The 128,373-nt window shown below is 39.7% G+C and overlaps 6 protein-coding genes across 18 annotated transcripts; 2 read left to right on the top strand and 4 right to left on the bottom strand.

The window, feature by feature from the left end:
• Positions 1–10,554: 10,554 nt before the first annotated feature.
• Positions 10,555–24,175, bottom strand: mxd1 (MAX dimerization protein 1). The gene is made up of 6 exons (XM_054611793.1): positions 23,706–24,175; positions 22,989–23,088; positions 17,000–17,029; positions 13,035–13,149; positions 11,766–11,922; positions 10,555–11,380 (listed from the first exon to the last, which is right to left on the bottom strand). Exons 1-6 carry the CDS (start codon positions 23,770–23,772, stop codon positions 11,184–11,186), a joined length of 666 nt encoding a protein of 221 aa, XP_054467768.1. The 5' UTR covers positions 23,773–24,175; the 3' UTR covers positions 10,555–11,183.
• Positions 24,176–25,298: 1,123 nt separating this feature from the next.
• On the bottom strand, positions 25,299–29,086 carry snrnp27 (small nuclear ribonucleoprotein 27 (U4/U6.U5)). Of its 2 annotated transcripts, none has more exons than XM_054611794.1 (6): positions 28,917–29,086; positions 27,495–27,627; positions 27,153–27,253; positions 26,950–27,029; positions 25,989–26,053; positions 25,299–25,634 (listed from the first exon to the last, which is right to left on the bottom strand). In XM_054611794.1, the coding sequence occupies exons 1-6, from the start codon at positions 28,951–28,953 to the stop codon at positions 25,580–25,582; spliced, it is 471 nt and encodes a 156-aa protein (XP_054467769.1). In that variant the 5' UTR covers positions 28,954–29,086; the 3' UTR covers positions 25,299–25,579. The 2 variants fall into 2 exon arrangements, with proteins under 2 accessions (XP_054467769.1, XP_054467770.1); XM_054611795.1 differs by having other exon boundaries at positions 27,153–27,250.
• Positions 29,087–29,370: 284 nt separating this feature from the next.
• On the bottom strand, positions 29,371–49,537 carry add2 (adducin 2 (beta)). Of its 8 annotated transcripts, none has more exons than XM_054611787.1 (15): positions 49,430–49,537; positions 43,778–43,974; positions 43,197–43,338; positions 42,416–42,567; positions 41,203–41,283; positions 40,658–40,807; positions 40,261–40,404; positions 39,903–40,001; positions 38,116–38,292; positions 35,302–35,547; positions 33,780–33,896; positions 33,583–33,669; positions 33,351–33,477; positions 30,921–30,954; positions 29,371–30,755 (listed from the first exon to the last, which is right to left on the bottom strand). In XM_054611787.1, the coding sequence occupies exons 2-15, from the start codon at positions 43,922–43,924 to the stop codon at positions 30,455–30,457; spliced, it is 2,004 nt and encodes a 667-aa protein (XP_054467762.1). In that variant the 5' UTR covers positions 43,925–43,974; positions 49,430–49,537; the 3' UTR covers positions 29,371–30,454. The 8 variants fall into 8 exon arrangements, with proteins under 8 accessions (XP_054467762.1, XP_054467766.1, XP_054467759.1 ...); XM_054611791.1 differs by lacking the exons at positions 30,921–30,954; positions 49,430–49,537 and adding exons at positions 32,238–32,318; positions 45,439–45,573; XM_054611784.1 differs by lacking the exon at positions 49,430–49,537 and adding an exon at positions 45,439–45,573.
• Positions 49,538–50,956: 1,419 nt separating this feature from the next.
• Positions 50,957–59,278, bottom strand: figla (folliculogenesis specific bHLH transcription factor). Of its 4 annotated transcripts, none has more exons than XR_008531693.1 (6): positions 58,983–59,278; positions 57,672–57,818; positions 57,474–57,563; positions 55,842–55,994; positions 52,597–52,717; positions 50,957–51,112 (listed from the first exon to the last, which is right to left on the bottom strand). XR_008531693.1 is itself a non-coding variant. In XM_054611666.1 (6 exons), exons 1-5 carry the CDS (start codon positions 59,181–59,183, stop codon positions 52,703–52,705), a joined length of 606 nt encoding a protein of 201 aa, XP_054467641.1. In that variant the 5' UTR covers positions 59,184–59,278; the 3' UTR covers positions 51,069–51,112; positions 52,667–52,702. The 4 variants fall into 4 exon arrangements, 2 of the variants coding, with proteins under 2 accessions (XP_054467641.1, XP_054467640.1); XR_008531694.1 differs by having other exon boundaries at positions 52,601–52,717; XM_054611666.1 differs by having other exon boundaries at positions 51,069–51,112; positions 52,667–52,717.
• Positions 59,279–63,450: 4,172 nt separating this feature from the next.
• hk2 (hexokinase 2) lies at positions 63,451–90,663 on the top strand. 2 transcript variants are annotated; one of them, XM_054611664.1, is made up of 18 exons: positions 63,451–63,738; positions 66,742–66,904; positions 67,482–67,630; positions 69,467–69,586; positions 72,271–72,366; positions 75,560–75,659; positions 78,633–78,816; positions 80,042–80,203; positions 81,163–81,396; positions 82,466–82,770; positions 82,890–83,038; positions 83,183–83,302; positions 84,179–84,274; positions 85,356–85,455; positions 85,600–85,783; positions 87,266–87,421; positions 89,041–89,277; positions 89,627–90,663. In XM_054611664.1, exons 1-18 carry the CDS (start codon positions 63,676–63,678, stop codon positions 89,769–89,771), a joined length of 2,763 nt encoding a protein of 920 aa, XP_054467639.1. In that variant the 5' UTR covers positions 63,451–63,675; the 3' UTR covers positions 89,772–90,663. The 2 variants fall into 2 exon arrangements, with proteins under 2 accessions (XP_054467639.1, XP_054467638.1); XM_054611663.1 differs by having other exon boundaries at positions 75,548–75,659.
• A 26,826-nt stretch (positions 90,664–117,489) lies between these two features.
• npffr1l2 (neuropeptide FF receptor 1 like 2) lies at positions 117,490–121,614 on the top strand. The gene is made up of 3 exons (XM_054611328.1): positions 117,490–117,832; positions 118,666–118,765; positions 120,606–121,614. Exons 1-3 carry the CDS (start codon positions 117,490–117,492, stop codon positions 121,612–121,614), a joined length of 1,452 nt encoding a protein of 483 aa, XP_054467303.1.
• Positions 121,615–128,373: the final 6,759 nt, after the last annotated feature.

Genomic DNA, 128,373 nt, shown 5'->3' with positions numbered 1-128,373 from the left:
CAATATCGGAATACGGGATGAGACTCATTATAGTGGCCTGGTTCTTTTTGTTCCCCCATCATCGCAGTTTCTTCTGCATCTCCGGAACGAGACGGATTGGTAGATTGTAATTTGGATGTCGGTCAAAGACATATTCTGTCACAACAAAACAAACATGTATATATATATATATATATATATATATATATATGAGTATAATATAAAGTTATGATTCTTCCAAAGTTAGAAACACTGCAGTGCTCGTTAAAAGTCATCACAAGCACCAACAATCAGCATTTTTAACTCTATAACTTGGATAACTTGAACTATAAGTATTCATGTTCCCTTACAATGTGTAAAGCAGATTCCCCAGATAACCAAATGTGGATGAAAGTTGATCCTTTATTGAGTTTACATTATATCCAAATGTGATTTATATATAGTTTACCTGAGAAACAGTATCTCTGTTGGTAAAAAAAAAAAGTCATGTCATGCCTGTGTGGTGTTTAAGTGCTGCAGAGAGCTGTCGCTGGCCTTGGTCCTGATCCAGGCTGGAGGCAGGAGAAGGACCACGCCCATGCAAAGGAGAGAACCCCCCCCCCCCCCCCCCACCCCCACCCACAGGACTGCAGCTTCACCACCTCCAAACACCACACAAGGCGCCTCTCGTGCTCCTGTTCACACTGCCAGCCTGGGAATCAGCCCAAACAGTGAACACACCCACTGCCAAGTCATCCTGAATCTCCACGGGCCATTTCTGTTTATTCTACTGTTACATGGGAACGAAGAAAGAGCTAAGTAAAAGTAATCGCAACAATAATGCTTTTTCTTTTGTGTAAAATAGTATTTTCACTTGAAAAAAATACAGTTTTTCTTGATACCAGAAGTCAACTGCTTTATCAGGCCTTAAATCAACACAGAAGGAGAAGGTATTACGCAGCAACAACGTATCCATTACAAAACACGACAGTCAGTCTTTAATTCTTGTTTTTGTGTTGTCATATTAATGTGGTCCAATCTCAGATAGATTATTCAAGACAGTGATATTTATGACCAGAAAACTGCAATCATGTCAATATGTATAATATATCAATTTTGTCTTTTATATATAGGATTTGAGACAAAGTAAGCAAAGTAAACAATGTCAACATTGTAAATACATGACATTGGAATGAGTCTTTTTCTTTTTTACTTACATATATTAACCACTAGAGGGGGATCAAGCATCAGTGTGGTGCTTCACCTGTGCAGCAGACATGAGCTGATGCTGAGCACGTGGACACAAGAGACACATCCTTACCTCTTATTATAGGGTACCACTTTGTTAAGTTATAACTTCTTCATACTGAAGTCATTGCCTTCACCTGCAAAACAGACGCAGTAGCCAGTTTAAAAGGTTCTCCAACTAATCCAGTCCAACCCAACAGTCCTGCAGTACATCTCTTGTGAGGTTATTATGTTCAGCTTTTGTTTTTAGATTTGTTTTAGAGATGAATTTATTTAACTGTATGATCATTTTAGAGGATGTAGTTTGTGGTGCTGGTGAACTTTATTTTGTTATACAGGCAAGTGTTAGGATTTTGTCCTGAGTGAATAGTTGTGTAGAAATGACTGTGGATATAATATAGACAAATAATCATGCATTAAGGCTTACAGACAGGGGCCTGCAGGTCTATAATAGACTTGGTCTTGGTATTGGTCTGCCACCAAGGTCATTCAGCTCGACAGTTTTCCTCATCTAAAGCACCACTGCAGACAATCAAACACAATGTTCACACAGCTCACATTTCAGCTTCACAGTGAGGAGTAAAAATACAGTTCAGTTCATCAAGACTGAGAAATCAGACTGTATGTTGTGAGGACATAAATCTGTTTACACAGTCACATTGTGGAGACTCACCTTCCCTTTGTGGACAAATTGCAGGTCCCCATAACTTTAATCCTAACATTTTAGGGTGGAGACTTTGTTAAGGGTTAGGGTTAGGCTTGTTGAGGTTATCATTAGGATAAGTCTCCAGGAACTGAATTTAAGTAATGTAATGTCCCCAAAAGACATGAAAACCCTACTGAGTGTGTGTGTGCATGTGCTTGTGTGTTGTGTGTGTGTGTGTGTGTGTGTGTGTGTGTGTGTGTGTGTGTGTGTGTGTGTGTGTGTGTGTGTGTGTGTGTGTGTGTGTGTGTGTGTTTGTGACAGAGACGGAGAGAGAGAGAGAGAGAGAGAGAGAGAGAGAGAGAGATACCTTGGCTGCTCATTTTGGCAGTCTGTGCCGTTGACTCAGCAGGAAATGACAGATAGCTAGAACTGCCTGATTTCTATCATTATGTGTCTTGCTCAGCCTCTCTGTCCCCTAAAAGTAGTCCCCAAACAGCATAGTAACAGCAGAGATGCCGCCTTTACTCAATTTATTCTAATGAAAGCATCATATCACTGTTCAAAGTGTCATAAATTGACTTTCAGCTTATTGTACAGGTGCAATGTGCAGAGATTTTGCATCAATAAGCAACAACAATATTAATACTGAGCAAAAAGTGCAATGACTTATGAGAAACAGGACCGCAGTTAACAGCCTTGAGCAGAAGATAAACTGATTTTGCATGCAGACAGGGCCACTGGTTGGACTTCACATGAAATATGCTGTGGTGTCAACAATAAACAGGAAGAGGGCGCTGTTCTTCCAGCAGAAACAGACAGGAAGCTTTCAGGGATTGTAGCAATGGCATATGGATTAAAGAAAAAAGACCTCTAATATATATATATATATATATATATATATATATATATATATATATATATATATATATATTATATGTATCCTCTTCAAAGTAAAGAGGAAAAAACACAGACACGTAGAGTGTATGCAACGTAATAAACCTTTTTTTAAAACAGCAAACATTTTGAAGATCTAAGAAAAGCTGACAATGTTGGCTGCATTCCATTTATCTTAGTCATACGTTTCTGTCTGCTAGTCTCTGAAATCAAGCTTTTATTTTTTATTCATGTGCAGTCATTGACAGTTTGGTCTCCATGGTAGCTCTGACAGCCTGGCGGAGCAGCAGCAGGGGGGCAGGGCTACCAAAGGGTCAATTGAAGTTGCTACAGCTCTGCTAACTGAACGTCCAATCTTTGGAGCTGCCCCTGATCCTCCAGACAAAGATGGCTCCTGGTGTTGGGGAGGACGAAACGAATAGCTGTTTTCTCCATTTTGGATTTAATTAAAAAACAAGACAAAATGGAACATACAGCCCCCAATTAGTGTCACAGTAAACACACAAAAGGCTAACGAAAACTGAAGGCCTACGCCACTCGTGATCATAAGATTGATCGTTTCTCAGAGTACTCTAGCCCTGTTAGTATATAATTGGCTTTTGTAGCTGGTGACAGTAAATTTAGACTGTGTGGACCTATTAGGAGGGTTGAAAACGTCTGTTTGTTTGTTTGGAGAATGTGGCTGGATCTTAAACCTTTAATAGTCTATAAATATCACCTATTGGTAGGGAGTGAAAGACATATTACGTCCCTCACTCTGCATGCTGTAATACCATATGCTGAGGGTGGGGAAAGAATATTATTTATTAACCATGTTCACCCAGTGGAGTTCAAACATAGTTACCTTCCCTTCACCAGCCTGCTACTCTAACCTTTCTCGTCCTGCCGTACTAGCTGCACAGCCACAGTATTCTCACTGTGGTTTCAGCTAATAGACTTGTAAACACTGTTCCACATGGAAGGCAGCACACTTCAGCTGTTCAACTGCAGCATAAGATTCAGAATGAGTCTGAAGAAAACAACACTATCATTGAATATGGCTCAGTTAGTGTGGTCCACCTCTGTCCATTTAGTTTGATAGACTTATTTATTGCATTCAGTGCTGAAAGGGAACTATTGTGATGTAGATCTTGATGTCTAATCCTTGAGTGGCACTATTTTTCTTTCCATATATAATGGCATCCAATAACTCAGAAATTCCCAGATCGTCCCGACACAAAACACTCTCCAGCAGCCCTCATCCTTTGAAACTCGTTTCCCTTTGGTGCTTTGATATGCCAGGTGTTACTCACTGAGCGAGGGTTTCTGTGAAGAGCTTTACTACGTGTCACATACAGGCCACTCAGCCTCCTCGCTTTTGTTCTGTCCGTGATGCACTGATCTTGTCTGATGTGCTCTCTTCTCTCAGGTCCCCCGGGATGCCTCTCTCCGGCATGCAGACGATCTCCTCCATCTGTTTGCATATACACACACACACACACACACATGCAAAGCACACGTAAACACACATTCAAATATCTGTCTCTTAATCTGAGCTGTCAGCGGTGACGGAGGATGATCAAGTAAGGCAGTTGTCACTCAGCCACTTGTATTCGGCTACTGCAGGAATTCTACTGAGGTGATGAAATCCACTGAGGCTCAGATAAATGTGTTTACTTTGGATATGTAACGTGATATGTGCGATCTACTGCTCATTGATCTTTTAAATCAGTTTCCAGTGAGACATTGTGGACCGGCTTCAAAATGGTGGATGATACAGTTTGATTGATAACATATCTATTGTCAAACTCATTAGAGCAATATATTACTCAAGTTGGATTGTCATAATGAGCTAATTTCCACTCATACAGAGTTTGTTTTGTCCCATAGTCTAATTCCTGTGGATTAAACTGCTATACTGATATTTAGACTGGTAAAATTTAAGAAAACGATCATGTGATTATCCAAAGCTATCATTTACACTTTTTTTTCCCCACCACAGACATTTTGACTAGTTAAAGGTACAGGTATAGCTACAACTAGAAAGATGCACTCAGTAAACTGTATTGTATGATTGAATGAAAACAACCCACAATTGGCAAACCCTCCGACTAGACACTAATGGACGGTAAATCGTCGTAAAACAAACTTGATTCAAGCTCAAAAACAAGCGGGGATGTATGCAGGCAATTGTCTCGAAGTCGTTGATTAAGACATTTCATATAATCTTGCTAAAAACAAAAGTAAACTCCACAAGATTTCTGCATGCGTAGCAGCGGCGTAGTGGTGATGTACTCAGCAGTTTGTGTACTGATAGTTCAGTTAGCTGTTAGCTGTTAGCCAAACACAACATTACAAAACAATAAAACAGTTTGTGTACTGATAGTTCAGTTAGCTGTTAGCTGTTAGCCAAACACAACATCCAAAACAATAAAACAGAGTGTACTGATAGTTCTGTTAGCTGTTAGCCAAACACACCGTCCAAAACAACAAAACAGTGTGTGTACATGTTGTTCAGTGACCTGTTCTTTTTCTGCCATGACATGTCAAAATGTCATACTTAGAACATAACGTGAGGTTAACAATTGTCAAAGTAAACAGCAAAACAGGTTAAAGTGTTTAAAGAAGGAAAATGACACCATCAGTGTGGAGAGAGAAAGCTAAAAGAGGTGGAGGCAGTCATTATTTGCTCTCCACTTGTGACTTGAAGCTTATAAGTGATTCTATTGCTAAGTACTACCTCAATTGTCCGCCTTTTGCTGTGTTGTTTACACTCACATGTCATTTGCTGTTTGATTGAGATGCCTTTTTGTTTGTGTGCGTGTCATGCAGGTGTGTTCCCTGCACTATGTGTCTAACTGCACGTTCGCATGTGTGCTTGTTCGTAGGTGTGAGGCCGCAAGATAGGTCAGGGCAGTCCGAGGACGAAGGTCAAAGAAAGGTGCGTGTACAGGTCCCGGATAAGCTGCTTGATTTGACTAATCTGACCAGCAACACATGGAGAGGTGGGTCAGTAGGCCTGTGACCCTGACACAAACAAACGCTCCTCCTTAAACAACTCTGTTACTGTCAATGACATTTCTAAACACACAGCGGCAGGTAGGCTTTGTTAATACACTCAGCGGGAGCCTGGTTTGCTTGGCTCAGTCTAAGCTGCATTGCGGTGTCCGTCTCGTGTTTCATGTGCAGATTAAACCTAAAGTGTGTCTCTTTTCGTGGACTCCTTTTAAGTGCTTTACAGTAAGATGGAAGGAAGGATTATCATATACCAACACTGAGATAGATAGATAGATAGATAGATAGATAGATAGATAGATAGATAGATAGATAGATAGATAGATAGATAGATAGATAGATAGATAGATAGATAGATAGATAGATAGATAGATAGATAGATAGATAGATAGATAGATAGATAGATAGATAGATAGATAGATAGATAGATAGATAGATAGATAGATAGGCATAGACAGATCTCCAGGCCAGATAGATAGATAGATGATCGGGGATGGATAGATGGATAGATGGATGGTGGATAGATAGATAGATAGATAGATAGATAGATAGATGGATGGATGGATGGATGGATGGATGGGATGGATGGATAGTTGATGGATTATGGATGGATGGATGGATGGATATTTGATAGATAGATAGATAGATAGATAGATAGATAGATAGATAGATATTATTGATAGATAGATAGATCTGGATGAGAGATAGATATGATGGTGATAGATAGATAGATGGATGGATGGATGGATGGATGGATGGATGGATGGATGGATAGATAGATAAATGTGTTAACTCCTTTGTAAAATAAGTCACAGTGTTTTTGAGTCTGCAGGAAAGAACATAATGTCAACAATGGAAATCACCTCAGTGTGTCCAGAATGTGCACAATAGCTAGTCAAGCCCATGGAGACCATTCTGTCCACCTCATTGTGCTGATCCTCTCTCAAGCCTTTCATTGACAGCCCTGACCCTGCTGTACCTCCCCCACCACACAGCGGACTCATTGTCATGACCTCGACACTGTACTGTCTACAGGCGACACACAGCTCTGCTTTCAAACACGGTTAATGTTAAAGGACGTATCATTATCTGGTATTTGTTGATAGCCTTCAACTGCTAAAAGGTTGAGTTGTGTACTGATATGGAACAACCAGAAACAGAAAACGAAATGTTTGTACTCTATTAATACAAATAATTGCAGGTATTTGGTTATTTTGCTCGTCTATTTATGCATATTAAAAGGTTGTGTGTTAACAGATTTGCACGAAAATCTTTGAGATCATTACTTTAAAATAGTTATTAAATAGGATTGATAGCCCCATTATTTCTTAAACAGAGATTAGCTGCTAAACTAACTGAAATAACTGATTCATATAATGTTATCTTGCTAATTTATGACCTTTTAAGAATAATATGAAATTATGGAACACGGTTGATACATCTGACATGACACTTGACTATAAGGCTCTTCAATAATGATTGAAATAATCCATTTGCTTGTAATGACATACAATATATTTAAATGGTATTGGAGCTAACAATGCACTAGGACTCCCCATGATGGGAGAAAAAAAAAAGGCTTTTCCTCTGGCTCCCCTCCCCCGCAGCAACTAGGCATCTCCAGAAGGGATATGGGATGCTCATCCCCCTCTTTCTTCTCTTTTTATGGCTGTGTGTGTTGGTTATTGAGCAGCAGTCAGATGGCTGTGATCATACAAACCTGGGATTTGGCCAACAGATTACTCTGAAAAACACTGGATTGCTGACGAGGATCAAGCCACCCGTGGAGGCTTTCTTTCATCTGCTGTGTGAAAAATAAATGTCTATTCAACCTTTAAATGGAGATTATTCATTTTATGAGAAACTGGTGTGTTGGGTTCCCTGGTTAAAACCTTCATTTGCTCCCCGAATACAATAACTCTGCAGGCTTTGAACCACAAATTAAGACAATGACAAGGTGATAGGTAGGTAAACAAGGGTTTCAAATGTTTTATTCCTTTAATATCAATGGCAAATACAAATTGCTGCTCCACGATTCATTTTCAAAGTTTTTTTTCTCCACATTTTAAGTGATTTCTTTAGACGACAGTGTCCAAATTATCCAATTCTTAAAAAGTAAGTGCACAAAACGCCCTCCTTTTAAGTTATTGTTCGATAAAGATACATGTGACCTTTCTGAGGAGAAAGGCGGCAGGCGACGACGATGTTCATGGAGCTATGGAGCGGCGTGTTGCTGTGTGTGTGTGTTGCTGTGTTACACATGAAAGCACCACGTCTGTGACGTTCACAATGAAAAGGAATGGCCCTTGTGATACATGTCGATATATCATATATACACATACATATCATGTAGTTCTGTAGGGTCGTGTCTGTTTTTAAGGCATTATCAGCCGCTTTGTATGCAGGGGACTAAATGTGCAAAAAAATCAAATACACATGAACACAAGTTCCCCCTGAAGCTGAAACCTGTAGCTTAAACAACTGGTCTGACTGTAGTTTTGTTCTTTGAGAGATTCCACACCTGCTTCTTTAAGGCAGACGCTGAGAGCACCAGGGTCCTTGTTAGAGTGGAGGAAGGGTGGAGGTGAAGAGCAGCAGTATGCATGTGACCCATACGCTGCCCCACCACGCATACCTGCCTCGTCTGCACCGTAGATACCAACCCAGCATGTGGGAGTCACGATCACACTTTTATACCTGTGCGAGCACATGCACGCATACAGGAAACACGCACACAAGCACACAAGCACACGTAGATTGGCGGAAGACCGACAACAAGCCATGGATGGAAAATAGGAGAAAACAGTTTCCTCCTATAGACAGACGTTAATGCTTATGTGAATACATGAAGTCTTTGTAAAGGGACTTTTTTTTTTTTTTTTTTTTTTTTTTTTTTTTTTTTTTTTTTGCATTTAACTAGTAAACAAATGAACAGAAATTTAGCCTTACAATTATATTTTTTTGTTTTGTTTAAAACCACCCACCCTCAACCACCCCATAGATTTCTCTCTGAAGACAGTGACAAAACACACTCTCACACACACACGCACTTACATACTGTATACACATGCACACACACCAACAGATGGCATTTCAGTGAACAAAACTGCCCACTCACACCTCATGTTCATTACATGTCCCCTTTAGTCCTTCCCCCTTATTACAAGGCAACACAGCACCTCTCCGTTTTTCAAAAAAGTTTCAAATTGACCAAAAAAAAAAAAAAAAAAAGCAGCATTCCACAATCAAACACTAAACATTTCTAGGTCTATTTTTTTTTTTCTGATTCATCTTCATGCTTTAATTGAGATTTGCAAGCAGTGGAAAAGCAGGAGCAGGGATGTTCCTTTGGCGCCGTGATGCTACACTGCAGGGATGAGGACATCTACATTCAAAAAGCTGCAATCCTCTTCCTGCCCGCGATGATTTTGAACCAAACAAAGTGCTGAGCAGCCATTTTGTTTGAGGTTCTTATAGGCACGGAGATGTGCTAACGGGCAACACAGCTTTGCCAGAGGAATCATCACCACCGCTCAACCTGGCCACCAGCTCCTCTCATTTTTATTCTTTTTAATTCAAATTTTTTATAAATTATTCAGATTTTTTTTGTCCTTTTATTCCCACATTAAAGGGCAAGATGGCTTTGAAAACAGCTAAAAATTAGGATCAACCACAGAGAAAACATTTCATTTTTCGACACAAAAGCCTCGAGGCACAAGAGACATTTCTAAATACTCTATGGGTTGACTAGGCTGTGCAAACAAACTACACATTAGAAACTCTCAATAAACCTCACAAGAAGACCATAAGCTTTGACTAATTAAATATATTTCTATATATTCATCTATATATTTAGTATATCTAATAAATACATTTGTTGATAGACATAGAGATCTTTCTGTAAACTATTTACATTAACATTTTTTGCAGAAACAATAAATAGCTTTGTAGGCAAGGCAAAGGAGGGAAAATCTGTGTTTTTTAAACATTTTAGTGCTTTTCATGTGTGTTTTCCCACTGAAAAGCCAAGGCCTGTTGTTCTGTTTTAGGCTGACTCAGCTCGTCTTAAACTGAACCCTCCCTTCATAAATATTTGTCAGGAACATCTTCTTGCAAAAAAAAAAAAAAAAAAAAAGATGCTCTCAATCTTACCTGCCTGTCCTCTCTTTATAATGGAATGTGCTCCAGTCTCTCGACTGCTCTCAGTAGATCGGCTCTTCCCTTCCTATTTATACCTGGTGAACGGGGCAGTGATGAAGTAGTGCACAAAAACAATGTACCAGCACCTGCCAAGATATACCAGCGTTCAGCCTGAATTTAAAAAAAGTTTCCAAACCTGCTAGTGACCTCCGTCATCACCAGGCTCAGACGTGACATACACACATTTATGATAAAAAGGATGCTGTAAAAACGCCACAGTCATCAGAGAGAGGCAGTAAAACATCAAACCCACCCCTAAAACCCTCCCATACACCCCGGCCCCTTCACAATCTCATGCTGCACACATTTTTTTGTTTTGTTTTTGTGTTACTTTTTTACCTCTGAATGGCAGGTGTGGACAAAATAATGACAGGGTAGTTACCAGCCTGCCAATTCCTGGGTACTAAAGGACGTATTGCTGTCGGCCTAAACAGTTTAACACCACACACCGTACCATACTTTAGTGTCCCTACAGCGCAGCAGACGACTGGCCTGTTTTTTCAACACATTTCAAACACTCATTTCATCTTTGTAACATTAATGCAACAGCTGTAGTGAGGGGGCCCTTTAAGTTTTTCAGAGACAGCATTTGAAAAAAATAAATAAATAAATAAATGTTTTGTTTACAAAAGCAATTGTAAGTGCAAAATTCCATGCACGGATGGTTGCCTGGTGGGCGGGGCAGAAAAAAGGCCCCACATCATGTCAGTGTCACACCTTTGGGAGGACTCGCGATGGAGGGGGGTATATGTGTGTGTGTGTGTGTGTGTCTAAGTATGTGTGAAGTTAGGGTGAAATCTCATAAGTGCTTCCCATGGCTCTTGAGGCATAGAAAAAAGAGGCAGTGGGATATTGTGTGGTAACATTCTCTGGCTGAAAGTTGTGTTTTCTGATGAATGGACGGAGAGACGGAGTGTCTTTAAAATCCCACTCGTTTGATTGGTGCAGAGCAGAGAGTGGGTGACACTCTAATGACTGGCCGCTGATGATGGGCCGGATGTTGTCGGATGTCTTGGAGGTGTTGCAGTCTGGATGGAAGCCGTTGTGGGAACAGAAAGTCTGCAGAGGCCCCGGCTGGACGAGAGGCCTCAGACTTGGTCAGTCCTGGTATGTATGGAGACGGGAAGGGGGAGGGAGGGGAGATGGTAAGGTCTGAGTGAGACTAGGGAGTGGTGAGGCTATCTTGGTATGGGATTGGTTGAGGGGGTAAAAGCGGGAGTTTGGGGTCAGCGACCAGTGCCGTCTATAGGCTGCAGCCTAACTGCTTGGCCCTCTCCTGAGTGTCCTGCAGCAGCAGCAGGCTGGCGCTGGAGTAGCCCTCGTCGCTGCAGCCGCTGCGCAGGCTGCCTCGCTCGTCCCCTGAGTCGCCCCCGCTGCTGGTGCTCCACTCCAGGTCACCCAGCAGGTAGTCCGTCCCCTCCACATCCACATCCAGATCCTCTGTTGGAGCAAAAAGGAACCGCAAACATTGTTATAGGTCTGAATGATAATTGAATATTCGTCATTTGTTCTAGCACCTGTACCGAAGGAACACTGTACAGGCAGCATCAGCAGGCAATCTGCATGTATGTGTTCATGATACAGCCATTCTCTGTTACTAAAGACACTGTGTTTTACTTTGTTCTCCATGTTTGAAATAGTTGCGGGAATATGACAATACCTTATTCTAACTTTCATTGTTCATACAAACAAACTTTGATATCATGTTATGATACGTGGCTCTATGTAATTTATGGGAGTGTATGTTGTTTTCTTGCTCTCGTCTGGATTCACCTCATACAATCACTATTTCATGGAGAGCAGTGAGTGTATTACGTCCGTGTACCTTGGTCAGAGTCGGACTTGTCGGACACAGCCGAGCCGGTACTGTCCATGCGGGTCCTCTCCACCCCCAGCTGCTCCAGACGCCTCCTCAGGTGTCTCCTCTCCCGCTGTAGCTGCTCCACAGTATGCTGAGCTCTCCTATCGCTCTCCTCCAACCTCTGCAGGGCGGGGAAGAGAAAAAGATATTGTCAGAAATGTTGCTCTATGTGTGTGTGTGTGTGTGTGTGTGTGTGTGTGTGATGCCTCAGTGACTTATCCAAGAGATCTCAGTCCCTCAAACAAACTAAAATAACTCACAAACCCACCACAGTGCTTAACAAATTACCCTCATGTCTTGTCTTGATGACCTCCAGTTTGGATTTGGACCCTACCACAGAACTGAGACTGCAAGTTCATTGCTGTGTTGCAGTGTAAAAAACTGGGCTGGCCTGACTGGCACGGTCCTAGATTGGTTTAAGTCCTTTCTACAAGACAGTATTTGAGCGATCTAGCACGACACGTGGAGTTCCTCAAGGCTCCATCCTTGGGTCTCTGCTTTTTAACCTCTATATGCTCCCTGTTAGGCAGAATCATGCAAAAAAACACCGTTGGCATAATTGTGAACGTTCACTGATTGACATTGCTCTAATAACCAAATAAATGGTTGAATGAACCTGAATGTTCTGTTAAACAAAGGCTAAACTGAGATCATTGTATTTGGAGCTAAAGAAGAAAGTGGATGCTCATCTTGAGTCCATTTCTTTTATGTAAAAAAACATAGAAATCTTGTCTACAAATAATTTAATGGCTCAAAGTCTTAATACATTTCTGACCTACTTCTTCAATATGAATCCCACTGGCCAGATAACTATTCCCAGAGTCAGAACAAAACAAAACATGGTGAAGGTTCATTAAGTTATTATATTGAATCTAAGATGTAAACTAACTGAAACTACTTTAAGACCAAATACTTTTATGTCGATGACTACCTTTTAATTGAAATTGCACTTTGTTCAATTTGCACTAATATTACACTTTTATTGTTTGTGTTTTATTTGTCTTCTTAAAGTTTTTACTTTTATTGTAATTTTTACTTTATACCATTTGTTCTTTCTACCTGTTTATTGAAACTTCTTACTGTAAAAAAGTTGTAGGCCATATTATTTCTCTTACCTGTGTTCTTTTAAGACTTCATTATGTAAAGAAACTTGAAATGTGCTTCATAGGTAAATTCGCTTTACCTCTTTGCATTGATTATGTTGGAACCAAACATACACATTAGTACACACACCTTGATATGATCTCTGGCCTTCATCAGCAGGCTGAGGGTGGTGTGCCGATTAGCATCTGGTCCTAAGGGAACGAGGGATTTTAGGCGCTCTAAACACAGCCTTAGATGTGCCCGTCTGAAGACAGAAGAGAAGAAACAAAGAGAGAGAAACTGTCAAACATGATTAGCTTTTTTCACATCTGTTACATACAACAGGCATGCGATTTGTCGAGCCTTCATATCCAAGTTTATTCTTGGCCTTGGAAACGGTAGCTTGACATTAAACTAATAAGTAAATCACTCAAGGTCCACTTCCAGTCCACAACTGTGGTTGAAAGCTCCAGAGTGGGTATTATTTATGAATGAATGGTAATTAATGCAAGCCTGCATAAAGTCTTACGTAGCTTGAGAATAATCAGACTTTTACTAAACTATTCCCAGTTAGATATGAAATGAATCCCTCTTTGATTCCTTACTTTGAGGAATACAAACATGTTCTTTAGTCATGCTAGAGGCTTTGCTCTAAGGATGGCAATGTTGGTCATCAAATATTAGCATGCTAATGTTGAAAACTAAGTTGGTGAACGCGGTCATTGTTAGCATGCTGATGTTAGCATTTAGCTCCAAGTACCTCAGTATAACCTCACAGAGCTGCTAGCATGGCTGTAGACTTTTGGTTTGCTATAAAATAGAAGCCAAACCTCTAAAACGTCAAGAGTTGTCTAAACACAAAAGGCCTCTAAAATAGTGTGCTTAAATAAAACACAAACTACAAAATTACAACAGTCTGATTTAAGACTATTTCCCCTATGAGCCAATGTGCATGTGTTTATGTCCTTCTGCTTTTTGATGCTAGAGTTACTCATTCATATAAGCCGTAGTGACTAAATGGTTTGCACATGTGAGGATGAAGTCATGAGACTCTCCAGTTTGCTTCTTGAGCATTGTAACATTACCACATAATGATGCTAGGATTTTTGAGGAACAGTGTACAAATCCTCAGTTGATAAGAATTAAACAGAAATGTGCTGAAATTTGTGTGTGTGTGACATATTTTCAGATCTGAACATCAGCTGTCCTATAACACAGTTCACGTTTTCATTTCTCATCTCGACTCTCTTCCCCCCTAGCCGCTCTAAGCTGGCAGCATTGGCAGTTGCTACGGTCTGGTGGGTGTTTGCGACCACTTGACCCGCTGTTACACAACACGCACCTCCAGCTCCAGCCTCGGCGGAGTGTGTACGTGTCTGAATGCCTGTGTGAATCGAGCGAGTGGGAGTGTGTACGTCACACTCTTCCTGAGAGTGTAAAAATGTTTTTTTGGCAGCTGAGGGCCGACTGAATGAGCTACTCATTTATTGTCTGCTGCAGTTAATCCTGATGTGAGCGTCGCAGCCGGAAAGAGTTTATTCAAAATCGGACACATGGAAAGAAGGTAGGGCTGATTTGACTGTGGGCAGAGGACACACTCAAATATATTGTCATAGAACGGACTGGGAATGAAAAAAAAAGGCCCTGGACTCTTAAACCGGGCCACCAAGCCCAGCCAGCTATTCAACACCACCAACACAACCCATGCTACAATTTATGTAAACAATATATTAATTTCAATCGGACAATTTTTTTTTACAAAATAAACGACCAATATTTATAATTTAGTAGTTCCTTCATTGAATCTTTCTACAAGAAAATGTTTTTAATTGTTGTTTCATTTCTTAATTTGTAAAAGGTGCAAGACTCGAGATTTGTAGCATTTCAACCTTTGTTTCTTTATAATGCATTTAATACTTGACTCCTTTCTATACAGGGCTTGTATAAAGGCGACAAAGTAGTCCGTGAATATGATATACGAGTTTACGGTCAATGGCGATTTGCTGGTTACATTCATTGTCTTCTTGATTTTTCACGGTACATTTTTCACAGTTATATGCCATCTGGCGTCTCAGAGAAAAATACAACCAACAGTGTGTTGAGCATAAACGCCTTTGTGCTACGATGCCACAAGCGAGAACAAACAAAGCTTTAGAATGAACTGGATCAAAAGTTATTGTCTGGTAGCACACAGGACTTGGTTACTTTTGTTTGAGAGGGTGGTGACTATTCTAAAATATGTATATTTTGCATTGCATCGGCACCAATTGTCAAGCAGCCCATTAGGAAAACGCCCACTGCTCCAGATGGCCAGCCCGTCTGTGCCCCTTGCCCTTTTAAAACACACACAGACACACACACACACACACACACACACAGACAGACAGACAGACAGACAGACAGACAGACAGACACACACACACACACACACACACACACACAGAGAGAAAGGATAGCCAATGCAGTCACATACAAAACAGTGTTCAGCTGCTGAAACCAAGTGCCTGTTTCTCAGCTGACTCAGTCCAAAGGGCATAAGGACTGCCATTACATAACATCAATGCCCTCGGCTGTTCTGACATAATCAGCAGGGCTAGCTAAAGTTAATTCAAAAACCCTGCCGAGCAGCAGACTCATGAAAAAGCACAGGTCACTTTATGTCTGAGTGATAGAAACAACACTACGGGCGTGGCTGATACACACAGCGCTATATCACCAACAGGTTATTCTGGTTCAGAGTGGCTTTAGGTGAGGTGTGTGTCTGTGTGGAGCTACAGGCTCGTGCTGTGCGCAGACGAAGGCCAGAACCTTTCTCTGAACTTTTCCTGTGCCCTCATTTTGCGCCTGTGTTCTTTTTAAATGCACACGACAGGTCCAGCAGTAAATCACTCCACTGTCCTTGCTCTCGCTCTCGCTCTCGCCCTCTGAACCCCAACAGTAACTGCTCATGACCCGCTGGGAGGAAGGTAAAAAAAGGCGTTCTGGTGGCTGGAGTCGTGTTACGCGGACGTAAACATGCGCGCCCACACACAGGCATGCTTTTGGTTCCGAGTGCAACGACGCAGGGGAGGGGAGTTGTACAAATTAGGACTTTGAATGTGTGTAGGGAGATTTAACTGCAATATTACCAGCAGGGGAGACGGGTCTCGTGGCCCTCCTCTGGCTTTGCTGGCAGCGGGTCGCCATGAGTAATTTACTATCCGCCCATGATGGCTTTCTATCATCAAGCTACTGGTGGGAGAAACTGGCTAAAGGCTACGAATGTTCTCAAGTTTAATACGACGAGCTGTGGTCGTAATTCTGATTTACTGCTGGGCCTGAGCTGCCTCCACACACAGAATCGTGCACACATGCAGAGGGCTAAGTCCCAGGCACAGGCCTCCGTGCCATATATTATTCATGCTGTCCACTGGGCTGCTGGTTTGGATCACCTAGCACATGTAGGATGGAGGCACTGAGAGTGACGGGGATTAAATGATTAAATGAATAAATTACATATTAGTTTTCTGGCCTAAAATGTCAGAAACTCCTGCAAAATAACAGCAGTTTATGTTTTGATTCATACAACCCTCACAGCCTGTTATTACAGCTGTGGCATTATCTTGAAAAAGGATTGTATTAATGTGGTGTTTCATAGCAGGAGTCTACAGCCATGCTAGCAGCTCTGTGAGGCTGTGCTTTGACACTGCGGTGCTTTGAGCTAAATGTTAACATCAGCATGTAACCTGCTCACAATGTCAAAGCTTACATGCTGACGTTAAGCAGGTATAATGTTTGCCATGTTCACCATCTTAGTTTCACATGTTAGCATGGTAACATCTGCTAATGAGCAATAAACACGAAATACAGCTGAGGCTGATGGGAACGTCATAGAACAAAGTATTGGACCAATTAAAATGTTCATTTTGCTTTTTCAGTTTCTTTTTTCTTTTAAACATTTAATTATGGCCCGATTATCCTGAGGACTAAAATGAAAATAATGTATTTACCATCGTCTCTTTTAATTCTAACTCTGAGTAAAATCAAAATGTACAGAAACTGTCCATGGTAACAGAGGATCAGCAACAATTCACAAATATGCACAAACACACACAGATGGGTACATTTCTACATACCTGTTCTTTTCCATTTCATTGTGCGTAGACCTATGGAGACAAAAAAACACATATGAGATACCACACATAATACCAAAGGACAATGCTTGAAAAGGATAAGGTTTTCACTTTGTGTGCCATCATAGCAGTCCAAGGCCTTACTGCAGGGGAGGGAGAGAGGCAGAAAAGGCTGTGTGGGAGTTTATGAGCAGTCAGAACGGCAGAGGAAATGAGATTCTGAGAAAAAACAGGATGAGCATTCTGATGCCTGTGGCTCGTTCCACAGATGATACTTGTGCTTTTTTTAAGGGCCGCATTGAAATACGTGATGAAGGGGCCAGGGGTAAACATAGTAACAGTAACTAGAAACAGAAGCCAGGGACTATGCCCTCTTCAAACTGCCTGATTATCCACAGTGCATGTATTACAGAGAGAGGCGGGGGAGGGGGAGGACACAGTGCTGAAGGTAAACTGAGAGATGGAGGTGTGCTAGCGGCCAGCATGACTTCTGCATTGCAGTAGCCCCGTCCACACAGCCTGCTCAAGGCGGGACTGACGCTGTTATTCCACCTTCTGTTCTGTATAAACCGGAGGGACAGAGTTGCCTCCGGTGCCGGCTCAACGGGAAAAGTTCCCCTCAGCATTCCTGAACCCTCATCTACCTCCACTTGACCTCTTGATCCCCCCCCACCCAAGGTCCCAAAATAGCCTGTCTGCACCTTCAGCTCTGCTAGGCTCAACACTGTCCCCATGCCTTGATGCCTCGAGATCCTCAGAGGACACGCACACACTCAAACCTTGATTCACCTCAATGTTTGACAACCTACTAAATAAACCTAAAAATAATGTCTTCCAATATTACAACTTCCTAACAGCACTTGGTTTCATGGCTCTCTCTGTGTGTGTGTGTGTGTGTGTGTGTGTGTGTGTGTGTGTGTGTGTGTGTGTGTGTGTGTGTGTGTGTGTGTGTGTGGTGCGGGGTATCATCTAGTTTCAGCTCCGGGTGCTCTCTATCTCACTTGGCCCCCCCCTCCGGCCAGTGTGCATTCCTGTTCAGGGCAGACAGCCGCTGGTGACATAACAGCGTTGGCAGAGAAATGATCCCACTTATTCAGGCTACATTTCAGGCTCTGGGACACGTCCCACCTCCGACCCACGCCCCTATAATGTACGGGTTGCTCTATCTCTATATCAAAACATTACTATAAAGTTAATATTTAAGTCAGGATTGATGCCCAAAACTACTAAAATAAGACCACGGTTGTATGAAACCCGCATCTCCTGTAGCGATGGTTCCAAGTCAGCCTGGTTCCTCTGAATCCGTCTGAATTAACTTACAGAGGTAACAACTCTTAAATAAATTGTGAAACTGCTCCTGGTTTGATCGCTTCTTCCGTGTCACCTGAAAATGACAGTGATGGGTTGTGCCACTTGGTACTGGCTGGTCAGGGCGATGTCAAGAAAATGAATGACTATTCTAATAATAAGTTTAACTCTTTAAACGCCACATCCAGTGTTGACATTCGTTCTTCTCGGACAGATCCCTGGGCATAAGTCTTACTACGTGGGGTCTGTGGGCTATTATCTCGTTGGGGGGGTCCTTGATAGAGAAATGATCAGATTAAATTGGCTAACTGAATTGTAGACAGCAAGATTCTACAACATGAATCAACTACTAACCTCCATACATTTCTGAAGGCTTACTGTGGCCTCGCCCAACAACGGCCACATAAGCCTGAACAACAACACAGGGCGGTGAGTATGGAAACACTCAATTTGCCTGCTCAACATGGATGGCGAGATCATGTGTGTGGAGGGTGGGGGAGGACCTGTGTAATGGAGAAGCTGGTGCTCTCCACTGCTTGCCAAGACTGAGAACAGAGCAGGAAAGACTGCAAGGCGGGATGGAGGAGGTGAGAGGAGAGAGAGAAAATGCAAGTGGGAGGGAGGGATGGGGGGGATGGGGGAGTCACTACTAGTGACACACATCCACGCCGGAACCACAGTGACTCCCCTCCCCCTCTGCTCATACATCCACGCCATGGTTAAACAACAGAATCTGGAGGAGCTGGTTCATACTGGGTTGAGTGGTTTCCAATACATACAACGACACATACATACATGGCTGCCTGACCAACATTTCACCAAAAAAAAAATCATCATGCCTGATCAATTAATGGTCCTCTCTCTCTCGTCTGTCAGAAATCCACCCTTCCCCCCCAAAAAGGCAAACTCGTTCAGCCACAGTGCTGGTCTGCTTATTAATGATCAAGAGCCAACATCAAGCCGGACCCTACCCAATAATCCGAGCTGAGCAGAAGCCTCTTATTAATAACAAGTGTCGCTCTGCTGCCCTTGAATAGTAATGAGAAGTAGCTGATTAAAAGCTCATAGATGATGAGGGAGTTGCTTAACATAAACTTGGAGTAAAATAAGTAAAATGGTAAAAGTGCCGATAGGATTTAATGGCTGGTGGAAAAACCTGCAGCAGCTGGGGGTCTGGTTGACATACAAAGCTAGTCACACATTTTCTTCACAGGGCAGGTCTAAAAATGTAGTGCCACCTAAGCATGTTAGGACATGTTCTGAGCTGGAAGCAGGTGTGTTCTTACAGGAGTCAACATCCTGCATCTTTTGGTGGGTTACAGGTTTGTCGCCGTCACAGAGTGCTGTTGGGAGGATGCATTTTTGTAGGCCAACCCGGAAGTTAACCGTGCACTGGTTCCCTCAACATAAAGCCAATGGGATAGAATCTCTGATACACAACGTTAATGATGTCGCATGACTTCATGTCCCCAACACGAAGATAAAAGGAGGACTAGTCCATGTGTTGTCGTTTTGTGGAATAATTTAGACACTGCCATCTTTAAGCCAAGTAAACACTTCAAAGTTCCAGGGGTGCAAACTCCTGATGAAAAAGGTGACAAGGATCCGAACCCCCTAGGGGGGTCCGGGGCAATATATATAATATAATATATATATATATATATATATATTCATATGCTTCAATGTTATTCCAGTAAAACACAAATAAGCTGCAGCTATTCAGCTTGGATGGTTTTCAACTTTCACAACCCCTTTAACTTGTCTTTCATCCTTTTCCGAACAAGGGAAAGGGAAATGAGAAATGAAGCCAGTTCTTTTTTTTTTTTTTTTTTAACTTCTGTTTATAACCCTAACTTCTGTTTACTGGAATTGTACATGGATAACTCACAGAATCAACATTTGAAATACTTCCTACATAACTCCCTTCCCATGTGGCCTCCCCCCACCCCAACCCAGCATCACCTTGACAGACAACCAAATATTTAAATAAACGTCTGTATACAATATTGAATAACACACAAAACAAAACAAAATAAACATGTAATGTACACTCAGTTAGAAAGGCAGATAGCGGATTGCCTGCCCCCCCCCAAATGTTTTTTATTGCAGATCTACACAAATGACCTATTTTGGATCAAAAACGGCAAGTTTGCACCTATGAAGTTCACAAGAGGGGTAATTAGTGATATATTTTATGATGTAGAACATAATGTTAAAATCTCTTCAGCTTGTGTTACTCACAAACCCTATTTCAGGCATCTGACCAAAACCATGGATTTTGTGACATGGGAACCGAACTGCCGAAAAAGTTGACTCATATACAGGTTTTATGACGTATTACTGCTGCACACAAATGACTAAGTCAAGCTCAACGGACAAAATCCTGACCAACAGGCTAAACCGAATATTTGAATAGGACAAGATCCTTTTAGAAAGAGCAGTATTTACACATGTACGCATTTAAACAATGAAATGCAAGTAATTACTATGATTTCTTAAATCGTTTGGCAGATGACTCCAGCTGAAACTATTAGCTGATTTAACGATTAACAGTTTTGATGATCTAATAATCATTAATTTGACAGTGTCTGGTTGTAGCTTCTCCAATTTGAAGATTTGCTGCTTTTTTTTTTTATATCAGTGTTTATATCTTTGGGTTTTGGAGAAACCACACATTTCAGACACTGCGTTGGACACTGGGGACTGAAAGATTGTATAGACTAAGGGATTAATTGAAAAAATGATCAATTTATTAACAAGTAGAGTGTATGAAGGTATGGAATATTTAAAAGGTCTGTGTAAAGCAGTCTTGCAACTTTAGATCTGACGATAATATAGCGGGATAGGTACATTGGGTTATGAGAGGTAACAGTCATATACGTGAACTCAATTCACATGCTTCACATTGTGTGCTCCGTACATTACGTTCTTAGCCCTTCAGAGGACACTTTAGGTCAAGGAGTTATTCAGACATACAAGTTAATGCAACGTGTCATCCAACAACGTCAATAGGTCTGCCATCATAGATAGGGGCGAGGGGTGATAGTTCAAGCGGGGATAACAGCGCACAGGTTCAGACAGTATCTCACTGAGGACGTTTATGAGGTTGCCCTTGTTTGTACATGCCAAGTGTTTAAAGCAGTGTTGAGAATCAAAAAAAAGAAAAAAGCCTGCTCCCTCTCTCACGTCTACACACCAGACCAATCACTGCATTAAGTGGGCATTCATAACGCCAGATATTCTGTTTTAGAAAGTTATATGAATGGTTTCAGCTATTTAAGATGGATGTACATTGGGTAAGAGGCCTATAAATCAGTCTATTTATATCCTTCTCTCATGTGTTCTGCATTCATTCCAGTTATTGATGTGTAGTGTGCCCTCAAAGCCAACATACCTGTCATCAAACTGAGTGAGGTGAACGTCAGTGACAACTCAATGCTAAAGAAAATATTTTAGGCGACCAAAATGGTACAATTAACTTTCATGAACTGGACACACACACGCCGAAAGGGTTAAAGTTGTAAGACGAAGACATGGAAAACACCCAGACTGCACAACGCCATGGTAGTGACATGTCGTTAACAAGGTAGCCAGGCCCTTTTCTACTTCTATTTGCAGCCAGAGGAGTCGCCCCCTGCAGGCTATTAGAAGGAATGCAAACGTAAGGCACTTAAATTACGGTGGGTGGAACGAGGCAGCAATATGTTTATGTTGTGTCTGTATCCAGGGAGCAGGTCACCTAATGTCACAGTTTATTTGAAAAATAAATTTTCATCATCCTAATTAGATCTTTATATTTACACGCCAATGTTTCGACCTCAAGCAAGTCTAAAACTTTTTTTGCACCAATGATCTGATTAATTGTGGGGTTTCCATTGTGCATCTGTGCATAAATACAGGTGGATACAAACAAACTCAAATCTATTAGGTCCTTTAGAATATGGTTCCAATTATTCTGCCTTCAATCATTGAGTTCTTCATCCTCTCCACCGAAACAATCAATGCTCTCAGAAGCTTTGTGTTCAAACGAGCTCCACGGACCAAATTTCTCAATGGCAGGAAACCCAAACTGCAATCTAATCACGGCGCGCACATTGATCTGCGAGGTGTGGATGCAACATAAATCTGCCCCGATATGATTGATTTATAGAATCCTGTGTGTGTGTGCCGTAGCGTCTATTGACTGGAGCTGTCAGAGCATGCTCCCTCACTTAAATGTCTCCTGCAGTCACCTTGACTGACCCAGTTTGTCTTACTGAGTGGCCATTCGCCTTAAGACGGACTGATGTTTGCTGCTGTCACTCACTAGTCGAAGCCAAAACAAGGCCATAACCCAATAGACTGACACATGCAGCCACCTCTTGTATAATCAGATGCCCTTTTCTGTAGTGTCAGGCACAAATCAAAACCTAGTGAGTTGAATTTCATATAACTCTAGTTTGAATTTTATCTTATTTCGGCAGCAAAAGAAAACAAAATGACGTAAAATGTCCTAATTTATTATTCAGTCTCTACAAAGGGCAAATTATAAGTGCGCATTGTAAAAATCAAAATCCAATCCAGTAAACAATGGATAAACGTTGCTGCGCTCAGTGTGGACACACAAAAAGGGGGTGTTGTGTTGCAGCGCCGAACAATCATACAGTGTTTATGTTCTGGCCACAGGGAGCCGACATGCCTTTACCTGCTACTTGTGTTTTTCTTGCTTTTGCTTTTCCTTTTCAAGCTTTCCCTCTCTTGGCTGCTGATGAAGGGTGGCATGGAGGCATAGCCGTGTTCGGCTTCTGCAAGCAAGCAAACAAACAAACATAGTGGTCACATGTCCAGATATATCTGCCAATACAAAACATAGCCACAGTGACAAGAAGCCAGAATAGAACATTTGATCCCGAGCCTTTTGGGAATTGAGCAGCGATGTCTGGTGCTGAAGTGCAGGCATGCAATGGATGGACACCATGCAGTGTCTTTATACAGTGTTTTCTCCCCTTCATCCTGGACAATGATGTCATCTTGAACTGGAATAAACCCCACAAGCAAACCACAACAGAGGGAAAGGAGGGGCCTCCATGAAAACAATGTCTCCCTGCACATCTCACTGCACCTGCCACAAATGCATTCATTCATTTATTCATCATCAGAAAAAGGGAGAATGCAAGATTATTATTTCTTTTTTGCACATTTGCAGAACATCCACAAATGCATGCACATTAACACTGATGAGCAGCTATTTTGGGTGACGTAGGGGGATGCATGCTGCTGTGCTGTTGTGCAGAAAACCCCTATAACGTGCATGGCTTGATTATTTAATGCAAAATGAAAGGGGTGCAACAGGATTTTTTTTTTTTTTTTTTTTTTTAGTGCATTGGTTGTCATAAAGACTGTAGAAAACAATACACTTTACCTCGTTCCCTGCGCTCGAGGTACTCAGCTGCTTCGATCAACATCTGCACCATTCCGATCGCCGCCATTTTCAACAATAACAGGGATAAAATAAAGCTCTTCCTTTTAATGCTTGTTAGAGATGGTTCAGGTGACGTTAAGGGCTTTGGTGTGAGCGTGCTGCACGAAGGCTGAGGGTGTCACTTCTTCAACGCCTTAGGGTGCTCTGCCCTCTTTATTAAAGCCACCAGTTTGTTTTAAATAGAATAATCTACGGGGTTTCTTTGAATGTGTTCGAGGGAAAAAAAAAACGGCTGGTTTTAGAATGTTGCTCTGTTTGAAAAAAACAAACAAGTTGGCTAACGTAAGCGCTCGTGACAAGTTTTTTCAAATAACCGTTGGAACGTTCGCGTGGAACCTTGTACAGATTCAGCCTAACGGTAAAAAAAAAAAACACACACACAGAAAAAATAAAAACCGTTGGCTGGTCAGTTGACACGGACTTGGCTTATGTGATGAAAAAAAAACTTAGAAAAAAAAATAAAAAAAGCATAAAACGAGCTATCTGTTGTCTTAAAAAAAGTTCAACTGACGATGTCATCCAGGGCTATGTGGCTGGCTGGTTTTTGTGCTGGCTTTTTTTTTTTATCGCTGCTCACGCGTTAAGACGTCCTGCTGGAAACGCAGATAGCGACTGACATCAACTGAGGAACAGTGAGTGTTTATCAAACTGCTTCCAAAATAGTGGCTTGTTGATCTGGACGACAGCAAACTACTGTACTCCACCACAAAAGCTCCTGTGTTCTGTGATGTGATTGGGTACTGGACGAAACAACTTGCGCTCCCATTGGGCGTTTGCGCTGTCAATCATTTCGAGGGGGGGGCGGTACCGAGTGCCACTGAGAACCTGGTGACGCCATTTTGGTCCGTTGATTCCATTGGCGTATACACACAGCGCGGAGCCAGAATGGACCCAGTTTCTGCCTGAGACATTCTCGCAACGTGATTGGTTGCTACCTTGATAAGCTCGTTAGCGATTGGCTGCGATGACCACGAGCTACAGTGACAACGCCCGCTTCTGACAGAGGGACACGCCCCCTCGGCCATGCTGCTTCGCGTTGTATGGCGATGATTGGCTGCTGTGGTGTTGTTTGTCTCACTCTGCGTTCAGGTATTGGACAGATTCACATGTTGTCTTGTTATTGGCCTCCTGCTTATCCAATCACAAAGAATGGCACCGCGCATGCGCACACCCACTGCTTTCTGAATCATATTAGTCAGAATGAGACGGATGCCCATTTTAAAGCAGGGGGGGAAAAAAATGGACCTAAACTGAAAAAACAGAATGGATGTTTCTGCTGGAAGACGTCATTCGACCGGGACTAAATTTGATAATTAGATGAGAAACCAGCCCATAGCATAGGCTTACAGAGAATTAGAGTATTTAGATTATCCGTTGCTCTAGACTCCATAATGATCACATTCATCAGTGTACAATCATTAAATGTCAGCGTTCAGACATTGATAACTAGATATTAGAAATGTTCCAGCATATTATGTTAGATGCAAAATTGCCATTATTTGATTTCTTTTTCATAATCAGGACTGCAGCAACACCTTTTTAAAATGATTTTATTTCAAAATAAAACTCCACGCACACACCTCAACAACACAAAGCCACATGCAGTGTTGTTCATATCAATATTCAGACACAGCTGAGGCTTGGTAGGAGAGAAACTTGTAAAACACAAAACAAAAACAAAAAAATGTATATACACCACGGTTGCATAACACAAAATAGGTTTGAAATAACAAGAAATAGCACAATATCATCCACTACCATGGAGGAGAGACAGGAGCTAAGCTTCTCGGGTATTAAATGAGCTCTTCAAACTTTCAGGCGATGAAGTCCAGGGGTCTGTTGAACCCACCTTTTCTGTTCATGTACTGCCTAGAAGGGGAAAAAAATATATAAGAAAACATTACATCACTGTTACCCTCGCAACACTTGCAGATTACATCATCGAGCACCAATGGGAGAGCCGGGATCTCTGCATAGAAACACCTGCAGAGGTGATTGGCTACAATAACAGTGGATGATGCTGAGAGCACTCACTGTGAGGGGACTGAAAAGTTCAGACATTAAACCAGCAACCTGACAAACAACTGGGGTTCAGACAATAACTTCAAAATGATCGCTATATAAAAACATGGGCTTGTATAACAATTAAAAAATAATAATTGTCCATTGGCTTTGTGCAGCACTTTTCTGTATGATTAGAAAACCTTTTGTTTGTTGACATACCTGTATTTTCTCTTCATGCTCACATTGATAGCAAATGCGTTGACTGATCCATCAGTTTTCCTGCCCTGTTTGAAAACATTGTTACTGCTTCATTCATACATAACAGCACATATTACAGATCAAGTTAAATAGTAACATATTGCTTGTTAACATTATGCAGTGGTCTCTGCTTAACTTCCATTGCTCCTTTAATTCACAAAACAGATTTGTGAGGATCATTTGGTATTTAAGTCTTGCAAAACTTCTACAATAATCATGCAGCTGAAATGTAAGGATGACTTAGGTTGAGAAAGGACTATACAGCGTGGGTCATACTACGGGGAACCTTAACGGCAGTTTTAAAATTGTATTTGACAGATAAAAGTTACGACAAAATTCCACGTATTCCATAACGCTGAGGCGTTTTGATGCTCTGAAAAGAGTACCTAAGATTAAGTCCAACATTTCCATTAACAAAGGAGTTTTATTTCAGTGTCTAACTCCATATTTCCTTCAACATCACATGTCTGCAGCTGCTTCACAGTGAAAACATGAAGCAGGGGAAGTCCCTGGAAGGATTTCACTGTACAGCAGTTGCTTATACCATCAGTGATTTAAATTAAGCATGAAGTTAGTCATCAAAGGCTAGCTTGTTGTTCAGGAAAAACATGTATTTTAAATATGGAGGCATGACCTTCCTTGTACAGTCAAAAAGCATGGTAAAAGGGAAATGTGAATAGTGACCATAACATAATCAGGAGCTAACTATTCTGTGAATCTTAAACTGATCTGATACTGTAAGCATTCAACATGTGTTTGTTGACATTCAGACTGTGATGAATTGGTACATCGAACCGGCCAAACTAGGATGAATGAAATCCAACAGTATGCCTTTCTTCAGTTCAGATGAGGAAATAACTTTATTTGAAATAAACTGCACCTCCTTGTGGGTGCACAACTTAGGACACCCTTGTTCTATTACCTTGCTGGTGTCAAAGGAGCCAAATCCCATCAGTTTCATCATCTCAATTTCCTCTTCGGTTTTGCCCTCCATGTCTTCCTCTGTTTGGCAAAAAAAAAAACAGTGATGTCATGAGCATAGAAAAAGTTCAATTTACTCCATAATTCATGTGAATATAGCATATAGGGACATATTAATAGTAATATTAATAATAAATATAATACCTGAGATCTGAATAGGCTTCGCTGACTTTTCCTTAGAATCTTTGCGGTCTTCATCACGGCGCTCAGAGGAGGAGGAGCGATGACGTCTGGGGGGAGACCTGCTGAGGGAACACAAATAAACGGTCTCTGTAAAGGTTACCGTGACTACTGAAGTCAATCACGTCTGCACCTTAAAGTGATAAATATTCTTCGTGATTTGTGTAAGTCTATGGAGCTTGCAGATACATGTGCTTGTTCTCAAAGGGATATCTATGTGTGTGTGTGTGTGTGTGTGTGTGTGTGTGTGTGTGTGTGTGTGTGTGAAAGACACTATTGTGGCAAAGAGGGAAGGCGTTAACTCACCTTGAGCGTCTCCTGTGAGGTGATCTGGAGCGGCTTCTCCGTCTCTCGCGGTCCCGATCTCGAGAACGAGAGCGTTCCCTTTCCCTTCGCCTTCGCTCACGGTCCCGTGAGGTCGAGCGGGAACGCCTTCTCTCTGCAGGAAAGGAGGAGACGAGATCATATTAGCATTTAACGGTGGATATAAAATATTTCGTACATATTGACATCCACGTACTAACATTCTTCTCTTCACTGAGAATTTAAAAAGTTCTCTTCTTTACTTTGTTGCACTTCTCTGCAACATGTTTTAAATAGGCTACACCTGATACATGTATAAATGTCATTGGCACCAGTCCAACTGAGTTTTGTGTGTGCAGTTTTCTTTTGCAAAGACATAATTCGAACGCCTGTCATAAGGAACGTGAATTATTTGTGACTGATTTAAACAGTTTAGTAGAGGAGAAACATGCTCTGACAGATACATTTCCTCCAACCTTTAACTTTTGATCACTTCAGATACTGAGTATGAAATAACACATTAACATTCAGTTGTTGTTCCTTGGTCATTTACATGCAATCCCTGCTTCAGGTGGTGCACTTCAACCTGTATTCTGTAAAACGTTTTATGGTTGAGAAAGTTGTAACAGGAGTGTTGCTCTTCATGCTGAACACCATCAGATTATTTGATATGAAGCCTTTCAAAAGTGAAGACACACAGATTTAACCCTAAACTATCACCACCGGTATTTGATGTCAGACAAACCCAAGACAGGATTAAATCAATCAGGGATGCAGATATATGTTTATTGAGGCTTTAATGAATATATCTGATATCTTATCACGTGTATTGGCCTGTACAGATTCCAAAACAGGTTAAGCTCTTCAGGCTATGCATATATTGTATTATATACAGAGTTATTATTATTCAATTTAAATTTATTTTGTATAGCCCAAAATCACAAATTTGCCTCAGAGGGCTTTACAATCTGTACACATGCGACATCCTCTTTCCCTGAACACTCACATCTGTACAGGAAAAACTCCCAACAGGGAGAAAAAAAGAAGAATATAATAGAATTATATATTAAGTGTGACTTACACACTTAATGCACTTAAAAAAGGTTGATCATTCCAGCCAGAAAACCAGTCAAACATCACTGATGGCTTCAGAAATGCATCAAACCTACAATGAGTTTAACTTTATGTGTGTCGTCAGTTTACCTAGAAAAGCAACAATAACACTTTACACAATGAGTCACATTTTAAGGTGTTAAGTCATGTTAAGGAATATATATGTGTGTTAAGTATCAGCTACATATGAATAGTATCTTATTTCCAGTGTAAAATACGATGAAAAACAGCGTTACAGGAGCTAAAACAGTCAGCTGACCATACGTCGTGTTAACGTTATCTACTTTATCTTCTTCACTTTTAGTTTCTTACCTCTTCTTGGAGGAGTTCGACTCCGGCTCCTTCCCATTTTGCTTACTAATAAAATGCCAAATCAATGTAGTGGAAGAAGTAGAACAATTTCAGCCGAGAAATGTATGTATTTCGTTGGATTAATGGCCGCTTCCTAAAGGCAGGCGCTTCTGTTGTCTCTTATGGTCGCGAACTTCCGGTGACGTTTCTGCAGCGGAGCGCCCTCTAGCGACGTGGAGGAGAGAAACACCACTGAGCAACAGCACCACCCAAAGGTCTGGACTGTGTGGTGTGGTATGGTATGGTATGGTACTTCAGCACCAACTAATAATTTAAAATAAGTGTAAATACAGGAACAAGTATTTTATGGTATTTAAACAAATGTTGTATATTAGTTTTTTTTAATGAATACAATAGTAATGTAACCTTAATGAGGACTTCAAAGTAGAAAAAGATAGACAAACTAGATTTCCAGTTGGTTTAAATCAAACTTGATCTTTAATGACTGATACATGGTAACCTTGCGACACTCACTTATACATTCTAATATAAAATAAATTAAAACCATGAGCAAACATCACACGTCAGCATTTACTGGTTAAAAACAGAAAGTAATTACAACTGTTAAGAGTTTTTTTTTTTTTTTTGCACACATACATTTAAAAGAAAATGAGAAAATCGGAATGTTTAGTATCATTAGTATCTTCTATTACTGGGTTTCACACTGCGTTTGGCAAGCAACAAATTGTTTTGGGGTAATAGAGGCATTCATAGCGACTTGTGTTTTGTTGCGAGCCAGCATCATTTTCCCTGCTTTCTTTCCCCTTTTTCTTCCCTGCGGTAATAACGTCGATAGGCTGATAGCTTTACACAGAACCAGCATTCAGAAGAGCACAATCAGTAGCTATCAGTATATTTCTACACGTACTGCACCTGTGCTCACATAGCAAACCTGCAACATCTATCTGTTAATAAGAACCAAATCATGACTAAAAGATGCCTATGATAATGAATAAATGCAACATACTAGAATGTAAATATACACATGTCAAGTGCCTATATGTGGATAAAGGGGTGCATATATCAAGGGGACTTCAATTTCCACCATGTCTTGCAAAGTTGTGGATAAAATAATAAAAAAAAAAGGTATAAAACAAATTCCGAGCGGCAAGTGCACAAGATGACACAAGTAATCCCCGTTACAGAAAGGAACGTGTTTGAATGCCTATACAGTGAAGTTAAGTAATGGTTTCATAGCACAGCAGGTGAAAATAAGATGCAAGTAATACGAGACTGTGTGTGTTTGTGTGTTTCAAGAAGCATCAAAATGTTGGCTTGAATCCGACCTGGGTCAAATAGTTTGTGAAAATAATTGTCAGTGTTTTCTAAGATGAATCACCACTTAGATCAAATCAGTGAGTACCAGTGTTACAGTAAAGTATTTGTAGGTGTATTTAGTACACCTTTAGTGTGTGTGAATGACATCTTAACTGAGTGTGTTTTGAATAGATCTGATGTGGATAAATCATCTGCTACTCCGTCATACACTTAGAAATGTTTCACAGTAGTATTTCACCAAGGTCAGGTGTGTCTGAACGCCTCAGGTCTCCGCTTTCTCCTTCTGCTTCTTGCTCTTTTTCAGGAACGAAGGCGGCTTGAACTTCTTTTTCTTCTTGGACGGGGACTTGCAGGGCGAGCCCTCTGGGGTGCCGCCTTGTGGTTTCGGGGTCAGAGCGGCGGGCGGGGAGGAGGTGTCGTTGGTGGAGAGAGCCTTCATCCCTTTCTCCAGCTCCTCTGTCGTCTGCTTCTCCTCTTCGCCTCCGTTCTGTATGGCTGGAGTGTCGGTCTTTGCCTCTTCTGCTCCAAGTTTTTGTAGGAAGAAAAAAAAGCATAAACATTGAATATATTCAGCAACCAGACAGAGAGCCTTAAGTTGGGCGGAGCTGCAAAGCTACATGCTAGACATTTCACTGCAGATGAACATGCTCGCTTAATGAGAAGTGAGTTGGCGTTCTCTGTACTTACTAGTGAGAAAAGACCAAAGCACCAGAAGTGTGCCCTATGAATGAGTGTGGAATGACACAGAAAAGGACAGACAGAAAGACAGACAGACAGACACAGAGGGAGAGAGTACAACTGATACAGCAGGTACAGAGACAGATGGGCTGAAATGTGAATCAAACAGAAACAGCTACGACAACAGACTTGAACCAGAATAATAACAGAAATAATGTCTGCATGTGCATTTACTTCTAGCCCCTTCCAGCTCGATGCTATTTCACTGTTAGAGCTAACTGTCCCAGAGCCATTATCATTAATGCTATAAGTTTATTGCTATGTCCTTCACTAAAAACACCAATCAAAACACATGTTACACCTTTAGGTATCTATCATGTTCCCTGGTTTAGGAAGCAATCAGAAGATCTGCATTTTGATTCCCTGGTCCTCCTGTTTGCATGTAAAAGTGTCCTTGGTTAAGATACTGATCCCCAAATTTCTCCTGAAAGCTGACTCATGGGTGTTTGCGAATGAGCATTTAGAATAAGTCCTGATGAGCTATTTGGCACCTTGTCAGAAGACTACAAAAGGGGCTTTATAAACACAAGGCCATTTATCACACATCAGCATTATAACTAGTGTGTGAAATAACGGGTTGGTCTCGAGGGGTTCGAGTTCCCTTCATTGATACTTCAGATCCCCTGAAAGGCTCAATTGCAAAATTTTGTGCGGTCTTAAATGCTTATTAATGCCCATCACTTTTTCATTATTCAAACTGCTAAATATTTATTCACAAATATAAGTGCAAGAGACGATTTTCTGCCGCAAATGATACAGCCAGCCGGAGACGCAACAGGTTGCAGTTCATGGACCTAAAAGGTTGATTGGACAGGACCCCGTGATTGGAACAAGGTTTCCTACCCTGATTTGAACTATAATGGTGGTGAGTGATAAATGGTATAGCTACCAGTTTTAGCCTACATGAAATGGAAAGCATATTTAAATTACAAAGTAGCAGATATTTGTTAGGGGGATTTGGTTTGATTTCTGTTACCAATATGTCGTCTTTATCCTCCTGACAGTTTGGATCAGCACTTTTAACAAGAACGGCTAACTCTAATGTCTATATTTTCATAAAATGAAAACATAATGATCATTATGAAACATACAAGGCACATCCTTTAACTGCATATGGAGAGGTGTAGTGAGTATTTGAAGCATGAGACGGCCAAAGCAGCTTTGGATCAAACATGAGTCCATGTGAGACTTGAAGCAGGCTGCAGGTCAGAAACGCAGCATACAAAGCAAGCGGGGCAGACGGTCAGCGCTCTGCCAAGCCTCACCTGAGAGAGGAGGGGGCTGGGGGAGGGCTCTTTGTGGGGGAGGTAGCAGGGGGAGACTCCTTGTCATGTGCCACCTCCTCCCCTACTTGCACAAACACACATAGAGACATACAGTGAGGGACAGTGAGGGTTCAGTTGTGCAGAAAGTTAGTGTTGGGAACACAGTTTACGTGGCAGTCACACGTGAAGTCAAGTTTGCTTAAAGGTTCTGTGTTTAGTATCCGTACACATTCAAACATTTTGTGTCACGCAACAGGAATTCAGCAGGAGATCTGCTGCATCTTTAGCAGTTCCAAACAGGGGAGGGTGAAAGACGACACAAGCAGAGCAAGAAATATCACAGTTTGTTAGAACGAAAGATGGAATAAGTGAAAACCTGGTACAAAACTGAAAGTCCATATGGGCAGTTAGTATGTTACACACAGCACCTTTAAGGTCAGAAGGTTAGAAGAATAATGCATTAGCGAAGATGAGGGGTAGCATATCAAGCTGTCTATACTATACTATGTAGCCAAAATTAAAAAGACAAGAAATTCAATCAGATGAATCAAAAATAATAAATAAATTAAACAGTTGGTTAAATAATTTGCGCATATGATACCGTGCTCTAATCATTTATCTATTCCCTATTTTCCCTTAGTAACATTTCCTAATTCCCGTGCTTTCATGATAATCAGATGAGCACATTCATTATGATGCACTATATTGCAAGAAAGAATTTAATCAAATTATACTTCGCAATTGGATTTAGCAGCAAAATTTAAGACCAAAAATCACCATATTATCATATTATCAAGTATCCGGACTCTGAAGAGACATCGCTGTGAATCATTTTTTTTTTCTTGGGATACCCTCCCTCCCCCAGCTCCGTAATTAATAAATGTTTTCCCTTTAATGCCCTTAATACTTCAGGGCACATACAGGTGTAAAGTTTGCCAACATACCTCGACATAAAAAGCATATGTCAATAACTATTAATAGCTAAATTCTAAATAAGAGCTTTGAGGACAAATCGAGCTCTACACCTACAAGAATAAAGAGACATCTACTTTAGTTAGTGAATAATCTAAATATAGGTTATTTAGTCAGCTGAGTTTAGATGAATCAATCATACCATTGGTCCCTCCATCCTGCTTCTTCTGCACCTCCTTGCGGTACTCCTCCAGCTCCTGGTCTGTCAGCTGGTTGAAGGGGTTGGGAGGTTCTGGCTCTGCTGGGACTTTAGGTGGGCTGACTGGAGACTAAGAGAGAGGCCGAGACACAAAAATCACGACTTTTATTACTGCAGATGAAGAGGAGGAGTTAGAGAGTTAAAGAAAAGGCAGAAGTTAGGCAAGCAGTTTTACCGGAGGACCGTCGACTGTTATAACGCCGGCGAGGACTTGAGACTGTGGTCCTGCTGTCTTCATGTCCTGACGATTCTGCTGTCGGATCTGAGGAATAAAAAAAAAATCTTGTATAACATTTCTGATTCATGTGACACTATGCAGACTGCAAATATAGGGATTGTGGGAGACAGAAAAGGCCAAAAGCAAGAAGTTACCTTGTTTCGTGTCTCAATCACCTCTCGAGGGTTGGTGAAAAGAGGCACAAACTGGTTTTGGTTCTCTATCTTGATGGATGTGCTGCCGGCTTGAGTCACCTCTTCTGCCTTCAACCACTAAAAAAAAAGACATGAAAACAATATCTCTTAATCCACTTATCAGATCACTTTTTATCACACAAGATCTGTTTATATTCTATATAGTCAGTCTACAGAACTTGCCTCTGAAAGTTTTCGATTAGGCACAGATGTCCAGTAATGAGGAACAGCTTTACTGCTTCACTAAGCACTAAACTAACTCAATTCTGCTTTTAAAAAAAGATCTTAAATGCCTCTTGATGGAGTATATGACTATGCAAATGAGGTATGATACAATGTATTATTGTAATCCAGTTTTTATTTCTTTTTTTCCTTCCTGGTGCTTTTTATTTCTAGTATTTCTTGTTTGGACAGTGTACTTTTTTAGATATTTTAAAATATTTATTGTTTGTAGTTTCAGGCAAGCATATACTACTGTCTTTAATTGCAATACTATGTTGGTTGCTTTTACAATCCCTCAGGTTTTCAACCCACCTGTGCATTTTCTTATGTTATTGTTTATCTTGTCTTTTTGTTTGGTTTTATTATTTGAACAAATGGATATCCAAAAATAGCCAACTTCAATAGAAATATTAACAGTTTATGACGGGATATGTCCAAAAAGTAGAGGATTCCACACCGCATGTGTTATTTAGACACAAAAAAGTACTTAATCCCCTTAAAAAATATATGTTTTTAATCAAGCAGCTTTGATAATGTGGATGTTTATCCACCAGAGGGAAGACTCTGCACTGCAGTAGTCGTCTCAGGGCAGTGGGCTTTCCTCTGCAATGCAGAGAACAGAGAGAGGAGGGTGGAATGGACTGACCAGGAGAGGAAACAGAAAGGGAGAACCAAGCTCCTCCCACTGATGTAAGACAATCAACCTCATATTGTTTTTTTGGCTCTAAACAACTCATCACTGCAGCTCTGCTTATATCTTTTCTCCAAGGTTCACAGAGATCAAAACTAATGCTCCACAGTGTGCATCAACATCCATGTGAATCAGAGCTGGATACAGAGATACCCTTGGTTGAATGCAGATCACGTATCACCTATTTCTTTTTAAATCATCAGATAGATGGTGAGTTAACTACTCTGTTCTGTGTCTTTTTCCTCCTTGCATTAGTCATCATCTTAAGCGCACCAGCTTCAAGGCTTTTCTTCCTTCCCTCCTGACTGCTCACTTTATTCTCACTCTTTGTTCTGATTCCTCTGCTCTCCATATTTGTTTATATCTACACATCACTACAGACAGTCTTCCTCCCTCTCTGAGCAGCACACATTAGACAATGGCCACAAAGTAGCATAGTCTGCACAATGTGCTGGATTTTGCAAAAATAAGTATTGCAGATAATGCACGTTTTTGCAACTTCATTCCTGAACTTCATTCTGTAGTGTTATTGGTTCAATAAATAAAAAGTAATGACTCCCGGAGCCTCACAGTTGAGCGCTGTCCCGGGCTGGCCTGCTCCTGGTTGACTTTTTGGTAGGTGTTTGGGGTGTTGAGCCATCGAGTCCTCTCCTGCTGCTGCCGCTGAGCGAAAGGGTGCTGCCTCATAGCCGGGTGGACTCCGTCGTCATCAAACTGGTGGAAAGCCGTGGCGGTTGCGGGCACCTCCACCTCCCTCCTCGTCCGCGTCCGCTCCAGCAGCACAGGGAAGCGGTAGGCATAGCCGGTACGGTAGCCCTGAAAAACAAAGGATGAGGGAAGCTTTAAAAGCAGAATAATATATATATATATATATACACATATACATTGGTCCAATCTTCCTGTTCAGCTACATCACATATCTCGAGAAAAAGTTTAGCAGCAGCATCATCACTAAACTAAATTGGGTTTAGACTGTCCCTTAACTTTCTTTAAAGTAGTTTTTGGCTTAATCCATCGGAAAAAAAAGCAGCTAAAAAAAAAGTCTTCTAAAATGTAGGTTTAAAGTTAATATTGGACAACAATTGAAATAGGAGTTTTAATGTTCTGGTGCAACAGAATTAAATTTGGAGTAAAAAGTTGACTCACATTCAAGAGTGGTTTGTATTTAATCTTTTTTTAATTTTAAGGTTTAAGGTAAGTTTGGTGCAACATGATTTAAAGTTAAAACACGATTTAGTCAAATCCTTGTTGGTGTGACCCAGTCTTAATGAGCTTTAGAGGAGCCTTCAGTCAGAGCCAGGCTAGCTGTTTCCCCCTGGTTCCAGTCTTTATGCTAAGCTAGGCTAACTGATTGCTGGCTGTCTTTATACTCAATGGAGAGATATGAGAAGTGTATCGATCTTTTCATGCAACTCAAACCTTTAACTGATGTCTGGGATTGTGAAGGTGACCAGAGAGTAACATTTAGTAAGAGAGACTCACTATGTTTAGTTTTGAGTTCTTCAGTAGCCTCTGTGTAATACATTATCTGTAGCTGCTGTAAAGTTATTGCTGATGCAAACTGAAAATTTCATGCTGCTTCTTTACATCAATAGTTTTCCATCAGCAAACCACAGGAAGGCTTTTATGCATTTTCTTTTGGAGCAGATACAGGAAACGGAAGAGTATTTGTCACAGCACTAATGCTGCGTTCACTTGATGAACAAAAGATGGTAGATAAAAGATTCCCGCTAGCAAGCATTTCTGTCGTCAGACCACTTAAGGCGGTCCTGAGAGGGTTAAAGATACTGTGCATTCATAGTATAACAAAATATCCATTCAGTGAAGCATGAATTACCTTGAAGGACGTTTTCTCAGTTATAGTTCTGAATTGGATGTTGACGTGTGGTATTTACAATGGTAAATACAATAACCTCCATAGAACATGAACATTTCCTTAGTAACTGTTCATGGTCAGTAAAAGTTGGTCTACACAGCAAGATATGGACATTTTATGCGTTTGTTTTAATATTGCAAAGGAGGAGGTGTTAAAGAAGCAGCAGCCACAGTTATCTGGTTAGAAAAAGAGCTGCAGCTGTCAGACCTGGTATGAATCAGCAAACCTCCCACACACATCAAGGTAAGTAAATCCTTTTAGCTTTCAACCTTTCAATTCAAGCTAATATGAAAAGGGGTAATCTAGCAAATTAGTATTGCATTGCTACAAACCTTGTTTTCCCTTGTATGTATGAAAGTTAGGGACACACCGATCAGATATTGATATTGGGTCGATATACTGAATCAAAAAACTGGATCAGGTATTGGTGACAATGGGCCGATCTATTTAATTCATGTTTTTTGTCTTAATGCACATGCACGTACTACGTCATTAATCAACAGCGGGCTTGTCCAAACATGTCAGCTGTTTAGAGGTATTTCAGGCGTTGCTCTAGTATGTGACTCAATTGTGATTCAATGTTTACATTTAGTTCTCTTAGTTTAGTTTTATGCAGTTCGGTTGTTTTATAATGGAATTGAATTAGCTGTTTAAGTTTGGAACACTTTGTTGCTGCATTAAAAAGGTTTATTCTTGAATTGTATGTGAGATTTTTTAAAAGGTTGCTTGTGCACAATTAATTATTTTAATTATTAACAACAATTCAGTCAATATCTATGTATGTATTTTTTTTTATTTGTTATACAAGTTTAGGAGTGTTTCAGTCAAGCCTAATGTTGCATTACACATTAAAGAATGATTCCATTCACTTCCACACAACAGTGAGGTCTACTGCTTATTAATTAAACGCTAGTATCAGATCGGATGTCTGTATTGGCCGATACCCAAAGGCCAGGTATCGTTAGCGGGAATGAAAAAGATGCATCAGTGCATCCCTAGAAGCAGAGGGTGAGAGGGGGCCTTTTTTATGAGTAAAAGCCTGAATTGTAGCTGTGTGTTTTTATCAAAACTTGTGCTTGAAACAAACTTGTGGTGTCGGAGGGCCTTCTCGGTTTAAGCTTAATGTTTCTATAGAAAAACAGTAAAAACAACAAAATGATTTGCCAGGATACATGTGACTATTGTTTATCTGTCGTTTCAGAACCACGGACAGCACTGTTTTTTGTGTGTAGGAGCCGGGGAGCGCATTGCAGCTCTGTCCTTAGTACTGAAACGGAGTGGAGGAGATCAACAGACAGACAGATTACGGTTCCTTAGTTTGGTTTCATTTGTTTGCTTTTCTTGGTTGTAAAGAGAGAGATAGAGAGACACAGAGAAAGAGCTGCAAGCAGCAAATAATTGTTTCTATGCGTCTCCCCCTGCTGATTTTGACCAAAATGTGAATACAAAGATGTATTAATCCTCAATCATTTCAGAACGTGTTTCTGTTTAGTTTAACTGCTGCCTACCAAGTTATCCAGGGTTCTCATGAGGGCCTCAAACTCGTGCTCCCCGATGCGGCTCTTGTGCAGGGGTCCAAAGGTGGAGCCAGCCCAGCCCACGGTGCCGGCTACGTTGGGTTTATGGATGGTCCGGTCCAGCAGAATCAGGTTATGTTCACCACCGGCACAGCACAAAGCTGACACCTGGCAAAACAAATAAACTGATTACAAACAAGCTGCAGCTTCTCTTAGGCCATTATTTATTCAGGAAAAAGTGACTGAGTTCATTTTCTTCACACACATCTTTTTATTCAGGCTCTGGTCATCTCCCGCCTGGACTCCTGCAACTCACTACTTGCCGGAGCCCCGGCGTCGGCCATCAGACCTCTGGAGCTTGTCCAGAAAGCTTCAGCATGTCTGGTGTTCAATCGCCCCAAGTTCTCCCACACAACTCCCCTTCTCCGTTCTCTACACTGGCTCCCTGTAAGAGCTCGCATCCAGTTTAAGACTCTGGTGCTAGCCTACAGGGCAGTGAAAGGAACAGCTCCTTCCTATCTCCAGGCCATGGTCAAGCCCTACACTTCGCTCTGCTGCCTCGGGGCGATTGGTTGCCCTGTCGCTCAGAGGTCCCTGCGGCCGATCCACCCGGTCACAGCTTTTTTCTGTCCTGGCCCCTCAGTGGTGGAATGAACTCCCCACTGACGTCAGGACAGCAGAGTCGCTGCCCATCTTTAGGCGCAGGCTGAAAACTCACCTCTTCAAGAAGTACTACCCTGAGCCTTCCTCGTAGCACTTATTGCATTCGTATTAGTTTGTTGCACTTATTGTATTCGTATCAGTTCGTTGCACTTATTGTATTCGTATTAATTTGTAGCACTTATTGCATTCATATTAGTTTGTTGCGCTTATTGTATTCATATTAATTTGCTTCTGCACTATACTTTTGCTCTGGTTTATGCTTTTAGATGCTTGTTTAAGAAAGGAGATGCACTTATGACTTCTGGTGACTAGTAGTTCTCTTGAATACCTATGTTGAATACACTTCCTGTAAGTCGCTTTGGATAAAAGCGTCTGCTAAATGACTGTAATGTAATGTAATGTAATATTCAACCTCCATAAATTTGAAGGAACAATGACCTTACAGTCACCTTTATCTGCTTCCTACAGGACACTGTTGGTCCCGTAGGATTACTGCAGGGTCTCTTTGGCACTTCTCTACTGTATTATGCTGCAGTGCAGAGCTGCTGGCTCAATTTCAGTGAAACGGTACCAAGAGAAGGGCAACCCAGTAAAACTGGTGCATCTACATTATGCACACATGCCAGCTCACTCTCCCACTCTCACACACCCACATACAGTACATACATGCAGTGGCAGCACTTTGTGTCCAGTGCATCATCTGTTAGTCAATATAGTGTGTGCATAGATGTGTTTTAACCGTTTTGTGGGGGTTACACAGTGACATTGTGGGGACATGCCTTTTTTTGGGGGACAAAATGGGGACAATTGCACATCCCCGTTATGTAAATCATTATTTTTTAGGGTGAAGACTTGGTTAAAGGTTAGGTTTAGGTCAGGGTAAGAGTTAGGATTAAGCTGGTAGCAGTTATGGTTAAGGTTAGGTAATTCTAAAGAAAATGAATGTAAGTCAATGTACTGTCCCCAAAAGGGATGAAAACATTAGTGTGTGTGTGCGCGTGTGTGTGTGCGTGTGTGTGTGTGTGTGTGTGTGTGTGTGTGTGTGCGTGTGTGTGTGTGTGTGTGTGTGTGTGTGTGTGTGTGTGTGTGTGTGTGTGTGTGTGTGTTAGATCTACCTGGATCTGGCAGGCAGCCTGGATGTGGTAGATGGAGTAGAAAGCCTCCTCCACTGACTCCCCCAGAGCCACGATGCCGTGATTCCTCAGCACCAGAACCTACACATCATGACGACAGCATTTACACAGCAATGAAAACCGCCCTCATATTTCTATTTTAAAACACCTGCAGGTATTTGAGAAATGTCCCTGTAGAATGAGGAAGGCACACTAAGACCAACTCCCAAAGTTAAGCCTCTAAGCAGAGCAGCAATAGCTTCAGCAATTAATCCAGGATAAGATTACATCACCTTTTGATCATTCATTGTTCTGAATGCGGCAATGATACTTGGTGTCTTTTCTCTTGTGGTCGGCTCACCTTACAGGTCGGCCCCAGGCTCTTCTGCAGCTCCACTCTGTCCTCCTCCTCCTCCATGACTCCGTTGTAGTCGTAATAAGCCACGTCACCGACCAGCAAAGCCTCATGGGACAGCGGCAGGAGGCCACACTTCATAGCTGAAACCTGGAGACGGTTGGCTGTCAGTTGTGGCAGCAAAGGTCATGAAACAGGCTCATATTCACGGTGTGGACGTCACAATGTGCTTTACAAGCAAATCCATGCTGGACAATGATAGAATATTATGTTAAGATGATGGTGTAAATTCTGACACCCAACTCTAAAATATGACTATATCCCATTCATCCTTTTGTATCTGGATGTGACCAGCGGAAGTGTAATGGTGTCTCCTCTAAACAAGACTCCCAGGCGGACTCACCGCAGCCGTGGCCGGCGTGTGGAGGTGAAGCAGACAGCGAATATCTGGCCGGGCGGAGTAGATGGCGGAGTGCAGGCTGAACTTCTCGGTGTCCACGCCCAGGTTGGTGCTGCCCCTCTCCACCGTCTCACCCAGGATATTCACCTTTACCTGGACACCACAGGAAAGCAGTTTTAAAACTCATGTGCATAAGAGCAGGTTTTGGACCAATTTTAAAATAAAAAATAGCAACATCATAGTAAAATCAGAGGACTAAATGCACTTTTCCATAAACCGCCAAGTCAAAATACACTCAGTGGCCACTTTTATTAGGTACACATACAACTGTTAAGTTCTAAAGTCTACATTTGTGATGCATATAATGTTAAGCCTCTCATATTATTCTGACCCTCTCATGTGTGTGAACAGGAACAAAAGCACCTCTTAATATAATGTGGTCCAGTACAACACCACCTTTATGACCTCAGAATTGCATTTAACCTGATAAAGTGGCCACTGAGTGTGTTTGTGTGACCGTGATCATGACTGTAATTAGTCTTACTCACCAGACTGGATCCAGTCACCTCACTGCAGGCCAGGCCATCTGGAAGCACCAAGAAGTGTTCCTGTTCTTTACTAACACGCAGCTGTCAGGGAGGAAGAGGAGCATTAGTGAGGACACACAGATGATGGAAGTGAAGCTAATCCAAGAAAATAATATGTTGTTGTGTTAAAAACCTTCACATATATGGAAACAGAAACATCTAGCTGATTATGTTGATTGTGTTAATAAATAAATGAACAGCTTTTCTCTTTTCTTATTTGCAAATAAACCTTACAGTGCCTTAAAGCAATACTTCACCTACAAAATAATCATTTGTACATTTATTACTCAACCTGTGTAACCTTGAATTCTTGAGGAAAACGTAGTTTTTCTGGCATGACTCCACCGTGAACAAATAATCAAAAAACAGACAAAAGTCGTGATGAATTGGAGTAAATGTGCGCTGCGTTTAACAACAGAAAAACTCTCGGGCACAACTCATGGAGTATAATCCAAGTCTCGTTTATCCAGTCGTATACTCAGTGCTCCTAAAACACATGCATCTTTGCTAACACCTTACTAATTATAATAATTTTGACTCTTTGAACGAGGAGCACCTGCATGGCTGTTTATGCATTAAGTGTTTTAATAGTAAGTTTTTTTTAAAACATGCATGTGTTTGGGAAAAATACGACTGTAAATGAGACTTGGATTATACGGTCAGAGTTTGTAAACGGATGTTTCGATACATTTCTGCTGTTGTTAAAAGCAGCCTCCATTTACTTCAACTCATCAAGACTTTTGTTTGTTTGTTGATTCTTCGTTCACTGTCGATGCATGCAAGAAAAACAAAGTTTTCTTCATGAATTCAAGGAAACACAGGGTGAGTATTTTATGTGCAAATGGTAATTTTGTGGGTTCAAGTATTCCTTTAAGACTGCTGCCAACTAAATCAACAAACTACTAGATGTCCAACCTATCTCTTATAGTATCTGCATTTTGCAGTATGCAAGCCAGCATGTTGTTTTGGCATTTCTCCCACACAATCCTTTGTGCAGCGGATATATGAGCAAGAGAGTCAAAGTTTAATGTGCAACGTCAAGATGATGTAGTATGTCTCAATTGAAAGCCCACTGCATGCCACATGTACGTACTTTGTAGGGGCAATTACAGTATGTACTAAAAGAAAAAAGAAGACGTATGCCAATGTAATGTGAAACGGTGGTGGAACTAACAGTGAGACACGTGCGGCTGATCTGGGCCCAGCCAAACAGGTCAAACAGGCGATGGACACTAGCCAGCTTGCAGCGCATCAACCTCTCCCCCTTCACCATGCTGCCGGGCTCCCAGCTCTGCAGGTCGTTGATGGGTGTCACCATCATCATGTCTGTGGGAGAAAGGCAGAGCACCGGACAGAAAGAGAGAGTGCAGTAAAGATGATGGTCAAGTCAAGTCGATTGTCTAATTATGGATACATTTTTAACAATTGAAGACTCCAACTAACGAGAGAACACTTGGTTTAAAAATTATGCTTAATTGAGTTTGTGCTAAAACCGTTAGCTCAGGTGGTCCAGACAAACAGTGGATGGGACCTCCGAAACAAAAATGTGGTCCGGGATTAAATTTTATAAATAAAACATTTAAAAATACATCTCCCCCTCTGATTTTTTCACAAATCCCACTCTACCATCAAGACCACAGATCTCTTAGAGGCTGGGCAGTTTACAGACTAAGATAAACTCACAAACACAAAGTTGGTGCATACATTGTTAGTTAGCTTGCAGCTTATATCTGTACAGTTAGAACATTGGATGTTTAAACTGGATTACAGAAAAGCAATCAAGCTGTCAAATTTGCACAAATGGTGTGAGGAGAAAATTCACTTTGCATTTAGCCCGAAAACACAACAGTGTGTGAATGAAATAGAAATAAATAATAGAATATCAGGCCTATAAATGGCATTGTTAAAGTATATGCAGTATATTAGGGATTTGTTTAAAAGTGTTCAGCACGTACTAGAAGGGGAGACGGGCAGGGCGGCTGGGGAGCCATGTGTGGCCATGAAGTCAGCCAGCTGTCTCAACGCCCATAGGTTGGAGGAGCTGCCACCCTTCTTCATCTGTTCCTGGATCAGCACATCCAGCTCCTCCCTGAACGACTACACACACAAACACAGATATTAATACGTGTTCACAGACCACACATTACGAATCATTTCAGTTTCATAATAATACGTTTTTTGGCGACTCCTGAATTATCTCGTTTTTTCCAAAAGAAAAATCTCCAGAAGATGCTTTAGTCGCATAAAGATTCCCGGGGCTTTGAACACACTCCTACACTACAGGGGCGAGGGCGAGTAAACATATTTAACGAGTCAGCCTTTCTCCATCAGTCCTTTCACTTCATGGTCACCTTCTCCTCTTCAACGTCATGTAGCCTCCCACACATATGTGGAAGCAGCTGAAGCCCAAGCTGTTTAGTGGCATTTCAGAACTGATTTATTGTAATGTGAGGAGATAAACGCATCTAGAGGAGAGGAGACGGGAAAAAGGACTGATAAATTAAATCACACACACATAGAGAAACAGTCATCTCACCGGACTCTGAAGAAGGCTGGAGATGTGTTTCTTTTGCTGGGGTCCGGAGCTGGGTGTGGAGTGCTGAGGGGACAGGAGGCCCTCAGGGACCCCATCACTGGGGCTCCGCTGCACCGGGGTGCCTTTGGGTGTCGGGGACTTGCTCATCTTCTACGTATCGCAGTGGGTGTCTTACAACCAGGAGTGGGTGGGGATAACTGTAAAGAAAGAGTACAAATTTTATAAATGTTAAACTTTTGAGAAACAAAGGAGTTAGAAATAAACTACGGTTGTGCTCATTCAATTTACACGTTTTTAACTGTAAATGGCTGCAAGACGTTTTTTAATTTAATGGAATTGCTTGACATTTTAGAAAATACTCTTTTTTACTTTTCTATACGAGAGTTAGATCCAAACACCTCTCATCTGTCCATTAACTATGTAGTTACAGCTTGCAGCTGGTTAGCTTAGCGTCATAGCTTTGAGCAACGAGTTAAAACGTAAAGTTACAGTTTTGTGGGAGGGGGTTATACCAGGCGGGGGTTCAGTGTCATGGACCGAAACATCAACTATGTGATCACTGGATCATCCGCTCTTCCTCCTACGGTCGCTTTCAGCTGCAGACCACTAAACATCTAGACTTCCCAAAATTGACTACTGTTCTCAGAGCCCCACTGCTTGGGATATCTCCCTTATTTACTTTATAACATCGAGTGGCAACATAAACTACACTTTACTAAATGTGACCTTAAACTAGCAGTTAGCAAGAGTTTGGATTTTTTAATTTCCAAGGTGGAGTTACTGATGAGATGCAGTCCATTTATAAAACAGAAAAAATACATTCAATTCAGCCAGAATAAAGTCTTGAGATTAACATCATGATACACCATAAATCAGAAACACACCGGAAATAGCGCACACCCCGGCTTATTGGAATAATGGAGCAATTCATGGTAACTGGATCAGCCGTTCCTTATGGCTGGAGCTTCAGGCAGGATGACCAACAAACCTTCTGATGATATGAACAGCACACAACAAGCTACAAGTGTTGAGTATTGCTCCATCATGGATTGGTTTTTTTATTTTAAAGGAAATAGTTTGTGTTGTGAAAAATATTTTCAATCATCACTTTCCTTTTCAAACCTAATATGAAATTAACTTAGCAGTCAATTGAGGTGAAAGCGCAGTACAATGGACAGATATGACTTAAATGATGAAGAAGAAAAATGATAGATTAAAAGCCTAAAAAAAATACAACTATTAAAATTATACTAGCCATATGCTCTTAAGCAGCAGCCATAATCCTCTTCAGATGAAAGTCATGCTATCTTTTTCTAAGAATCCTAAGTACATTTCCAAATGGGAGAAGTGCAGTGAGCAGTAAATTGTTTAATCTTGCTGCCTATGCTTTCAGGAGTTCACAAAAGCCCTGCCTCGGGATCAGGTGGTGCACATCAAGAGATCCAGCAAATAAGATCAAATATAAAACAACAATTGCCAGCTCAATAAATATCTTCACAATCCAAACCCATGCAAATCCGTTTGCATCTTGCATTTCAATGAAAAAACAACAGAGTTTCCTGTTGACAAAAAAAATAAAATAATCAGTGTTTCGGGGTCCGCATATCAGGCCTGATTTCTTTTCAATTTTAAAATGGCAGCATTAAGATGAAAAAACCTACCCTCACATTAAGGCTGCTGTATTCCTCAGGGCACTGGCCGGTGGAAGTGCAGAGCTGTAGAAAACGCAGCATTAGCAGAGCTCACATGCAGACAGCAGCGTCAGAACCACTAACAGGAAGTTAGCTAGTGATACGGCTCCGTAACCGGAGAGAGAGTAAAGAGTTACCGTAAGGATCTTTAGAGAAGAGGCGGCCAGCCACTCCCAGATTCACACACACACACACACACACACACACACACACACACACACACACACACAAATACACTTACACACGCACACACTCAGTGCTGCAGGGAGCAGATAAGGTCCCAGACACACCACACCCTCTCTCCTGTGTAACATCTCACTGACTGACTTGATTAGTTGCTTACTTGATAAGTTGTATAACTGTAACATATAACTACATGTACGTCTGTAATCACATGCATCTTCAATCCCATCCCTCGTGTCTCTGGCTTCAAGGGGAAAGCTTTTAAAGATGCTCACTCACTCCAACAGCACAAAAGCAACTCACATCAGATCCATGTGCGTTTATTAATCTCACTGCTTTGCACACGAGAAACTCTAACAGATGACTAAACCTTTAATGGAGTTTTTGGATAAACTGTGCCCCTTTAACCCGACTACACCAGGCTGCCTGCACTGAAAAGCATTGAAACAGCCCCTTCACTAAATGATTAACTAAACTCCCAAATAATACGCCAACATACAAGCATCATGTTGTCTTGTTTTGATAATAAAGGAAAAGCTGCTCTGTTCAACTTACAACCAAAACTTACTTTTCAAATAAACGGTGTTTTCATTGTGATTTGATGGTCAGTTTTTGGTTTTATTCAATCACATACAGATATTTATATCTTAATTCAAATGTATTCAGGTAGATGTTTCAAACAAAGTCGCTGATCTTATAATTATAAGCAGCAGTTATCCTATAGAAGCCTAAATTTGAGGCAGTGGCTCTCTCTTACTGTCTCACAATAGAGGTTGGTTCAGAGTGTCTCTGACTCTCTCTCTCGGGGGGGAGACGGGGCCCAGCTGCTGGCAGGCATCAGACAGAAAGCCTCGCTCTCAAGGGACGGTCCTAATGACTGAGGGGAGACATAGCGATCTGGCTAGGGCTGAAGAAAATGTTGGAAAATGAAATCTAAGCACGATTATTTTGACCAAAAGTGCAATTGCAACATTAGAGGGAATGATCATTATTATTATCATTTTCATTGAAAAACAATTTTTTCCTAGTATATGTCCCAAACAAACACGTTTTCTTAAGTCTGTAGGATGTGATTTGTAGGCATGACAATAGTACATTTTAAATGGTATTTTGACACACACTTTGCCTTTAACAAATATAACGCCTTCTGATATTTCAAATAATTGTTCAGCTATAGATCTGGCTGTGGGCCCACATCCCTTCCTCTTCCTCTTATCTTTAGTTGCACTGTGATGGCTGATCATGCTGCATCATCACCTCACATCTGTTTCATAAAATCTCAGCAAAAAGAAAAGCTGCCGGTCTCTCCTCTTCTATAGCTGTGTTCTTATGAAACAGCAAAAAAAGAATTTCAGTAATGTTTGGTTTTATAAATATAGATAGATTTAACACATTTCAATTAATGTGTTTTTCTTCACCAGAACACATGATAAACAATAATGCTGCTGTGAGATACTCTGAGATCTTTGGCCTTAAAAAGGCAAGGTGAACTAAATCATCCATTTTCTAACTTTGATGCACATTATCCTCACATATAAACGCCTCTATTGACTGAAGTGCAGGCGGTTTTAGTTGGTCTGTGTCAGAGCACTGACATCCATCAGCAGAGAGGCAGAGAGGGGTATAAATTACTTAAGTAGCTCTGGATTGATTTTCTTTGGGATTCACTTTCAATGGGTTTCATTCATAATGATCGGTGGATCCCAACCATTAAGTAACTACTTTCTAACAAACCGGTTCCTATAACATAAAAGCTTAATTGTGTGATCGTGGTTTTACTTTCTAAAATCACTGCACCTCATCATATTATATATATATGTTATGGTAGACAACACTTTATAAATCAATGTTAAACTACTTCAGAGTCACATATTAGCTTGTTTGAGAATGAACGCGGGAGTCCTCACTATTTATCTATTCAACAGTGATTACCTCTTTATTTATTGATAACACCTAAAGTATAATTTGAATTTAACTGCATTTTTATTGAGCACAATTTCAATTAAAAAATACTTTAAATCTTATATTCCAGCCTTACACACGTAACACACTTAGATAAGCCTACACTAAACTAAACTATTATGGTATGTTTATGAAACTCAAAAGGGCACCTTTACTGTATTCAACCCAAATATAAATAATTCTAAAAATCAAGCAGACTGAGTGTTTTCTAGAAGTGCAGCATGCACAAGAAGAAAACGCATGAATGTTGTAGAGGCAGATTACGTTTTTTGTCTGTGCAGTAGATTTTTGTGTCTAATGGGACATTTGGCTTTGACCTTAACATAAATAAACAATAGCAAAATATACAAAGCACTTAAGAAGCAAGCAAATAAATAAAAAACGCTGATGAAGAAGGCAGGTGTTGGAGTTCAATGCAGACAAGGGAGTTTTAAAGTTGTTCCTTTTTCATCAACTACATATTATAGGATTATTATCCCTTATGTGGCAGAAACTGTAGAACTATGATGCAAGAAATCTGACTAACTGCAAATATATATAAATAATAAGTTTAATTAACAGACCTTCTACAGTGTCTTTTGGTCAGAGAGGTACATATCCCCTAATCAATACTTTTATAATTAGTTTATCTCCCTTTCAGCTCACGTTTGAATTTCAATAACTACAAGCTTAATATTACTTCTTCTTTTTAAAGCAAAAATCCTTGTTTTTGACAGGACATGCCGTATAGCAATCTATAACCAGTTTCTTTATCAAGGTCTTTTTAGTATGAATAATAAAAAACTTTATTTATATAAGACTCTATTCAGTAATTCAACATATGTGACATTATAAAGATTTAGGGTCAATAATATAAACACTGACTTTAACATCAACTTCTACACTACTGTGGCTCATATGACTCCATCCCATGTCTGCCATTGTGCTGAGGGAGATGAAAGCCTCCTCTCCCCACATCACTGAGCCACATGGGGGAGGAAGAGGAGGACAGGCTCATCGATCAGATAGTCACGCAAGTGCAGTGCAACATACTGTGGCATCTACACAGCTCCATATTTCAACGTGATTTACCAATGTCGTTTTTTTTTTATGGCTTCTTTATGGCTTTTTTTTTTTAGCATCCTCCACCAGCCAGCGGGCCCGCGCTCTGCATGGCTGCCTAGCAACACTCGCACACGCACCGCAGCATCAGCACCAGGATCCGCTGATGGCCTCCCCGCAAGATGCAGAGGCCAGCAGCGACGGATCAACACCGCACGACTCTCCTCTGTCATGCACCGCACATTTATGCAGAAAAACATCAGGTGCAATGGACCAAAGGAGCTCGTAATGTCGCACATGTTCATCCTGACATTGTCTGAAAAACACACACATGCTGAGCTTCTGTAAAATAACAGACACACATTAGACACTGTTATTTTATAAAGCATCACAGACTTGCAGCCTCAGTATGAATAGATGCTGCAAAAACTGCACATATGAGACATTGCACTGGTCACAGGCCTTCTCCTCCTGCAATGGACGCAATGGAGAAAGAAAACGCATGGCCATAATAAAGAGGGTGCAGCACGCGGATTAATGATGCTATTTTAATAACATTATACAAGCACATAGTATAATATACCAAGGAAGGGAGTGGGATGCACAGTACGACCGACAGCACCATGGTAAACACCAGGCGGTAAAGGATGCTCATCGGCTCATGCACGCGTCATGGAGGACCTTGTTTGGACCACTACGCCCAACCAAATGAACCACGATTGCCTTGCTCGACACAACTAAACACACAATGACATCAGGCGGTGTACCCACTCACCTCAGTGCATCCTCGGGACTGAGGCGTCTCTGCGGGTGCGGCACACCCACAGCCCGGAGCCGCGTCCTGCAGAGATGTGGATAATTGCGTAAAATCCGTCACTATTTGGTTTGCGACACCAGAGAGGGGGGGGGGGGTTCTTTGTCAGACTATTCCCGGGGCCTCAGCTGATCACCAGCCAGTAGACCCTGATGTTTGTCACCGCTCGGTGCGCCGGACCAGCCCACTGCCACGCCTGTCCACAGTCTGACACCCAAAGGGCTCCCCCCCTCTCTCTCTCTCTCTCTCTCTCACACACACACACACACACACACACACACACACACACACACACACACACACACACACACACACACACACACACACACACACACACACTGGGAATAAACCTTTTTGCAAAAGCTAAGTTAGGTTATTGTGTTTGTAAAGCCTATGAACAGGGTTTCTAATGCTGGCTCCTAAAACGTTGTTTAGTTGGTTAGGCCACTGTTTGCCCATCAGAAGGGCGCCACCTTCTGTTGTAGTGGAGAAGTGCCTGTGGCCTATACACTGTAAAAAAAAAAAAAAAAAATGGCATTTTAGATGGTTTGGTCACTTCTGAATTAAGATTCACACCCACAAAAAAGTAACAGCAGTTTTTCACAATTACTATGCTTACATATACGTTTGAGGTACTTGTACTTAACTTGACTATTTCCACTTTCTACTTTTAATCTACTACAAAATAAAATACAAAAGGAAATATTTGAACTTCTTATTCCATTTGACAGTTGTTACTTGTTACACTAATACAGATTCTACATACAAAACACACACTAATATCTTGCTATAGATTACTCGACCTTTAAAATGCTGTTTAAATATTAACGCATCAGTAATAATATACAACATAAGATTCTATATAATGAGTAGGCTACATGTTGTTTTGATACGTTAGGTAAATTTGTCTGAATGCATTGATGACCTTTTTAGTTGGATAAACATTTGAAAGCAGGTCTTTTACCTTTCTATGATGGAGTATTCTTATACGGTGGTATTGTTCATTTTACTTAATTAAAAAAATCTTATTGTTCCATCCACTCCAGTAAAAAAAACAAAAACTAATGCTTCTCTGGACACATAAATGTCCTAAATGACATGATGTATTTAATAAAAATAGTTACAATGGCTGATCGCAACATTCATCAGGCATCTTGATATTTCCAGGCTTATTTTTGAAATTAGATTAGTACATGGTAGTAGTGTGATGAAAATGAGACCTGAAATTAAAGCGTTTTAACACGAGACAACTCAAACACAGCATTAATTATAAGTGCATAAAACATTATGAGAGCCAGTAACGCAACAAATGTCTGCCCGCTTGGTACAAGTTTCTTCTAAGCTGATAATATTCACTTAATATGTATAACTGTAATATTGGTATTGTTGGTACAATGAATAGTTTAATGAGAAGGCATCTATTTGATATCATTTGAACGACAAACCCTTTCAGACAGTAATAAAAAAAAAAAGGAGTCCGTCTTGTTCATTTTATTTTAGGGCTGTCAAGGATACAGTTTGTAAAATAAAAAAATAAAACCACATTCATATTTACTCAAACAAAATTTTAATTTCAAAAGCAAAATTAAACAAGACAAATAAAATAGCATTTTCTTCAAGAAACATCCTTTCTTCAACAGGCCCCTAAGAATAAAATAAAAAAATACTTTTCTAAAATAACAGTTTATTCATCACAATTACTGCATTCAGTGAACCCTCCACCACACCGCAGTGATGCAGACGCTTTTATTACACCCTAACCTATACATTCTGGTTACAGTAGCAACTCAGCACACTGCTGATCACTCTGAAGGGAGATTGAAACATTCAGCCAAAAGAGGGCAGTGTAACAATGCTGTTTAAATCACTGAGAAACAATACTCTTGTTTTTTCTCGCCATTGTGCTCCAGTGAAAAAAAAATAAAAGCACGACACATTCAAAGAGGGGTAATAACTACTTTGTGCAAGGGTTTGGTGAACTCAGCAAATTACCAGACGCACATGATTTCAATACAGGCAGTGATCAAATCAGCCAAAATGACTGAACACATCTGTGTCAGAGTGCTGGGCCTTTAGGGACAGTGACAGGGTCGTGATAACAGCAGGAAGCAACCAGGTTTTTACCCTTAACACTAACAATACATTTCAGTTATTAATAGGTCAGTTAACAAACTAACATATACTCTGGTTGTAAAACTGAATTAAGAGGCCCTCTGAACGGAAACAATATCAAGCAACAGGCCTTTTTCACAGCAGACATTTTGACTTGTCATAGCAGGAACATCACAGGTGTTACTGTTAACATAACTCCAATCAATTCAGGCGTCTGAGTAGGACGTCACAGTGTGACAGAGAGCCAGCATGCAGGACCCTGAAACTGATGCAGCCACATGCAGTTTAGTCGTCATTAACTTTATCATTTACACATGTGCTTTTCCTTATATGGCATGAAATATATTTCTGTGAGATAGGCCGGTGCTTGTTTTGTACCAATTGTCAATTTCATGAAATTGACAATCATCTGTCTGATCACATTGGGGCAGCATTTGTATAATAGTAGACCAATGTGGTTCAATTGTACTATTACTGCTTTTACTACCACAATTAATTATAATAAAAATAATAATGACAATAATAATGAAGACGAAAGAAAACAAAAAGGAGGAAGAAGAAGACGAAAAGACGGCAGAAGAAGAAAAGGAGGAAGAAGACGACGAAAAAGATGAGGAAGAAAAGGAGGACCAAGAAGACAAAAATGAAGAAGACGACGAAAAGGATAAAGAAGAAGAAAAGAAGGAAGAAGACCAAGAAAAGGAGGAAAAGAAAGAAAGGAGGAAGAAGAAAAATTAGACGAAAAGCAAGAACAAGACGACGAAAGGAGGAAAAAGGAAATGAGGAAGAAGAAGAAGAAGAAGAAGAAGAAGGAGAAAGAAGAAGAAGAAAAGGTGAAGAAAAGGAGGAAGAGGAAGAAGAAAAGGTGAAGAAAAGGAGGAAGAAGAAGAAGAAGAAGAAGAAAAGGAGGAAGAAGAAGAAAAAAAGGTGAAGAAAAGGAGGAAGAAGAAGAAAAGTTGAAGAAAAGGAGGACGGGGAAGAGGTAGAATCTGAGGAAGAAGAAGACAAAATCTTACCAACTTTTGGTATGATTTCAGCCATCTGGATTTGAACTGATTAGATATTCATGTATTAAACACATCCAACCTGGCAGGTTTCCAGTGTCGATCCAAGCCATGTGCTTTAGGGTTGAGACATCTGTTGCATAAAGAAGGAGGAGATAACGTCAGAGTTCTGAAAAGTGTATTTTTCTTCATGGAATAAAAAGCATGAATAAGCAATACATTTGCCATCAATAAAACATTTTTCAGCTACTTGAGGATAAATTGGTCATGACAAATGTCCTGTGCATCAGGTTCAACTTTGGACTTTAGACAGATTTAGGAGAGCTTTTCGACAGCTACTGTGACAGAACGTCAGGCCAATGGAATAATAAAAAAAGTGGTCCTGTCTTGATCTAAACCTCTTCACCTTGATTCATCCAATCAAATGATGAGGCACTTGTGAGGACGCTCTGAATGGTCTGATGACAATCAAATTCTTTGTGTTGATTGCCTGCTGTAATTGTGGCGTATTCCTGTCAGATCATTTCAGGAATTAAAATTGTCTGATTGCTTATTGTTTGAGGGGTCTGTGTTTATTCCTGGTTACAGTATGAAGGCTGCCTGTATTGTGTTCAAAAGGTTACATAATTTGTCTACAACTGATGAGGATATTTTTGCATTCACATAGTCTATGAGCTGAATTATCTTATTAAGTGAGCTCTAAATCAACAAAACATGCATAATAAATTAATAATTTTCATTCTTAACTCATAAAAAGCACAACAAGGTTTTTAATTTTATATTTCCCCAATTGGTGATAGGGTGCAACAAATCACAAAACTCACTGTCCGGATCGTATCAAGGTTTTCAATCACAGATCGGATCAGCAGAAAAAAAAGGGGGCAAATATAATTTAAAGAGAATCCCAATCAACCTTTTCTGCCGCTTTTGTTGTTGTTTTGTTCTTTAATAGCAGCTGGTCTATTAGGTTCAAGCGTTCTTTAATTTTCACAAAAGTCACAACAAATCATTTAAACTGCTCTGAAGTCAGTGTAAACCGTCAAAAACTAAAAATGTTATTCTTTATTATTGTCGTTAAAGTTGATAGACAATGTTTTCCTCATGTTACATTTTGAATGGAGGATGTCGGTCATATTATCTGCCCATAGAATTGTTTTTGGATTTCCTATCATTGTGAAGCAGAATTTACCAAGCGTTGGATTGTTCACCCACTAACAGGTAATCAAGTTTCACCCCAAAAACTACATTTTACAAGATTACATTTGAATATAACATGATCACCTTATAATGTATCTTCGCTCAAAGCTCATTTTTACTAAATCGAGCCTGAAGGCATCATAATGTTAATGAATGGTAACCATAGATATAACACAGTAGATGTGACGCGTTCTATTCCAGGATGGAGCCATAAGCCGGCCGCCTTAACTGGGTCTAGTTTTCAACTTGCTGTAATTGGAACCCCTCCATAAAAAAGGCTTATGTTGTCTTTATAATCCTTATATTTTTCGACCAATACACAAATACCGTTTTATATTTAAGGTTATAAGTGTTAGACAAGCCATCAGTCTGGCCATGTATTCTGAATGGCTAATATACTTCATTAAGCATTTCTTAGTAAGTCAATAAGTGGAGGGGGTTTCAGTTGGAGGCAATCTGCAACCTCACTGCTAAGTTACTAAATCTTACACACTACTTCTTTAAAAAGGGCTCAGTTTTTCGGTTGGGCAGCTTATAAAAACGTAGTTCTGGGTTCTTTACCCTGGTGGCAGTGCAACCCATCACACAGCAGCTTTTAGGCATTTTTCTGTTATTTGCTAGCAGATGAAAGTGACAAAAAGGCACCTTCACACAATACAAAGTCAATGGAGAGCAAAGCTTCGTTTCCTCTCAGGTGTGGCCGGGACCTAAATACGCTCTGCCTCTATAGCAGAAGAAATTCCTTAAAAACAGCCATATTTGTTATGCTCAAACTTTAAAATGTCGTAGGTAAATATGTTATGATGGAAAAAAATTATAATTGGAGAACTTATTTCAAAAGGCACTACATGCTGGCAGCATTAGGTGGGTAGATGTTACCACAGAGCATTCAAAGTCGCCCCCTCCTCCCCCACTCAACGAGCAGAAAGAGGCAGAGAGAGAGGGAGAGAGGGAAAAGGGAGAGGCGTTAATGAGAACAAAGCAGTGAGTCAGAGAAAGAAAACATTATTTTCTGATTGTTTCACGGTGGCTACATTGTAAAGCACAAATATAATCACTCGCAACCCTGCGGGAGGTTGTTGCACTGCAGGATTTTTAATGTATGTAGAAAAAATGCATCTCTTTATCCCATCGGCTTTGCGTGTGGGGGGGCCTAAGCTCATAAAAAAAAACACTACGATACAACAACCCGTTCCTATCCCAGGTCATCAAATACTGACGCTTTGTATCATACGAACACATGATAAAAGGGGGCCTTGTGACTCAGGCGTGACAAAGCAGCTGTATTTCACAACCTGAAATAGCCCTTCTTTGACACAGTTTCAAAAATTACTGATTGTTAGCTTTAAAATTGACATATTAGAGGGATTTTGTACTGGACTTTATTATAGTAAACAAATGTTGCTGCTCTTGTGTTCTCACCCTAATCATCTATTCATCCTACTCTAATAGTTCTTATAAATGCACTTTTTGAAAAAGAAAGATCTGTAGATGAATTAAAACAATTTGATTGTGATTTATATAACTTTGCAATGTTTATATGTCTGTATATTCTGTCCCCCCCTTATGTATGTAAAACTCAATATACATAACACCACTGTTTTGTGTTCAATCATACAGGTGAAATTAACTAAGAGATGGTCCGCGGTCAGAAGCAAACGAGGGATTTCAATTATAATTTAATTTAAATTATACATTATTTTTATTTTACTGTGGAATAATTCAGAAACGTTATGGTGTTTTAACCTGAGGCTTTATTTTATAGGCTTATAATTAGGATGGAAGCGCAGTAATTGAGTGTCACTTCCCCCTCGCGTTGGAGACGAGTGTGATGTCAACCTCATCAAGAGCATGAAGTAATTTCAAGCCCTTACAGGGAAAAATGTAAACATGTGTCGTGAGTGAGGTTTTTTTCCTTCAGACTGACAGTCTGACTGTCCATCTTTTTAATTGCTGCACTATTACATCTCCCTGACCAGCTTCAGAGATGTAGCTGGAGTGTTGCCGACAAACATCAAGCATAAAATTAGGCTGAATACTAGGAAAGGGAAATTAGTTACCAAAGTCTGATCAGGTGCTACTTGGATGATGAACTGGTAGGCAGGCATCACACAATGTTGCAACATCAGCCGGGTCATATCTCCGTCCTCTGTTACCAGTTCTGGGGGCATGGAGAATCCATCTTCCATACGCTCCTCTGACATGTTCAGCAACTGTCAGGGAAAAAAAGCATGCACATAAATTAATTGATCAAAATATAACCTTCTACTTTTAAACAATCACTTGAAAAGAGAATATATGACAGTTGCCTTACAAAACCTACATTATGGTTGTATAACTTAGGACCACTGACCCGCTGCATTGCATGATATAATGTGATGCGACTGTTACATTTGAGTAATTATGGACAATTATCTTTTGTTTCTGTAGCTTTGGCCTAGGCCTTCGAGAATGTTGAAGTGTTGTGATGTAAGATACATATCAATTTGAGTATAAGCATGAGTGAGGCAATGAAGATGCCATCCTCTGCATTTTGTACTTACCTATATGGCTTTAGAGGAGCTGAAGGACATGAGGGTTTGTACAAACACTTAACTGTAAACACAGACAGCTTTCTTTGCTGGAATACACGCATAGCAAGAAAATTAGTTCCTAAGCTGATTGAGGCTGCATGGAGTGGGCTGTAAGATCATAATCGATGTTCTACCGGGTAATCCTGAAGAGCATCATGAGCTATGGAAGCCATGAAACAGGCAAAATCATTGCACTCTTCTCTGAATATGAACCTCTGCAATTAGGAAGAAGATTCTTTGTGCAAAACCAACTGCTTGAAGCTATCCTTTGCTCCATCCTCCATCCAGCTGCAGAACTCTTTAGGTTTCATTCTAGTCCAATACAGCAATGTGCAACGGATACACGGGCACTTCAGCACTTAAATCTGCCTTGTTGTGAAATTCAAACGTCTCATAGTGCGCGTTTTAAGATGGTTACATGTTTTTGTGATGTTTTTTATTTATTGGGACAATAAAGCTAATCCATCTACCTATCTATCTTTAAATGCCATCAAACACCCTTAAACCTTGTAGCCATTGTTTTATTTTTAATCTAATGTATTGGAGTACAAAATAAATACATAAAAACTGCACTGGAAATTAACAGATTCATTTTATTTTCATTACAAACATGGCATTTATTGGGGATTTTATTTTCCCAGAGCTGATGCTTAGTGTTAACTTTTAAAAGATACACGTACTATAGGCTGGTACATTGTTAGGGGTCTAACCCCGAAGCCACTACATCCACTAAGAAACGGTGTTAAGCGTAATAGAGGGCTTCTGTGCCAACCCTCACATTGATGAGATCCCCACCTGCACACTGAATGGATTAGTTTCAATGTAAATTGTTGTGATTGTAGCGCTACAATTCTAGTTAATTCTTATATCATGATATGAGACTACAATTCTCATCTTAGATTTTGGGTACCGGAAAATGGCATAAGTAAATATTTTGTGAAAGCACCAATAGTTAATCCTCATTATTGTTGCAATATCAATATGGAGCTATTTGTTCCAAATGAACATTGTGATATTTTGATTTTCTCCATATCAACCTGTCATAATTTTAGTTCACATAAACTAAAATATATCAAACCACATGTCATAACCGTACAGTGGAAAAAAAATAAAACTCACATCCTCCACCCTCCATAGGTCATTGCCCAAGCCCTCAGTCTGGCCATAAGTGATTGCATTCTTTAGGAAATCAGTTCCACTGCCATCATCCTGCAAAAAAGAAAATAACAATAATCAACATCAAGTGTCAGTGCTGTCCGTGGAAAACATCAGAGGACACTTGTCATTCTATAGAGTCCTGCTGAATGCAGTACTTACACTGTCTGTGTCCTGCAAAACTGCAACAAGCAATCGAATGTATTCTGTCGCAGCTTTGAGTGTGTCCACTTTACTGGGCTTCCGGTCCGGTCGCATTAGTGGCACCATGCGTTTCAAGCGGGAGAACATGGTGTTCAAGTTCCTGATCTATACAGAAAAGAGGCTGAAGTTTCACATTAACTAGACAGATCAGACGTTCAAAACGTTTTCTCTGACATTATGTAACCAAAATGTAAACAAAGCAAAAAAATGATGATAAATTAGAACATGAATCTAAAGATTGTTAAGTGCTTTAAGCAGTGACATTTGTCTTGAGTTCATTCTTTATTGCTGATGGTATGAGTTACAACTGTTTTGTGCAAAACCCAGCACATCATGCAAAAGGCATAAACGTATCCTCTTTATGTGTTTGTGTTTGTTAACATTTAATCATTATTTATGGATTGCAGTGTTCTGTGTGTATATATTTTATTGAAGGACAGATGCAAGTCGTACCAAGTACAAGGCCATATCGTTCCTTCCTTTTCCTCTTTTACAGCAAACCTCTCTTAAATCTATGCAACTTAGCCAACTGAATGTTACTAGCTCTTTAAGATCATCGGCACAAATCATTACTGTCACAATACTATTATTTTCCAGACATCAAGATTAGACATATGATTTTACATCATAAACCTTATATATATATATATATATATATATATATATATATATATATATCCTATAATATTCAGTTCCCCGGTTTAACAGCTTTTATGAAATGGTTTGCTTTCTTCCACTTTGTGCCAAACTACATTTACAATTTTAATTTTAAAAAAGGTTTCAGGCTTACTGCCAAAAAAAGACCTCTTAAAACGAGATTTAGGCCTGTTCATTAATTTACCTAATGTTTTAAATAATAATGCAGCCCTGTTCATATTCAAAATACACCAGAACTAACATTAATTGACACGGTTGGTAATAGTAAAAATAGTAAATAGTAAAATAAAAAAAACAAGTTAATTAAATGTATTATTGCTGTGCTACAGCTAGTTTGAATGATTGGTGTTGTGTTTAAATATAACGACTGACATGTTTTATTACGTTTTAACGTCATGGCGTCACAGCGAACGTTACAGCGAACGTTACAGCAGTACAGCTAACGCTAGCCAGGGAACGGCTAACGTTCAGCTAATTTGCTAGCTCAACGGTAGCTCAACTGACATGAGTTTGAATTCTGAGCCGGAGCTGCGGCAGTGGAGTGGCTGCCCTCCTGTCACATTAACACATTAAATAAACTGTCAAACATGCACTTTAAAGAGTAACACTCACTCTCAGTCGTTCCTTGGCGTTGACCAGTTCTCTCTTTTTCACAGTTTCATGAAAGTCCTCGGCCACAAAGTATGAGCCGTCCTTTCCCCGTTTGAACTTCTCAATGTTGCCGTATGCGGGCAGTGCAGACTCGCCCGTCAGCCGCTTCAAAATGTCGCTCATTAATTCCTCCTCTGGCACCTTCATTTTAACCAATGACATATATTAGACTTGACAGCCTGTTGCTCCTGTTCATTTTTCACGTTCTCATGTAAATAGCGCACAGACAGGAGGAGAGGGAGCTGCTGCTGGTCACACCTGGGCCACGTCTTTAATTAGTCCCCAGGATGGATTGCATGGTTATACACAGTTCAGATATAATGTTCACACTTCTGAGGCTATCTAACTTAAGTAAAAAATAAGCCTTTATGTCAAAATAAGCATTATATGGAGGCCTCAATGTGCTTCTTGTCCTTTTAGGCAAACTTACAGTACCAGTTAAAAGTTTGGACACACCTTCTTATTCAACTACTCTGAAGAATCTAAAATATAAAACATATTCTGGTTTGTTGAGCATTTGTTTGTTTACCACATCATTCCATATGTGTTCCTTCATAGTTTGGATGTCTTTAATATTAATCTACAATGTAGAAAAAATAAAAATAAAGAAAAACCATTGAATGAGAAGGTGTGTCCAAACTTTTGACTGGTATTGTATATGGGCCTGGCATTAACCAAAGGAACAGGGGAAAATGCTATGTTTTTTTACTTAAAGTGACACTAGAGGCGATATTAAGAGTAGAGACAGCTGAAACCATCCTAAAAAAATGAACAACTCAGGCAGAAATTTGTGTACAATGGCAGCAAACAGCAAGACATATAGGTAAAGATAAGATAAGATAATCATTTATTTGTCCCGCAGCAGGGAAAATAAAGATAAAAATAAAGAAAAACCCCTGAATGAGAAGGTGTGTCCAAACTTTTGACTGGTACTGTACATAAATGTAAATGTACAAGCAAAAGGCCTATTTTTTGTGTTTTTTACAAAGAGTTTGAATTATATTTAAAAACCATCAACTACTGTCACAACAAAAAAGCTATAAAAACAAAGATGTCATGCATTGCCCTCGATATATGTTTGTAATTATACAATCAGGATTTGTGCCTTAGTGTCTTTTTTTGTATATTATTTCTTAATGTTTTTCTATTTTCATTTTGTATTATTTTGTTTCTGTCTTTCCATCTCTCCCCCTGGCATGTACGTTTGAATATACAGTACCAGTCAAAAGTTTGGACACACCTTCTCATTCAACTACTCTGAAGAATCTAAAATATAAAACTGGTTTGTTGAGCATTTGTTTGTTTACCACATCATTCCATATGTGTTCCTTCATAGTTTGGATGTCTTTAATATTAATCTACAATGTAGAAAAAATAAAAATAAAGAAAAAACATTGAATGAGAAGGTGTGTCCAAACTTTTGACTGGTACTGTATGTTCAAATTGTTCACTGGGTACAGTCTTTAGCTTTGGGAATTGTGCACTTTTCAAATGAGTTTAAGAAAATGGAGAAACTATTAAACTACTAAATATCTGGAATAGAGAGGGACGAAAACAAATGAGGAAAGTTGAAGAACACTATGAAGGAAGACAATAAAAAAAGCTTTCAAAACAAGAGAAGAAACTAGAAGAATTTTACTAACTAGAAATTAAAAGTTAAAGTTTAATAACTATAATATATTAAGGACAACGTAGAAGCCATTGGATGCATTTGAAAAGTAATTGTATTTGCTATCTCGGAAAAAAAAAAGATTTGATGGAAGGTGTTTTTACCTCCTCTTAATATGGAAATCATGTTAAATCCTTAATCTGACCCTTAGATAGCTGCATCTTTACGAATTGGGTTCAGTATTCAACTTTGTATTTGCATTTTGGAAAACTTTTAATCATGGATTAAATGGGTTTCTTTTATCTAATTTCCCCAAAATAATACAGATGGTTTCATACGCTCTTTGCAAATCACCACTTTCATTGAATTGTTCAACTTTACAGCACCTGGTCTTCCTGTGTTATAGGGAAATCACTCACACTTTCGTATTTTTTGTTTTTTGTTGCAGATTGCAGTGTGTATGCTTGACTGCCAGTTGACCCCTCATGGGCCAACTCATACCACCCGTGCACAAACAAACACATGTGACAATCCAAATAATTTATAATTTCTGCTCAAATATATGTAGGTAGGTAAAGGGGGTATAAATATTTATAATAATGATTTAATGTTAATGTGGTTTATTGACGAGAATTCGAAAATAATTAATGTAAAACTCCTGATAATGAGTTTGAATGAAGTTTAGGAGGTGCAACACAAAACACAGGTAATTTTGCATTTGTAATTTTTATCCGGGAGGACAAAAGTTGCATGGTTTATGTGAAGGCAAGGGACATTTATAAACAGTTATAGCTTAAGTCATGTTAAGTCATCTCTTTCTGTGTTATCGAAATAAAGAGCTGCCACCGTGAGTATAAAAATATTTTTCTCACAGGATTTCATAAAGGAACAGTTTTCTTCTGTAAACATATATGTTGTGAAAAGTAGATTGCAATCATCATTAAGACATTTTATATGTCAAAGAGGATATCTTTGGTAGGATTCAAGTAAGAATTGTTTTTTCTTGCCTTATGTTTGAGGTCAAGTTACCTTACTACCAGACTACTATACCAAAAACAAGTCAGGACAAATGTCCTATTAACTTCAGACCAATTAGTCTCACACCTCTTAAAGCAAATGCATTGAGTGTGCAAAGAAGTCTCATCTCAAACAGCTTAGTTTATGGATCCCATGCACCCACCCTACAAGGCCTCAGGGAAATGAATAATAAACTTCTTGTTTTTCTGTGGTTGCCATGCCAGTTCTGTTCAATATTGCTACCACGTACCACTCATTCCTCTCAGCCTTCCTCTATATATATATATGTATGTTTTTAACAGAGTAAACAGCAGGAGCAGATGTTCACAAGGCCATTCTCAATACCTTACCATTTGTGTGCACTGCTTATTTATGAGATGTAAAATAAATGTAAAGGCTCATGGTTTCCCGCATTATATGGATGAATAACTTTGTCTTTCCTTCTAGTTTAGCTTGATGGCTCTGTTTGCCATTATTTGCTGTAAACCTTACTCATGTTCCCTTGCTTAGTTCTTTTCAATTATCTGTACTGTTCTTGGCTCACATATATCTCAAGACTTTTCATGCCATACATATTCATTTGTCAATACATGCCTGATTTTATAAGGCCAACGTGCGTTTTCACAAGGCGGTCATAAATTAGCAACTAATAAGTCAAAACTGTTGAAAATCACATCACATGTCAAAAGATCAAACACAACACAGGTCTTCAGCCTCTGAGACATGTACAGTATCTCAAAGGCTGACTGATGGTAGTGTGGCGGTGTAAATCACCCTCTTCCTCCTTTCATGCCTCTCTCTTTTCAAGTATCAACATCACTTTCATAGTGTTATATTGTTGGTGTTATATTGGTGTTATAGTGTTATATCATGTTATATACTGGTGTACTGGTGTGTGTGTATATATATATATATAAGATAATCCTTTATTAGTTCCACAACGGGGAAATTTGCAGGATTACAGCAGCAGAGTGAATATTGCAAACGAACACACAAGAGACATAAGCAGAAAAAAACAAGATCAAAACAAGTATAATAAATAAGTAATCACACAGTTGAAGTATGCGAAATAAGTAAAAAAAAAACATCTGCAAAGTAGCTTGAGTCCGCAGCTGAATGTAGTGAGTGTAAAATAGTGTAAAATAGAGCCTAACCCAGCATAATTGTGGGTTAGGCATAAGTCTGTATATATAATATTTCAGTTACTGTAGATTCTTTACTATTTTTATTGCTTATTTGCTATTTATAATACTTTTTTTATTTTTTATTTTTACTATGTCTCTTGTTTGCACTATACTCTATGCTGCTGTAATCCTGTAAATTTCCCCGCTGCGGGACTAATAAAGGATTATCTTATTTTAACTTATTTTAGCACTTATTGTATTCGTATTAGTTTGTTTCTGTACTTTTGCTCTGGTTTATGCTCTTAGATGCTTGTTTAAGAAATGAGATGCACTTATGACTTCTGGTGACTAGTAGTTCTCTTGAATACCTATGTTGAATACACTTCCTGTAAGTCGCTTTGGATAAAAGCGTCTGCTAAATGACTGTAATCTTATCTTAACTTATCTTATCTTAAAATTGGGGGAAAAATCAAGTGCAATGCCTTGAAATTGTGCTGAAATACAGTACTGGATGCCTGTAAATAAAAAAAAATACACGTCAATGACTATTTATTATCGAGAAACAAACATTATTAAGCCTGTTTTACTTTGTCCACCTCTCTGTACGTCCATGGACAATACGTCACGCCGGGGGCTTCTCTGCAGCCAATCAGCGCCTTCGTTTCGAGATGACGTCGACAACAAACTATCAACTCCAGGAAGCTGGAAGTTCCCAGCGGCTGCGTTTTAAACTACTAACTTTAAAGTTTGAATTCCCGAGTTTAGACAAGAAACCGAGCGGGCGAGAGGAATTAATCATAAACATTATACTTTAAAGAAGCTGTCTTTGTCGATCAACTTTTTCTTTTAAGCCTAACGCGCGCGGACAAGCAGGATTTAAAGTCGCCACACACATCACTGTAAGATGTTGGCCTCGAGTCTTTTGGGCAACTTCTGTCCCGAGCACCACGACGAGCACGCGCACAAGGTGAGTACGGGTGTGTTAAAACACTCACACATTGTTGTTGTTGTTTTGGGGGGGGTGGATGTTGGGTCTGTAATGAAGCGGTATATGAACGCATAACGTCAATGTGTGAAAGTGAAAACGGGTCCGACAGGTATTCCGGACTTCCGGATGTTATGAACGCGATGACGTCACCTCTGGCTCAATCCATCACATTTGGAGCACGCTGCCATGGCTCACCTGGACACACCTGAATAACATGACGTTTTTAAACACCAACACCTGTGCTTTTCTTTATTGTCTGTATATATAATATTTCAGTTACTGTGGATTCTTTACTGTTTTTTATTGCTCATTTGCTTATTTATAATACTTATTTTTGATCTTTTTTTTTTTTTTTTATTTTTTTACTAAGTCTCTAGTTTGCACTATCCTCTATGCTGCTGTAATCCTGTAAATGTCCCCGCTGCGGGACTAATAAATGATTATCTTATCTTTACCTATATGTCTTGCTGTTTGCTGCCATTGTACACAAATGTCTGCCTGAGTTGTTCATTTTTTTAGGATGGTTTCAGCTGTCTCCACTCTTATTGGGCCTCTAGTGTCACTTTAAGTAAAAAAAACATAGCATTTTCCCCTGTTCCTTTGGTTAATGCCAGGCCCATATACAGTACCAGTCAAAAGTTTGGACACACCTTCTCATTCAATGGTTTTTCTTTATTTTTATTTTTTTCTACATTGTAGGACATCCAAAACTATGAAGGAACACATATGGAATTATGTGGTAAACAAACAAATGCTCAACAAACCAGAATATGTTTTATATTTTAGATTCTTCAAAGTAGTTGAATGAGAAGGTGTGTCCAAACTTTTGACTGGTACTGTATACTCCTTACCCCTAGCTTACTTGCTGTGTCAGACAAAACAAGCCAGTTAGTAGACCGGGCATTTTCTGGGTGTCATAACATCAGATGGGGAAAAATCAGTTTGTCACGGTCTCAATCGGAAAACGCCTTCTCACATCAAGCTATTTCTGGCTTAACTTTGCCATCCCCACTATGCACTATCTCCGGTTTCACATTGCAGTCTACTATCGACAGTGTGTTCCTGTGAGGTGAGCCAGCAGGACCTTGTGTTCTCAAGTATGCAAGGTATTTGTTCAATGTGCAGACCATGGTGGCAAGGTGACCTAGTAGAATAGCCAATCATTTGCATACACAGAAAAAGAGAAAGAGGCGTATGCCACTTCACATGCAAAAGTTCTGATACATAATGCTAGCCCATGTACGGGAACTCACATCATGGAGACAGGGGAAATTGACAACAAAGATGGTGAGGTGGTTAATTGAAGCCAGATTGTAGAAATAAATGTGAGAAACATCATTAAATGATACCTCTCACACATTTAATTACACTTCCTATCACACGTTAGTTATCATTTTTACAAGCTTTTTTTATAAACTTTTTTTCCCCAAGGTGGAGATGTGTGATGCCCATTTGAGGTTGTTTGTGATGCTGAATGCTAGGAACTTAAAACTGATGTAGACAGGGGTGATTGTCTTTGCCTTTTTTTTTAGGAAATCAACAAACGGCTCCTTGGTTTTACTGACGCAGAGCAGTGGGTTGTTCTCTGAGCGCCACTCTGCAAGATTGTTTATTTCCTCTCAATATGGGGCGGCTGTGGCGTAGTGGAGAGCAAGGTATTTCTCCAATCAGAGGGTCGGTGGTTCGATACCCGGCTTCAGCAGTCGATGTGTCCTTGGGCAAGACACTTAACCCCAAGTTGCTCCCGAAGGCTTGCCATCGGTGTGGACTGGATGTTGCATGAATGTTAGTTAGAGTCTGATGGTGGCACCTTGCATGGTAGCCTGTCATCAGTGTGTGAATGGATGAATGATATGATACTGATTGTAAGTCGCTTTGGATAAAAGCGTCTGCTAAATGACTGTAATGTAATGTAATGTAATATGAATTCTCATCACTGTTTGCAATGCGGCAGATAATGGTTGTGGCATTTGCAGACTAAACAACAGAGTTTTCCTCATGTCATGGGTAGCAGTAGTGGGTGTACAGCGTGAACAGGAGGGGGCTGAATACACAGCCCTGGGGGGACTCTGGTTTAAAACACTATAGTTACGCTGCCAATCTTAAACTGCCTGGGGTCTGTTTGTGAGGAAGTCTATTATCCAGTTTTAGAGTGAGCTACTCGATCAGTTTCATGGGTCAGATCGGGTTAAATGCTGGGCTGAAATGAACTCGCATCATTCTGATGTAGGTGTTATTTTCATGAGGAGTGAGGGCTGAGTTGAGAGCAGAGGAGACTGTGTCTTCTCTGGATCTGTTGGCTCTGTATGCAACCTGGTGAGGCTGGCTGGGATGTTGTTTTTGATGTGCTGGAGAACCAGCATCTCAAAGCACTTCAGAATGGGGGGCTGTGCGACAAGGCGGTAGGCATTTCCTCACATTTGACTGGACACTGCAGACTTTTTGGGTACCCGGATGATAGTGGCAGTCTTGAAGCAGGCTGGAAAACTCTCCTGTGACAGTGATATGTTATTATTATCAGTGATGACATCAGTAAGCTGGTTGGCTCATGTTCTTAGTACACAACCAGGGATGTTATCTGGGCCAGTAAACAAAACTTTGTCAGCAGTTAATTAAAAATATTCACATCTATGTATCAGCAAGCAATACAAACAGAATGGCTTTTGAGCAAACAAAAAAGGTTGTTTTGTATCTATTGCAGGTGCACCATGCCTTTGATACACTTACTACCGACACACCCTTCTTTACAGACAGCATAAAAAACTTATCAAATAAAAGAACCCTTCTAAAGAATTGTTGAGCTTTTCTCAATGCAGAACTGTCCATTTTTAATGTAATATATTTGTTAATTTATAGTTGTGCTTGTAATTTGTTTAATAACATTATGTATTTACAATTTTACTTATGTAACTCACTGCTCTACTGTTGTATATAACTTCTTAGCTCGCATGTAACGTTTTTTTCCTCTCTACAATGTCTTAGGTGGACAAATACCTGCACCATTTTCAGCTGTCAGATAAGACGTTAATGGATTTGTCGATAAGATTTCGACGAGAGATGGACAAAGGCCTGTGCAGAGACACCAACCCCACAGCTGCTGTCAAGATGCTGCCCACGTTTGTGCGCTCCACTCCTGATGGAACAGGTAATACCCATTTTTAAACGGGAAATGTATAAAATGGGTTCATTGAACACATGTTAGACCCAATTTTATAAGACTGCTGTCCAAGTGTGTATAGCCCCTGAACTCCTCTCTAGCAAATTAGTCAGAACTTTTCCTTATTCTTAAAGTTAAACAATTCAGACATGCTGTTTGTATATTTGCATGACACAATTGGATCCCGTCAGTCCTAATATAACCCTGGAGGAGATGGAGTGTCTAGATTTTACTGTAACAATGAGATGGCACTTCTTTCACAAAAACACATAAGGTACAACGAAGATTCATGTTTCTTTGTTTAGACCATGGTTTGCACTGTATGTTTCTCAGACTTACAGTCGTTGCTGGAACTTCATTAATGTTTGACACCCATCAGTTGTCAATACTTATTTTTCACATATTTTTCACATAATAAACACAGATTTTCAGTGATGGAATGTAATTTAGTAAAAAAAAGAAGCTGGAGAAGGTAACTCTAGTTGAAACTTGAATGTTTGTGTGTGAGATATGTGAGACATGATGTTGTATGTGATTATATTTTGTGTTTTGTTTTTGTTCAAAGAGCAAGGTGAATTCCTGGCACTCGATCTTGGCGGATCCAACTTCCGGGTGCTCCTGGTCAAAGTCATGGCGAATGGCAAGCAAGAGGTGGAGATGGAAAATCAGATTTATGAAATTCCTGAACACCTAATGCGAGGCAGCGGGTCAGAGGTAATAACACACAGCTAATATGTACCTCAAACAATGTGTTGTACAGTACATGTCATGGATTGCCTTGTAAAAATTTAAGTGAAAACCATTTTTAAATTGTGTATTGTATTCTAACCAATTGCTTATCTTTTACTGGGCTGGGTTGAAAGTTGTACTGAACATCCAAGAAACGTCAACATATTACAAATATCTACCTCAGAATAGTTAGATATAAAATAAAAAACAATTATGGTTAAATAATAAATTATCTTAATTTTTTTTGTTTCAGCTTAGAAGTTGTAATTAGCAAAAGAAAAAAATCTAAATGTTATAGAACTATAATTATACTAAACAGCATCAACATTTGGTTGAAAGAAATTAAAAATGAATGGAGATATTCATTTTTCTAGGCAATGTCAATGTTTCCTTGAGCAAGACACAAATTGCTCCCTTAGGCTGTGCCTGCGCTGTATGAATGGGTATGAATGTTAGCTAGTTCTGATGGGCAGGTGGCACTTTGCATGGTAGCCTGTGTCTTCAGTGTATGAATGATTGTGAATGGACAAATGGCATGTAGTATTAAAGCGCTTTGAGTGGTCGGACGACTAGAGAAAGAGCTTTACAAATACTAGTCCATTTACCATTTAAAAAATATATTTTTTTATTAACTGTTTACTGTAAAATGTTCAGCAACAACTATTCACACAAATACATGTTGCAAATAGTCCTTAGGGTTATTTGTATGTTCAGTGTAAATTGACACCCAATACAGTGTAAAATAAACAATAGAATACACAAACTTAAGAAAAGCATAATCCAGAAAAGTATTTGGAGTACAGCTGTAGGATTTTGCAAGGTCCAATGAATTTAATAGTTTTCACATCATTTTTTTCCAAGTAAATCCATGACATGAACTGGGAGGTCTTGATGAGTTGGTCTGGACTGACCCAGCAACAAGGGTCAGAGGTGGTTATAGATGATAAAGACTGCTGCAAACATTTTCAACATTTGTCTATGCTAATAAAAAAGAACCAGGAGAGTTAAAAGGTTCAATTAAAGATTAATTATGGCGGAGATTAGAAACAGGTTCCATTTTATAACCGGCTTTAGGAACCCAAACTTATCCATAACATCAGTCCCTTCAGTGTGAGCAGAGCAAAGCTTTTGTCAGGAGAATAATGATGTGTGCACAGACTGGATTATATTCAGTGCACGTGACACCATTGGTTGATTAAATTAATCAAGAAATGGAGTGGCTCATGTTGAATAACAATACATTCATCCATTTCTTTCATCCGGTGTCAGGTGTGTAAATTTATAGACAGGAAGAAGAGCCTCTGGTTTCTATGATATTTTACTTCTAACTAAAACACATATTTAGTAGATAACTCATGAATGATTACTGATTAGGTTGTTTATACTTGAATGAAATGGATTATGCACTCAGATGAATGTCTTAAACCAGATAGGAGCATCAGCAATTGTCTCGTTAGTTGTCAATTGTCAATGTGACCATCAACGGGCTCCCACCTAGTAACAAGTTTTGATGAGACATCTCATCTCTGTGGCCGGGCAGAAACGACAAATGCATAAAAATGTAAGAAGAAAGGAGCCTAATGAAATAATAGGTTGCCAACACACTTTTGGTGCTTGGGTCCCAACTGTAGACTGTTTAGTAACTGCACTGTAACACACACACACACACACACACACACACACACACACACACACACACACACACACACACACACACACACACACACACACACACACACACACACACACACTGAAAATGAAACCCCTCAATTTTTTCAGCCGGTGGTTGATGGGAAAACTGACCTTTCCTCTCTCCTGTAGCTATTTGACCACATAGCTGATTGCCTGGCTAATTTCATGGAGAAGTTGGGCATAAAGGATAAAAAGCTTCCTCTGGGTTTCACCTTCTCTTTCCCCTGCCAGCAGACCAAGTTGGATGAGGTGAGTGATTTAGAAGTTCTTTTATCTACTTCAAGTAATTCTCTAACGATAAGTGTGAAACATGGTCTTGTAAACAGTCTTGTAAACATGTTTTAGCCATGTCCAAAGCAATAGAAATGGGTGCAGTCTTGTCTGTAACAGGAGCTGTTCAATCAATCAAATATACAAAGACTCATTGGTTTTGTTAGGCTCTGATCAACCAGAGCACATTTTACTGGTTGAAAAACTGTAAAAAATAAAATAAAAAAAACTTTCTATCTGTACGAGACGCCTGATCAAACAGAGCTGTTTTTGAAAATTGTTGCTAGTAGGCAACCACCTAATGAGTGCTAACTTTAGCTTGAACAAAACCATGAACTGTGCGCTACCTAATACTCAAAAGTACAATTTAGAGATATATCATATCATATATAATTTATATATATTTTTTAACCGATTAAAAATGATCAAGTCTCGTCAAGTAAAGTGCAGACTTTTTGCAGAAGTTGAAGATTAGATTTAATTTCAGTCGACCAAGATTTTCTTTGCTTGACTGCAGCTGTAGTGATTTTCTCTTGGTAGCTTCAAAGTCACGCCTACCCCTTGATGTTCAACACACCTAGGGATGGGACGATACAGGATTATACCGAGACAAAAAACACTGACAATAACTTGATCAGGGTGAATTTACATTGACGGGATATTTGTAAATATCGTCATGAGGGACTTGGAAAAAGCTTTATTTTATTTATACAGCATTTATATATGTTTTTGTTTGTTAAGAAACCAGTCAAGGTTGCCCCTTCCTGCCCGGCAAAACAAGAGAGAGAGAGCAGAGTGAATGAAGAGAGCGAACAAAGCAGTGAATCAGAGAAACAAAAGCAATTTTTTTCTGATTGTTTTATGTGTTAAAACAAAAATGATTACAACCTTCACCTCCTCACAACCCTCCGTGAACGTGCGGCATTAGCGGATTTGGAATGAATGCTGCTGAAGCAAACACTTCATGCTGTGTGTGTGTGTGTGTGTGTGTGTGTGTGTGTGTGTGTGTGTGTGTGTGTGTGTGTGTGTGTGTGTGTGTGTGTGCGTGTGTGCGTGTGTGCGTGTGTGTGTGTGTCTCACCCCCGCTCCGGTTCAAACAGACACACAGACCTGCAGCTCTTGGCGGCTGTGGCACATGAGGTAGAGCGCTTGACCCGCAACCACAAGGTCGGTGGCTCGAACCCCTCTACAGGCAACATGCCGAGGTGTCCTTGAGCGAGACACCCAACCCCAAAATTGCTCCCCAGGCACTTCATTGCAGCCCACTGCTCCTCCGGGATGGGTCAAAGGCAGGCTAATAATAAAGGCTTAATTATTCATGCATCATGACACAGATCGAGAGCAGAGGAGAGAGACAGACACAGTAACGTTTGATAAAGTTGCGAGCTCGCCTGCCCGCTGTTATTGGCTCGGGGGATTCACACCTACTGCCCTGAGGCTGTCGTTCAGAAAGAGACACAGGAAAACAAGAAAGGCGAGAGAAAATACAGATAGGAAGCACCTGACACACACTTTCAGTGGGTCATAAGTGATGATTGAGAGGAGAGTCTATACATTGTTTTTCACCGCATACTATAAAAGACAGGAATTATCATTTTAGAAAGAACAGAATCACACAATTTTTTATTCATCCTTTATTTCTGCATGGACACTTGTAACTACCCAATTTAAGATTGTTTATTTTTTAAACTCTCTTTCAAATGCTTCCTGGAATTTTATTTTACATTCTGAATTTTTTTTACTCCTGTTTTCTTGTTTGTTTGTTTGTTTGTTTGAATCTTATTAAATGTTTTTCTTTCTCCATGATGGTTTTGAACTTTCTCTCTCTATATATATTTATATAGTAACTGTTTTCTGTTATGAGGAGCCTGGAAACCACTTTCTTAAAATAAAATGATGAAACGTCAAACTCAATGTGTAAAATGGAAGTGAACAAAAAGAGCCCAGCTGCGTTTGTTGAGCAAAGAAGGTGGATATTAACACAAGCTTGGACATGTCTCGACTGTCTCCTTCGATCGCACCGGCATCCTGTTATTTGTTTGGTGGCTAATAGAGGGTCACTTAAGTTTATTGGTTCACAAGTAGAAAAAACATGTCACAAAAAACTGTCCTTCACAATCTCATGGAAAAGGAATACAAAAGTAAAGAATCAAATGCAGAAAAATAGGTTTAACGCTCGTTAAGGTTTCATTCTACTGACAAAGCTGGAGAACTGAATAACACGAAAACCTTGAAAAAAATTTCAAGGTAGAAACTCTATTCAAACATTAGAAAGTTCACCTAAATAGTGAAATTATTGCTTGCTTTCATATTTTATGATATATTCAACATATTCTTGCAAAAATGATCCATTCTTATTTATGTAAGAAATGTTTAGAATTGAAACACTTACACGCATTTCAAACTCCATCTGCTCCATCATACTGCTAGAAACTCTTAAATGTTAGACTTCTTTCATACATTTTGGTTATTATTCTTAGTAAAATGCCCTTATCAGATTTTCACCTTAATGTGTATTTCAGTTAAATATATATTTTTAAGAAAATTTAAACTCTGAGGACCGGCTTGTCACTAAAAGGAGAATAGCTTAAAGGTCAGCCTGGCTGAAATGAAACAGGCAGATAATCTTTGTTTTACTGTATGTCTTTATCTTTTATTTGCAGTGTGTTTTGGTGCATTGGACCAAATGCTTCAAGGCAAACGGAGTAGAGGGAAAGGATGTGGTCAGCCTTCTGAGGAAATCCATCAAAAAAAGAGGGGTAAGTGTAGCAATTCTAGTTTCATGGTACATTGTGTACTATTTACGTACATTTCCCCAAAACTTAAAAATACCTAGAAATCTTTTTTTTGTAGTCTATGGGTATAACACAAAGAAATAAAATAGGTTATAGTCCTAGACCTGAAAGAAAACATGTTCTTGAGCATAACAGACAGGCTCAATCTGAGGGTTATCCTGCTCTGACCCTCTCTGATTGTAGCTTCAGGGATTTTTTTTTTTATTACAATAAGTGCTAGAGACAGCCCTGGCAGCTCTCATTGACGAGCAGCAGGCCACAGCACCAGTCACTTCTGACTCACTTCCTGTCAGTAGCGTTTCATTACTGAGTTTTGTTCCTAGATCCCACATATTGAGAAGACGCATCTTCAGGGGCTTTTACTTTTATTATTATTATTATTATTATTATTATATTCATATTCCTTTATTGATTCCCATGGGGAAATCCGGGTGTTGCAGCAGCTCAACTACACAGAAACAGATAATAAATACACATATTATACAATAAAAAAATAAAATAAAAATAGAATAAAAAAAATAAAATAAAACAGAATTTAAAAAAATAAAATGTACAGTATATCCACATGGGGGGGCTGGTCAGCATAATGACAGACTGTGGTCTCCGCTGTTGTTGTACAGTCTGATGGCAGTGGGCACAAATGAGCGTCTGAAGCGCTCCGTCCTGCTCTTTGGTAGAATCAGCCGATGGCTGAAAGAGCTGCCCAGCTGCCACAGTTCCTCATGGAGAGGGTGAGAGGGATTGTCCAGGATGGCTCTCAGTTTGGCCTTCATCCTCCTCTCACCCACTGACTCCAGACTGTCCAGCTCCAGACCCACCACAGAGCTGGCTTTCCTCACCAGCTTATTGAGCTTGTTGGCATCTCCAGTCCTGATGCCACCACCCCAGCACACCACAGCAAAGAAGAGGGCGATGGCTACCACAGACTGGTAGATTGCCTTGAGCAGTTTATTGCACACATTGAAGGACCTCAGCCTCCTCAGGAAGAACAGCCTGCTCTGTCCTTTCCTGTATAGGGCGTCCGTGTTGTGTGTCCAGTCCAGTTTATTGTTTATCTGCACCCCAAGGTACCTGTAGGACTCAACCCTCTCCACTTCTCCTCCCTGAATGAAAACAGGGACAGGGGGGCTTCTGTTCCTCTGGTAGTCCACCACAAGCTCCTTGGTCTTGCTGATGTTGAGTTTCAGGTGGTTGTTGCTGCACCATGTGATGAAGCTCTCAATCAGTCCTCTGTACTCCTCCTCGTTGTCCCTGGTGATACAGCCAACAATGGAGGAGTCATCGGAAAACTTTTGGAGGTGGCAGGAACCAGAGTTGAAGCGGAAGTCCGAGTTGTAGAGAGTGAAGAGGAACGGTGCCAGTACAGTTCCTTGGGGTGCGCCGGTGTTGCTGATCACAGACTCAGAGACACAGCCATCCACCCTGACGTACTGTGGCCGGCCTGTGAGGTAGTCTGTGATCCAGGAAGTGGTGTCGGGGTGCAGGTTCATCTCCAGCAGCTTCTCTCTCAGTAGGGAGGGCTGGATGGTGTTGAAAGCACTGGAGAAGTCAAAGAACATGACTCTCACAGTGCTTCCCTGCTTCTCCAGGTGAGAGAGGGCCTTGTGCGTCAGGTAGATGATGGAGTCCTCCACCCCGATGTGTGGCAGATAGGCGAACTGTAGTGGGTCCAGGAAAGCTGTAAGCTGGGTCCTCAGGTGCCGCAGAACCAGTCTCTCCAGGGTCAATGCAGGACGTCTGCCAGATTGTGGGCACCTTCTTCAACCTCAGGGAGAGATTGAAGAGGTGCCGGAGAGTGTTGAATAATGAGCAAATCATAAAGCTGGCGAAATTGCATACTGAGAAAAGCTGCGAGATTACATGCCAGTTTGCTCGGAAGGCTCGAATTGACGCAAATGTGTATGCATGAGTTGAAAATGTTTCAACACGATGGAAACATTTGCAAGTTCTGTCTGAACACACATTGATACTCGCCAACAGATTGCTTGTGGCTTATGTGCAAACACATCCACTTCAGCGGGATCAGTAAACAAATGTGGGAACTAAGTAAAGGTTCTGCCTTAGAGGTGCATTCACATCCAAACAGGGATGTGTCTGCAAACACAGCAGGAAGTTGCCTTCTCCAACAGTATTCTTGGATTAGAACCAGGGCTGTCATTTTCTTTCTTGTTTCTATGCAATGTTGAAACCAGCAGCCAAACTGCGTCACAGCAATATTTACATCAGTTGGACGATGATTTACATTCAGATCCCAGCATGTGGGAGAGAACCTGGAGCAAACGTCTGTTTTGCTAGACAGAGACAGGTGTCTCAACATGTGGATATGGGTCTCAGTCTCAATCCAACTAAAACAAGAAGAGCTCCTAAGAAAGTCAGACACGGACCAGAAAACTGAGAAAATACAAAGTACTTCTATTTAATTCACACAGGAATATACAAAAATAGGTTTTACAATGTGGATATTCCAAATAGATAGATATTTTTTTTTTTAATAAGACAAGAAGTGACATATATCCCTATCGCCAAGCCCTCATAAGGATAAAGGTGTTCCCGAACTCCTGGTCCAGAACTTTGCTGTTCTATTGCTTAAGGTAATACAGCAGTGTCTTTAAGTAATTACTCAAGTATAACTGTACATCTGTTGGACACCTCTGCACGCACATTGTGCAAGTGGCGCGGTTAACGGCGAGGTGAACTGACACCTCGAGCTATAAAGGGTCGTCGGACACTTCACTGATTCTGAAGTGTATCCACAATAACCAAACTAGAGTGGCACAATCCACGTCAAACCAAGGAGACAGCCAAGGATATTTGCAACTGTTTCAAAACATTTTGGGGAAATAAATCTTTGCAAAAGGAAAATAATCACTTTTGCCCACTAAAAGATTTTCCACTTGTGTGATGGACAATCTAATGGTTAGATGCTAAGGAAAACATATGTTTGCGTTAAAAACAAAGCCAGACTTCTTGTGTTGAATGGTCCAAATCTATGATCTTTTTACCTGCTTAAATGTAACTAATAGTGACTTGTAATACTTTCAATATTGGGAAAATATTGTATGTTAACCATATTTTATATTTGGCATATTGCCACAGCTATACAACTTTGCATCGGTGCTGATTTTGACGAATACAATAAAATTAGATCTTTTTGCAGGACTTTGACGTTGACATTTTGGCAGTAATCAACGACACAGTGGGAACCATGATGACCTGTGGCTACGATGATCATCACTGTGAAATTGGTCTCATTGTGGGTGAGTCCAGACTTACTTAAGGATTTGATAAAGTTAGCAGTCGTTTGCACACATGCCAGTTAGTCAGAGTATTCGGAATTCTGATGCTGGAAGAAACACAACTTACTGAGCAGCATTTCAGGGGAAGAGTCTTTGGGGATGCCGACATTTGCCCATTTTGTACTAATGTTGGTGGAGCAAACATAACCATGTTAATAGGCAGTAAAATAATCTCCTACAGGTGTAAAGTTGTGTTTAGATGTGGTGACTTTAAAGCCTGTAGCATAATTTATAAACGGCTCAACATTTACATTGTTTTCCTACTGTAATCCCTCGTGCCGTGCACTGTATGGAAGCATCTGCATTTTGTTATGTTTCTCATTCAGATTTGTTTCCTGTGCTGCAAGCTACAATTCATTGTTTATGTGAGCATAATAAGTGTATAATGTGTGGATTGAAATAAAAAAGAAGCAGACAGAGGGCAGGAAAGGATAGACTCTCAGTCTGTGTCTTGACATGTGATAACACGTTACAAATAGACTGTCCTCTCTGCTGAAGTGTCATGGTGTTATTTCATTTTATCTGTCCGACTTAGTGCTCATGTCAAATCCCATGTATTTCAATTTAATTATACTAATTAACTAGCTACTAGCTACAATTCAATTGAATTGTAGCTCCTAGAGGGAAAGAGCTTGTTGCCTGGGCAGTGCCTTAAACATACAAGTAGCCTTTATTCTGTTGTTGCATGTTTTAGGTTTCTCCCAGTTTCCATCCATCCATCTTCCGTTACCGCTTATCCAGTTAAGGGTCGCGGGGGTGCTGGAGCCGATCCCAGCTGTCAATGGGCGAAGGCAGGGTTCACCCTGGACAGGTCGCCAGCCTATCACAGGGCGTTTTAGGTTTCTCCCAGTTTGTATCAGTTAATTATCCCCTCACTGCTGGTCCTGTCACTGCTAACTCCCAGTCTTGTTCTGGGGGAAAATGTGGACAGACTTGTGTTTCCTTGGATTCACATGCTGCTATTAATCTGCCAGTTAGATCCCATTACTCTGCTGCACAGGTTTCTCAATGCCTAGAACACCCACAATTAATTACTTTTTTGTTGTTGGGGAAGCAGTTAACTGTTAGATCATACACACACGTCAGCCTGTTATAATGCTAGTTGTAACATTTGTCGTTTATAGTTATATGTAATCTACCCACACAGTCTAATTAGGCAAAAATGTGTGCTAAACACTGTTTGTTTGCACGAACTGCTTGAGTGACATACGCCTAACTTTCCTGTTTCACCTGTTAAGGAGGGACAAATCCTTTTTTTCACCGCAGACATTTTGACATGTCACAGTAAGAAAGCATTGGTGTTGATGTTAACATTAACAAAGGCTCTGATCTAGTCAAGGGCCCCAGTAAGCCATGAGAGCGTGACAGTGAGCGAGCATGCACATCACCAGGTTTCATGTGACTGAAGCAGCTAGATTTAATTGAGCCATCATTTATTTTCTCATTTTTTACATCCCCGTACATGTGTTTTCCTCACAACTATTCTCAGCAAAGCTCCACGACTTTAGCTCCAGCAAAGATAATTGGCCTTTCATAAAGAGATGAATAATTATGTGATTCATATTAAAATAATAAATAGTTCCGAAAAGGCAGGTAGGTCACCTTGTTGAATGAGGCATCAAGGAAATAATGACTTGAATTGTTTAAAAAAAATAAAAATAGAAAAACTGTGTGGGTTGGCTGAAGTCGGCCAAAGAGCAGAACATAAATGGAATCAATACAAAAGACATTGTGTTGTCAATGCCATACGAAAACCAATGAATGCTCTACGGAGTCGAGAGTTCAGCCGTCCTAATGGCCTGTGGGTAAAGCTGTCCCTCAGATTGTGGGCCAGTCAGAAGCAGGCAGAGCCATTTGTGGCCTATGAGGTGATTTGGGTCTCTCTTGGCCTTCTTTCTGCAACGGTGGCTGTAGAGGTCTTCCATGGGTGGATGCTCCGTCCTGGTGATGTGCTGACCAGTTTTCACCACCCTCTCTGAGGAGCCTTACGCTTGAGAGTGGTGCAACTGCAACTGGTGGTGCAGCCGGTCAGGGTGGTCTCTCAATGGGGCACCTGTAGAAGTATCCTGGAGTCCATGTTTGACTTCCCATGCCTGCGTAGGAGGAGGAGCCCAGGTCAGGTCCTCGCTGATATGAACCCCGAGCGACCTGAAGCTGCGGACTTTCTCCATCGTAGTCCCGTTGATAGAGATGGCGGTCCAAAATCGACTTTGCTCTGGACTCTGACCTCTGCAGGCCGTCTCATCGTCGCTGGTGATCAAACTTGAAATGATGATGTTGGAGCTGTCTCTGGCCTTGCAGTCATGCGAGAACAGGGAGAGGGTTGAGCATGCAGCCCTGAGGGGCGCTGGTTTTAGAGTCAGGGTGGAGAGTCTGGTGGTGCCTATCCGCAGACCCTGTGGTCAATGAACAACATCCTGACATACGTGCTCCTCTGGTCCAGGTGGGAGGGAGCCTGGTTGAGGCCTACGGCATCAGGCTCATGAAAAATGCAAATTGTAGTGGGTCCAGTGAGTCCGGAAGAGGGGAGGTGATGAAGGTTTTGACCAAAGCACTTCATGATGATGGTTGTAAGTGGTATTGGGCAGTAGTTGTTTGGGCAAAGGACTTTTTACTTTTTGAATACAGGGCTGATGGTGGATTTTCTGAGAGCGGTGTAACATTTCTGTGAAGATATCTGCAATCTGAAATATTTTTTAGATAAAAAATGCACCCTATGAAACAAACCAAGACTGTTGATAGACTGAGAAGGGGAGAGAGAGAGAGAGAGGAGAATACATGCAGCAAAGGCAACAGGTCGGATTTTGAACCAGGACTTCTGTGTCTGAGGACTCAGCCTTGATGTATGTGATATATGTGGGCACCCCGATACTGCAGTAACATGTTGAATGAGAACTACTTTGTAATTTTTATGCTAACATCCCTTCGCTCAAGGAACGGGGACCAATGCCTGCTACATGGAGCAGATGAGGAACCTTGACCTGCTGGACGGTGATGAGGGCCGGATGTGTGTGAACACAGAGTGGGGCGCTTTTGGAGACGACGGTTCCCTGGAGGACCTGCGCACCGACATAGACCGAGAAATAGATGCAGGCTCTCTGAACCCGGGCAAGCAGCTGTGAGTGTCTTTGAACTTCTCTTACCTGGTACAACATGAAACATCCCTCCCTAGTGGCTTCCCTTAAGTTAGCTGCAGAAAATGAATGTATTAGAGATGCCTTTATTTGTCATTTCTATTATTAATATCGGTATATTCATGACACTTTAGAGTTGATCACTCCCTTTTGTCTGATCTACTCCTATTTCAATTTGCTGTTAATGCAAACTGCATACCAATTGTCATGTATTATTCATAATAATGCACATTTCCACAGCATTATCATGCCATACTCACAACTCAGATTTATCCTTACAACAGATCGATGCCTTGTTAACCTTCTGTCAATGAAACACAACACTTTCTGCACTGATATGTCACTTTGAAAAGCACTCAAAGGATATAATCCTTGCTATTGCTAACATTTTAGTTTACACTTGACTACACCACCTGGCCAGTATGATCCTAAGTTTAATTGATTTAGTATTTTAAAACAAAAATGGATATATCCAGTCTCCGTGATCGTAAATACCTTAATTTATATTTAGATAGATAGATAGATAGATAGATAGATAGATAGATAGATAGATAGATAGATAGATAGATAGATAGATAGATAGATATTATTGTATTACTACTGCCCTGTAATTAAGCCTAGTTAAAGCTTGTTAAAAGATGAAAAAATATATTTGTCTCCATCTGTAGAATAGTACTTGTGGTGAGGCCCGACATGTTTGTAGAATTCAGCAGTGAATTAGTCTGGTGTATTATTATGATTTTGGGTGAGCAGTAGGTGGAATATCATCTCTATTAATTGTCTTTATCCAATATTGTTTAAGCTGAAGTACTTTGTGGAACCACCCCGATATAGCTTTACTTTACACAGAGTGTGAGATTCAACAGCATTTTGTTTCCAGTTCATTCATGTCAACTTAATATCTCAGGAATGTCTGGGGGTATTTTGGATTCTTTTATGCTACTCTGGATATTATTACCTGCTGTCAAAGGCAGATCAAATAGAACAAGATTGGTAAATGTGAAATGTATCCAGTCCTTTAGACAGCCATATATATCAGGAGGTGTCTGTCCTATTGAAACATCACTGATTTCATGAGAGTTCAGGATCTTCTAGCTGCATCTGTGTTTGGTTGTGCATGTGTAAAAATGTTGTTATTTTTTTAGGTCTGTTTAAGGTATTCAACAAACTCTTAAGGATGTGACAATAGTTCCTTGTGTTGGTGTGCAGGTTTGAGAAGATGATCAGTGGCCTGTACATGGGGGAGCTGGTGCGTCTCATCCTGTTGAGAATGACCAAAGAGCAGCTGCTGTTCCAGGGCAAGACTACAGCCGAGCTCCTCACCACTGGAAGCTTCAACACCAGCGACATCTATGCCATCGAGAATGACAAGTCAGTGTGTGTGTGTGTGTGTGGGTGTGTTTGAGAGAGTCAGCTGCAGTGATGACAGAGTGGTAAAGTAAGAAGCAGATAGTGAATCTTGGTCCTTCTTCAATTTATGTTTTAACTCATAATTTAGCCATTATTTATTTCCAAGTGATATTTGTATTATTTATTGTTATTTTATATACTGCCATATGTTCAGGTTGGGGGAAGGGTCATTTATGTATGTAAATTGTGTTAAATGTATAAAACCAATAAATATATGTTTAAAAAAAAAAAAAAGAAGCAGATAGTGTTCACTTAGAACTGAAGAGACGTCTTTAAGATCAAAGAAAAGTCCAATGGTTGTGAGATAACTCTACAGACAGTGACAGCATGCGTAGGTCAAGCTGGTAATCACTGACTAACTTGAATATACAAAGTCTTACTTGTAGGCCAGTAAAGTATAGCAGTAGATGCAGGCAGATCCCAGATCAGACAGTATAAAATGATAATAATCGTTTATTATTATAAATACAAACATTTTGAGGTAGGGTGTGCTAATATTGTGTTTTAATCCTCAACTTTGTTCCAACGTTATCTTTTAGAGGGTAAAGCAAGGCTCCATCATAGGATTGGTGTCAACAGGAATGATCATTGTTTCAACCTATTTGTTGAAAAACATTTTTATTTGACATTTTGAAAAACACCAAAGCTAAATCTGCCATTTAGTTTGTCCTTTTCAAGAATAATTTTAAGGATATTACTGAATGGAATTCAAGTAATGTTGATGCCCTGCTTAACACTGCTCCATATGCATTGCATAGTTTGTCAGTCGGTTGGTTGTGGAAGTTGTAGTATTTTGCCAATCTAAGTTCGATTCTTCCGTCACGTATCCATTCATCCATCTATTTTTTAGGCTACTGACACTTTTCAGAATCAAACTGAGGATTTAAAGTTATACTATTTGTATTCTGCTTTACCTTCAGGGATGAGGAAGGTCTGGCGAGCGCAGAGAAAGTGCTCCGGGGCCTTGGTCTGGACCCGTCGGCCGAGGACTGCCTAGCCACTCAGAGGGTGTGTCAGATAGTGTCTACACGAGCCGCACACTTGTGTGCTGCCACTCTAGTGGCGGTTCTGCGGCAGATCCGGGACAACAAAGCAGCAGAGAAGCTGCGTACCACTATTGGAGTGGACGGCTCTGTCTACAAAAATCATCCAGAGTAAGTGTCTCACAAACGCAAACATACAGACACTTGAATGAAGGTCAGCTGAATAGGGTTGAATAGCACACGGAAAATGGCCATGATGGAATCCGGATATGTGAAAGCATATATCCACTTTTCATTGTGTTTACCATTTAAAATGATAACGCCTTTTGGCCATCTAGTTCTCTAAAAGGAGTCTTTTGTAGGAACGAAATTCGATTCCAAAGAAAAGCAAAGATGTCTTGATGGTGTTTGGACCATTCTGAGCGAGAGTGCATGACCTGTGTCCCTCAAGTCCTTCAGTGTCGAGCAATGCTGATTAAATATCAGACCAACAAGTCTGTGAGGCCAATGGTCAGCAAAGATGTGGCTGAGTTCATCAGCTTGATTAATAACGTCAGCATTGACTAAACAAAATAGCCCACAAAAAAAACCAATGGATGGTGATTTTTATAAGACTTTTAGTGTGAGAGAAATTGCTGTCAGCTGTATTGCGTATCTGCCTTAGTTCCATGTTTTCCTTGCCTGTCTGCTCACCTGTTAAATACCTGTGTTGTTGATGTTGTGCTTGCTACATCAACAGGGCAACTGATATCCAACTGAAAAGACAACCTTTAAATTCAGTTTGCTCTGTCACAGTATGCATTTTGGTCTCGTCTTGAAAACTGTTACACTCGTATAATATCTGACCATTCACAACATTAGTTAGTTAATGTTTAGTTATAGAATTTTGTATTCTTAGTGAAGGTGAGTGTTGGATAGAGGGAGAGAGAGGAAATCCAGACAAAGAACCCATAGATTTGTGGTTGAGACAAAAAACTAGTAGTATGTTACTTTCTGTTATTTATACAGTAATAACTACCACTCACTTACGCTACTAGTTTTTCTTATTCTTTACTCAACTTTCTATTCTCGTAGCTTTGTCATTGGATTGGAAGGAGTAAATCGTAAAATAACATGGCATAAATAAAGAAAAAGGAAAAGAAAGTATACTTTATTGAGCTTGTTTGTGCAAGAGAAAAGGGATAACAGAGGTGGTTACAAAACAACACAGATATATCAAAGTTGTATCCACTTGTCCTAGGTTTTCCAGGAGGCTCCACAAGATGGTACGCCGACTTGTGCCGGACTGCGATGTGCGTTTTTTACAGTCGCAGTGTGGCAGTGGGAAAGGCGCAGCCATGGTAACAGCAGTAGCATACCGCCTTGCTGCTCAACATGCTGAGCGTCAGCGCATCCTGAACACCTTGCGTTTGAGCCGTGAAAAGTTGCTGGAGGTGAAGACGCGAATGAGTGAGGAAATGATGCGAGGCCTGTCAAAGCAAACCCATGAGCAGGCGAGTCTCAAGATGCTTCCCACCTTTGTAAGAGCCACACCAGATGGAACAGGTAGCTTTATAAAAGAAAATCAGATATTCCACTTGACCTGTTATTGAGTTTAAGTTTCTCTTTTCTATTAAGCTTTTATTGTATTTATTCAGCATTCTTGCCTTTGTTGTCCTCTTCAGAGCATGGCGACTTCTTAGCCTTGGACCTTGGGGGCTCCAGCTTCCGGGTGCTGCTGGTGCGAGTTAAAAGTGGGAAGGGACACAATGTGGACATGCATCACAAGATATACACTATCCCACAGGAGACTATGCAGGGCACAGGGGAAGAGGTATGAACCTCTCTTTCAATATTTGAAACTAGTCCTCTAACAAAAAAGAATTCCAATGACTGAATCATCCTGCATGCATTATATAAAGATATGTTCATTTTGTATTGTTTGTTTTTTGCATTTGCTGTCTCTTTTGCATGCCAGCTTTTCAGCCACATTGTGTACTGCATCGCCGACTTTCTGGAGTACATGGGCATGAAAGGAGCATCCTTACCTATGGGATTTACATTCTCCTTCCCCTGTCATCAAAGCAAACTGGATCAGGTAATGTCTGATACAATATTCATTAAAAGTGTAAGACTAGCTATAATTCGTATCGCAACATTTTGAATCTACCAGCAGTTTTGCATATTTTCCTTAACTTCTGGTGTTAATCACATAAAGTTGGCAAAAACTGTCGATGGAGTCATGTGCAATTAGTCTGCTGTTATCCGAGCCTTAGTTTATCCCCAATGGGATTGTATATTTCATTACTTTGAAGCAAATTTTAAGTTTGAAAACCCCTCCAAAAATTATACTTACATATAGTTACTTAAAGTTACGCACAATTATGTTGACATTGTACTGTTTGACTCTGCAAGTTGAATTACAGGCTAATAGGATTCTAGATTTATTCATGTTTTCATATCGAAGCATTTCCTAATTATTTCAGTGACTGTATGACCTTTAGGTGACACGATATTGACAGCCACTCATTGTTTTTCCCCTTTCCTTGGCTTTAGCAGGTTCCTTAATTCTGTAATGCCTCTAACTCAAGCAAAAACTCACTGAGCTTTTGAGGAAAACGAGGTCAAACCTTTGTCACAAAATCAGTAGATGAGCTTCAACATTTCTAACGTGTCTGAAAATGATTTATGAAAAGAAGTATGTCGTAAAACTAAATATCTGCCACATTTTGAAAATGTGTATGGTTTGTTGCAGGAGAAGCTGTTAATTACTATAATCAACTGACATTGAGCGGGTTGATCAGAAACAAAGACGTCAGAAAAGCAAACTTCATTCATCATCATACTGTGGAAACATTTGGCGACATTTTTCATCGTCGCAAACAGCTTTTAATTTAGATTTAAATTCTGTTATTTATAATTTATAGTAGATTCTAAAAATCTCTCACACAAATCAATATTGTCATTTGTTCAGGGCATTCTTCTGAATTGGACAAAGGGCTTCAAAGCCAGTGGCTGTGAGGGACAAGATGTCATTTTACTACTTAAAGAGGCTGTCCGCCGCAGACAGGTCAGTAAACGCATCACAAATCCTTTGTCTCAACTTTATTGAGAAATGTTAAAACAATGGGGAATGGTTTCATTTTAAGCCAGGTTCTCTCTTGAATCTTTGCATAATACAGCATGTAGTTACAATAATGTGTATATGATATGTATTCCATTGTTATGGGATCTGGATAATGCACTGGCATTTGTTTAGAAAAACTATTATTTACAATGCATGTTTTTAAATCACATTATTGCTGTAACGGGGACATGTAACTCTAAATCTATGACTTCTATATGGTTATCCCAGTAATCCTTCTTTATCATACTTTCTGTTCTATTTTGGATTATTAGATCTTTGCTTAGATTAAGGTTTATTACATGTATTTCTAGGAATGGCCACCAAACTCCATGTAGTGTTAAAATTGATTTAGGCGTAAGATGTCCTGCTCTGACAACAAAACTACGAGGGAGATGTAAAAACAGAAGTCTGTCTAACAAATGTATATGAACCATGGCTTTGTCAGGGCTTTGACATAACATTTAAAATGTAATAATTTATGTGTTTACTGTATATCAACCTTTAGAAAATAATACAATCAGTACATTCTCTAAAGCTTAAGTAACATCAGACGAACCACTTTTTTTTTTTATAAAAGTCACCTGTCTGAGATGGAGACAAAATATTACTTATAGTTTAGTGTTTTGCTAACCGTGAGCCTTTGGATACAATTAGCAGAAGCCTAACTATGAGCAACATTTTCTATTGATCTGTGAAATGCATTTGTAGAACAGCTAATAGGAACGCCGTCTCTGAAATGACCTGTGATGGCCAAGGTCTCTCGTCACAAGCAGTTTTTTCTAAATCCAGAAAACGGAGTCAAGAGGATGTGCAGAAGTAGTTTCCTCTCAGATCACTTGAATACAATATGCTTAAAGGTTATTATGGAACAATGTCAAAAAGGGAAGACAGACTTATCATAAAGAGAGGGGCCTTTAATATGGAACAGTTCATTACTATATATCTGATATTGTAATTGCAAACAATTAGTCTACGACTGTGTTCACAGTATTATAGATGTTGATCACTTTATCACTGCTTCCAGGAATTTGACTTAAACTTTGTGGCCGTGGTTAACGACACAGTCGGAACCATGATGACCTGCAGCTATGAAGACCCCGAATGTGAGGTGGGACTCATCGTTGGTAAGTCTGTCTGTCTGTCCCCCCCCTCCTAACTGGAAGCCAGTCTCAGTCTTTTTTTTTTTTTTTTTTTTTTTTACATTTTTAAACATTATAATCAATTCATTATGAGCAAACATTGAAGGATGTCACATTTCTTTAACTCAGGCACAGGGACTAATGCGTGCTTCATGGAGGAAATGCAGAACATCGAACTGGTCGAGGGGGATGAAGGCCGGATGTGTGTCAACATGGAGTGGGGAGCATTTGGTGACAATGGCGAACTTGATGACTTCTGCACCGAGTTTGATCGCATTGTCGATAATTGCTCTAACAATCCTGGGAAACAGAGGTATTGGATTGGTAGTTTATGACACTAAAATGACATTTCTTTCCCATGAAAAACATATATATATATTATTTTTTTCTAATAAGCAAGAAGGTTCCAAGGACAGACAGCCACAGAGATGGCCACAGAGGTACAGCCTAGCAACAGAAAATAGCTTGGAAACATATTTTTTGTAAAAGAGGAATGCTGCAGCTAATATAACCAGTGTGTAAAGTACACTGAGTAGCTTGAGAGTCCATATATGGAGCCTGAAAGTGGGTGTTTTGCACTAAGTGTGTTAGAGTTTGTGACTTGATTTACTTTAATGAGAATAGCAGTGCGAAATCAAAAGTGCAGTAGATGAGAAGGGGATGTTGTTTAATATGAAGGAAACCAAAAACTAGTTTCAACCCAGAGGATAGAAACAAACTCTACACCAGCTTATATTGCAGAGGAGGCGAACACACTGCCAATATCCCTATGGCAACGAGGACTTAAGGCGCTGCCAACACCTCGCAGTATCGGCCACTTGTGGGCAGATTAATTATGCTGTCAATCTAAATGCAGTTGGCTGTTTTGATTCCACTGCTTCACCAATGATACAGTTTGTGCCAAGCTGCTTTAGAGGCATATTCAGTAGTAGTAAATAATAAGCTGAAGTTTATGTTTGTATAGATTCGATGCACAGCAGATGTCCGATGGGCTGATTGTTCTTCGAGGTCACAGTCGATTAATTCGAACGTTGCTTTTCACTCTGCTCACCTGGCTGTCATGCCTCTGCATTGGATTTCTTCTCCCAAAGGCTTCAACTAGTCACTTTTGGTTCGTCTGTATCCTAAAGGGAGAGAAAAGCACATAATACGAAGGCATGTTTTGGAATTAACCAGTAAACAAATGGAAACAAATTTGTTTCAAAAACAAGCTGAAGATGTAACCGCTATTCCACTCACTGCAGACAGAAAACTCTGTTAAAAAGGGACATCATCTGCATATTTGCGGTGCAAAACATCTACGTCCCTGGACTTTGCAACCTTCCAGACTAGGCTGTTATAAGTTTCCTTTCAAAAGAAGCTGGTCTAGACTGATGAGATGCCATTATTCCATGGCAGAAAATACAATAATAAGAGGTGCTCATAGCATTGGCCAGGATTGTATCTTTTGATAATTAATTCCACCTAAACATGGTCCTGAAGCAGCTGTGCAGACAGTTTGTCTTTTGTTTGCTCTCTGTGCCCTATTGTTCTAACCAGGAACCACATAATTATATAAGTAGGAGTATTATCAAAGAGGACCCTATTCACTCATGTTTTGTGTCTAAGTGACTAACGGGGACTGCCAGTACGTCTTTGTTTATTCATGAAAATAAAGTCAGAACTAATCTCTTTGGGGGTTGTGACACTACAATAAAAAGGGTTATAGAAATAGTAAATAATAATTAATTTGAATATTGTCAATGTTAACAATGGCTGTGGGAAGTTTTCAGATTGTGTGTCTTTTTTCTCTAAGGTATGAGAAGATGATCAGTGGCATGTACCTGGGGGAGATAGTGAGGAATGTGCTGATAGACTTCACTGATAAGGGCTTGCTGTTCAGAGGCACACTGTCTGAGCGACTCAAGACCCGGGGCATCTTCGAGACCAAGTTCCTGTCACAGATTGAAAGGTGAGTATTACAGACTAGTCTCAGTAACCCTGTTCATGCACATGGAGATGCGTGCTAATGCTGAAATAGTCTTATTTCTAAATAAATAGATAGGTAGCTAATAGAGACGGTTATTCATCAACAAGTTAAATCTTAAATGTATTTGTGTAACCTTTCAGGAATATTAAATGTAGCTTATCACATTTATACACATACAACTGAAAAGTTTGAGTCAAACATGAAAAATGATATTAATGGATCATAATTGAAAATAAAGTTCTGGAGGCTCCATCGCTCAAATAATCTTCAAGACTGTTTAGGAGAAGAGCATTTATTTCGAGAGGAGATGGAAACATAAAAAGGAGGATGGAAATAAGAAGCAATAGATATTGTGTGAAAGTAATACCGAGATATTAAAAAGCAATAAGGCATGATTTAAGTCTACCCGAATGAAGTGCTGTGTGCGCAGAGCTTACTGGTCTCATTGTATGTGTTTCATTTTGAGGTGATAACAGTGGGCACATTATTTAATTCCAACCATGATACGAGTCTGATATAATTCAATATTTTCTGCTCAGAAAATAACCTCATGTTCCTCCAATCTGATGAAAGACAAATACAAATAAGGTTGCATCGAACTAGTCTCTGACAGCAATCCCCTCAAGAAAGAAAAAATTCTAGCGCTGCAACAGAGAGTAAAAGTTAACTCATTTACTGATTAGATCAGTGCACTCATGGCCGCACATGGGCGACTGTGACTCAGTGGTAGAGCGGGGTCGCCTTCAGAGGATCGGCGGTCCGCAGTTTGTATGAATGAGTGTGAATGAGTTGTATTATGGGCAAGTGGCAGCTTGCATGGTAGCGCCTGCCATCACTGTATGAATGGGTGAATGATGAAATAAAGCTAGAGCGCTTCAAGTCGGGAAGACTAGAAAAGTGCTATACAAGTACAGTCCATTTACCATTGACATATATCTGTCAGGTTTCAGAAGAGTTACACATGAGGAACCGAGGAATAATGAATTGTTATTTAATCAAAGGGAAAAAGTGTCCAAAACCAAACTTACATGCAGGAACACAGCAGACATGACAGACAAACCAACAACTGACAAAGCAGACAAAAGACAAGACTATAAATACACAAGAAACTAATCAGACAACAAGACACAGGTGGGCAGACATGAGGGCAGGATGAAAGCTGATAGGTTGGAGAAACACAAAGGGAACAGAACAAAGCTGACAAGACTAATGCATCACCGGTGGATTCAATCAGGGGCGGGGTAGACAATTACAAAAGCGGGAAAACATACAAAGACAGGAAGTGAAATGAACACAAGACACAAGAGGCAGGGAACTTCAAAATACTAAACTAAAGACAAAATCATGACAATATCAGTGTCTTTACATGAAGATTAAAGTACTCAACATTGCATTAAATCATTTTTTTGCAAAGATGAAGTGCAGTTTAATCATGTTTTCTGTCAATACAACAAAACGGCTTTCGACCATACAGTAATATCACCCATTTATAGCCGGTTGAATGACTTAAAATCATTGCTACAAAAGAAAGTCCATCACACACTGTGCATGTTAGCCATCTCTTTCATGTGTATAACCCTAAACCTCTCTGACCCCAACAGTGACCGCCTGGCCATGCGACAGGTCCGCTCCATCCTGCAGCACCTGGGCCTCACCAGCTCCACGTGTGACGACAGCGTGCTGGTGAAGGAGGTGTGCAGTGTGGTCGCACGCCGCGCCGCTCAGCTCTGCGGAGCTGGTTTAGCCGCCGTGGTCGACAAGATACGAGAGAACCGCAACCTCAATCAACTTTCCATCACCGTGGGAGTGGACGGCACCCTCTACAAGACGCACCCTCAGTAAGGAGCAGTCATGTCCAAACACGAGTACTAAATCTGCATAAGTTAACTTTACGCCTTGGTTTGTCAGGACTTGTTCACGCAGCTGTTCTCGACTTTCACAAGCACAGCTGGTCATCCTTATAATTGATGGACCACATGGAAGGTCAAATCAAAATCAAGTTTTCCTCAATTTTGAGTTTGAGTTTTAGAGTAACTTTATATATTACATTACATTACATTACAGTCATTTAGCAGGCGCTTTTATATATGTATATTCATTCTTTACCACCAAGTTACCAAGTTTGCATCAAATATGAAAGGATTTTCACGTAACCTTGGTTTCCTTTTCCTTCCCCGCTTCCTAAAGCTTCTCCAGCATCATGCAAGAGACGTTGCAAGATTTAGCACCACAGTGCCAGGTGACTTTCCACAAGTCAGAGGATGGAAGTGGGAAGGGAGCAGCGCTGATCACAGCTGTGGCCTATAGGATGAAGAGTGAAGGTCAGCAATGAATCATCTGAACTGCGTTGGACAGGTAGAACCAGAGCTACTCCTTCTGAGGTTAACAAAATAACGTTACAAACATCTTGGCCTGAGTTTAGATCTTTAGTACTGAAATGTTTAATCTGACTTGTTTTGTGTGTGTGTTCACATACACATATGTCGGTGTTAGCTTTTTGTTTGTTTGCAGAATAAATATTTATTGTGTTAGCTGATGGGACGGTGAAGAATAATTTCATAAATTACGGTTTAGCTTGTTTGTTAGAGAAGATGCACCTGCTGTGAAATATGACTGTTACGAGCTGTGGAGCTCTTCTTCTTTTTTTTCTTTTTTTTACACTCCCTCCTTTTTATTTGCAACTTCAAAGCTGCAGGTTTCCACCCAGCTGACTTCATATTTTTTAATAATGTCTGCCATCTGTGTTGACTATAAACCTCTACAGAAGTTAAGTTTGGAAATGTTTATTTATACAGCAACTTTTCAAGATTTGAAGTCACAAAGTACCTCAAAATAAAAGTCAAAAGCATATCTTGAAATAAAGGAAACTGGAAGGACATTGTTGATAGTTGCGGTACAACAGAACCGAGAATCGCTTCTGCTGGAAAAACAATCACAACTTCACTTCGGATCTACAAAATGAACCCTGTCTGCATGATTCTTGTATTTGGAATACTTTGTTATATAATGCTTTTTCTTATTTGGGCTCTGTAGTTTCACATCAATTTTAAGAATGATTAAACACAATATTTAAATTAAAATACTTTTTAATGCAGTTGTAAACTTTTACTTTATCATTGATATCAAATGTTGTCCTCATACAAGTATAAACATTTTAAAAAGGTCATAAAAATGAAATGTGTTACTCTCCATCTCTTCACTCTGAATAAAGCATCTTCCATCAATAAGAAAAGACTTAAATGACTGGACTAAGATTATTTACCCATAGTTTATTCATATAACATGTTTTTTCAGTAACACTGTTAGAGTCTGAGAAACCACAGGGACCCTTAATTGCCAACCTGGAGGGGGGAGATGATTAAAACACGGTGTTCAGAAAGTAAAGGGCAAGGCTTAGTGGCTCTCCTGGGTTGGGTAGTTGGAGGGAATACAAAAGGTTAAGAAGGGATTGGCTCGTCTCTACTTTGTGTTTAGACTTGTTTGTTTAATTTTGTTTATTTATCTCCTTTGTATCACATTTGGATGGTACGTTGTTCAAATTTCTTTAACAAATTATATTATTCTATGGCAAGTGTCTGCAGCTTCAGGGAGAGATTTTTAATACATTTGTGAGAATCGGTAATTTTCCTGAATTGTTTTATTAAAACGATTGACAACCAACATCATATTATCACTACAATCCATCTTTGTGTATGGAACAAATATTAATCCCATTTGTAATTACTGGATCCAAGGGCATTTTTTTACCCCACTGATTACACCATAATGTTGGATTAACCTCGATGTGAATATGAATCTTTCTGTTTCCTGAAAATAAAACTAAGTATCTCCTAAAAGAACATATCCTTTAATTACAGAAAAGCTTCGGCCAACAACAGATTGTCTGCTTTGTCACTTAGATTCCAACTAATAACAGCTATTTTGCAAATCCGATCATTATTACTCTACAGTGTAATCAAACAAAGACTGTCATAATAAAGTTGGGCTTGAGCTGCTGTTGGTCTCTTTTCAGTGGAAGTCACTCTTTATTCTACTCAGATTGGCTCTCAAATAGATTCACAGGGAACTGCTTTAAACCAACCTCACCTTTTTCACGTTATTGATGTGCTTTCTACATCCAGTGCCCTCATTTATTTCCTATTTTTTTCTTTCCACACCACCTCAATGTTCCACTGTGCTGCTGTGCCCTGTTTTCTCCCCAAACTCTACCACAGAGTAGAACAGCGAAACAAGCTTGTACTAAACAAATGGAAATGTTCAGCTACCATTGCTTTTAATGATGGCTGGTGCAGCAGCAAACCAACTGAAGCCAAAAAGGCTGATCTGCTATGCACTGAACTGAAAGTGTAAAATATCCTGAGAATATCACTTCATTGTCTTGAGATACAACAACAGACAGAGGATCTCATGATAAACTTTTGAGTATCATCATGGATTGAGAAATGTAAAGGTGAATCTGTTAGCCTCGTCTGCTCCCGACCTATAAATGACAGAATACAATTATAAAGCTTTTTTTTGGAGCCAAAGCCTAATCTCATGTTATTTTGTACAAGCCTGTATTAAAAGAGAATTGCATTTATCTGTGTAGATTGCTTACCTGGAAGGCAAAGTTAATTAAATCACGGTATTTACAATGTGAAGAGTAAGGATTAGTTGCACTCCTGGGAGTGGGCGGTTTAAAGGAAGGAGGGATTAGCTTTAGCCTCTTGTTATTTAATTTATTTCTATTTGTATTAAAGGCATTTCATTTTCAGTACTTCTTTTGGATGATGTGTCATGCTAAGAAGACATGTAATCCATTGTGTCCAGTAGCAAGAGAGAGATCTTAAAAGGTCAGTCAATTACTTTCCCCTTTAAAAGAAACTCAAAGGTGAAACAGGTGAAAGTGATTTACAACTTTTGTATTTGCAGTTGTATAATTACCACAACCAAAAGCATATAAATCAAATTATTGTAGCAAATGGCAAATGTTCCCCATGGTTAGACTATCGTTTTAGATTTTCTTGATAGAGCAAATAAAAGAAAACATTCCTAACCATCAGAAAATCTATGGTTAGGAATGAATATATATTCTTGTAAAAAAAAAATAACTTTAAAACTAAGCTGTACTCTTTACTCCTCATATATTTACAGAAAGGTATGCACAGGATCTTTCTGGTTGAACTTTGAGCCTAAAGTCTTTGAGCGCCTGTTATTTAAACACCTATCTAAAGTGGTCATCTTAGACTTCTTCCAGTCAGCACACAGGGCCGATAGGTCCGTAGAGGACGCTGAGTCTCTGCAGCGCCTCCCTCTCACTGTTTGATTAGTTTTAGCAACTTGGAGTCAATCAATCGTTATGTCTTTGTTTCTGGACTTTCTAAACTACAGAACACAGGTAGTCAAAATGATAAACAGCCAATCAAAAATCTGCTACATGAACACTGGTGCTCCTCAGGGTTACGCTCTTTCACCTCTCCTGTATTCATTGTATACAAATGAATGCATTACAAACTGCAACTCTGTTAACAAAGTTTACATCTGTTGACTACAACAGTGTTCTCAGCCTACGGAAAATTAGTTCAGGTTGACTTGTGATGTCGTTACAACTTGTAACTGAACCTTGTCAACGCTAAAGAGCTCGTGGTTGACTTTGAGAGAGATGGGAAAGCGTACCCAACACTGACTATTAAAGGTCTGGAGGTGGAACAATGAAACCACGCCCACTTCTACATTACGAAAGCCTAAACGCAGCTTCTAAAAATCAGTAAGAGCTGTTGACATCTAGCTACAGTAGCTTGAAAAATAGGAATATGGCATGAGAAACTGGATTTATTGTTGGTCGGATCACGAATAACATTTGAATAAAACGACTTGGTCCCTAAGCCTCAGTCCCCCCCGCTGGGAGACTGCAACGCATCAATTTATTTTAATGTGGAAAGAGCAGCATGATAAAATAAGATATCTCCACAAATAAGCCACGAAATGCTGGTGGACTTTATATGTGTTTTCCTTTTCGAACATAAGAAACCAATTTTTCTCTTCAGATTCTCTGCCTGTTGTTCCCCATGAGGTTTAAATGTAAGACTGCCCTTTAAACAGAAAGGCTTGAGTGTCAATGTGCATACAAGAATTCATTATATTTATATTGTTAGTATAGTGGTATAATATCATTGCAATACAATACAAAAAAAAACAAATATTCATTCAATATAAAATTTATTTTAAATCAACACATTTTCTTTTTCCCTTGTTTGTCATGGAAAGACTAATGTTGTTGATAAACATATTTGTCATAGTTTTATTGAACCACATAAACAATAATGTGCAGAAATGGAGAAAATATGTGATGAAGTAAATGGTGATTTCTTTCCTTTGACACTTTTCTTCTCTTATTAGACATAGACATTTTCACATGTCACACATAGACTTGTGACCTTGGAGAAAATTGTGTTTCAGACAAAAGGAAGACCTTCTCCTCGTATTGGTTCAGAGAACAGCGGAGGAAGGAAAGTGTCCTTCAACTCATCAAAACATCCATCCATCCATTTTCCGTAACCTGCTTATCCAGTTAAGGGTGTGCTGGAGCCGATCTCAGCTGTCAATGGGCGAAGGCAGGGTTCACCCTGGACAGGTCGCCAGTCTGTCGCAGGGCTGACATATAGAGACAAACAACCATTCACACTCACATCCACACCTACGGGCAATTTAGAGTCTTCAATGCACCTAAGCTGCATGTCTTTGGACTGTGGGAGGAAGCCGGAGAACCCGGAGAGAACCCACGCTGACACGGGGAGAACATGCAAACTCCACACAGAAGGGTTGTCCAGCCTGGGAATTGAACCCGGGCCCCTCTTGCTGTGAGGCGACAGTGCTAACCACTACACCACCGTGCAGCCCTCATCAAAACATAATACAGATTTTCATCACCATGCAGCAAGTCTTTCTTTCTATTGATTAACCAGGAATGAAATTATGAATTAATTCTGTTCATCGCATAGTCAATATTTACATTGGATGTATATAGAGAACGTGATACATCGTCAAGGACGGCTCCTCCTTCATTCCTATGAAAGTAGCTCAGTTACGAGTGAAGCAAAACAAGTTTGACTTCTGAGTACAGAATTCAGATGAAAATACCGGATCTTCCGCATTATGGGGCCTATAGAGCAGGTGCACAAGCGTTTTGAATAGCCCCAACCTTCAGCCCGGCCTCGTTCTTGGGCTCATTCACATGAACGCATTAGGGTGAATAACTCCTGATTTGGCTATTGGTGCATTTTACATTCAGAACCTATTGATTTAAATTAGGGCAAGTCACCTTTTTCATAATGGGAAGTTACAAAAATGATTTAGAATACAGACGCCTCCTTCCCAACGTGGGGAAAAGTCTTTTTGGGCCCCATGGCATCATATGATTGACCCGGAATATGTAATTCCACTCTATGACAAATTATGTTTAACCATTTTCTTTATTTTCAATAAAGAAAATCTCAAACTTTTGCATGAGCCAGACAGCCAGATAGTTGTCAGACACTTTTCGGGGCCGGCAGATGCTGCCCTATGATTGTCCAGTCTGCTTTGAGGTCCAGGATCAAAAGGTCAAAGCAGTTTAGTTCTTTGCGGCGACAGGGTTGGGACTTTGGAATAATTCTCCACTCTAATACGGCTTGTCCTTTTATACAAGAAAGATATAGAGAAAACTGAATGTTCTCAAACAATCCGACTGAGACAGGATGAGGCCACCAGTTTAGATAGAAAGAGCCTGTTTGAGGATCCAGTCATGGAATTGCCTGAGGACATATCTGTTGATCTTGTTGAGCCACATCTTTTGAGCTTTGAAGGAAGTGTCTGCCAAATGTTGGATCCTTTAAGTGCTCGTTCCTCCCAGAGTTGGTCCATCTGGTGCAGCACCAGAGTGTCAACCGGATTTAAAATCCTTTTCCAAACATCCCCATGTGGGGTTACTGTACATATCAGGTGGGTTGGCGGGTTTGACAGATGGATACTATTGAATAACATTGTCTGATGGCTATGATGCATTTGTTTATTTAAAAAAAATGATTTGGGTTAGATATGTGTGGTGGAAAATAATACTATCTATCTATCGATGTCCCGAGATGAGTCCAAAGTGAGCGATGAAATAACAATCAAATGACATATGCCATGTAGCGTTTACTCTGTTCACATTCAGTATTATTTCACACTTTTATTTATTGTGCTGTTTTATGTCGTTTATTTGTTGTCATGTGGTTGTTGTTTTTTTAAACTTATATCATCAACACAGTTTTTTTTCCAAAATGTCTTGTGTTAAATTGTAAATGTTATCCAAAGATTACATGCATAAGTGTTTCATCATCACCTACAATTAATTTTGATGTTTTGTAGTTGTAAAGTATCTTCTCCATTTCCTTCTGCATTGCATTGAGGGACAATAGAGAACCTTTCTAGTATGCATTCCCAGTATTTTTGAGTATATTTACTTTATTAAAATTAATTGTATAGAACTGGGACACAGACTTAGCATTGGTGTCCCGTATGTGTGTGTCAACTAGCATTAACCGGTTTAACTGAGGCTGATGGGATTTTGGGTCATTATTTTTGCAGGTATTTGGTGATATAAAATAAGTATTAGACAGTATGACACAAATATCTGTATTAAACTTTATTGCAATACATCCAAGAGCTGTTAAGTTACTTTATTTTAAATTATCCAGAGAGCCATGCAGCTTATAACATATAACATGCAACCCTGCTGTGCTGTTAAACCCACAGCTCTTGTCGCTGGAATAGAGGCCCTGTCTTTTTGCAAAAAGCACATTATCAGTGGCCGCTCCAGTAAATATTTCTTCATCTCCCCCTTCATCTTGCCTTCCCTCGCCATGATTATTATGAAATTATTTTGAAAAAAAAATTATAAGAGAGAGCTCTTTTGCACATGTGTGGCATCTTGGCGTTAAGTGCCAGGATATGAATCCACATTGTGTAGCTCAAAAACCATCTGCGAAGACGATCAACTCTTACTTAAATCGCAATGTAGCAGTGTGCTGGGGTGTCCACTGGATACGGTGGAAGTAGTGGGAGACAGGAGGATGATGGCCAAGCTAACATCCCTGATGGACAACCTCTCCCACCCCATGCAGGACACCCTGGCAGCTCTGTGCAGCTCCTTCAGCCACCGGCTGCTTCACCCCCGGTGTGTGAAGGAGAGGTACCGCAGGTCCTTCCTTCCTGCTGCTGTCTGGTTGCACAACCAGCTCTGCTCCCAGTAGACCACATGACACTAATACACTGTGCAATACAATATTTATAATAGTTTCTGTCTGTATATATAATATTTCAGTTACTGTGGATTCTCTACTGTTCTTTACTGTTTTATAACTGTTTTTTATTGCTCATTTGCTTATTTATAATACTTATTTTGATCTTGTGTTTTTTTTATTTACTATGTCTCTTGTTAGCACTATCCTCTTTGCTGCTGTAATCCTGTAAATTTCCCCGCTGAGGGACTAATAAAGGATTATCTTATCTTATCTTATCTTATCTTATCTTATCTTATCTTATCTTATCTTATCTTATCTTATCTTATCTTATGTAAACAATCCATAAAGTCTTCTAATGGCCTCTACATTTCCCCTTGACTATACGTGTCTTGGCACCACAAAATAAACACCATCCCTCCACAAACAAATACTTATGAGAGCGAGAACACTAATGCCTCTTTAGGATCCCCTTCAACGTATGGCTTGCAGGCTGGTGGGAATACGATGTGTTACATCAAACCTCGCTCACACAACTCACACTCACCCTTATTAGAGAGCATGTTCTCGAGAATGAGACGTGTGACAAATCTGAAAGTCCTCACAGTGTTCGGTGATAGACGCAGGGGTTACAGTAGTTTGCTGTTAACTTCTATGCTATTTAATGTACTTAATGTACTACTTATGTGCCTTTATGTTATGCTACTTTATACTTCCAAAGCCCTGCTTTTCAGAGGGTTACTCCACTACCTATATTCGATGGCTTGGGTTATTTTTCTGTTCAAGATTTTACATAAAAGAAACTTTGACAAGCTTATAAAATGTAACACATTGCCCATTGTCATGTTTCAGATGACTATGAGTTGTTTTGAGGATGTTAGCAGAAGGTTAAACTAAACTATAAGCAAGATTTTCTCTCAATCTGTGATGTTTGCCGGAATTGTAGCTCGCTAGAGCCTAGATTCACAGTTGATCTTCTTAAATGTATGCAATAATTCAATAATTGCACCCAATAAAACGGCAAAACAACTTTTTCGATGAGTAACTTTAACCCACTACTCTGAGGGGATTTGTGTTTGCCTCCAGTCTTTCCTTTGTTTTGCCTCTAATAGGTAATCATGAAAACAGCAGGCTGCAAACTCAATAATAAACATATAGTTAATAACCTCTCTGACAGTGTGAATCAAAGTGATCATTATCTTTGTAAAGGTAGAATTTATGGCAAAGATGTTGTTTTGGAATCAGTTCATCCTTGTGTCCAAGTGGTTACAAAGAGGTATATATATATCCAGATGTACAGACGGAAGGACAGACATTTAATAAACATAATGCCTCCAGACACGGCTATCTCAGGGGCATGAAAAAGAAAAAGAATATGTGCTTTAATGCTTTAATTTAATTGGTCATCTCCAGTGTCCAATCATTGCTGGGAGAGAGATGGGAAAAAATACTGATCTGAAATGCAGTTTTCATCTGCTGCAAACCAGCATCGTAATTGATGCTCAGATGCTAAGCCAGTGTTTTGTAAGCTCAAGCACAGCAATAATTATCTGGAAAATAAAGATATATTCTATTATATTCAATTCATTGTATTATTATGCGCCATCGGTGTGTGGATGTTGTATGAATGTTAGTTAGACTTAGAGTCCTGATGTGTAGGTTGGACCTTGCATGGTAGCCTCTGTCATCAGTGTATGAATGGGTGAATGATATGTGATGTAAAAGCACTTTGAGTGGTCGGAAGACTAGAAAAGCGCTATACAAGTACAGCCCATTACCATTAACATATAAAACAGTATAACATCATATAGAAAAATATAGTTTAGTATAATATAGTGGATAAAAAATAGATTATTATGCAACAGAATGTAACTTTTCTTCTCTTAATAAATCCAGTAAACATTTTCAAAACTTATTTATATTAATATTTACTTAAAACCTGTTAACTCTTAACTCTCTTAAAACAACTTGTTCATGTTAAACATGTCAAGCATGAGAAACCCACCTTTTCACAACAATAGATATAATGTAACTCCTCCGGCAACATCTGTGGCATTTGACCCTCTCCCCGCTAAAGTTTTAGATAATCGATGCCATCGCACTTAATCGCCTCAATAGTATAAACAGTTTCCTTTACTTCCTTGGATGTGCCGCTAAACTGAATCTTATTTATCTAATTTTAGTCTCACTGCACATGTTACTTACCGTGGACATATCATTCGGTAAAACAACATTCCGTCTCACTGCTAAGCCGAGGATACAGTTATACCTTTCACTTAAATCACATGATCTAATCACACTGCATTTCTGTTAATCAAATGTCAAGGACTGGATGACAGCTAACTTCCTACATTATGTAGTAGTAAAACAGGGATTCACTTAATTCAATAACATTTTATTTGTATAAACCACAAATTTGCCTTAGACGGCTTTAAAATCTATAAAACATACAACATCCTCTGTCCTTGGACCGTCGCATTGGAAAAGAAAAAAATAACTCTCTAAAAAAACCCTCTAACGAGTGGAAACGAAGTAAGAAACCTCAGAAAAGAGAAACACAGGAGGGATCCCTCTCCCAGGATGGGCAGAAATGCAATTGAGTACATGTGTATTGAATAAACATGATAAATAACACCAAAGTTAATCCATATGACAAAAAAGGATACATATAATGAGAGTAATAAAAGCAATAGTAATAGCAGCAGTAATAGTAGAATGAATGACTACAACTAATAATAAAAGCGGCAGTGGATATTGTTATGGCCAGACCGTCCCTCCTGTGATTTTCCATTGTTTGCTTAGGAAGGTGCCTAACTGAGTGAAATGACCCGGAAGTATCCAAGTGGCCGCCAGGATAACAGCTGTTTCTCTAAATGCTAAGGAAAGGTGCTTCAATGCACTGGAACATTGTTTACCAAAGGAAAGAAGATAATGCTGCCATTTCTTTACATTTCATATGTATGTATTTACAGTTGAATCTACATTTTTTTTTTTCTGGAAACAGTATTGAGCGTTAAGTGTGACAGCAGCTGGAAGGAAGGACCTTTGCTTTCTCCTTCATACTGTCACTCAAGGAGCTCTTTATGTGCTTTATGTAATCCTTCTTTTTTGTAGTTTTACCATTGCAGACCTACATCAGTGACATCCATCGTCATTACGTAGCCTAGTAAAAGTAAAGTCGGATTCTCTAAGGATATCTAATTTCTAATGACTTCCCCTTCATGTCTTTCCTTGACCCCATGATATTGTCATGAGTGGTTAGGAATAGACGTTAGGAGGTCATTTTTGTCTCCTTTTGTCTCCTCGCGGCTCCCTCTTGATTAGAATTCATTCACTTCACCTGTTCCAATCTGGTCAGCTGCCTTCCAATCTTCTCATCCACTCAGCTGTAGTATATCTACTCAGGCTTTCCATCCACTCGTCAGCCAGATGGTTATCTCAACCAAAGTGGTTCTTGGCCGCTCAGCTATTGTGTATTCTGAGTTTATTCTTTGTGTGATCGCTTGCCTGCACGTACCCTGTCTCTCAGTGTCTCCAGGATCATCCTCTCAGGTTCCCCAGCCTGCCTGCCTCGCCAGCTCATTCCCAAACATGCCACCCGCATACTCCATCCACCATCTCCCTCTCACCCTCGGTCACCGCGACTCCATCCCGAGCTCTTGCCATTCTCACCACCCATTATCCCTAAAATAAACCTTTCAGTTATTTAACTCCCCTTGTCTTTGTCTGCATTTGGGTCAAAACTTACACAGATATAACAGAATGATAACAAAAGCAGTAATAACTTACTGCCAATGTTAGGTCTATGGCTAAAGAACTTGGGGTAACGTTTTTCCATCGCCGGGCGAATTGTCGGAGGAGTAACAGGCGGTTTAAAAAAAAAAAAAAGCCAAATGGAATGGGAAAATCAAAGCGGGTTTAACATTTAAGTGTTTTCATTTAGTTTTGGTGTCTACCTCTGGGATACAGCCACTTTTTAAAACTTTATCTCATCCAGAGAGATTACAAACAGGTATATTTGTCTCTTAGTTTCTCTGAAAGCGATAATACCACATTAGCAGTGCAATAACGTTGGCTCATGCACAGCAGACTATAGGGCTGGTAGATTTTTTTTTTCTTTAATTATTATGACGTTATTCTCATTTGTGATTTATTCCAATGCTACAACTTTGTTCTCTGTTTTTATAGAACACAAATATATGGGATATTTTTTGAATATTCATATTTTTTGAACATGAAATCATGCTGAAACACATAAGAGCTATTTAAGTCATGGGGTTTGGATTAATTATAAATAATTATGAATAATTAAGATATACGGCTCTCAATTTTGCATGTCATACAAAATACATTTTTAACCCGGAAAGCACTCTGCGCTTAAGCTTAAAAATAATTGTTATTTATATAATTATTTACTACTACGTTAAGTTGTGGTAAGCCAGTTTCAGGGACGTCTACATAGTTATTATTGTTAATATTAATAGCAAAACTGTTGCTTTTCCTGCTATGATAATATGGAAAGAATAGCAGGTCAATTAATAAATACAGTGGTGTTAAAAAATGTTCCTGAATAGCCTCAACTACAATAATTGGTCTTACAGGATTCTGTAATGAAGTGAAATTGAAAATACAGAGAGAATTAATTAGGTGTTGCATCCTTTGTACAAAACGTGAACTCATAGGAGCTGTGTGTCAGGTGTGTGTGGCATTTGTATGTAAATGTGGGTGAACGACATGAGTTGTAGTGATTGGTTACTTTGCTGGAGACCCCAGGCGATTTACTGCTTCCAGATGTGTCAAACAGGACCTCTATGATTTATTAATGGTATGACGATGCAAAAATTTCAAATATAGGCAGTATTGCATTTCCATGTTCCAAGTTCATGCAGAAGATGGTAGAGTTACAGTTCTATAAATAAGTTATGAGTTAGTAGTAGTTTAAGTAATGGTATTTAAGTTGTCCCTTATTTATATATTTTTTTTGCCTTTTCAATTCTTCATGATCAAGTTTTGGCCTGGCTATGACCAAATAGGTCATGAATAAATGGAACAACCCAAAAGAAAAATGCAAACTACCATACCTTTTTATCTCATTTTCTGCGTGAGACTAATAAGCTTGGTTTGCTATGTTAATATGCAACTCGGATATCCATTATCCGGGCCGCATGGGGGCTTGAGCCGATCTCAGCTGACATCGGGCAAAGACAGGGAACAATTCACACTCACTTTCACACCTAGAGGCAATTAAGAGTCATTAATTACCTTAAACTGCATGTCTTTAAGAAAACATGACGTGGGGATAACTCCCCACAGAAGGTGAAGGGCAGTGCTAACCACCACGGCATCCTGCAGCCACCAAATAAATAACACTAGGTGTGCTAAAATTGTAAATTATCTACAGAATAAACTGAACCAGAGACTGCTGTACAGTAAATATAGATTTTATTGAGAATTCATGGAATAAAAGATGTGTGTCCGCTCATGTGAGTTTGGATAGAAGGCCTAAATGCAGGTCATTATATAGGAGGGATAGAGTGAATAATAAAATTAACACATAAATCAAGTCAATGTGCTGTGCCCTCTTTAGCAAAGCACAAAGCACCACAAGAAAAATAAAACAGAAAAAGGCCCATTCAATTGATTAGTTAAAAGGCACACTAAACTCTAAAACTCTAAAGTCTGGGATAAACAGTGGTTGGCTCCTCTAGTGTCTGTTTAAAAACTAAAAGAACAATGTTCCCTCCCCCAGTTGAAGACATGCAGGTGACCGGAATATATATTTACTAAGAGCCATGTTAGTATTGTTTTAAGAAGATTAAAAACATATTTTTTCATAAAATGATAATTCCGCATTGCACTAATAAGAAGGCCATCCCTAACCTGTAGGAAAAGACCAGTACGATACACTCAGAGAGATATTCTCCAACTTTAATTGTTGCTGTGACTGAAAAAGCACATTTTATCAAGCAATGCGTAATAATGCATTAGTGGTATGAGTTAAATCATTCATATTGTACAAGAGCTTGTTTAAACAGTTTTTAAAGCGGTTGTATTGTTGTTGTACAGGCCTCTGAGTTGAAGTTGACATGATGAGACAGATGTGAAAATATCATATATATTATATATATAATTTATATTTAGGGGGTGTTGGATATTAATAAAGGGGTAGGCCTTCAGTGCCACTGTAACACTATTTCTGGAGAACCATGATATTCATGTTATAAAAGGGCGGCTGTGGCGTAGTGGAGAGCAAGGTAGTTCTCCAATCAGAGGATCGGTGGATCGATACCCGGCTTCAGCAGTCGATGTGTCCTTGGGCAAGACACTTAACCCCAAGTTGCTCCCGAAGGCTTGCCATCGGTGTGGACTGGATGTGAATGAATGTTAGTTAGAGTCTGATGGTGGCACCTTGCATGGTAGCCTGTCATCAGTGTGTGAATGGGTGAATGATATGTAATATACTACTGATTGTAAGTCGCTTTGGATAAAAGCGTCTGCTAAATGACTGTAATGTAATAAAAGGAAATTTTGTTTCTTTTACAATATTTTGTAGAAATTTTGTTTCTTTTACAATATTTTGACCAGACACATTTTAGATTAGTGTACAGATGTGAAGTGATCAACTGAGCTTAGGGTAGGGTGTTGCACTACCAACAGTTTTTGGGTTTTATAGCCTGGCTGTTATCATGGTGCACTACATGTGGCCTCTGTACTGGGGGTGTTGAGCAATACACAGCGTCCTGTGTGCTTGAGCCCTTGTGAGTTGATTCTTACAAGAACGACCAGCAGGAACGTTTTTCCCGAGAGCACAATTCAGTTGTTTGCATTTTTTGCGTTTCAGAAAGGCAGCTTGTGTGTCTCTGCGTGTGACAAACTGCACTAATTAGCTAATCTAAATGTGTGTCGGCCTGGAAGCAATCAAGGGTTGCCATGGTGATGATAACTGCTCAGTGACAGGTCCTCTCATAGAATATAGGCTGAGGTGCACATCTCATACCGCTGTTTCCCAGCCCAGAAAAAAAGCTGTGGCTCATATTGTTTTGTTTTTTTTTGCTTGAGGATTTAATTCATATTTTAAGTAAATGTTTGGTGTGTACAGTAAAAAATTCGGGAGCATGGGAGCACGTTATATAACTTATATTATTGGCTGTTCTCCAGAAATTTGATGAATAAGAAAAGAAATAGCACATGAACTTATTGAGCTGAACGTTTTATTGTTTGACTGGGGTTTCCAAGGTGTAGAAAAACGTTGCAGAGTAATAGAGATTTATTTTGCTGAAAATATCAAGGACGTCTGACAAGTGCAAGAGAAATACACGGCTGCTACATCTTTTGTCTCTCCGCCACACATCTCATAGACTAGTGGGTATTTTCTGCCTGGCTCAAAAGTGGCTCAAATTTTTCATCTGTTTAGATTCACCTGTGTGTGTCACTGCTGCTTCCCTCTTCTCCTTCTCCAAAAACTTCTGGCAAAAGAATAAAAGTCTCCCGTGCTTGGAGTGCAGATATCACCTGATCTGTTATGTGTGTCTGCAATTTCACAATACGCTCATAAAGCCACGGCCAATTCATTACCTCAGCGATGTCAAACGAGCCAGTCTCCCACATGAATTTCTAAAACAAATATACCAAACCTTTATTCATTTAATCCTTGACTATACCAGGCCAGTTTGGGGTGGTTCTGACTAAAGGGCTCTCCGAGGAGCTGGAGCAGGTAATAATAATACGATGCAGCAGGATCCTTAACTTTCTATTTTCTTCTCTTCCATCACTGAGTGAAATGCGTAATGAGTCGACCCTGCATGACCTCACCAACATACTCAAAGACAGTTCATCCCCCCTGCACGGTTTCATGAATTCTGCCTCAACCATCCACTTCCTCATTTCTTATGAACAGGGACATTTTTGTGCCCAAGAGTTGGACTAAAACACATGAACGCTCTATTATCACTCGCACTCTTGTTTTATAGATGACTTATTTTTCTCCTTTAATTCTTCTTGCTCTTTCGTTGTCTGAAATTGTTTCTATAAATAGTTTTAATTTATCTTCAACTACCAAATATTTATGTTGTAAATGTTGCTTACTGTGTGGGGCAGTTCAGGATTCATTGTTTACTGTGGTTTTTAATGCTTCAGTACGCTGCCTTGTCAAGCTTCAATAAATTGAAAGATTTAAGCCATTCTGCTAACAAAAACCCTTTAATTACATGCCCACATTTACACATTTACAGTGGGGATTTAAAATTAACACTTAAGGGGACCTTTTGGATTCCTTGACACCAAGTAGTGGGCCATTGTTTGGTTATAATTGTATGTTCTGTTCAATACCATGTGAACATTGTCCTGAGCCACATAATTAACTGAAATTAAATTAAGTAAAGTGGTTTAGAATATCTATTACATATCTGGTTTTGGTGTCATTTATTTATGCTTCTGCTCTGCTCTCTCTGTCAGGCTTAGCCCCCCCCCCCCATCTCAAAATGCACAACACTCTTGAAGTGCAAGCAGGTAGGCCGCTGTGGTGAAATATTTGTGAGTGAAAAGCCAATACTTTATCAATACATCCATATACATGTAAACAAAGGTAAAACCTCCTTCAATTGACTCCACCCGCAGTCTTTCATCCACCTTTTGTAAACTTCTCTGCTGGCTGAGACAAAGCAGCCAGGAGGACAGAGGACAGGAGGAATGACGGACAATGTCTCTGTCCTTATTCTTTAAGAACTTCACTCAGAAATGTTATTTATTTTAATAGTCGTTTCCACTGAGGTATTGATGACTTTATGTAGTGACATTGCCGTAGTACAATAAACTATTCCTGGGCAAGAAACAGAAATAACTTCTAATCCTATATTTAAATGTAATTGTTTTTAAAATGCTATATATGTTTTCAAACACAATTATTAAGTCATGTAGAAAAACTGAGAATGGCCCCCATAGTTTTTCAACAGGTTTGGAAAGGGAGCAGTGATCTGAGTGGTATTTAATTGGTTGCAACCTGCCACCCACCACTAGATGCCACTGAAACGTACCAATTGTTCCTTTAAGGAAAGTCTCATCCATTCATGTCTCCAGCTCGACAGAGATAATAAAGGTGTTCCTTCACCTTCCAGCTGTTCCCCGTCTCCCCCCTCTTACGCACGGAGACATCCAGAGAGGAGTAAGTCTCCATGGCGGCGGACCGTCGGTCTGACTCTGCGGACGCTGGATGATGAGATGAACCTCTTACTGTTAAATTGTAACTTATATCATTGATGTTATTTAAAAAAAAAATAAAAAAAACTCTATAAAGTGGTGGATAATCTGAAAAGCTGCGGACGAGGCAGAACACCGTGTTCATGTTCTGTTTAATTGGCTCATCTTCACCTGTCGTAAAGAGCATCCGACCCCACACAGGTAGGTCCTCTTCATGTGTTGTATACATTTACCTGCGTTAGTGGGGAAAACAACAAACCGTACATCATACAGTCACATCCTCAGTATGTAGAGTTAATTGAGCTTACATCACTGCTGCACAGACACCATTTCATTCCAAAGGCTCGGGACAGTCCAATAATGGCTGGTTTTAACTTTCTGAACTATAGCTTTCCAGCAGCCCCTTGTTGAACCTGTGGACTACCTTTTTCTTTTCTACAAAATAAAACAGAAAGAACGAAATATGACAAATTACTAAAACTATTAAGAACCCAATAAAAAGTCTGCTCTGTATTCTCTCATACAGCACTATTTGTTATTTATGTATTTGTTTATCCCTTTTTGAAAATGTTGGCGGTTATTAGGAGTTTGAGTGAGTGCAAAAATATAGTTGTTTTTTTCAAGTTAGTACATTTAGAATAACAGAACAGAAATATTCTGAAATAAAACGTATTGGTTTTAATTGTCAGGCTGTGTCAATGCTATTTCCCCTTCATGTAGCACAATGCTTTAGTTCCTCTATAAAAAAAACAAGTGAGGACATTATGATGATGTGGACAGCAAACGGTGTCATTCATGCATGTATCAAGGTCTCTACAAGTGTGGTCCATGAAGAATTGCAGGGGGTTTGTTTTTGCTCCCCAGCGTAACGGATTTGAAATAAAACGATGACTATCAGGGTTAAGTGTTAACCTTGAGCTGTTATTTTGCAGGAGAAGTGTTGTTCTATTTATGTAAAGCAGTTCAACCTCTGTGCATGCCGTGATCAGTGGCACTGTGGAGGTTGTTTGTGCATTCAGCCCTCCTGTAAAGACTGATTTGGTGGGAAGATCACAATGTCCTCACAGTTTGTCGCCTTCTTTAACATTTCATTTGAGAACAGAATGATCAGAAAAGACAGTGGAGTGTTTCACTTTAAGCGAAATATAGTCTGACTCTCTTTCAAGATTGCTGGTAGTTGCTGGTGCGTACATTTTATGATGTTATACTTGTGTGGTATTAGAAAAAAAAAAGATGGCTAAATCCTTTGTCTATATGTAATCTGACAGGGCTGTACTTCAGAAAGATGTAATGTAATGGAGCTTGGACAGTACATGATTGAGGGGCCCCTCCTTAACTGAGACATCAACATTAACGTTTCTCACACCCGACTCGATGTTGCTTTGCATTGACATATCCCAGACTGTGGAAAAGAAATGTTACACCAGCTTTTAAAAAAGAAAACAATTATTAAAAAACGATTGTGGCAAATTTTGAAAATAATTGACTATTTGTTCATTATGATCAGGACTGATGTTGATTAAACGATTTAACTAAGTGAAAATGGAAAACAAGATCGATTTTTTTTTTTTATGGCAGTTTTTTGACACTTGAGCAACTTTTTAAAGTGCGGAACAAGGGTTCAACAAAATTGTTTCAAGGATCAGCAGGTATTTATCCCGAGAGAAGGAAGGAGACTTTGCTGAGAATTCCTGATGAATATAAAGTCCTAAATTCACAGGATTCAAACCGAGTAGCATCATGAACAGCTGTGAAGGACAAAATAAGATTATCCCTTTACTTGTCCCACAGTGGGGAAACTTGCAGGATTACAGCAGCAAAGTGAATTCTGCACAAACAATAGACATCAGTAAAAAAAAAAGGAATCAAACAGTAAAGGTATAGTAAAAAAGTTAACCGTAAAAAAAACATCATAAAATCGGACTGAATGTTGGGTTTCACATTATTGCATACAAGAAGTCTTGATATATATTGATATGAAATAATGGCCACAAAATCACATTTCACCATTGATTTTGTAGCACATAGTGATGCAGATGGCTGTCTGTCACAAGATCTTGTGAGGTGACTGATGACATTTAATTGGGTTCAGCAGCTCCAGGGGTTTACTGTATCTCAACAAGACATCGCCACTGCTGTCCAGCTGTCTACACTGTTCAGAAAAACAAGTCACACTCACATAAGAAATTGCTGTGCATGACATTAGAGGTATTATATGGAATTGCTACTTCAGGGTGAACTGCCTTTACACTATATAGGCTATAAGCACAACGTTGAACGCCCATCTCTACTGTCTGCATTTGGGTCCTTCCCTGGTGGCCGCTCTCCTCCACAGCATGGTGACAGTATGAACTGAGTCAATATGGACACAGCAGATGGTTAACTTTCAGAGGAACCTTATAATGTGGCTTATACCCTTCTGTGTCTACAGTGAGTGGAGGATGACAGCCTTTACAGTGGCATGCCAGCATGCCAGGAACTGTCTTCAAAGCCATTGGTTGGAGTAATTCCTATCTGGGTGAGCAAAGGGCTTGATTAGCCTCCAGCCTGCCTCCAAGTCCGCTAGCTCTAAACGCTGGCCTGCTAGCTTTCAGCCTTCACATTCCGGCCTGCCAGCAACCAGCCTTCAATCCAGCCGTACCTGGTGGCAGAAATAAATCTTATGTATGCGTTATTGGGCTCAATGTAAACCTAAAAGGGGGGTCGGCATGTGTGTGTGACCACATCACCGCTATCTATACTTAGCATTGTTACACTCTGTTTCCATCTTCAGTCTGACTTTGACTATCGATTTCCACGAGGGAGGAGGGTACAATTTTTTCAAACTAATCATTTGCCATCATACTTTTTGTCTCAACAACCTCAAAAACGTTAATATCGTCTGTAGGTCATGTCACAATGTCAGATAAAACATTCATAATCAAAGGTCTGGACCCAGGGAAGGGCAGCAGCCCAGGTAGGCTTATTTTCCACTGATCTGTAATGTGGACAAGATTATGGACCAGCAGTGATACAAGTAAACATGATAAGTATTGAGGCTTAGCATGGACCTCTGTATGGGGACAAATCTTTTTGATCAAAAAGTTATATTTTAATGCTTTTTAATAATGCACTCTGACACATAATACAAATTCTAAATTTAAAGGTATAACCTCAGGAACTTTTCTTTACTTTGCAGATAAATATGCATTGTGATATAAAAATACTTTGTCCTCTACTGTAATATATGCAACTCAGGTTGTAGGGCTAAGAAATCTTGTTCAGAATTCCTCTGATATTAGCTGCTGAAAACCTTCATATAAAAATTTGAATTCAGAGAAAGGTGGACATCTCTCTCAGACACACATGGATTCCATCTTTAATCACAACACAACGATATCTCTTCCTGGACTGTTTACACATTCAAATGTTCAAAAGGAAATGAAAACTGGTCCTTGTCTATAAGGAGTAAAAGGTGCTACACACACACACACACACACACACACACACACACACACACACACACACACACACACACACACACACACACACACACACACACACACACACACACACACACACACACACACACAGTTTTGAAAGACCTCCTTTCCTTGTGGCAGGCTGTGATGTGAAGAGGAGTACCTATTTGAGCTTCACATTGGCTTACATTTAAAATCATCTTCAGGGTTACGTCAAAGCGGCCAGGGTGAAGCCTCGGCAATATGACTTGGCAACACTGATGCCTTATTGCCTGTAACCATAGAGACTCACCTCTGCATGGGCATGTTAATAGTCTGGACAAAGAGTTAAACATCACTGTTTTGCCTCCTCCATGGTGGAATGATACATAACTCAGGACACACTGTCTGAAACTGAGCGAAGGCAATGTTACTTTAAGGTTTTGTTTTGTGTCCATGTATTTGTGGTGTACAAAGATCTTCTCCAGCTATATTTGTGTCATAAGAAACTCATATATTCAAGTAAAGACAACTTAAACTGACTGACTTATGTTTGCATTCATCTAAGTAACATAACAAGTTTTTAGAAATTGAGGACTTTTCCTTAACGTTGACTGCTTAAATATAGAAATGATAACCAGATGTTTTTTAGAATATGTCACAATATATAAACAGTCGGTGTACAGCTGCTGCCTCATGTTTTTCTTCCTGAGTTTGACATTTCTAACCTCCCAAGGGAGAGCTGTAATTAGTCTACCTCAGCGTCATGCCTTTAGGTGGACACTCATGTGAGCTACCACATTGAATATTAACAAGTAATAACCATTACATAAACATCCTCCAGTAGTATTGGCACCAGTAGATTGTAATACAATGCAGTCACATGTCATGTATTTTGATCAAGACTTGTGACTTTTATGAGCACGTCATATCCACTTAGTTCATGAGTTGTGTTTGAACAGACGCTGTCATAAATTGACTTTTAATCCAGTTTTTAGATCTATTTTTAATCAGATGAAATATTACTCTTTTTAATTGGGCATCTGGATCTTATGTTATCACAGAAACAAGCTGAGCAAACACTACCGACAGTACAGTTCACAGCCCTGCTGGGATGTCTAGTGTCTGTCGACCATTTTTTAACAAGAAACTACTCTAATTATACTACTTCCGCTGAATCAGGACTTTTGGACATTCAATTGAATCCACACATAAAGAAAAAAATGATCAGGTCTGATACGTCCAAAGCTGGCTCGGTCCTGGGCCGTCGGTGGTAAGTTTCTCCTCTATTCCAGGTTGGAAATCTAGTGTTTTCTGACTATATCTGTTTATCCCCTGAATTTTGTCTCCTGAATGTTAGATCCCTTGCCAATAAGTTTATATCTGCCAGGATTTTTTCGTGACAAAGAATGTTGGCTATTTTATTATCACAGAATCATGGACTATTCCTAAAGAATGCATCCCTCTTATTGAGTCATCCCCCATGAATACTTATTTTTCCCCAGCCTAGATTGACAGGCAGAGGGTTGGCCTGGCCATCACAGAGATGTTTTCAATTGTTCCCTAATATCCATGTTTGCAGCCACTATTCCTTGTTAACCTCTGATAGATTATTTTAATTTCACCCAATTTGCGAAGCAACCGAGCCATGACAAAAGACACACACTAGACCTTGTGCTCTCCAATGGTTTCTGTGTGGATGTTAATTGAATTTTCAGTCTCGGATCATAAGGCAGTGCTTCTCCAGGTTACACTCCTCTCTCATTATCACAACCTCCTCTTACTCTGCTCCTCTCTTCTGTGGGGTGCCCCAGGGGTCTATATTGGGTCCCCTCATGTCTACCCTATACATGTTACCTCTAGAAATCCTCATATGTTATCACAATATCGAGTTTCATTGCTAAGCGGATGATACATAGTTGTCTATCCCCACTAAGCCTGTCACCTCCACTGTTTCATGTATCATATCCTGCCTTGCCAACATAAAAAATTGGATGTAAAAAAAAATCCTCACAAAGCCCGCAACCTCGGTGTCATTTTTGATTCCAGTCTGACTTTTTATGTTCAGGTGACCAACTGCAGTCCTGCTTTGCTCAATTGTGACAACTGTTTACCTGTGAGTTTTAGAATTGATTCTAAGATTTTACTGCTCACTTTTAGAGCCTTGAATGGGCTATCTTATCTTGTTCCATCTTGTTTGGCCTCTTTGATTCTCGATCTTATTCGCTTTTATGTTTTTATTGTGAAGCACTTCGTAACTTTGTTTTGAAAGGTGCTATATAAGAAAGGTATTATTAGTTATTGTATTTTTTGTACTGGAAACTGGAAACACTTTGTAAAGTGCAACTATAGACCCAGTGATGCTGTATTAATCCTGAGCAGAAGGTAAGATAGCATATGTGCTGTGCAGTCATGTTAACTGTGTTACTAAGAAGGTAATAATGGACATCAGTGCCAAAATTAGGACAAGGCAAGGTTGTCATGACAAGGTTAGGTCATTTCTGATTATCAAATGGAGTTAACTTAATATTCAGGCCATTGACCTATATATTTGCCAAGAGACAGAAATTCCTTCTACAATTACCACACTACTACAATCCTTCCAAGCTTTTCAAAGATTTTGCAGATGAAAAGCAGTATGGATACTGAAAAAAAGTCTACAGAAATGGCTGTTCTTCAAGTGGTGGACAAAATTCTAACTGCTTCTAATAACCTATTAGGTTTACCTCATACAACCCCACTTCAAAAAAGCGTCTAAATGCAATAATGCACTGCCTAAATTCAAGTTGCCTGTGTTATCGCAGTGAATTTGGAGTTTCAGGCTGTTTACTTATTATTTTGGGGTCGAGCACTGTTGAATTATGAATAGTATCTTCTTATCCTTTACAATCCTTTTATTTTACCATGTAAATCAGCCATTAATAGTGTAATCCTAGGTGATTATCTAATAAAAACTGTTTGCACAAGGAGCTGATTTAAAGATTAGTCTAATGTCGTTGAACAATCAGTCACCAGTGATAGATGATTGCATCCTCACTTGTGTCGTTTGTTTCTCCTTTCATGTTCATCTTCAGCATGAAGCCATAAATCAAGAAATCAAGTGTCTTTTTGTCATGATTTTCTGGAATTAATTTTTTAACTTCCTGTTTTATTTTGTAATCCCTGCCTCATTTGTCCTGTGTTTGTTTGACTTTCTGTCTTTGTGGTTTTCCCTCCTTTCATCTGTCTATCACTGTGTTTATTCAGCCTTGCTTTGTTCACAATGTTTCAACCACCAATCAGCTTTCAGCCTGCCCTCATGTCTTCCCTTCTGCATTTTGGTGTACGATTAGTTTCTTGTGTAGTTATTGTCCTGTCTTTTCATTGTAGGTTGTCGGTTGAACTTTCGTTCCTTCGTTGTCGCATGGAGTTTTGTTCTTGTTACCTGCTTACTGTTCCTGCCTGCTTTTTTGGACCATCTGATTTATTAGTTTAATCTTTTATTAAATCATACAGCTGCACTTGACCGGCTTTGTACAAGAACAAAGCAGACCAAACTTGAATCGTAGCTTTATTTTTATAGGCCTTACTGGATTTTTGATGACTTGATATTCTTACAATATGGGCTGGTAAATAAAAAATAACTTTAGTGTGAGGCGAGTGGAGGAAGGGAGGAAGAGTTGTATACCCCGTTTACACATGTATTCATTAGTATCCCCATTAGTTGATGCAGATAAATCTGGTCATCCTGGGGTCACCACATAAGCACATCAAAATAAGACAGACATTAACACATGAAAAAACAAGATAAAAGTACAACATTCATATTTATATAATGTTAGACGCAAGAAGGCTTGATACATGGTTACTATAGGTCAGTGATGCACATTAAGATTCAACATTCAAGTGGTACATCACATGGTTTTCTGAAACCTGCTTCATTCAGTGTTTCAGAAATCTGATCTAGTAGGGAGTTATTTTTAATCATTCAGCACTGCTTGTTGTGTTATATTTGTTCTGGTTTCATGAAGTGTGAAATGACGAAGTGGGATATGAACGTGTTTGAGAATAATATACAGTCAGGGCTTTTCAAGACCCATAAGGGATTCTTACAAAAGAAAGCAGTGATGCCTTTAACCTCTCCGCAACTTTAAGCCAGAGGATTTGGTCATGCATTTCTTTTATATTGGCCCTTGGTGTGAATCGAAGGTCAAACTGAGCGTCTCTGTTCTGAACCTGAACCTTCTCTAGATTTGCCTTTGTGTCCCCTGACCTGACCACAGAGCAATAATCTAAGAGTGATAACACAGCTGTTTGCTCAGCTATAGTGTCAAAAGAGAGAGCATCTCTTCACCACAGATAGATCCTCTCCTCATCTTTACCACCAGCTAGTCAATGTGTTTTGACCATGACAGATAACCATTTAAAGATACAGGAGCCTTCTCTGTCTTTGTTTGGTACCAGACAGCATTGTCAACTCGTTACTCTGTTTCCATCTTCAGTCTTACAATGTCTCCACTCTAATCGATTTCCATGGGGGGTGGGGGAAGTCAATTTTCACATTTTTTCTTTATTTCTTCAAGGTTTTGCCAATATTGTAGCTTGCTAGAGCCTAGAATCACAGGTTATTATCTTAAGTTTATGCAATGTCAATTCTTGCACCAAACAACACAGCAAGATGACATTTCCAATGTGTGAGTTTAGCTCACTACTCTTTGTGTTTTTTTGTGTATTTTTGTGTTTGCCTCCACTCTTTACTTTCAGCTGCCGGTAGCACAGTTACTCATCGTGGGTGTAAGCGACCATTATCTTCAGGTTACTAGTACACAAATCTCCAGACAAATTTCTTTCATTTGTTGAACTGGTCCGCCTGACTTTTTTAAATATGTGCATCTAAAACTTTCCACTGCGCCGTGCAATCATCGTGCATTCAGAGCATTACCTTTCTTCCGTCCGTTCCCATAGACATTGGTAATCTTTTAACACATTAGCCCAAGTAAATCACATTAAACAGATAAAGGTACGGTTAAATGTTATTTAAGTCAGATGAGGCCATCTCTGACGAAGATGTTGGATCAGACCGAGGAAAGGTCCCACCTATCGTATGCCCCTGTCCTGCATTAATATTACTTTTTGTGAAAATGGCCAAGGCTGGGTTTAAGTGCAAACCACATAAAAGAGTAGCGTAATGTGTGTGTGTGTGTGTGTGATTGTGCGACAGAGAGAAAGAAAGGGTGACTGCGGATGCGGTCAGAGGAGATCAGCCGTTGACTGATCTCTTTGGAGCAGAGAACAAAATCATCTGTGAAGTTGTCTGCTGTTATTAAATGTACAGTGTAAGACACTGGTCAGGATAAGGACCGGACACTTTCGCTATGAAGTTGGGTCTTGGCTGGGACATGTGAACCATGAATACGTGAATACATGCGCATTATGCATATGCTTTCACTCTCAATATGGGTTGGCCTACTTACACCATGGGGGTGTCATGGAGCCAGCAAATCCTCTTATTGCCCTGTATACTGTTTGACAACATGTCTCATACTGAATGTCAGAAACGAAAGAAATCAAAGGAACCTGGCTTCATACTTACCTGCTACCCACCTGGTAATTACAGGTGGGATCTAATATATATACTAAAATGTCTCTGTGGCATAGCATATATTTGAAAAAACGAGGGCCCTAAAGAGTAGTATTACTACAAATCCAGAAGCTGTCCACTATACTTAAACCCAACACAACCGATCCACACTCAGGTATATAGGTATTGAGGCTGTTAAAGGTCCTCATGTTTGTTGATATGGATGCTGTTCTTTTATTGTCACATTGCCAACTTTTATTGGTTCATTTGGTTCCACCAACAGCATGAAGCTGAGCGCTGTCATACAGCAGGTTTGAGGTGAACAGTATTATTTACTATTTATTGTTATGCCGATGACACCCAGCTGGTCTTGTCATTTCCTCCCGGTGACACCCAAGTGGAGGCACGCATTGCTGCGTGCTTGGCTGACATCTCGAAGTGGATGGCGACACACCACCTGAAGCTCAACCTGGACAAAACCGAGCTACTGTTCCTCCCGGGGAAGGGTTGCCCGCACCGAGACCTGTCCATCACCATTGATGATGCCGTGGTGACGCCAACTCGGACTGTGAGGAATCTGGGTGTGACCCTGGACGACCAACTGTCGTTCTCAGCAAACATTGCATCGGTCACACGCTCCTGCAGATTCCTCCTCTACAACATCAGGAGGATTCGCCCCTTCCTCACTGAGGAGACGGCGCAGGTGCTCATCCAGGCTCTGGTCATCTCCCGCCTGGACTACTACAACTCACTACTTGCCGGAGCCCCGGCGTCGGCCATCAGACCTCTGGAGCTTGTCCAGAAAGCTGCAGCACGTCTGGAGTTCAATCGCCCCAAGTTCTCCCACACAACTTCCCTTCTCCGTTCTCTACACTGGCTCCCTGTAAGAGATCGCATCCAGTTTAAGACTCTGCTGCTAGCCTACAGGGCAGTGAAAGGAACAGCTCCTTCCTATCTCCAGGCCATGGTCAAGCCCTACACTTCGCTCTGCTGCCTCGGGGCGATTGGTTGCCCCGTCGCTCAGAGGTCCCTGCGGCCGATTGACCCGGTCACAGCTTTTTTTCTGTCCTGGCCTCTCAGTGGTGGAATGAACTCCCCACTGACCTCAGGACAGCAGAGTCGCTGCCCATCTTTTGGCGCAGGCTGAAAACTCACCTCTTGAAGAAGTACTACCCTGAGCCTTCCTCGTAGCACTTATTGCATTCGTATTAGTTTGTTGCACTTATTGTATTCGTATTCGTTTGTAGCACTTATTGTATTCGTATTACTCTGTTGCAATTATTGTTTCCGTAGTAATTTGCTTCTGCACTATACTTTTGCTCTGGTTTATGCTTTTAGATGCTTGTTTAAGAAAGGAGATGCACTTATGACTTCTGGTGACTAGTAGTTCTCTTGAATACCTATGTTGAATACACTTCCTGTAAGTCGCTTTGGATAAAAGCGTCTGCTAAATGACTGTAATGTAATGTAATGTAATTTACAATACACATCAGGAAATGTGACATGCATGCCAGATTAGTTTCCCGTATGTAAACATATTCTTTAACAATAAAATGGGAGATATAGGGGTTTTATATTTCCACCCTGGAAGATCTTCCTTGAGAACTTTTAATTTTTTCATTTGCAGTTAATGATATATATCTGGGCGATGCAATAAAGTCATTCAGCAATAACGAAGAAGGGTTTCATAACGCACTTTTATTGTTATAAAATCAGGAGTCATTTGAGCATGATTGCATATTAAAAATGTGAAACAATGTTGAGCATTTCTGATTCCTGGTTTTATAATGAAAGCAGATACATTCATTAGGAAAGTGATGACTTGTATATATATATAGATATGACGTGTTGCTGAACAATAAAACCACAATGAATATCAAACCAGCTCCTCGAAAAGGACTTCTGTGTTCACCTAGATTTACGAACCCTAAAGCAAAGTTTTGTACAGTGCCAAAACAATGACTAGATCAGGCAATCACACAAAACACGATAAAAGATATTATATGGTTTTCTGTTTTAATTGTTCAGTTATAATACATCAGTTAGTAATGAAGTAATGAATACAAAACTGTATATTCTTGGTGTCAAAAGAATAATCATGCTATATGCAGCCACCTTTTCTATCCTGAATGTTTGGCTTGATGTGCATCCACCTACATTATCAATGTTGTATAATGTTTCTATCAATCTTTCCTTATCAATGGATAACCAATGTATTTCAAGGAACCTCAGATGAGTTTGTAAATGAGGGGTCCCCCCATAGAACATATTTTTTTTATGAATGGCCAGAAAAATCCTGTATTCGAGCAGGTTGTGCTTAATTTGCCGAGTAAGCATGTTATTTTCGAGTTTTTTTTCTTTTGTGTAATTGTTATTTTTCTGTTTTGGACGTGTTCATGCTGGGACAGCAGTACTGGAATATTGTTGTTGTTTAATTTGGCAGTATGTGTATGTTGCTCTCCTGATCTTCCTGTTCTGTTGTATTATGTGGAAAAATGTTTCGTTTTAAATGTCGATCAATAAAGTGATTTTAACTATTTGTTCCAAACCTAGTTCTAACTGATCTCTTCTCATCGCTCTATTTGTTTTCTTCTGCAGTGTTGGTTCTTCTGAAGAATGGAGATCCTGGACAACATCGGCGAGGAAGGGATGGAGTTAGAGGGATCAGCCAACACAGCAGCCATCATAAACATCAGCCTAGATGGCTCCGCCAATGACACCAACATTACATTTTTCCCCTATTATCAGCACTCTCTGTATGTGGCTGCCATCTACATCCTGGCCTACTTCTTCATCTTCCTGCTGTGTATGGTGGGGAACATCCTAGTGTGTCTGATCGTTCTGGAAAACCGTCGTATGCGTACAGTCACCAATCTCTTCATCCTCAACCTGGCCATCAGTGACCTACTGGTGGGCATCTTCTGCATCCCTACAACACTGGTGGACAACCTCATCACAGGTAATTCCCTGTTTGAAGTCCACTACTGCCTCCGCTACTATCTCTACAGACAGATTAGACTCAGTCCTCTGTCACAACACTAGTCCAACCTCCTGCTCTATCTGTCCTTTTGAGGCTCTTCTACCTAACTAATTAAATAGAGTGACTGACTCCAACCTTTATCACATGGGGGCTTTGATGGTGGCTACTCACATTCAGTTTTAATGAATGTGAGAGTCCTTTGTTGAAATTGTACATGTTACACAATCCACAATTTTCGTCGTGTGTTTATTGTATGCCCTCCTTTGTTTTCTCTTGTTCCATTAGTGGTCATAGCAGTCTTCTCTATTATTCAATTTGTGATATGTGATTGACCGTAGAAAGGTTTGCCATACTTCTGCTCTGCAATCCCCCTGTAAACTTTACACGTAGCCCTTGAAAGGACATAGAGGGGAGAAAAAAAAAATCAAAGGTTCATTAAAAAAAGGAGAACTTTTTGCGGGATCTCGCAAAATGCTCTATTCAAGCAATTTCCCATTCCACGTAAAAAAGAATTGCAGGGAAAGTCACTCTGACTGGTCTGTTTGAACCCTTACTTTTCTGCTGTAGCAGGGATGATGAAACTAAAGAATGAAAGGAAGCAAGGTGTGAAGGGACATCTTGTCACATCTCATTTTGTGTCTTGCATTTCTGCTGCCTCAAATATCTTCAAGCCACAATAAAGTCATTCTGTAAAAAGTCATGCAATCCGTGAACCAGTGATTCTAGATTTTTTTAAATCCTCGTAGATTGACAGTTATGTAACTGTGTCACCACTGAGGTCCAGCCACTAGCTTGAGTATTTTTTTCAACAGGCTGGCCCTTTTCCAACACTGTGTGCAAGATGAGTGGCTTTGTGCAGGGGATGTCTGTTTCTGCATCAGTCTTCACCCTTGTGGCCATAGCTGTTGAAAGGTAAGTGTGTACTTTGATTTGAAGCCTTTTTCCCCATTTATCAACAATGGAACATGGAACAAGAAATTGACAAATCAGACAACTAGCAAAACAGTAATTCAAGACAAACAGATTTGATTATGGTACAGATTTTTAGCTGTTTTTTAGTGGGAGTATTATATGTGTTTGTGTGCATACAGAGAGTGTAGTGTAATGGTGTTGTGTATTCATATATGCCTAACTGCAACCAGAGGACTGTGCAGGTACGTGCAAGGAGGAGAGAGAAGTAATAGATAAGCAAAGAAATAATTATAATATTATTGATAGATTAATTAAATAAATACTTAAAACATAAAAAGAAGACAAATTGGTATTATATGTAAGGTTTCATACGTATATGATAAAATAATACTAACTAGAAAGGCGCACTCAGTAGAATGAACATCTCCACCAGGTGTGTCCGCAACGACCACTGCTATGTTAAGTGACTGAAGCTATACTAGCCACAACCCGGGCGTCATAAAAGACACTCAATTTTAATTAAACTACAAGTAGTGATGTATACAGGCAATCAGCTTGGAGTCGACATGGACGACATTTCATATAATCCTTCCAAAAAAATGATTAAATTCACTGAGCTGTCTGCCTGCGCCGACACGCCGTCCAAAACAATAAAAGTGGGTAAACTGTTTTCCCCCACTCAGGTTGCAGCAGTCAGATGTCTTAACACTAGCGGCCCACTAGCAGAATGCGAGATTATCCGTGGACCAATACAAGGAGGTGCACTGTTACTCACTCAGTCAGTGAAACATAGACTCACACAGTCACAGTCAGTCGCTGACGCACACACACACATCCAGTTTTGGACATCATTATTTCATGTTTCAAGCAGGATTAAGTTTAGATTGAACAGCTCTGATTGTCTTGGTGAAATATGAATCACTAGATATGTCATGTGACCCGTTCATGTGCTTTGATACCAAATATCTGTTATAATTGGGGCTAAAACGATGACATGATTTAAAATTAATTATAATGTAATTATTGTATGACAAGTTTGATTAATTCGTCATTTAGTTATTGTATGACAGACTGAGAGCCATGCTTGAGCCTCTGTGAAGCTGTATCAAGGCACAGCAGAGCTTCGATCTTAATGCTAACATATATCATGCTATCATGCTCAACATGCTAACATGTAGCTGGCATATTAAGTATCCATGTATTATTTTCAGTTTTCAGTCGCAGTTTGGTTAGGTTTAAGCAACAAAACTACTTTGGAAAAATATACATTGCCTACAGAAGGCTACATATAAACATTCAGTATCTAATGTATGCCAGGGTTGGGATGAACATACCATTGTTGGCTACGGACATTTAGGTGCTTGACTCTGCCATGCTATATTCACCTGAATGTAAATGCTAATGCTGATAGCATTTGCCTTAAAAATATTAACCTTATGGGGGCCCTAAAGAAAAGTCAGCATTGCCAAAGTCCTTTGAGGACAATGAATGTCTTTACAAAATTTCAGGTCAATGTATTAAATAGTTGTTGATGTTTACAGCTTCTTACATATAAAGTATTTGCTTGCTGTACTTTTAACCTTTGGATTTTTTTTGACTACTGGCGAAACAGAACTGCAATTTTATAACATATGTTTATTCTCTCTTAATTTGAAATGGGGGTTTGTCATGATTTTAAAGACTAAATAATTTATTTAAAATATAATTCGAAGATTAATTATTTTTGAGTATTAAGTTTCCTTAGTTAAAGCTCTAGTTACACTTTAGATGTTATTCTTTTGTTTATGTCTAGATATATAGCTAATTTGTGGGAACGCTCTTCCTTACCTATTTACTACAGGTTTCGCTGCATAGTGTACCCTCTACAACCCAAGCCAACCATAGTTGTTGCCAAGGCAGCCATCGTGTTGATCTGGGTGCTAGCGGTGGCGATCATGTGTCCTGCTGCTGTGGCGCTGACAGTGGATAAAGTTCCTTTCCTCTACATGGTGTACAATGATGACTTCAACCAGACATCCCCCCTGTACACCTGCTATGAAAACTTTGCCAACCCACAGATGAGAAAGGTCTACACGGCAGTTCTGTTCGCTCACATCTACCTGGTGCCGCTCACCGTCATCACGCTGATGTACGGAGGTATCGGAGGTAAACTGTGTTCTTCTGTGGTTGCGAACAGAGAGCCACAGCTGGCCAACGTCCCAGTCCATGTCGGGCGTAGAAGGGCTGGTCAGCCAATGATTTCCCAGAAAAAGGTCAAGGTGATAAAGATGCTCATCCTGGTGGCTTTGCTTTTCATGCTATCCTGGCTGCCACTCTGGACTCTCATGATGATGACTGACTACGCGGGCTTGGACAGGGAGCAGCTGGACCTTCTGACCAGCTACATCTTCCCCTTCGCCCACTGGCTGGCTTTCTCCAACTCTAGCGTCAACCCCATCATTTATGGCTACTACAATGAGAACTTTAAGAGGGGTTTCCAGGCGGTGTGCAAATCCAGGCCCTTCTGTTGCCTCGTCCAGTGCGAGCTGTGGAAAGTAATGGCCAGGAGGGGCAGGAAAGACAGGTCCGTGCAAGCACCTTGTGGAGGCACTGACTTCAGAGATGCCACTACCAATCACAATCATCTCGTCATGGGGCTGAGAAATCGAGTCCATAACGTCAACGAGTTGACAGAAACGGCTGAGGTGAATAGAAGTGTAAGGGTGGAGTGTGTGGTGGTCCACTCAGAGAGAATTCTTTCAGATCAAGGGTTAGAAATGACAGCTTTACATAAGAAAGGCAGTAATGGCGAGGAGTCAGAAAGGGGTAGTACTCTGGGAGCTTCGGTGTGTCAGGCGTGGGATAACTGAGTGTTCACGATATTACCCAGAAGTTAATAAACAAAGCCATAGTATGTTAGATTGTAGTCCAAAGGAAGAGACAAATGTTGCATGTCAAATGTGGTAACTGTAACACTAGTTCTAGGCAGTGCCTCGTCTTTTATGTAAACACTTTGAATTCCTGATGCTCATGCTTTGCCAATCGAAACAGCACAGATGACGCCACTGGAGGTTGTACCATGTACCTTGGGGTTATTTTATATTTAAAAAAATATAAATATATTCCCTCACATGCCTGGCCAAACATGTCAAGCAGCTGGCTTTTACACCAGGATAGACCTCCAACATAGATAATCAAGGTAAGCAATGCCTATCATTATTGCTCTGAAGCCAAAAGCTTTCCAAAGCCGAAATTGTGTGCAATTAAAAGAAGTACCACAATAATGTAAGCCTTCACATGCAATAGCTGTTCAGTATTCATCAGGGGTATAAATACAAATTAAACTGAGAAGGAATCTATTTATAGGCACAATTTAGGTCCCTGCATGCTATAAATATCATTGTTTTGTATGTTATGCTTATTAAAACTACTGACAAAAGAGAAGTAGTTCAGGCAGGACACACTCAGTGTTCAAATGTTCTTGTTTTATTGTGACCAAATTTGTATGGGTCCATCTTTTTTTTCCCCCTGTATGGAGGAGAAATTGTACATAAAAAAATCAAGTTAGTGAAATATTGTGTTGACATTTTGAATAGCACATCAAAACCTATTCACTGAATAATGATGAAAAAGAATGTACTCCCAGGAGAACCCAAGATGAGGACATTAGTGTGGCCGGTGAGTTCAACAAAATGCTGTCACGTGACAAAGCACTGACTCACCCATTACATTTCAGTGCCCTTCAATTGGGTCTGAGTGGTCTGTGTCCTTAAAAGCCCCCTCCAACACAAGACTCACAATAGAATGGTTTATTCTGGTTTAAATTGACTCTAGAAGGCCTTCATTTATAAGCAATTGGAGGTGATGTGCAGTTCTCTGAGCATGTGACTTTTTGCTTTTAAACTGAGTTGCCTAAGCAAGGAGTGAACCCTTACCTACCTGTCAGACTGTATTGCCATGTGCTTTTACAACATTTATTGTAATTTATGTTTGTCGACATTAGTGTTAAAATGATTTATCAATACATCTTAATGTTTCTGACAGAATATTAACTTATCACAATTGTGACAGTTCGTTTAGGTCAGTTGTCAAATTAAGAATACAAGCAAATGCATCCTGAGAAACTTTAATCAGATCCATCTGTCTAGATAATTTTCTTATTAACTTTATTTTGACCCCCTAATTTACACTTTATATAACAAAAACACTATTTATTTACATATAATCAGGTAAAGCAATGATTGCTGTATATGCCAGAAAGTGTTAAGTTTAGGATGTCTGAGGTTCTTGTTAGACTGTAGATAAAAAGTTTAACCAGAAAAAAAAAATAAAAAATATATATATATATATATATATATACATATATAAAATAGAACAGTGTCAATAGCATTGTTCCCTAATGACATTTCATAACTGTCATTCATCACATAAAACAGTCCAACATTACTGTAAACGTCTTAGATCCCATGAAATGTGCACTTGATATGTCTCTGCATAACAAAGAGTCTGTTGTTGTACTGTACATTTAAGATCCACACTACCATGGGCCTGTTTAAATAGGAAATGCATCACAGTAAATGCCATTTCACAGAACATCTAATTTCTCATGCCAACTGCCATACCTATTTAGCACTCTCTCAACTGCATTACAACTGTCTAACCTAGACTAGTCTTGTACAATTACGTTGGTATTTTCAATGGAACTGTCAAGCAAAAATAGTTCTACGAGTTGATGCCTCTATAGAAGTCATGTGATGGATATTGTAATATAAGACATTAAAAACTGTGCCTTCAAACAGTAATAAACTAGAACATTGCACTCAGTAGAGTGCTGATCTCCGCCAGGTGTGTCTTTGTCTCCCCTCTAGAACTAGAAGAGTTGAATGTCACTCAATGGTGCCTTTCAGCTCCCTTACAGTCAGACAGCTAACATAACAAAGACTGAGATTTATTAATCTTGTTTCATGCCTAACTTTAGTGGACAATAATAGAGTATGGAACTAATCTGCAGATGCTGCAGATGCATACTTTTCTATGGATGTTGGAACAGACTAGCTAAGGAACTGCGTCCACATAGTGCCTTTTTCTGCCAGAAAAGCGTCCAAAGAGCTTGAATTAACTTTTTTTCAATGTTCAATGTTTCTATGACAAAAAATATCTAAAACATTTCACCACTCAAACCGTCGTTTTAGGATATGCTTACATTGCCGTTTGCTTTGTATTATCTATTTTGGCTACTATTTATTTGTTTTACATTGTTTTTTCCCCCATGAACACCAAACAGAGGATGCTTGCTTCAAAAATTGTATATATGAGCTTGTCACAACTCAATCAAACAGCAGTAACCTTAGAGCAAGGCAAGATATAGCATATCAAGGCAAAACACTCACCAGCAACATTCAGTGTGAGCCGGACCAAATCTTCACCCACTATTTGGCGTTTTGGTCTTTGCTATGATAGTTTATTTCTGAATTATAAAGTTGAGGATAATTAGACACGGCCAAAAATAGCTTCTCTTCCATTTACTACTGTGATGTCACCAGCGCTTTTCTGAAAAGTTAACAGATTTTCAGGAGTGGCCACACAAAAAAGGCGGAGGACTCAGAAAAAAGGCGAGGTGTCCGCATACACTCTCTCCTCATTGGGAACAATTGAAAAAAAGACGCTGGCAATGAGAAAAGGCACTAGAAAAGCCGACTGCCTAAATTACTTTTGCCAGTGAAACAGTTGTTGGTCACTTGCAGCACCTACCTGCAGGTTAAGAATAAGTAAGGATTCAGAAGTTGATGATGGTATAAAACAGTAAAGAAATAGTTTTTATATATACTACTGAAGGTTCCAGTAGTATGCAATATAAGGTGTGGAAAGACAGACAAACGCAGACACACACAGACAATCGAACGCCTGGCAGAGATAAATATCTACCTCCGTAACATTGCAGATGTACAGAACTCAGTGTAAATTCAGTGTAATTTTTTTTATGTATTTCACATTATGAAACACATCAAAGCAACTGGTCCACTACCTCAATTTCCATCAGTATACACAATAAATAACCTCTACCTGAATAAATGTTAGGCTAATCAAATAATGTACAATCATGACACGTTGAAAAACGTTCAAGTGGTCGTAATGCAAAGTAAGCAAAAAGAACATAATTTCTTCCAACAATCCCAGCAAATCATTTTATTTATTATTATTATTATTATTATTATTATTATTATTATTATTATTATTATTATTATTATTATTATTATTATTATTATTCAATTATTATACAGCAAGGAATCTCTGTCTGTATGTGGGTATGTACTTGGCATTTCTAAGAGCACCTTTAGTTTGATCTTCTTCAAACTTGGTGGGTGTATTGTTTGGCACCCAAGGACATGAAGTATTGTATATACCTCCTGTGAACAACCCATTATCCTCTATGCACTGTTTCTCCAACAGGTAAACACCCTACAATGTAGCTAATGTTAGCCATTTTTGTTGCTGCAGCATGGCAAAAAACAGCTGCTACAACACTGCAGTCAGTTGCTAAAACACCAACATGCAGGTACTCTCATTGTACCTTGTCTTGGTAGTTATTTGTCAGTTTATATTGTAATAACATAGATAAAACTGTGAATAGGTGGCATGCTAATCTTAGTTACTACTAGCTCCAGATACACTGGCTCCTCTGATTTTAAAATCAATCTTTCCCATGTCATACCTATCGCTCAACCCTATTGTCAAATAAAGGTGAAAATGGCAACAAAAAACCCCCCCATAAAAATAAAAAAACAATCACTATGTTTCATTTACACAATAAAATATTCAGAATTTTGTCTTGCTTTCTGTATGGACCGGTTAATCACAGCACTCAGACAATAGGACATGATGTTATTCAAAAGGAAATTACTTGTAATATCTTCATGATCTTAATCTTTAGTTGTATCAAGATATTGTGTTTCTTATAGATACGAGGTGTTTTGTTTATGGCTGTGACAAAGACAAATGTTAATCCCTCGCTAAGATACTCGCAGCGGATAAGAATGTAATTAGACAAAGCTATTTTACAACTAGATAATGTGCAGTGTTTGCATTCAAGAGCTGTGGTCCACTGCAGCAAGACAAATACCACCATGACACGTACGCTTATCTACAAGAGCCACAACCACATAATTGGATATAACAAAAGAGGAGTTTATCTTAACACCTGTTAAAGTGGTAATCTTTTGGATATTTGTGTCCTGGGGCATCTTTGTTGCTAAGCTGTCACTGCTGTGGTGTAACTTTGAATGTGTTCCCAAGTTGTGGCCTTGTCAATGTGGGCAGCAAATTTATATGTATGCTCTGTTTGGCAAGCTTGCTATATATTTAAATATATCACAAGGGGAAAACAAATGCTTTCATGTGCTCTTTACAAGTATTTAAATTTGTATTGGAAATATGAATTAAGCCAGCTCAGTTGTCATGGACAAAAGGATGTTTGTACATCAGTGGGTTGTAATTTACTGTTGAAGTCATTTGAATGTGTAACTGACGTCAGAAGTGTGCTCTACATTAATTATTTTATTTTAATGAGTCTAATGCGTGATGACAGTTCAGAAGAACCAAAACACATGTTTCACAATACTGTATGTTTGTGGCAATGCAGAACCATGACTTAGTATATTGTTGTTCTTTATGCCTTTCTCTTGCTGTTGACTGGTTGAACATTGGTAATTCTGTTTTCAGTTATGTATTGTGGCTTGACTGTTTTTTTATTTTTCTATTATAACAATTTTTTTATGTTGTCTTGAAACCCTCAGGTTTTTGTTCAAATATTCAATATATCATTTTTGCCAAAAAACTTCTCTGTTCAGCTGCATACTCAAACAAACCAGCAGCATATAGGTTTTTCTGTCTAAAGTTTGAAGTGATGGAAGATAATGAACCAGCTTGTCTTTTAACAAAACTGTAGCAGTAGCGTATGACTGTATGAGTAACCCAGCAGAGGAATATTGATCCTGATAGATTTAATAAAATACAACAATGAATGCGTCCAGGCAGTGGTGTGCAGAGTTGTGTTGTGCACAATAACATGCTCTACCTAACTCTGCTTTCAAACAAAAAATGCAAGCAAGGCCATTATTTACTCCTGACCCACTGTGAGTCAGACAGGTGCACAAGAATGAATGCCAAGTTTAACTAAATAGAATTTGCACTTTAAATGTGTGTGTGACTTCCACAAGGCACATGCCACAGCTTTCCATAACTGAAAGTACATGCATAAATGATGACAACGGCAATTTCTCTGTGGAATAGATAAGTTTATCTCTCAATTCCTGATTATGGTTATGTAAATCTACACTGGGAAACAAGACAAGGAGAGTCTAGCGTGTCTCTAAGGCACAGCTGTGCTTTAAGCTAAATGCTAACATCTTCAAAATGACAATGCTAATGCTAAAATGCTGATGTTTGGCAGGTATAACATTTACCATACTATTTTAGCTTATGCTTTTTTAATTAACAAAACACAAGGTGTAGCTGAGACTTATAGGACTTAAAGGAATGTCAATAGGTTGCAGGTATTCAACCAATCACAAATATCAACCTCATGTTGGCACCAGAATTTAAAGTTAGCGGATCACCATAGTCAGTAGGATTCATCCTTTGGGCACAATAGTTGATTAAACCATGGATATACCTTGGTTTGACCAACCAACATTGCAATTCACTTGCATTGCTAAAAATGATAAGCATGGCCCAAAAATTGAGAGATATCAAGATAAAAAAAATTGAATTCCTATGTTATTCATACCATCCTATTCAGCTACTTTGGAAGGTTAATCACTTTTTACACGAAGGTCTTTATCTTTTGCTCTTCCTTACTCTGTGCATGGTTTGATGTCAAGTAAACAGACATATGTGGATGACAAAGCTGTATTTGGTTGTGGATGTTGAATTATGTGTTGCAAAAATAGCGGCTAACTATGTCCAACACTGGCACAGATATTATAAATGATGCTATGCTCTTGCCGTATCTGTGTTTTGGGGTTTTTCATGTTTATGCACACATAAATTGTTGCAGCAGTCTGCAGTGTTTGTTCATGTTTAATGTGTCCACTGTCTTTGTTGTTTTGTATACCTGTTCCTTTTTCCTGTGTGATGGTTAACAAATAAATGAGTCACTCAAAGGCTTTTCTGTTCATATTATACTGAGGCAGTTCAGATAACTTAAAAGTAAGGCTACAGCTGAAGGGTCCTTTGTAACTATGCTTGCAAAGCTTCATCAAAGCTCACTCTGGAGTTTTCTCTCTCACTTTTCACTCCGGCTGGACATGTTTTCACATTGTTGGAAACAGATAAATGTAAGCTTTCTGGAGGCACAAATATAAGCTTTGCATTCACTGTGAGCTTGAATGACAAACTAGGACTGAGGTCCGTACCAGGCTGCCATGCTTACATGTATAAACTTCAAGAGTATATTTAAGCCCTGTGGCCTTGCATAGTGTGTGCTGGGATGGAATCCAGCTCCCTGCAACCCTGAACAGGTTTAATGGGTTAGAAAATGGACAGAATGAAAGGAATATGTCCATCCATCCATCCATCTTCCGTAACCGCTTATCCAGTTAAGGGTCGCGGGGGTGCTGGAGCCGATCCCA

The sequence above is a fragment of the Anoplopoma fimbria genome, chromosome 13 (genome assembly GCF_027596085.1).
Source record: "Anoplopoma fimbria isolate UVic2021 breed Golden Eagle Sablefish chromosome 13, Afim_UVic_2022, whole genome shotgun sequence".
Taxonomy (NCBI): Eukaryota; Metazoa; Chordata; class Actinopteri; order Perciformes; family Anoplopomatidae; genus Anoplopoma; species Anoplopoma fimbria.
Note: the sequence above shows the minus strand (reverse complement) of the source record. Positions and strands in the feature narration are given on the sequence as shown.

Coding starts and splice junctions, on each gene's coding strand:
- mxd1 (XM_054611793.1), bottom strand. CDS start 23,772: ATGGCGGCGATCGGAATGGTGCAGATGTTGATCGAAGCAGCTGAGTAC. Junction 11,923..13,034: donor AGGCCAGAGATCATATCAAG/GTGTGTGTACTA, acceptor CCCGCCCTGCAG/AGGTTGGAGGAGAGCGATAG. Junction 11,381..11,765: donor CAAGTCCGACTCTGACCAAG/GTACACGGACGT, acceptor TTGCTCCAACAG/AGGATCTGGATGTGGATGTG.
- snrnp27 (XM_054611794.1), bottom strand. CDS start 28,953: ATGGGAAGGAGCCGGAGTCGAACTCCTCCAAGAAGAG. Junction 27,030..27,152: donor GAAGCCTATTCAGATCTCAG/GTATTATATTTA, acceptor TTTGCCAAACAG/AGGAAGACATGGAGGGCAAA. Junction 26,054..26,949: donor GCTCCTTTGACACCAGCAAG/GTAATAGAACAA, acceptor GTTTTCAAACAG/GGCAGGAAAACTGATGGATC.
- add2 (XM_054611791.1), bottom strand. CDS start 43,924: ATGAGCAAGTCCCCGACACCCAAAGGCACCCCGGTGCAGCGGAGCCCC. Junction 41,284..42,415: donor TCAGCCGCACGTGTCTCACT/GTTAGTTCCACC, acceptor CCTCCCTGACAG/CTGCGTGTTAGTAAAGAACA. Junction 40,002..40,260: donor GCCTGGGGCCGACCTGTAAG/GTGAGCCGACCA, acceptor CATGATGTGTAG/GTTCTGGTGCTGAGGAATCA.
- figla (XM_054611666.1), bottom strand. CDS start 59,183: ATGTCATTGGTTAAAATGAAGGTGCCAGAGGAGGAATTAATGAGCGAC. Junction 57,564..57,671: donor TTTTGCAGGACACAGACAGT/GTAAGTACTGCA, acceptor TCTTTTTTGCAG/GATGATGGCAGTGGAACTGA. Junction 55,995..57,473: donor ACCTATGGAGGGTGGAGGAT/GTGAGTTTTATT, acceptor TTTCCCTGACAG/TTGCTGAACATGTCAGAGGA.
- hk2 (XM_054611663.1), top strand. CDS start 63,676: ATGTTGGCCTCGAGTCTTTTGGGCAACTTCTGTCCCGAGCACCACGAC. Junction 63,739..66,741: donor ACGACGAGCACGCGCACAAG/GTGAGTACGGGT, acceptor ACAATGTCTTAG/GTGGACAAATACCTGCACCA. Junction 87,422..89,040: donor TTCCTGTCACAGATTGAAAG/GTGAGTATTACA, acceptor TGACCCCAACAG/TGACCGCCTGGCCATGCGAC.
- npffr1l2 (XM_054611328.1), top strand. CDS start 117,490: ATGGAGATCCTGGACAACATCGGCGAGGAAGGGATGGAGTTAGAGGGA. Junction 117,833..118,665: donor GGTGGACAACCTCATCACAG/GTAATTCCCTGT, acceptor TTTTTTCAACAG/GCTGGCCCTTTTCCAACACT. Junction 118,766..120,605: donor GTGGCCATAGCTGTTGAAAG/GTAAGTGTGTAC, acceptor TATTTACTACAG/GTTTCGCTGCATAGTGTACC.